The 144,179-nt window shown below is 40.9% G+C and overlaps 1 protein-coding gene across 1 annotated transcript; it reads left to right on the forward strand.

The window, feature by feature from the left end:
- The first annotated feature begins 1,674 nt into the window (after window positions 1-1,674).
- Window positions 1,675-102,742, forward strand: SHQ1 (SHQ1, H/ACA ribonucleoprotein assembly factor). Its single transcript, XM_068982755.1, has 11 exons — window positions 1,675-1,862; window positions 6,310-6,374; window positions 9,358-9,480; window positions 10,460-10,620; window positions 17,225-17,337; window positions 26,761-26,888; window positions 37,465-37,619; window positions 39,984-40,037; window positions 42,468-42,591; window positions 60,590-60,710; window positions 102,009-102,742. Exons 1-11 carry the CDS (start codon window positions 1,720-1,722, stop codon window positions 102,559-102,561), a joined length of 1,740 nt encoding a protein of 579 aa, XP_068838856.1. The 5' UTR covers window positions 1,675-1,719; the 3' UTR covers window positions 102,562-102,742.
- The last annotated feature ends 41,437 nt before the right edge of the window (window positions 102,743-144,179 follow it).

A 144,179-nucleotide genomic window follows, 5' to 3' on the forward strand; every position in this document is an offset into this window, starting at 1 on the left:
TTCATGTCAGCGTATGGCAAAACCCACCACAACACTGTAAAGTAATTAGCCTCCAATTAAAACAAACAAACAAACAAACAAAAAAACTCCCAGATTTAAGCAGATTGACTTTTATTTTGAATTTTAAATTTTATATACTCCTATTGATATGCTGAGTCCTAATTCATTTTCAAGACTCATAAAAAGTTGGAGGTTGAAAAGGTTTTTAGGTTATCTGATCCACTGTCTCCAGAGATGACTTTCACTTGTCTTTCACTGATATTTAAAATCAGGAAATGAAAACATTTCCTGGACTATTCTAGTAACTGGTGGAATAACCGGAAATAAAATGAGAGGGAAGGAAGGCCAAGGGAATATGCAGGGGAGGAGAGAGCCTAGTGGGAGAGGCATTGAGAGAGTATGGCCAGAATAAAAAGGAGAAATAAAAGGAAGAGAAATAAAAGACAGAAAAGAGGACCTCGAATAAGTGGCAGGAGAAAAGTGAGAAAAGGAAAGAGAAGAAAGTACAGAGGCACTGCTATTCGTCATTGCAGACACTAATATGATTTAAGTCAGATGTTATGGATTTTGGTAACTGTAAAATGCATGACTGTAAGACATATTGCTTAACCTTTGAGAGTCGTGTTCTTCGGCGTTCGTGGTGTAGATTAAACGAGATGAGTGGAATGGACGTTCACTAAACAAGCAAATTCTGTTCAATTAATGAGTTAGGAAGAGGAGAGAAAGTGGCAGAAACGGACAGAGGGAGAGAGGCATGGAGGGAAAGAGGAGGAGATAGAAATCGGTAGAAAATGAAGGAGGAGAGGGAGAAAGGGGTTATTGACAAAGCAAGTGAGAACTAAGGAAAACCACAGTAACGGTGTTTCTGTGGTTTCTGCGGTGACTGCTCCAACACACTCAGCCTCGACAACTTGCCGGGAACCTTGTCAGAGCTTCACAAGCACAAATGCATGCTATCTTCACACCGTCTCTACAAGGCTAGGGTTCTAACCTTATTTTATAGACGAGATATCTGAAGCATAGAGAGGTTCTGTAGCTTTCTCAAAGTCGTACTTCTGGGTATTGGAAAGAAAGAATTTAAACGCAGGTTTCACTGCCTGCAAAGCAGATGTTAAAATCATCTCTGCTGCTGCTGCTTCTAAGTCGCTTCCGTCGTGTCCGACTCTGCGACCCCAGAGACGGCAGCCCACCAGGCTCCCCCGTCCCTGGGATTCTCCAGGCAAGAACACTGGAGTGGGTTGCCATTTCCTTCTCCAATGCATGAAGATGAAAAGTGAAAGTAAAGTCACTCAGTCCTGTCCGACTCTGAGCGACCCCACGGACTGCAGCCTACCAGGCTCCTCCGTCCATGGGATTTTCCAGGCAAGAGTACTGGAGTGGGGTGCCATTGCCTTCTCCTAATAACCTTCAAAGAAGCTTAGTGGCTCTAAGGTGGATTCTTGCCCGGGTTCTTGCAAGTTATGCCCTGGGTTTAATTTCTGAGCACAAAGCCTCATTCCTCCGGTCCCTTCTCGATCTCCTAGCGCACAGCGTCTCGTCTCCATGGAAACCGGCGCGAGGCGGGATTTCCTCTTGCACGCACGCGCACTTCCGCCTAGAGCCGGAAGCACCGTGTCTAACAGCGGGTACCCGCGCGTGGGGACTTCTTGGAGAGTTTCAGTGGCAGGCCCGCGGCGGCTGCGAGAGTGGTCGACTTGGGCGCCCGATTTCGGCGTGGTGATGCTGACCCCGGCGTTCGATCTTAGCCAGGACCCTGACTTCCTGACTGTTGCTATCCGCGTGCCTTACGCCCGGGTCTCTGAGTTCGATGTCTATTTCGAGGGGGTCGATTTCAAATTCTACGCCAAGCCTTACTTTCTCAGGCGAGTTCCGGGTGTTTGGCTCTGAGAAGAGCATGTTTTGGGGATTCATTTATTCATTCATTAGATAACTGTTTATGCGAGGGAGGATGAAAGAACGGAGGAGGACTTCTCGGCATCTCGACTGCCTTTTTCCGAGGTACCTGCAGCAGGTGCCGAGGAAGTGAACTCTTTCAGGCGTGCGCTCTGAATGCTGCAGAAGCTTATTGTTTCTTATATTTTCTTACATCCCCGCCTGGAGGAGATTCCGGAGCCACTTTAGAACGCAGTTTGGGACCATAATTGCCTTTCCTGTTTTTGTCCTGTCGCCCTAGTTCTTGTCCCCTTTCCTGTTTTCTTTTCCCTCTGCGTTAGTTCTCCTTGTCCCGAGACAGCTCACGCTGCCTTCCCTACTGACCTGTCGGTTTGACTTTTTCAGTCCACGTCCTTTTCCTCTACCTCCTGGCTGACGCTTTCTGTTCCCTGAAATTTTCGCCTTTCTTGGTCCGGCTGATGCCAAAGTCTCCTTCACTTCTTCGTTGTTTGGTTCTTCTCTGTTTGATTTTACCCCTTCATTGTCGTCGTCGTCCCGCCAGCCTCAGGGAGGGACCTTCAGCTCTTGTTTGTTTGCATTTTTCTCCCTGCAGAACCGTAACATCGGTGGTAACACCTGACCTCTTCTCCCTCTCTGTGTGGTGGGCAAGCAGTGCGTTTAAGTGAAGGATTAAGTGCTTGTGTGCATTATCTCATTTAACCTGGATAGCGATCCTTGGAGATCAGTTCAGTTCAGTGCAGTCGCTCAGCCGTGTCCGACTCTTTGCGACCCCATGAATCGCAGCACTCCAGGCTTCTGTCCATCACCAACTCCCGGAGTTCACTCAAACTCATGTTCATCGAGGAGTTCACTCAAACTCATGTTCATCGAGTCGGTGATGCCGTCCAGCCATCTCATCCGCTGTCGTCCCCTTCTCCTCCTGCCCCCAATCCCTCCCAGCATTAGAGTCTTTTCCAATGAGTCAACTCTTCGCATGAGGTGGCCAAAGTACTGGAGTTTCAGCTTTAGCATCAGTCCTTCTAATAAACACCCAGGACTGATTTCCTTTAGAATGGACTCATTGGATCTTGCAGTCCAAGGGACTCTCAAGAGTCTTCTCCAACACCACAGTTCAAAAGCATCAATTCTTCGGCACTCACCTTTCTTCACAGTCCAACTCTCACATCCATACATGACCATAGGAAAAACCATACCCTTGACTAGACGGACCTTTGTTGGCAAAGTCATGTCTCTGCTTTTGAATATGCTATCTAGATTGGTCATAACTTTTCTTCCAAGGAGTAAGCGTCTTTTAATTTCATGGCTGCAGTCACCATCTGCAGTGATTTTGGAGCCCCCTAAAATAAAGTCTGACACTGTTTCCACAGTTTCCATATCTATTTCCCATGAAGTGGTGGGACCAATTGCCATGATCTTAGTTTTTGACTTCCCTGGTGGTCCAGTGGTTAAGAATCCTTGGAGATAGGCATCATTATTTAGAAGACATTTTAGAAGACACTGCCATATTATTCTTTCTCAGCATTGTCAATACATTCTTTTCTCCTTTCTACCGAGTGAAAATCCAGTCTCCTCATCTTTCTCATTCAAGTGTAGTTCCAGCCTACCCTTCCTGCCCAAGTACATTTCCAGTGCAGACATTCTTCTTGAGTTAAGCTATTAAGTACTTGGCCTGAACTTGTTCTCCTCAGGTATCCCTTTGGATCCACCTACTTGAATATGTTGTATAAAAGAGTGTCTGGATTTATACAAAGTGACCAGGGAAAGCCTGTTTGAAGAGGTAATATTAAAGCCAAAACATGAAGAATGGGAAGAAGATGATGTTAGCAAACAATTATTGACATTTTACTCCTAGTTAGTGCTTTATGTGGGTTTCCCTGGTGGCTCAGAGGTTAAAGCGTCTGCCTGGAATGTGGGAGTCCTGGGTTCGATCCCTGGGTTGGGGAAGATCCCCTGGAGAAGGAAGTGGCTACTCACTCCAGTACTCTTGCCTGGAGAATCCCATGGAGGGAGGAGCTTGGTAGGCTACAGTCCATGGGGTCGTAAAGAGTTGGACACAACTGAGCGACTTCGCTTCACTTAGTGCTTTATGTGACTCACTTGATTTTAGGACAGTCTTACAAAGTAGGTTTTGTTATATACTCATGTTGCAGATAAGGGCTCAGAGGCTCAGAGAAAAGATCTTAAATGAGATAGGATGATAAAATTAAGTAATTACAATGAAAGAAATATTTCAAAATAAAAGTCACTTGCTTAATTAAGTTTGGGAGGTTTGGTGAAGACCCAGTAAGCAGCTACATGTGAAGCAGTTTATAGAGTACTTTTTATACAAATGTATCCATTCCTTGAGTAGCAGAGGCTTGGGGGTTGGGCACATGTGAGTGTCAGCACACTTATAGTTCTGTGACTTTTAGCAAGTTATTCAGTCTCTGTAAGTTTCCTAGTCTGTTAAGTGGGACTAATATTAGTGGTTTTAAAGAGTTGATGTGAGGTTTGAGATAATGCATGTATAATCGTTATTACTGTGCCTGATAATTAACTATGCATTCAATAAATGGTAGGTATTATTATTTATTAAGGGATCGTATTGTTGCAATTATCTGCTGCCAATAACCAATCAAACCTGTGTAAAATAACAATTCTTTAACTCCCTCTGCTGGTTTTTGTGCCTTGGTTTGGTAAGAGCTTGGCTGAAATGTTCTGGCTTAAGGTCTTTAGTTTAGTCATGTGTTGGCTGGACCTGGGACAGGAAGGGCTAAAGCAGCTGGAGACTTACAGGGTAGGTGAAGGAGGGAATCTCTTTTCATGTGGTCTCAGGACCTCCCTGTGTGGTCTCATGTGTGATTCCTGCAGGGAGCTGCATCCCTACCATGACAGCTGAAATTTTTAAGAGTAAATATTTCCGGGAGCAAGACAGAATCCATATCATCTTTTATAACCTAACCTCAGAAATCACAGTGTCACTTCTGCTGTATTGTTTTGGGTAAACAATTCTAGAAGCCCACTCAGTTTTAAGGGGAGGGGACATAGATTGCATTATTGGGAGGAATGATGTGAGATAGGTCATCTTTGGAAATGCAGTTTGCTACAGTATACCAGAGATGAATAAAACCTTACCCCTCTCCTTGAGGAACTGAGTGTTTAGCAGGGAAGGCAGATCTGTTCGAAGATACTGTTTCGCCATCATGCATTAAGAATTTAACTCTGTACTTATAAAGAGTTTAGGAGAAGGGAGATGATAACAATAGTTTACATTTTCCGAATGGTTGCCTATTGCACTAGCCACTAAGCTTTTTGTATTATCCTTTCTTTCTCACAGCAACCCTCAGATAGATTCTATTATTTTTTACTTTTTATAAATGAGGAATATGAACTTTGAAGTTAATTAACTTGTGGTACAAAGAAAGTTACAGAGCTAGTAAATGGCACAACTTGGACTTAATTTAGACTCTGAAGGTAAAGTTCATATTTGTATCCATTGCATAACAAATTTATTCATAACTGAATTTTTATACTAGGTTTAGAAGGGATTTTTGTTTCGAAAATGTGTTATAGCTTCAGGAAACATTAAGATCAAAGGTAAGTAGGGATACAGCCCTGTACCTTTTGGGGTCTGCCAAGATGGATGATGATGATAATGGTGATGGTGTTAGAATAGGGAATAAGGAGGAGGGGGGTTTGGGAGGAAAGTAGGTTCATATTTTAAGTCTGGAGTGGAATGGATCTGGCCTCATATATAGTACAGGTGAATTTAAATTGTCTAGCCAATATCAAGCAGCCATGGAAGCTTTTGTAATAGAAAAGTGACAGATTTCTGTTTTAGAAAAATTCTTTTGGGGACTCAGTTAGAGCATTGATTGATCCAGAGTAAAACTGGGAACAGGGAAATCAGTTCATATTCTTTAGCAGGAAAGAGGGGGAAATCCCTATACAGTAATAATGAGATTTACAAAAACACTTTTGCTTTCTGCCTTTTTAAAAGAAAAGTAGTAACTTACCCAATATAAACAATTGGTTTTGTTGGTTCTTTATTCTTTCTCATATTTTTGTTTCTTTTCTTTTTGGAAGCCAATTAGTATACTTTTATTGAGCCCATCCTGTGTCAGTCATCAGGTATATAAATAACTCATATTAGGAAGGGAAAGTACTATAACAGTAGTGATAGCTAGTATTTATTGTGGCTTTTCTTTTTTAAGTGTTTTATCAGTGACTAGTGCCTATTCAAACAGAAAAATGAGTCATCTCTGATTCCTATTTTCTTAGCTAGGGAAGAAATATAAGTTATTTAGTTTATAAAATTCAAGTGCCGAGGAATATCTTTTTAAATGGTTGATAGATTTCAGTGCTTGATGCTTACTGTCATGCTTTATGATGCTTTGTAATTTAAGGACTTCATGAGACCTTTTATTACATCTGCAGGTTAACCCTTCCTGGAAGAATTGTAGAAAATGGAAATGAGCAGGGGTCCTATGATGCAGATAAAGGTATTGCCCTTGGAATTTTCTGTTCGTTTTTTTTCTTTGAATTCTTCATGTTGGTGTAGCTCCATAATAATCTCAGGTTATGGCGCCCTTTAGGTGAATGGTGAGTGCAGTCTGTCCCTGCCACTCTTTATTCTTTCTTACTGTCCAGTGCCTGTTATTCATGGAGTTCTTAACAGTTACAGTTTCCCCAGCCCTTTAAATTATACTTCACATTGTTCTTTAAAGTTTAATTAGTTAAATACTCTGGCTCTGTTTTCTGAAGGTTTTATTTCCTACTTATCCCTACATTCTGTAAGTGTTTAAAAGTTAAAGTTAGGTTGTGGGAGGTGACTGATAAGAAAAGAAGTGGATGATTTTTGTAAGCTGTGAGTCAAATGTTTCTAAGACAGTGTTTTTTAGAATTTTAAAAATTTATTTTTTGTTTAAGTATAATTGATTTACGGTGTTGTTAGTTTCAGGTATACGGCAAAGTGATTCAGATGTATATATATTCTTTTTTTCCATTACTATTTTCAGTCTTAAAATATAATTATGTGTAGGTGAGAGAGAAACTGTCCATACAGGACTTTTAAAGACTGATTGAATTTTCTTCTCTTAATTGATAAGCCCTTCATTTCAGCTCATCTTGAAACCATTTATTTTCCTTCTGTAGAAGTCACTGGATTTTCCTTTGTTGGTGAATCTGGAATAAGAATACCTTGTGTACTGTTATGTGATTTATTCAGTGAATATTGACCTCAATGAACTAGGGTAATGGAGGAAAGGTGGAATGAAAGAGTTAAATGACCAAGTTCTAACCCATAACACAGTATAACTGATGTGATGAAGTACAATGAAACTGCCTTTCTAGGTAGTAAATCTGCCTTTAATTGCAGATAAGCTGCATGCTGAAGCATAGTTATTAAATCTTGAAAGTAAATGGGGTTTTAGGAAAGTTAAATATGTGGAAATATTTGGATTTAGTTGTGTTTGATATATTAGAATATGGCTAAGTACACTGAAAGAGGTAAAATGTTTTAAAATGTAAGAGTAGTGAATAATGTCGGAGAAGGCAATGGCACACCACTCCAGTGTTCTTGCCTGGAAAGTCCCATGGACAGAGGAGCCTGGTGGGCTGCAGTCCATGGGGTCACGAAGAGTCGGACACGACTGAGCGACTTCATTTTCACTTTTCACTTTCATGCATTGGAGAAGGAAATGGCAACCCACTCCAGTGTTCTTGCCTGGAGAATCCCAGGGACGGGGGAGCCTGGTGGGCTGCTGTCTCTGGGGTCGCACAGAGTCGGACACGACTGAAGTGACTTAGCAGCAGCAGCAGCAGCAGTAGTGAATAATGTAATCTATTCATAGGGGAACCTAGATGAAAGTGATAAACGCTGTTAAGGGACAAAAAGAAGTACATAGATGGAATTTGGGTTTGCATTAGACAGGCTTTAGGGATATATCTCTTACGATATCAAAGAACTTTATCAAGCCATCATTGCCTTATTTAAGATTTTGTGTATATTTGAAATGGCTGCTATTCTTCATTGGATTCGATTCAGTTCAGTCGCTCAGTCGTGTCTGACTCTTTGTGACTCCATGGACTGCAGCACACCAGGCCTCCCTGTGCATCACCAACTCCCAGAGTTTACCCAAACTCATGTCCATTGAGTCAGTGATGCCATCCAACCATCTCATCCTCTGTCCCCTGCTCCTCCCACCTTCAATCTTTCCCAGCATCAGGGTTTTATCAGATGAGTCATTTCTTCGCATCAAGTGGCCGAAGTATTGGAGTTTCAGCTTCAGCATCAGTCCTTCCAATGAATATTCAGAACCAATTTCCTTTAGGATGGACTGGTTGGATCTCCTTGCAGTCCAAGGGACTCTCAAGAGTCTTCTCCAACACCATAGTTCAAAAGCATCAATACTTCAGTACTCAGCTTTCTTTATAGTCCAACTCTCACATCCATACAGGACTACTGGAAAAACCATAGCTTTGACTAGATGGAACTTTGTTGGCAAAGTAATGTCTCTGCTTTCATATGCTCTCTAGGTTGGTCATAACTTTTCTTCCAAAGAGTAAGCATCTTTTAATTTCATGGCTGCAGTCACCATCTGCAGTGATTTTGGAGCCCCCCAAAATAAAGTCTGTCACTGTTTCCACTGTTTCCCCATCTATTTCCCATGAATTGATGGGACCAGATGCCATGGTCTTAGTTTTCTGAATGTTGAGCTTTAAGCCAACTTTTTCACTCGCCTCTTTCACGTTCATCAAGAGGCTCTTTAGTTCTTCTTTGCTTTCTGCCATATTGGTGGTGTCATCTGCATATTTGAGGTTACTGATATTTCTCCTGGCAATCCTGATTCCAGCTTGTGTTCCTTCCAGCCCAGTATTTCTCATGATGTACTCTGCATAGAAGTTAAATAAGCAAGGTGACAATATACCTTGACGTACTCCTTTTCCTATTTGGAACCAGTCTGTTGTTCCATGTCCAGTTCTAACTGTTGCTTCCTGACCTGCATATAGGTTTCTTAAGAGGCAGGTTAGGTGGTCTGGTATTCCTGTCTCTTTAAGAATTTTTCAGTTTGTTGTTCTTCATTGAACTAGATATCTTGATTTCACCTCCTCCCCACCCAGGCTAGAAATAAATCTTATGAGTAGCTATAGTTGACTCTAAGCTATTGCCTTCTCAGGCCATTGTGTTTTTGACCTGAACTTTTAATGGTATCAGTAGGTGAATATGATATTGGGTTAGATTTAAGCATTCTGCAGCTTTAACAGATTAATTCTTGTAGAGGGGACAGCTGAATCAGTGATTCTGAAAAACCTTGTTTGAGCCTTTCCCTATCTTGATTTTTATTTACTAACTATGTAATAAGGGCATAATTTTGGAGCTCTATGAAATAAAATTATAATTCTGAGATGTCTGTTTCTTAGGTATGTTTATGAAGTGTTTGAGTATTTTAATTTAGCTAAGCATAGAACCCATTTATCTTTAAGGAATTTTTACCATTCGGTTGCCCAAAGAAACTCCTGGCCAACATTTTGAAGGGCTGAACATGTTAACTGCTCTGCTGGCACCAAGAAAATCCAGGACTGCAAAACCACTTGTGGAAGAGATAGGTATGTTTATTGCAGTTGGGAGAAAATGCAGGTAAATGAATATTTGGAATGCTGTGTGTTTCTCAAGGAAAAGGGATATAGCACATAGGAATTAGGAGAAAATACTTCAGATGACAAGATGAGGAGATCAGGTAACACCATATGAAAATAGTTCATTTGTTGACATTTAATTTAAGACATAAAGAACTCTGTTAAACCAGTAGGTCAGCCATTTTTTGGCACCAACTGAGGCAGCGTCTCTGTGTTTGGCAATATATTGGCCTCTTGAGCTAAAATCAGGAGCCTGCAATTCAGTGTAAGCAGAAAGCAAACATCACCCAGGTCAAAGAAGTGGATCATCTCCCACGCCCTGGAATCTTACCCTGGTTATTTCTCGCTCCTGACTCTCCGAGGTAACCACTACCTTCAGTGTTATCTGTTTTTGAATTAGATCAATATATATATATAATCCATTACAGTAAATGATCTTTGTTGTCTAGCTTCTTTCGCTTAACATTTTTGTGAGATTTATCCATGTATAGCTGAGGTCTGTTTGTTTTTATTGTGTTATTGTTTATATATCCTACCATTGATGGAACTTTGGCTTGGTTCCTTTTTTTTTTTTTGTCTAATAAGAATAGTGAGGTGAAGGCTGGACAAAATAGGTGAATGGGATTAAGACATACAGACTTCCAATTTTATAATAAGGAAACCACGGGGATGTAATATACAGCGTAAGGAATCAGGTCAATAGTACTGTAATTACTTTATATGGGGACAGATGGTGATCAATTTGTAATGTTTGTAAATATGAAATTATTATATAGTACACCCAGAATGGACCTAGTATGATACATTAACATATTAAAAAAAAAAAGAGAGAATAGCAGGAGTATTCTTTTGGGGTACATGGACAGACACTTTTTCCCTATACTTTTTCTTCCCCAAGTTGTACCTAGGAAATCTGGTGCTTTAATGAACTAGTACTTTACATATTTAGGCGCTTCTGAGGTTTCTGAGGAAGGAGTGGAAGATGACGATGATGAGTTTGATTGGGAAATTGAACAGTCCCCCTATGAAGAGGTACCAGAAAGTGCCTTGAATCCGAACTGCCGCTACGGGTTTGGAAACTTGCGCTCAGGAGTGTTTCAGCGGCTGCAGGTATGTTTTTCTAAAAGACCTTGGTATATACCAAGGGTTTGACCATTTGAATAGTTTAATTTCAGTTCTGCTCATACCTGGAGGTTTTTCTATGAAGATAGTAGGAGATGTTGTATTTAGAGCGCAAACCACAACTCCTCGAGTGTGATCGTTACACAGACAGACACTCCCTTCCGTGTCAGTGTCTGTGTGGCCCAGTCTCATTGTGCTTACACATGAAAGATGTCCTGGTACTTTCTTTTTTCTCCACTTCAGTTGTTATTTTAGACATGAAGTTTCCAAAATACAGAACAGAACCCCTCTCTCCTCATACTTCCTGAAAAGCTGCATGTTTTATGCTTCTAAGAAATGAAATTGTTTACTTGTGGCATGATGTCTCTTCTGTTTGATATGTAAATGAAGCAGAATATTCTTGATGAGAAGAGGTTTCCGTCTTTGGATCAAATTGTTTAGTGTTTAGTGTACTGTAGGCACTTTCTGTATTTACTCTTCGTGGGGTTTGAGTGGAATCTTTTGTTAAAATCTGCTCTTTGGTAAGTTAGGCTGAAAAAGGAATGGCATCACTCTCTTCCTCAGACAATGTAGGAAATTCTATTTCATGAATGAAATGGAAATTTTGGATTATTTTCTACTTTAGTTGTATTATAGAAAGCAATATAGTTGATGTCTCACTTAAAACTTTATTTTTTTATTTACTTATTGAACTTTTTGGTCTAGTTTTACTTTTTTTTTAATAGAATGTCATATGATTGGAACCATGCAACATGTAAACATGTAGCCTTTTCAGATTGGCTTCTTTTTTAGTAATATGTGTTTAAGTTTCCTTCATGTCTTTTCATGACTTGATAGCTCATTTCTTTCTTTCTTTTTTTTTCCTCTGACTGGAGTAGAGCCTCAGCCCTTAGCAGTAAAAGTGCAGAGCCCTAACCACTGGACTGCCAGGGAGTCCCCTTAATTTTTTTTAATGAAAGAAACATGTGATGAACAGTTTTTTATTTTAACTTCATTCCTTCTGGGTAGCGGATGTCAGAGCTGCTTAGCATGTGGTTTATTACAGTGAGACATATTTGAGTCTGCTAAAGAAAGGTAAAGGATCTATGTGTTGGTCCTACTTGTACCTCTGTTTAAATTTGGAATTCAGGCCAGTTATTTGACCACAAATAAATTCTGTCTCCTCTTTGTAAAACAGTGATAAATTTGCTCACCTACTTTATAAGGCTGTTTAGAAAATTTACGGAGATGCTACATTTGAAAACTCTTGAAAAAAAATAGATTAGCATGCTTGAAAGAATTCTGCCCTTAAGAAATTTAAAATGCTCTCAAAACTTCTTAAAGGGAACAAAATTGGGATTTACTTAAGAGCAAAAAATACTAATGAGATATTTCATTCAAACGCCTTATATGTTTTTCTGCTGGGTTATGGTTTCTCCATATTCTCTCTCCCTAACCAAATTTCCTGGTTATCTCTCAGGTAGTAAGAATAGAATCAAGTTTTTTCTACAGCAGAAACTACAGTAAATGGACCTCAGTTGTTTGGCAGAGAGTCGTCTGTGGTTAATCTTTTGGAGATTACCTGTCTAAATCTATAAATGAATGAGAGAAGACTCCTGCAGGCTAAGGACAGATTGTACATTCAGTCTGAAAGTGCTTGTTGATGCCAAGGAACGTGGTTTCCTCATTACTGCCGCTGTAGAGGGAAGAGCCTCTCAAGGGGTTTCTGCCGCATTGCTGAGAAGATGCAGGACTGCCATGATGTGAGCCCAGGCCAAGTCCCTGGGAGGTCAGAAATTCTTGTATCTGTTGAAAATGTTCACTAAGTTAGTAATTTAGGTTGAGTTAAGAGAAAAGTTATTAAACAATATTCTTTTTATCTTTGAATGTCTTGTCTAATGCCCTGAATCTCTATAGATTCCTGTCTCCCAGTTTAAAAAAAACATAAGTGCATCATCCTCACATTTTTGAAGCCTTCCTGTAGCTCTTCCTGACTGCATCCCTCTGAACCTTGCTGTTATAAACAATTTGAATGCCTCTTGTCTTCAACAGAGGGAAAAACAAAATGCATTTGAGAAAATTCTAAAGGATAATGTAAATAGCAATACTATTAACAGTGCAGGTGTATTACCCCACATGTACAATGTAGGGATCACAAAAAGTTCTGAAACTAAAAGTTCTTTGTATTGAGTTTGATGACATGACCTGATCAGAGCTGATGAGTTTTTCATTAATTAAAAGAAAAAATCCTGCTTAGTGTGCATATTCAAAGATTTTGCAGTAGAAATAGCAATGAATTTAAATATGGTGTGCTGTCCCAGACTTCTTAGAGGGGATTAAGTAACACATGGATTGTAGGTACACCATTACTTTTCTAAACTCTTTTAAGAGTGAATCCTGAAGCTCAGCCCTCTCTGGGGAACTTGGGTAGACTGTGGACCTCAGTGACAGCTAATGGACAGTATCTGGACCTCCAGTGACAGCTAGCAGCTGCTATGTGTGTCCCTGAGAGGCACTGGGCTGGGCTCCACGTCACCATTCTGTCGTGGCCTCATCACTATCGTACGTGCATATTCTACCACTGGACAAACCAATGTGTAGTTTTTAAATATTGTGTTTTCTCATATGGATTAAATGTGAGGTTTGCAGTGTCCTTCATGACAGTTTGGAAATGTCAGAACTTTTGAAAATCATGTGTGAATCAAGATGCCAGTAATTAAAGGATGCTGTCTTCGGGGTATTAAGGTACATGTGTTTTATGTGATTGTGCCACCAAAATCTTCCATAACTGGTATTACTTGCAGAGTTCAATTGCATTTATAAGTGTTCTGTTTGTGAGATTCATGTCATGCGATGAAAAACTGAGCAATCATGTAAGATTAATGTGTAAGACCTTTTTTATGGATTGTAAAGAAATTCTTTTTATTTTTAGAAATTTTATTATTTAAAAATTTTTTAAATTGCAGTATAGTTGATTTATGATATTGTGTTAGTTTCAGGTGTACAGCAAAGTGATTCAATTATACATGCATACATACATATATGGGTGTATATATATGTATATTTCAGATACTTTCCCGTTATAGGTTATTAGAAAATGTTGACTATAATTCCCTATGCTATACAGTAGGTCTTTGTTGATTATCTATATTTTACATGTGGTAGTGTGTATATGTCAGTACCAAACTCTTACTTAGTTTATGTCCACCCCACGTGATCCCCAAGACCTTTTTCTACTATTAAACGAGCTGGAGGAAACTGAGACCATTATTGCATAAAAAAAAAACTTTGAGAACATATTTTCTATTTTAAATGATGTGCTTAAGAAACCACCATTTACAGTTCCTCTAGTTCTGCCTTTGGATGAGAAAATATCCATAAAATTTTGTTGACTCATATTTTATTAACATTTTTACAGTCTCTTTCCACCCACCCTCCATTAAATGAAATACAGCTTAATTTTTCTCTGATGATAAAAGCAATATATATTCATTATAAAGATACAATATAAGAAAGAAAGTAAAACATCATCCATAATTCCAGTACCCAGGTATCTTCTCGGAATTGAATTATTTAACCCTTTATTGGGGGATAGTGTATAGTCTTTCATGTTTATTTCCCACCAGCCATTTACACAGGGTTTGCTTGTGACTTCTGTATTTTATACTAATACTAAGAAGGAAATAAAATTATTTTTGCTGAAACAAATTCTCTGTCACCACCCTGCCCCCATACACACGTGTGCACGCTCACCCACACTGGCCCCTCCCCACCCCCCCACCCGCCAGCCCCAGCCCGCCAACACACACACAGTTTCCTTTTTGAAATTTCTGCCAGCCACAGGGCGCCTTTGGAAAACTGCCCTGGCAGTTCCAAGTCAGGGCTTCTAACCAGGCTTCTGGCATCAGTGGCTGCCAGCAGCAACAATCCTCGAGTCTCTGGACTCCCACCCAGAGGCTCCCGGGACCATTGCTGCCAGCAGCCGCAGGATGCTGGCCTGCCAGCCCTTTCCTTCTCTCAGCTACACTGGGGACCTGAAGCTGTTGTTTCCAGGAGACCTACTGGCCTGATGGGCACACAGTTCTTCATTTTCTCTCTGGAGAGTCTCTGCCTTCACTCTGCTGAAACTCACATTAGCCTTGTTTAGATCCCACATGACCTTTTCTTGGCGCTGCCCATCTTTAAATAGTTTTCCCAGTGCTGACCTTAGCAGTACTTTCAAAATGAAAGAAAAACAAGAATCATTTTCGCCTTGTTGTAGTGTGTCATTTCTCGTCCTCTTCTCTTCCTTTCTCTTGTTTGACAGATGCCTTAGATTTCACTGCTCCAAGCTAACTTCACTTTTTAGTTTGTGCCAGTTTCACACTCCCCGCCCCCCACCATGCTGCCCAAGGCCTGCCTCACTGCCCCTCCTGTCTCTGTGGTTAAGGAGGTGATGTCAGGCAGGTGAGGAAGCAGAGGAGAGAGAAGGAGTCCAGGTTGTCCTGCTCAGGGAAGAGATATGTCTGAAAAATTAAACTAGAACTCTGAAAGTGTTTTCCCCTGGAAGCCTTGCTGCACGCTTGTAAACTCTGTATTGCGAGTGCTCTATTTCCAGTTTATTTTGAATTGAGTAAATTTGTGGGCTGGCCAGAGAATCTAACTATGATTTATAATCATGCATCTTTAGGAAAATTCACTCTGAGCCTCCCAAAAGTAAATTGTGAAAGAACTCTTGGAATGTAGATTTTTCCAAGTTTGGGGATCTGTTTTTTCCCCAGAAGGTTTGTGCGCTGAAGTATTCAGATATTCTGGATGTGACTTCCAAAAATGAAAGAGCCCCTGGGCCCCTTCATTTTACTAGGATATGCTTACATTAAGTGTTGGTGATGTTTTATTGTTCAGTTGCTAAGTTGTGTCTGACTCTTTGCAACCCCATGGACGGCAGCAGGCCAGACTTCCCTGTCCTTTACTGTCTTCCAGAGTGTGCTCAGATTTCATGTCAGTTGAGTCAGTGATACTATCTAACCATCTCATCCTCTGCCACCCTTTTCTCCTTTTGCCTTCAGTCTTGGCCAGTATCAGGGGCTTTCCCAATGAGGTGACTCTTCACATCAGGTGGCCAGGCGCTCAGCCTTCTTTATGGTCCAGCTCTCACATCTGTACATGACTACTGGAAAAACCATAGCTGATGTTACTTTAGCTCAATGGATTGTGGTAGGGCTGAGAGGTTTTTTTTTGGAGGTTTTTTTTTTTTTTTTTTAAATTGTAGGAATTCTGATGGTGTGCAGAGTTCTGTATCTTAGTCTCTCCCTGGCAGATTCCATATGCTGCTGCTGCTAAGTCGCTTCAGTCGTGTCTGACTCTGTGCGACTCCAAAGACGGCAGCCCACCAGGCTCCGCTGTCCCTGGGATTCTCCAGGCAAGAATGCTGGAGTGGGTTGCCATTTCCTTCTCCAATGCATGAAAGTGAAAAGTGAAAGTGAAGTCGCTCAGTCATGTCCAACTCTTCGAGACCCCATGGACTGCAGCCCACCAGGCTCCTTCGTCCTTGGGATTTTCCAGGCAAGAGTACTGGAGTGGGGTGCCATTGCCTTCTCCGGGCAGATTCTGTATAGCTGATTTCATTGTAGTGATTTTGCTGTGCCGCAGCTGTTGGCTTTAAGCCTGGGCATCAGTCACCAATCAATCATTCTATTTACAAGTCTTTTAACAGTTTGCCTTCACAAACCTCTACCAAGTTATTTCCCTTGATTTCTTTTCAACTAATAATCTTCAAGCTGCTTCCAGTTTGCTTACTTATCCCTTGCAGTTGGTGGTGGGAATGGGGAGATTGAAGAAAGAAAAAAGAGCTTTAGAAATATTTTGTATTGTATGAGGTTTTTTCCCTTCATGATTCTAGTCAAAAGGAAAAAGACCATATGGAATGTAGGTGGTTTTACTAATACAGGTGTTTTTTGTAGAGTTGGACTTAGGAAACATGTGGTAATGTTGAATATTACTTTGGATTAGATTTTTAAATTTTCAAGTGGAAATTATGTCTATTAAAATTGTCCTTAAAAATTCTTGTTAGGGATGAAAAGGGGCAAGGAAATAATGACAGAGCCCAGAGTTGGCTTGGCCTTGGGGGCCTGACTAAAAAGACTGCATTTCTCTTCAAGGGGAGTATCTACAGCGACATGAAAATTGTCTAAGTTTTGGTTTGCTGACGTGGCACCCCTGGCAGCAGCAGCTCAATCTTGGGTCTAGAAATTTATTTCAACTTGCCCTTTCATAATTTTTAAATCTCTGGGAGTAAATGGGGGAATAAATGGAGAATTAAATGTTCCTGTTTGCTTGCAGAGGTTATTCTGTTCTGGTTTTCATGTTAAATTTTATAGCTTTAATCCATGTTAGTCAGTTTGTTTGTTGTAAGGATTAAATGAAATAATTGATGTGAAAGCTTCTAACAGGGCCTGGCAAATAGTAGATGTTTAACAAACATTTGCTGGATTTGAATTTAAATGTCACAGGTGGTATAATGACTTACCGATCGATTAGATTCTTCTTGTGTTTGGGCATTTTGTACAAAATTAGATATCTCATGGCTCAAATAGGAGACAGCAATTATTCTTTCTTTCCTGGGTGTTCTTAGGATGAATTGAGTGATGTTATCGATATTAAGGATCCAGATTTCACCTCTGCTGCTGAACGAAGGCAGAAACGCCTGGCTGCTGAGCTGGCCAAGTTTGATCCTGATCACTATCTGTAAGTATTGAGTTTTATTTTTTAAGGTTTAAATAATTTACTTGAGATTGAGTATTAAAAAAAAATTTGAGTGCCTTTTTGACCATGTTGGGCATGTGCTTTTTGGACTCCAGAAATGAGTGATAGCTCACCACCTTAATTGACATTTAAATTAACCTACAACTGTTATACCTCGGTGATCTTTGTAAGGTGCTACTTTTCATTACCTTATTTCAACACACCACAGAATTCTTTTAATGTACTTCTTTGAGTTTTTTGCTCTCTAGGCTTTAAAATAGAACACTGCATTCCTGAGAATACATACCATTCTTTTCAGAAGACTCTGTTGTGATTAATGGTATATATGAATAAAAACACGTTTCAGTTTCTTTAAGAATTTGAATCTACATGTACTGCATTTCTTGGCTGATCTAGGGGTGGGTTTTCCCAACACTTTTATCCACTGGCACCTGTAATCGAGGATCCATTTCAAATGAACAAATAACTGTTTATTGGGATAGGATATAGGATATAAATACAGTCTAATTTTAAGTTTTGCTTTATTTCCCACCTGCATCAGTTGTGTCTTGAGCTATCATGTGTCTCTGTCAGGCTTATATTTGTTGAAGGAACAAAACTAAGGGGTGGGTAAATAATCACTTGCCTTGGAAAGATTGTGATGTGTTTCATTGATCACGAATAGCAGCACTTCTTGCAAGGAAGTGATTGTCCCCAGGCCTCTGTGAATACTTGACAGCTTTCTTAGGATGTCAGTAGTGTTTTGATATAGACCTCAGGTAATATTCTTCCCATATTCTGGGCCGGCAGTTTCTAAACTGTTACGTATGCAGCTATTCCCTTGTATAGTGCTCTCAGCTTATCGAGTTCTCTTGTGTGATTATTTCAGTTTTCACAGCAGTAAGGAAGAGGGGGTTAAGGGACTCACCCAGGGTCACACCACTGCTAAGTGACTCATCTGGGACTTGAAAAAAGTCTTTCCATTTGTCATTTTGTATTTCCTTTTCATGTACACTATTTCAGTTTAACTGCTGTTGCTCTTGTGATTAACATTCTATCTCCTGTGACTCAGTGGGAGACTAATTGGAATGGCAGAAATATATCTTGTGATGTGCAAATGGGTTGAGTGATATGTGATGATGAATGGTGGAACTCTTCGACATCCTCAGGGAAGCTGTGTAAGAGTAGGGTGGGTTATGTTTTGGAGGACATCTGAGAGATTCAACTCCGTTTACATTGCCATTTCTAATTACCTTTATCTCTCCAATTGTGACTTTCAATGTCCACTGAAGAATAATTTGAAGAAACCCATTTAAAATCATGCTGAATATTTAAATTGGAAATTTCATTGTCAGCGAATTTTCCTGGGCAAGCATGAAAACAGATTGAGCTTTACAAGACAGAAATTTTGAGTGGGAGGGAGCTTAATTAGCAGAACTGCCTATCTCTTCTCTTCTAAAACTTCAAGAATAGTGATATGCCCTGAGAGAGTTAGGAAATTGGAATTTATAGTTAGCAGTGTGATATTAGAAGCAGCCCTTATTTTTCTCTATCTTCTGTGTCTTTATCCAGAAGCACATTTTCTTGAATAGTATGCATGAAATGTTTTTTGCATTACTTCAGGAAGGGTTCTTTTTACATGAGCGGTTTAAATTCAGTTTCGGGCAACTTGGAGGGTGAGAGTCAGGAGATAAAGATTCTTTGTGACTTTTCTGGTAGGAATGGTGGTGGTGGTTTAGTCACTAAGTTGTGTCCGACTCTTTGTGACCCCTTGGACTATAGCCAGCCAGGCTCCTCTGTCCATGAGATTCTCCAGGCAAGAATACTGAACTGGGTTGCTATTTCCTTCTCCAGGGGATCTTCCTGACCCAGGAATCAAACCCACATCTCTTGCATTACAGGCAGACTCTTCACCAACTGAGCTATAACGGAAGCTGGTAGGAATAAGACCAGTTATTTGTCATTTTTGTTTTATTCTTTATTTATATTAGCTGACTGACTCGCCCAAATGTGTTGAATTCAGTGAAGTGCAAGTAAAATTCTTTTAAATTTTCAGTTAAAAATCACTGCTTATTTTGTTATTCTTAATGGTTAATACAGTGGAAGGAAAGGTTTATTTTATATCCTTACCTACAATGAAGACAATACACTGCATGTATTGTATTAAAATTTATATGTATATAATGTGATATGCATGCATAATACATAGTAGATTTTACATTAGCATAATACATGGTGTTTTCAAGCTGTTTGACTTGCTCTCACAAGTCATGATGTCTCTTCATGTTGTCAGGTTTTTCAGTAGCTTGCTGCTGCTGTTGCTGCTGCTAAGTCGCTTCACTCGTGTCTGACTCTGTGCAGCCCCATAGATGGCAGCCCACTGGGCTCCCCTGTCCCTGGGATTCTCCAGGCAAGAACACTGGAGTGGGTTGCCATTTGCTTCTCCAATGCGTGAACATGAAAAGTGAAAGTGAAGTCACTCAGTTGTGTCTGACTCTTGGCGACCCCATGGACTGTAGCCCACCAGGCTCCTCCGCCCATGGGATTTTCCAGGCAAGAGTACTGGAGTGGGGTGCCATTGCCTTCTCCATTGCAGTAGCTTAAGGAAAACTAATTTAAATTTCACCCTAAGGCAGAACACAGTGAGGTAAATTGACTATATACAAAAATTTATACATTCCAAAGGCGCATGTAAATGACTTCAGGTTATTATTGTTTTAAAAATTCTTTCATGTAAAATCTGGGTGCCAGTGTGTGATATTTTCCCCCATAAGTGTTGCATCCCAGCAGAATGCTGAGCATGTAAAGTTGATCCATTATACTTTTTGATTATCCATTTCTTGCCATTTTAAATTTCTTTTGGTATTATTTTTACAGTAAAGTATGTTGAAGGAATTTTGAAACATTCATTAATAGTCCTTCCTTTTTTGCTTATTATAATTTCCGTATTTCTCTAGCTGAGCCTGTTTTTTTTTTTTTTCCTTCCCAAGCAAGGTTTTTTTTTAATTGTTGGCATATATTTTACTTTAACCAGTTCATAAAGTCTTGCTTATTTCCTTATTGGAGAAAATAAAAGGATTTTTAGTTAACATTCAAAATAACTACTAGATAAGAAAAGGGACAACAATGATTGTATAGCATTTGAAGTACCTTTTTTGGGACCAAGAGAAGACCTTTTTTTTTTTTTTTAATTTTTTTTTTACTCTTTATTTTTACTTTATTTTACTTTACAATACTGTATTGGTTTTGCCATACATTGACATGAATCCACCACGGGTGTACATGCGTTCCCAAACATGAACCCCCCTCCCACCTCCCTCCCCATAACCTCTCTCTGGGTCATCACCGTGCACCAGCCCCAAGCATGCTGTATCCTGCGTCAGACATAGACTGGCAATTCGATTCTTACATGATAGTATACATGTTACAATGTCATTCTCCCAAATCATCCCACTCTCTCCCTCTCCCTCTGAGTCCAAAAGTCCGTTATACACATCTGTGTCTTCTTTGCTGTCTTGCATACAGGGTCATCATTGCCATCTTTCTAAATTCCATATATATGTGTTAGTATACTGTATTGGTGTTTTTCTTTCTGGCTTACTTCACTCTGTATAATTGGCTCCAGTTTCATCCATCTCATCAGAACTGATTCAAATGAATTCTTTTTAATGGCTGAGTAATACTCCATTGTATATATGTACCACAGCTTTCTTATCCATTCATCTGCTGATGGACATCTAGGTTGTTTCCATGTCCTGGCTATTATAAACAGTGCTGCGATGAACATTGGGGGTACATGTGTCTCTTTTAATTCTGGTTTCCTCGGTGTGTATGCCCAGCAGTGGGATTGCTGGGTCATAAGGTAGTTCTATTTGCAATTTTTTGAGGAATCTCCACACTGTTCTCCATAGTGGCTGTACTAGTTTGCATTCCCACCAACAGTGTAAGAGGGTTCCCTTTTCTCCACACCCTCTCCAGCATTTATTGCTTGCAGATTTTTGGATCGCAGCCATTCTGGCTGGTGTGAAGTGGTACCTCATTGTGGTTTTGATTTGGATTTCTCTAATAATGAGTGATGTTGAGCATCTTTTCATGTGTTTGTTAGCCATCCGTATGTCTTCTTTGGAGAAATGTCTATTTAGTTCTTTGGCCCATTTTTTGATTGGGTTGTTTATTTTTCTAGAATTGAGTTGCATAAGTTGCTTGTATATTTTTGAGATTAGTTGTTTGTCAGTTGCTTCATTTGCTATTATTTTCTCCCATTCAGAAGGCTGTCTTTTCACCTTGCTTATATTTTCCTTTGTTGTGCAGAAGCTTTTTTTTTTTTTTTACAACAATAAAATGATTTTTTTATTTCACAAAACAATAAACACTAAAATAAAGCAGCCCTGGGGATAATTTTAATTAGATCCCATTTGTTTATTTTTGCTTTTATTTCCAGAATTCTGGGAGGTGGATCATAGAGGATCCTGCTGTGATTTATGTCTGAGAGTGTTTTGCCTATTAATCCATTTTGAGTTTATTTTTGTGTGCGGTGTTAGAAAGTGATCTAATTTCATTCTTTTACAAGTGGTTGACCAGTTTTCCCAGCACCACTTGTTAAAGAGATTGTCTTTACTCCATTGTATATTCTTGCCTCCTTTGTCAAAGATAAGGTGTCCATATGTGTGTGGATTTATCTCTGGGCTTTCTATTTTGTTCCATTGATCTATATGTCTGTCTTTGTGCCAGTACCATACTGTCTTGATGACTGTGGCTTTGTAGTAGAACCTGAAGTCAGGCAAGTTGATTCCTCCAGTTCCATTCTTCTTTCTCAAGATTGCTTTGGCAATTCGAGGTTTTTTGTATTTCCATACAAATCTTGAAATTATTTGTTCTAATTCTGTGAAAAATATGGCTGGTAGCTTGATAGGGATTACATTGAATTTGTAAATTGCTTTGGGTAGTATACTCATTTTCACTATATTGATTCTTCTGATCCATGAACATGGTATATTTCTCCATCTATTAGTGTCCTCTTTGATTTCTTTCATCAATGTTTTATAGTTTTCTATATATAGGTCTTTAGTTTCTTTAGGTAGATATATTCCTAAGTATTTTATTCTTTTCGTTGCAATGGTGAATGGAATTGTTTCCTTAATTTCTTTTTCTACTTTCTCATTATTAGTGTATAGGAATGCAAGGGATTTCTGTGTGTTGATTTTATATCCTGCAACTTTACTATATTCATTGATCAGCTCTAGTAATTTTCTGGTGGAGTCTTTAGGGTTTTCTATGTAGAGGATCATGTCATCTGCAAACAGTGAGAGTTTTACTTCTTCTTTTCCAATTTGGATTCCTTTTATTTCTTTTTCTGCTCTGATTGCTGTGGCCAAAACTTCCAGAACTATGTTGAATAGTAGCGGTGAAAGTGGGCACCCTTGTCTTGTTCCTGACTTTAGGGGAAATGCTTTCAATTGTTCACCATTGAGGATAATGTTTTCTGTGAGTTTGTCATATATAGCTTTTATTATGTTGAGGTATGTTCCTTCTATTCCTGCTTTCTGGAGAGTTTTTATCATAAATGGATGTTGAATTTTGTCAAAGGCCGAGAAGACCTTTTATTTATTTATTTATTTTTAAAAATTGAGGTGTAGTTGATTTATAATATTATATTAGTTTCAAGTGTACAACATAGTGATTCGCAATTTTTATAGATTATACTTGGTTTAAAGTTATTATAAAATGTTGACTCTATCCCCTGTACTGTACAATATGTTCTTACAGCTTATTTATTTTATATATGGTAGTTTATACCTCTTAATCTGGGGAGTCATGTAAAATTGTAATGTTCAGCACTATACATTTGGTAAAGAAGACGATAGAATGATCAAGCTCCTGGATTTATTGAGGAGATCTCAAAATGACAAGTAGTAATTAGAAGCCTGAAAAGAAAGGTTCACCTCCTTCCCAGTGTGGTTCTTTATTCAAAATAGCAACTTTTGGAAAAAACACTGGAATAAAATGTCACTTATTCATTCTTTCATGTATATACTTACTTGTTCTACCAATATTTGTTTGAATGACTTCCATGTCAGGCAGTGTTGCAGACAGCAAGCAGAGAGTGGTGAATACATGGTAGCTGCCCTCATGGGGCTTACACTCCAGTGGGGAAATGAAAAGTATTTCTATTGTGATAAGTGCTATGAAGAAAAGCCAGGTGAAGGGTTTAGAGAGTGGCTGGGCTATTTCCACATGTTTAAAATTGAATGCATCATTTTACCGGTAAAATATTCCTGAGTTTTCTGCTTGATAGGATGCCCTTTATTTCATCCCAGTCACCCAGGTTGAGGGACTTCCCTGGTGGCTCAGATGGTAAAGCGTCTGCCCGCAATGCAGGAGACTTGGGTTCGATCCCTGGGTTGGGAAGATCCTCTGGAGAAGGAAATGGCAACCCACTCCAGTACTCTTGCCTGGAAAATTCCATGGACAGAGGAACCTTGTAGGCTACAGTCCATGGGGTCGCAAAGAGTCTGACACGACTGAGTGACTTCACTCACTCACTCACCCAGGTTGAAAACCTGGGATTCACCTTGGACTTTGTTCTTTATTCTACACTTCCAGTCAGTCCTGAAATTGTACCATTTATCTCTTTCTGCTTTGCTTCACTCTATCTCTTCCTGACCCTCATCTGTGTCTGGCTTGTTGCAGCTGTCCCCTAACTGCCCAGCTGGCATTTCTCATTCCAGCCCTGCTCTTCTGCAGATCCATCAACCATAAAACCATCAGTGCAGTGTCTACTGAGGGTGAAAATGTGCTTAAGGCTTTACTGGGCTCCCCTTTGCCTAAAGGATAAACTCCTAACTCCTTAGCATGTATAGAAAGTTTTCTGTTATCTGGATGCTACCTGCCTCTGTGGCATCAATTTTGCCACCCCCTGCCCACATTTCATATGATGACAATAATGAATGTTTGCATCTCCCCACCTGTACCACACTGCTTCTCACACATTTTTCACTCCTAATTTCCCTTTGCCAGCTGATGTTTCCTCTTTTCCTGCTTTCCCTGCATAACTTTGACTTATCCTGTAAGGCTGGGCTCAATTGTCACCCCCTGGCACCCTCACTTCCAGCTTGGCATAGGAAGTGCTCATGTTTTATAGCTCATCTTGTTTTTACCGCATTGTTTTGTAACATTCTGTGTTTTTGTCTGTTGTTCCCATTGAATTGTGGTGCCCTGAAGGACAGGGCAAGAATCTTACTGGTCTTCTCTCTTACGCCACACAGAGAGGGCACTCAGTGAATGCCCATTGAACTCATGGCATTTTAAAACTTGAAAATAGTTTATTCTGGAATGTAGAGCATCAGTCGACCTTAGATATTGGGCATCACAAGGAATGAACCATCACTGTTTAGATGAGGGACTGTACTAGTGAGATTTTACTCAAAACATTTTTTAATTTTTTGAGGGGTGCACATGAAGGTGGCAGAGATACTGTTTTACAAGAGGGTTTTCCCCCTATTATTTTTCTTCCTAGGGGGAAAAACAGCATCTTTTCAGATGGGCTCTTCTTCTATCCTTGACTTAAACGTCCTTGGTGCTCCAGCTTTCAACACCCTTTCCTCTCATGTGGCCACTTCACCCTGGGCGATCTGTCCTTTTCTTTCGCCTCAGTAATTGTGTGAATGCTCAGGACTTCTGTGTGTCTCTCTTGAGCACAGGTTTGCATACGTGACTGCCTGGGGGACAAGGATACCTCAAATAACTCGTCCCAAAGCAGAAGCCGTTCCCTCTCCAGTCGAGTCTGTTAGCATCCTGTGTTGCTGTCTCTGCAGAGGGCACTGTGGTCCACCTAACTGTCCAGGCCAGAATCCTGGGCAACAGCCTGATTCTGAGAGGAGCTGGCACTGCGAATTACTCCTTCAAGATAATTGCTGTTCAGTTTTGTCCAATATGTGCTTTATTTCCTCACTCATAAAAATGGAATGTTTATATTGGTTAATAGCTTGGATTTCAGACTGAGACTTAAAGGGGTCCAAATCCTGGCCCCACTTCTCACTGGTTCTTTGACCTTAACCCTGAAACACAACTTTTCCAGCCCTCAGTTTCCACTTGTGTAAAAGGGGAGTATTGATAGCACCTGTTGCCTGTTGAAGTGGTGTGGGTATTCAAAGAAATAATGAATGAAAAGCACTTAGTGCAGTGCTTGCCACATCCAAAGTACTCAGTAAGTTATCTGTGATCTTTCTAATTTTAAAAAGATTTCAGTAACTCAATTGAAAGTCTTTTAAAGTCTGTTAAAGTCTTTAAAGTATTAAAACTATGAGCTAGAACATCCAGTGTATCAAAACCACCAGTGTCTTGAGGTTCTAGTTACCTGAAATATCAATGAATTTTCCACCATAAGTTGTACTTTTTGTCATTCTTTTCCAATTTCCAACTTTGAATATAAGATAGTATTTGTGCTTTGTGTGCTTTGGTGAGTTGCTTCCGTTATGTCCAATGCTTTGGGACCTATGGACTGTAGCTCCCCAGGCTCCTCTGTCCATGGGATTCTCCAGGCAAGAATACTGGAGTGGGGTGCCATGCCCTCCTCCAGGGGATCTTCCCCACCCAGGGATCAAACCAGCATTTCTTCTGTTTCCTGCATTTGCAGGGGGTTCTTTACCACTAGTGCCACCTGGGAAGCTGTAAGACAGCATCGTTTCTGAATAAGTGTCTTCAAAGAGTTTACTTTGAATGTAGCAGTTTTTTTCTAGTTAAAACTGAGAAAATAAAGTACAGGAAAAGTAATTTTCTGTTCTCTATGAAAGTTCCTTTTATCTTTTGCAATAGTTTTGACTTAGGGTCTATAAATATTAGCATAGCTAAATGAAATAGATTGCGTCTTGGAAGGAAACATGAGTGCACATAATAAAAAATGAGACGTGTGTGTGTATGTGAGAGAGAGACCTCTGTGATTATATGGTATCCTAAATATTCTCGTGTGTTTATTTTTGTTGTTGGTGGTGGAGTTAAAATACAATTTATTATAACCTTATGAAAATTTGTAATATTTGCCAACTTTGCACAAGGCCTAGTCTTCATGAGCATTGTGTGTTCAGATTAGCTTCATCCCACATAACTGCGGTATAGGACATAGAACTTTAGAGGGGACTGGTCTTCTCTGTACTTTCTTGTTAAAAAGATCACAAATGTCAAATATCCCTTTAGTCTGAGGCTTACTTTTCATTTTTGATGATTAGTAACCACAGTGAAAGTAATAGCAGCGCTCAGTCTTGCCTTGAAATGTGCTTTGAATTAGTCTGTATTTCTAGTACAAATATGATGAATTAAGGTAAAATTTTAAACAGTGAAAACCAGCCCGATTATTTGTAACAAGCCCCTTCATATATATATATATATATATATATATATATATAATTTTTTTTAATTTTTTTTTTCCAGAGCTGACTTTATGGAAGATGAGGCAGTTAAACAGGTCTTGGAATATAATCCTTGGTGGACTGATTTATATTCAGAAATGATGACCTCTTTGGAAAAGGGTCAGGAGGAAGAAAATTTTGCTGCGTTAGGTAAGAAACTCAAAATAAGACTCATTTATGCACTGCCTTTCTTAAATGCACAATTGTAATTGTCACATGGAGTGAAGGTATTATTTTGATTTGCTAATTTTGGAAATAGGAGCTTCACCCGGGACTGGGAAGTGCCACACAGTAGTTATACATACTTGTCTCAGAAAATTCTTTTTGGAATATGTTTTACTTTTGAATCATTGGGGTCCTAAAATTTCTTAATTTTTAAAATATTTTTATCAAATTTAGGGACATTAACATACAGGACATGTGTAGTTGTTGAATAATCTGCTTGTGGGATCTGAATGTTCCTCTGTGGTAAAGGTGTTTGAGTATTAGTAAGATGATGCTGTGAAAGTGCTGCACTCAATATGCCAGCAAATTTGGAAAACTCAGAAGTGGCCACAGGACTGGAAAAGGTCAGTTTTCATACCAATCCCAAAGAAAGGCAATGCCAAAGAAAGCTCAAACTACCGCACAATTGCACTCATCTCACATGCTAGTAAAGTAATGCTCAAAATTCTCCAAGCCAGGCTTCAGCAATGCATGAACCGTGAACTTCCAGATGTTCAAGCTGGTTTTAGAAAAGGCAGAGGAACCAGAGATCAAATTGCTAACATCCACTGGATCATGGAAAAAGCAAGAGAGTTCCAGAAAAACATCTATTTCTGCTTTCTTGACTATGCCAAAGCCTTTGACTGTGTGGATCACAATAAACTGTGGAAAATTCTGAAAGAGATGGGAATACCAGACCACCTGACCTGCCTCTTGAGAAATCTGTATGCAAGCCAGGAAGCAACAGTTAGAACTGGACATGGAACAACAGACTGGTTCCAAATAGGAAAAGGAGTGCGTCAAGGCTGTATATTGTCACTGTGCTTATTTAACTTATATGCAGAGTACATCATGAGAAATGCTGGACTGGAAGAAACACAAGCTGGAATGAAGATTGCTGGGAGAAATATCAATAACCTCAGATATGCAGATGACACCACCCTTATGGCAGAAAGTGAAGAGGAACTAAAAAGCCTCTTGATGAAAGTGAAAGTGGAGAGTGAAAAAGCTGGCTTAAAGCTCAACATTCAGAAAATGAAGATCATGGCATCCGGTCCCATCACTTCATGTGAAATAGATGGGGAAACAGTGGAAACAGCGTCAGACTTTATTTTGGGGGGCTCCAAAATCACTGCAGATGGTGACTGCAGCCATGAAATTAAAAGACACTTACTCCTTGGAAGAAAAGTTATGACCAACCTAGATAGCATATTCAAAAGCAGAGACATTACTTTGCCGACTAAGGTCCGTCTAGTCAAGGCTATGGTTTTTCCTGTAGTCATGTATGGATGTGAGAGTTGGACTGTGAAGAAAGGTGAGCGCCGAAGAATTGATGCTTTTGAACTGTGGTATTGGAGAAGACTCTTGAGAGTCCCTTGGACTGCAAGGAGATCCAACCAGTCCATCCTGAAGGAGATCAACCCTGGGATTTCTTTGGAAGGAATGATGGTAAAGCTGAAACTCCAGTACTTTGGCCACCTCATGCGAAGAGTTGACTCATTGGAAAAGACTTTGATGCTGGGAGGGATTGGGGGCAGGAGGAGAAGGGGACGACAGAGGATGAGATGGCTGGATGGCATTACTGACTCGATGGACGTGAGTCTGAGTGAACTCCGGGAGTTGGTGATAGACAGGGAGGCCTGGTGTGCTGCGATTCACGGGGTCGCAAAGAGTCGGACATGACTGAGTGACTGAACTGAACTGAACTGAACTGAACTGAATGGTGAGAAAAGACCAAGTTTTCCACCCCTTTGTCTGTTGGATGAATTTGATAAGTTCTCCCCAGTTTTTTCACAAGTGGTTTCATGTGGAAGCAGGGCTAGTTATCTTCCTTTCTCTATCTTACAGAGAGCAATTTTTACCAAATAAGGCTGAGCTAGGGGGTTTTATGAGCCACAAGAGACGATTGTGCCATGCTTAACATTAAGCCAAATATTATACACAGAGTTGTAGTTTTAGACAGGCATTTTATTAATGGGCTTCCCAAGTGATGCAGTGGTAAAAAATCTGTCTGCCAGTGCAGGAGACACAAGAAATATGGGTTCAATCCCTGGGTTGGGTAGATTCCCTGGAGTAAGAAATGGCAACCCACTCCAGTAGTCTTGCCTGGAGAATGCCATGGACAGAGGATCCTGGTGGCCTATGGTCCACGGGGTCACAAAACAGTTCGACATGACTGAGCACTCACACACACACACACACACACATTTTATTAACACCTTTTCTAAGTGGGAGGTTGGTGTGTTAAGTCTGTGAATTAGAATTATAACAGTTTCACATAGATCAAGAATAGTGGGCTAGTGTTTTCTGTTATACTGATTTGGCTTTTACTTACATATTAAAAATACCATGCCTAGACTTGTGTTGCGATGATCACTTTGCAGTATATGCAGATGTTGAATTTTAATGCTGTACACTTGAAAATTTTATAATAAAAATACATGTATTAAAAAGTCTATCCTATGCATTATTTGAGAGCGAACAATCTTACTTCCAAAAAAAAAACAAACTGTTTAAATGAAAGGAACACACACACACGCATGAAATGGAATATAGAATCTCCTCACTCCAAATTCCTTTTCCTGAAAATAATCACTGTTAACAGTTTGGGGTATTTTAAGCACATATACCCACATCTAAGCATTTGCTCTTAGAAGTTTATACACATGGATTCATATACACTCTCTTCTCACTTTGCTTTCTTTGTAGTATATGTTGTACATCTTCCATCAATGCTTACAGTTCTACCTGAAGCTTTTAATACCTGCCTAGTGTTCCATGTGTTTTTGTGTCATAACTGGTGACTGTTTGGGTTGTTGACTACTTGTGGACATTCAGGGTGTTTACATGTCTGCAGTGACCTTCTTTGACCACTGATTCTAAAGAAACTGTTGCTTCACAGTATTTTGATCCTCTGCATAGAAATGCAGTAGCTTGCTATTTGTTCTATTTCTAGAGCCTCGAAAGAGCCTATCATATAATGGATACTCAACAAATATTTGTAGAATAAAATAAATATTGCAGTAAATATTTTTGTAGTTAGGTTTCATTAGAATTTAGGTGGTCTCTACCAGATTGAAAGATTGCCACTATAACTTTTTGGAGTTGAGTCTCCCGTACAATGGAAACTTATTTGTAAATAATGATTCTTGTTCCACTGTTTTCAGCAAATCCTTGGTTTTATATTTGATTTGAGTTTAAGAATCTTTCAGAGACTTCCCGTATCATGTAGGGAATTTTCAGGCATGGGATTGCTAACACGATTTATACGCCATATGGACCTGCTCAGAAAGTTTGTTCAGGCTTAAATCGTCAGTGCTTTCTATTGGTTTGAGTCAGCTCCCCAGTTTTGGTGTGGTATCTTACTGAAGCAGTCTGGGAAGGAATTGGTGGTTGTGTAGTTTTCTGTCCACAAGGGTGAGCTAGCTGCCTTAAAAATCGAGATGGTATTTACCTTTAATTTAAATTTTAACTTGCTCTGCTTTAATCAGTTGTAGTGGATTCTAGGTCCTATTTTCTGTCTCAGCTGTTCTCTATGTATAATTTTAACAGAAGGGTAAGCCAGTTGGTGCCTTTAACCACTGTCCCTTCTGAGTCTCTGTGGTGTGTAATCCAGACTGGTGCTTCAGACACATTCCCAGCCCATTAAACTGTTATAGTGATTTATTCTCAGAATCACTTTTGAAAACAACAAGGGCATGTGATAAAGGTAGAGGAACTTGAATTCTGTGTTGTACAGATGGTACCTCTTGTAAATGTGCTAAGTAATGGTTATGTCTATGAAAGTTGCTCAGTTGTGTCCAACTTTTTGCCACCCCGTGGACTATACAGTCCATGGAATTCTCCAGGCCAGAATACTAGAGTGGGTAGCCTTTCCTTTCTCCAGGGGATCTTCCTGACCCAGGAATTGAGCTGGGGTCTCCTGCATTGCAGGTGGATTCTTTACCAACTGAGCTATCAGGGAAGCTTGGTTATGCCTAGGATATAAGGTAAATAGGGGTTCAGGGTTTAATGCCCTGCTCCTCCACAGGCTGGCTTTGTGACTTTGCAACTACTCTCGGATGCTGTAGAAATCCTGTATCTGCCTCACAGAATTGTCGTGAGGATTGAACTAGACCATTTACTTAAAATCTTAGCATATTATGTGTTAGAAATTATCAGTACAGAGTAAGTCAATGGCAGGAGAGCCAGGAATTGACTGGCTTCCTTTTGAAATGACAGTTTTTGTACATTTACATGGCTTAAAGGGCAAGTTTGTTAACATGATTCTTCTTTCAGTTTTTTTTCTCTTGTTCAATTTTTTGAGACACTCAGGATTGGAGGCATACATTGAAATGTGTTGAACCAGGCCCAAATACGAGAGAAAAGAAATAAACCAAAAAATGAACTCTGAAGTTCTCAGCTCATTCAGGCAACATGCTGCTGCTGTAATTTCCCCCTTTCTCCTCTTCCTCTTATCCCCTCTTTGCTCCCAGGCCTTCTTCCTCTCTGTCATTGCAGGGGGACATTTCCAGCAGACACAACAGTGCAGGTGAGGGGTGCGTCTTGGATTCCTCCTCCTCGTAAAGCATTAAGCTGGATTGTCTTGATTTCCAGATAAGCCTTAGGTGATAAACTTTGTCCCCTGTCTTTGCCTCGGTTATGACTTTTGTCATATTCATCGTCGCTCTGAGTTATAACATGGAGACTTTCCCTGCCGTCTTCAATTCTATAATGATCCGGATCTTCCTCCCCAAAGGCTTGTAAATGAAAGTGTTAAATGCAGTGCTCCCACTGAGCTCTGGTTTCACGAGGATGAACTTACCACATTTCCCATGTTGTGTCTCAGCGGTTAATCTCAGCCCAAGAATCTTGGCACGTGATTGCTTGTTATGACACCATGTAGCACTCAGTCGGTGAACTTCCTAGCAGGGACATCCTGTTTGGCACCAGTGTTTGCGGAGCTAAACTGTCAGCATCAGCCCTGAAAGCTGCAACACTGTGGGGCTGCCCATTTGAGCCAAGGGTTTGAGTGCAGTACATTTTCTTCTGATTCCCTTGATCTGTTTCCAGAAAGTATACAAACGAATAGGTTTGCATTTCTTTGAGCGGAGCCAGATCATGTATGATTTGTTGACCCACAGAGGACAAGGATGTTTGGGAATAGAATTAGGCAGCAAAGAAGATTTAAAAGTAATAAAAATAGATGATGTTTGAAGTGAAATAACAAAGTCACTTTCCACTTTGGTGGGAGCCATTTGGCGGTCTTCAAATGTATTGATGGAGTTTCTCATCTTGGGAGCTGATCCTCGGCCATTTGCTTCCATGTTAAGGCACCAGTTTCTTCCCTGAATAGAGCCCGAAATAGGCTTTTGTTTGACTGTCGATTATTTGTTGTTGTGTGCTTAGTTGCTGAGTCTTATCTGACTCTTTGCGATCCCCTGAACTGTAGCCCAGCAGGTTCCGCTGTCCATAGGATTTCCCAGGCAAGAATACTTGAGCGGGTTGCAATTTCCTCCTCCAGGGGTTCTGCCCGACCCAGGGTTTGAGCCTGCATCCCCTGAATCTCTTGCATTGGCAGGCAGATTCTTTACCATTGAGCCACCTGGGAAACCCTGTAGATTGTTTACAGAAGTATTATTAACCAAAATGTTATGAACTGGATAGCAAAGCTGCTATGTTGTGTAGCTAAAGTCACATGAATGCTTGACAAATGTTAACTGTGGTGGCAAGTATCCAGGTATTATTGGTACTGTGTCTGTAGTTACTTGTGGTGCTTCTCCTTGGCTAGACCTGACTGTGTGCAGATCTCCCCAAGTTTCTCTTTGGGTGATATGATTTATAGCTCTAATGTGAAAGGCCTGGGGGAGCTCAGACTTTTGGTTTCTCTACTGATTTCCCGGTTTGTTGTTATTGTTATTTATTATCTCTGGTTTCTTTGCTTGAAGTTCAGAATTTAAATATTTCTGTGTATTATTAATGAACTACTTAGGCCGAACTGGAACTCAAACCACCCAGGAAAAGGTGGTTGTGTTGTAAGGGAAGGTTAGGGGCACCCAGCATTCAGGAATTTGAAAGAGTACATTCAAGTTCAGCCTTGTGTGTACAGTCACAGAAAATTATCTGTGATGTATGGAAAGACTTATCTGTGGGTCATATAACATCAGAGCTCATAGTTCCCAACTCAACCTTTACAAATCATTGAATACATACAGGTGTGATGACTTAGGAGTAAGGAATAAATGTGTGTGTGAATGATTTGATATGTTGTTCACTGGTTCTGGGCACGCTTACCTTGTGATTCAGAATTCCATGGAAGCAGGTCTTTCTTAGCCAGCTAGGGTCTAAAGGCTTTTCTCTAGTGAGATACTATTGTCATGATCACCTGGCACTTTCCTATTAGCTAAACTAATGAACGTCTCGAAAACTGTACCTAAGGGAATATCTTCTCAGGTGTTCTTGCTGAGTAATAGAGGTCTTCAAATACTTTGTCAGATATGTGTTCTTCATGCAGTGAAGAAGTGTTCCTTTTTATAGCTTCCTCACATCAAACCACTTAAAGTGAGTGGAGAGCTTCTCTTTAATTGAAAAATCTTCATATGAGCCCTGTAATGGGACAGTCAACACCCAGTTGATCTGTCACATGAATTTCTTTTTTAGAAGTTAATCTTTTTTGTTTTTTCAGAAGTCAGTCTTTAAAGAGTGCTTCTCCTAACTGTGTTATACTCACCTGTATTATTAAACTTTACAATGTACACATTTGTTTTTATTGCTGGCCAGCAAATTAAATACGTTCATATAGTTACTTGTTTATATAAACAATGCTTGTACAAATACATTAAAATTTTTTTAAAACATAGACTGTTTAACATGGCTGAAAAAAATAGTGTATGTCATATCCTGTCTTTTTTTTTTTTTTAAGTACTAACGGTATTTTAGTAAGTAAAGGAATATTGCTTCTAGTAATTTCATGTAAGGGTATTTAAGATTTTTTTTTTCCCAAGAGAACAGACTGCAAAAACTGCTGGAAGGAAACCTTACAGCAAAAAGAAGGCATGTTAAACTTAAGGCTCCTAAGAGTATAGACATGAAAATGATATGTGAAAAGGGACCATTATGAGGGAGTAATCATATTCTTTTCCTTCGGGCTTTTGCCCAGTTGTAATGAACAGAAGGGCAGTCTTTTGTTGAGCAGAGACAGAAAGGCTGGGACTTAACTAGCTATCAAGAGAGTGACTTGGGAATATTAAAAAGGTGGTTTAATAATTTTTGGTTTCTGAGAAGGTGTCAAAAACACGTGGCTTTTATTAACTCTTCCCCACTAAGAAGAGGCTTCCTGAGTTAAAACTGAGCTCATGCCCTCTCAGCTAGTGGCCAAGTTTCCTGCCTTTCTTTGCCCCGGATGTGTTTGTAAGTCCTCGATGATAGGAAGTGAGTGAAAGTGCTGTGTGCAGTTTCTGGATCAATTCCTTAGAACTTTGACATTGGTTGGAAAATTTTAACCTGAAACAGCATCTTATACCATAGATGAAAGTGGAGATGCTGATACTCACCCGTTCTGGACTGTTCACTCCAAGTAGTAGTGTGAGAGAGAAACTTCTGTCTTACTGAAGCCACTGTATTTTGGGTCTGTCTGTATGTACATTTTATATGCCTATATGGGCGTGTATGCTAAGTTGCTTCCGCCCTGTCCAACTTTTTGTGAGCCTGTGACCATGGGATTCTCCAGGCAAGAATACTGGAGTGGGTTGCTATGCCCTCCTCCAGGGGATCTTACGACCAGGAATCAGATCCACGTCTCTTGTGTCTCTTGCATTGGTAGGGGGTTCTTTACCACTAGCACCACCTGAGAAGTCCTTGGTAAGGTAACTGATATATAGAAAGAGATAGTATCTCTTTCTTCTGTTGATAATTTATTGGGAATGGGAAAAATATTATATTTGCAGGTGACAAAAACCTAAAGTGCTTGGAAGTAGTATTTAGCAAGAAAAGCAGCAGATCTATTTGATAAAGTTGGTGGTTCAATACAGTAGAAAAGATGGCTTACTGAGCAGACTGTGCTGGCACAATTAACTCCTCATCTGTAATTAACCAAAATCAGAAAATACAAAAAAGTAATTTTCAGATAGATTATAGAGACTCCATGGACAATTCCGGAGTTGGAGAAACCTTATTAAAGGCTATAAATTCACAATTTGGTAAAAAAAAAAAAAAGATAGACATATTGGACTACACACAGACATAAATAATTCATTGACCTAAGATCCTCTAAACAGAGTCAGTACAGAGGCAGTAGATTTGGAGAGATGACTAGGGTTTGAATCCATAATAGACAAGTTCTTAAATATTTGACAAGCCATCCAGAAAAAAACTGGGCAAAACATATGGGTAATTTATAGGAGAGCAAATCTAAGTTGCCAAACAAATCTATGAAATAATGTTCAGAGTTTAGCAGCTAGAGAAATACTAACTGAAGTAACAGTGATATGTCACTGTATTAGTTTCCTCTTATTGAATTCCAAGTTACCACAGATCAGAAACAGAGTTCTGATTTGGCTGTTTTCATGGGTCAGGAGACAGGTATGGAGACCCTGATACTCAGCTGTCCCGGACTGTTCACTCCGAGTAGTAGTGTGAAAGAGAAACTTGTCTTACTGAAGCCAGTGTATTTTGGGTCGGTCTGTTACAGCAGTTTAGCCTGTCCTGACCTGCATATAATGGACAATTCTGAAACCTGGGAAAAAGGCTTCAAAGTTATTTTGGCATTACTTTGATATTCACTGGCTCTGGAAGCTAAATGTTGCTCATGACTAAGTTGAACAACTTTTAAAATGAATTTGAAAGTGGTCTTCTTATGGGGCATGGAAGGAAAATGGAGAATTAATTTGTAAGGGAAGAGATTGATGACACTGACTAAGAGGTAATAATATATCTAGATACTTAACGGTATATCTAGATGCTTAGAAGCTGAGGTGGGGTCCTCTGCTCAGGGTCTTGGAAGGCTGGAGACAAATATGGCCATCTTTTCATTTTCAAAAAATAGGTGTTTACAGCTGTATTCCTTTCTGAAGCTCAGAGTTCTTTTCTAAGCTCACATGATGGTTGGAAGAACTTGATTCCTGCGACTATAGAACTGAGACCCCCATGTTCTTGCTGGCTTTCAGCCGGGGCATCACTCTCAGATATTAGAGGATCCCACAGGTCCGTGCCACGTGGCCCCCTCATGACATGACGTCTTATTTCTTCACGATTGGCGATTGGCGGGAGAGTCTCTGCCAATATCAGAACATAGTCATAATAATCGTAGCAGTAACTGTCCTATTGCTGTTGCCATATTCTTTTGAATAGAAGCAAGTCACAGTTCCTGCCCACACTCAAGTGATGTCTTATTGGGGGTCATTTTAGAATTTTTCTTACCACAGTCCTTTCATATCCATTAAACTGAAAATGGTTTTTGAAAAAGCATTTATGGCTGGGAACAAGCAAGAGATATGCTTCAGGAAGGGAACTTCTGTCCATGACCATTACAAAGGAGAGATGTAGCCCTTAAATAAAGTATCTCTTAAAAAGAGATGAATTTTTTGACCGAGTAAGTCTACTGTTGGGGATCTGTTTTATGGAAATAAGGCCTCCAGTATCCAGTGACATATGATATGACATTTACTGCAGCAGACGCAGAGTGAATGCCCATCAGTAGGGGGAGTGGTTGGACAGAGCATACTACACCATGGAATATTCTACTCCTTCACAAAATTAGCTAAGTACCAAGTGACTTGGGGAGATTTCCTGGAGGTGTCATTGAGTTAGACTGGCTAGATGGAAAAAAATAATCTGATTCTCTCAGGAGGAAAATGTATCAACTCCCTTGTATGCATGTTTGTGTGTCCTTATGGTTGTAAAGAAAAATATGAAGTGATATATACTAGATTTTTTTTAACATGGAAAAAGTTATTGATGAGGATAAAGGGTGCCAAGCAGAAGAAGAAAAGGAAACATCCCCTTCCAACCAGTCTAGTATGTGTGGTATAATCATATTTGCATATTTATTTAAAACTTTGTATAAATGATATTTGAAAAATACTATATGCCCTTAAAATTGACTAATACATGGGAATACTTCCATTTCTTTGTATAGAACTTTCAAAGTGAATAATATTTACAGAGTGTTTCACATGTTTTCTGTTATCAAAACATAATTATCTTATTTTTAAAGTCAATAACTCTGTCATTTAATTGTCTTGAGTACAGAACTGTGTAGCAAAAAAAAAAGAAAAACAGAGCCAGTGTGTGGGAGGGGTCTGGAAATAAGAAATAGATATTGTTTAGACATTTTTTTCTTTCTTTTTTTTTTAGCCCTACTAGAATTTGAACAAATACATAGCTGTTAAAAAAATTGTGAAGTCTAATTAAAAAGTTGTTTCCATGTCCAGAGTATAATTTTTCGGTTTCTATAATTAAAGTTCTAATTTTGACAAATCTGTCTGCAGTGGGGGTTTTACCAAACAGAATGGAACATCTAAGTTTTAAATGCATTTTCTTCTAGTGTCTTTTTCTGAAGAAGAGAAATATCAGCTGCGAAAATTTGTTAATAAATCTTACCTGCTGGACAAGAGAGCCCATCGTCAGGTGTACTACAGTTTGATTGATATCCTTCTGGCATATTGCTATGAGACCCGTGTCACCGAAGGAGAGAGGAATGTAAGTGCATGTGTGTCTGTGAATGTTGGCATAGACTGTTGTACAGAGTAAACTGTATTAAGGTCATGAGTGAGACCAGTCGTGTTTATTTAGGGACACTCCGAACTGAGGTGCACAGGAGTGTTGGTGATGGGTGCCAGCATGAAAGCATAATGCTTTTTAAAGATTTATTCATTTATTTATTTTTGATTGTGCTGGGTCTTCATTGCTGCACAAGCTTTTCTCTAGTTGTGGCAAGCAGGGGCTACGCTCTAGTTGAGGTGTGCAGCCTTTTCATTGGAGTGACCTCTTGTTTCGAAACACGGGTTCCAAGGTGCATGGGCTCAGTAGTTGCGCCATGTGGGCTCTAGAGCACAGGCTCAGTAGTTGTGGCACATGGGCTGACTTGCTCAAGGCATGTGGGATCTTCCCAGACCAGGGATCAAACCTGTGTCCCCTCCATTGGCAGGCGGATTCTTACGCGCTGAGCCACCATGGAAGCCCCAGCATAATGCTTTTATTTGGTCTTTTTTTTCTTCTCTCTTGGCATTAGTTTCACTCAGTAGCAGAGTGGGGAAGTAAAGCTGAAGGTAGGGAAGAAGGATATCCCAGGCTCTCATCTCTTTTAGGAGATGAAGTGACCAAATGAGACAGCTGTTGCCACATGGCACCTGACATTGGAAAGCGGTAAACTTTACCATTTTTAGTCTTTCTCTGAGCTGTCTATTAACAGATGTAAGGTATAGTATTTTGTACAAAAAGGAATGTGAGAGTTTATCTGCAGGTGTCCCTCAATTTAAATAGTATTTGTACTTCTGAAAAATTGTATGTAAATCACATTTTAAAAACCTGAATTTTATCTTTTTGCTATTCAGTGAAATCCTATTGCAAAAGTAAATCTTTTTGTAAAGTAAGGATGATCTTACTTTTTAAAATGATCTTTAAAAAAAAATATACAATTATATTGTATCTCTTCTTATACCACATTCAATTCTGTAAATAAAGAGCTGAATTTCTTTCTCACCTATATCACTGATCGTATATATATGTTTTTAAAAAAGGCTGGAAAGCCAGAAAAAAATCTTTCCAGTTAATGTGTCCCTGTATCTATTGATAATAATTTTTGCTCAAGGGGTAATACTTGAGGTGTGCATATGCTTCCCTGTTTTTTATTTATTTATTAAATTAAAAAAATTCTTTAAATTGGCATAAAGTTGATTTACAATATTTCAGGTTTACAATATAGTGATTCAGTATTTTTATATATTTTACTCCTTTCAAAGTTATTATAAAATATTGGCTATATTTCCTTGTGCTGTACACTGTATTCTTGTATCTTAATTATTTTGTACATAGTAGTTCATCTCCTACCCCTATCATATCCCTCCCCCCTCCTTCTTTTTAAATTACACAAATAATTCATATTATTGTAAAGGAATATACAGGAAGAAAATAATTAAAATTTCCTGTCATCTCAGCTATCAAAGGTAGCCATTGTTACAAGGAAATATTTCTCTTTTTGGCTTCTTTCATTGCACACATGTATTTATATTGGGTTGTAATGTATGTACTATTATTTAACCTGCTTTTCTCACCAACTTAACATCATAGCATTAGCATAATATTGGGATAAGGATTTGATATATGTCGTTTTTTTGCTGTTGGGATTCTGAAAATTTCAAAGGTGACTTTTAAGATTTGTATTTGACTCCAAAATGAGTATTAATTAGTGTATTAAGTGCATACTATAACTGAAAATGGATTTTGTTCCACTAGTCTTTTTAGAATACCATAGTCAGAGAAAATGTTTTCTTTGACAGAAAAAATAGCTCCATATTGCTTGAGAAGATGAGTGAGAGTGTTTAGTTATGCTCATAAAATTTTGCATTTTTCATTCTTAGATTCACATATTTGAAATCAGGAAGTCTTGTAACTTCAAGGTCTTCTCTAGAATGTACTTATTCTTGCAGACCTTCTCTGAAAAGCTAGCTTCTTCAGCAGCTTTTTAAATGGCACAGAGAGTACTTCAACATTATCTTTGAGTCTTTTGGTAGATTATTTATGAAATATTTGGGAGGTAAGTAACCTAGTTGAGAAGGACAGAAATTGAGCATGCATTGCTTTTCTTTAGTTTCAAAGCCCTTGCTTATGTGCTCTTGTGTTCTGGTACTCTTATCAGTGCAAAAGCTTTACTTTATAAAATTCTGAAGAAAGTGGAGACTTGGCCTTTGATCACCTTGACATCAGTACAGCCATAGTCACTTCTTAGGTTTTACACATGTCAATACTATTCACATACTAGTTGAATAAGTGGATATAATTGTTTTCTTTCTAAATGACTTTGCCTGTCATATGACACTATCCTTTTCTTCATAACAAATAAAGGTTGAATCTGCATGGAATATCAGAAAATTGAGTCCAACACTGTGCTGGTTTGAGGTATGATTTTCAGTTGCAGTTGTTTAGATTTTGTTTCTTCAGAGTTATATTTTGTTGTTATTAGTTCATTTGTGGTAATTTAAGCAATTCTTTGACTTTTTTTGCAAATTAATTAATTAATTTTAATTGGAGGCTAATTACTTTATAATATTGTAGCGGTTTTTGCCATACATTGACATTAATCAGCCACGGGTGTACATTTGTCCCCCATCCTGAACCTCCCTCCCCATCCCATCCCTCAGGGCCATCCCAGTGGACCGGCCCTGAGCGCCCCCTCTCATGCATCGAACCTGGACTGAAAAGTGGTAACTTTATTGTACTAGTTTTTTTTCCCCATATTTTTAAATAAAATTCTGGTTTTATCTGTTACTCTTACCCTAATCATAGTACATAAATAAGGCCAGGTGTAGGGTATCTTCGAAGTTTGAAGGAGTGATGGGGACATTGTCTGTTGTGGGAAGATGCTGGGTCAAGTTTGAGGCCTGTATATAAAATGGCATATATTGGGGCTCAGAGCTCAAAGACAGGCAGCAAACTTAGGTGATAATACTGTTAACTGTCACTTACCACCAGAGACTGTGCTAAGCCTTATATATATATTACTTCACCTATTCCTTGCAGTAAGTCTGTGAGATAAGTATTACTGGTGTTTTACAGATGAAGAAATATATGTCATATAGCTTAAATAATTTATCCTAGGTTCTACAATTAGTATGTTTAGATCTCATAACTCTTCTAATATAGTCATAATTGTTTTTGTGTCTGTTTTCTAAAAAGCACTTGTGCGTATTTCACCAAAAATGGCAAAGGATAGTGTCTTTAAATTTACTAGTTTCGAACATGCTGTTGTCCATCAAAACAGAAGCTTTAAAAAAGTGTTTATTTAAAACAATTGATAACTGCATTGTCTATTAAGGCAACTAGTTTTGTTTCTGTTTTTTTTGTTTTTTCTTCCCCAGTTTAAATCCTAAATAGTGTACATTTTCCGTTGGAAAATCAAAGTTGTTTCATGGCATCACTTTGTTCAAATAATAGATAAGGCCTATATGTAAGTTGGCATATATTGGCATACATCTTCCCATAACAGACATTGTCCCCAAACTTCCAAAATACCCTACATCTGTTCAAATAATAGCTAAGATAAAAACAGGGACTGAAACACTTCACTTTAGCAGAGAATCTTGCTACTCCAAGAATGTCCATGAACCAACTGCCTGACCAGTATCCTCTGCTGGGAGCTTGTTGAAAAGACAGAATCCCAGAGCAGACCCTCTGAGTTAGACTCTGTAGCAAGATCTCCAGGAATTCATATGCATATTAAAGATGGAAAAGTGCTTTTCTCTGGACTCCTCTTGGGTTCTGTGTATTTCCACAATCAGCATGTAATGGATAAATTGGCTTTTGTAATACTCACAGTAATTATTCCAATATTGAAAAGAAAGTAGTTGGTGACTAGATCATTTCATAGTTTAGTTATTAAAATCTGCATGAAAAAATTCATTTATTTATGATTTTATTTTGACATTTTTTATTGTTTTTTAAATAACTTACTATTGCCATACATGTAACCAGCTCTGTCAAACTTTGATAACTATTTAGTTTTCACCAGAAGTTTTTAGAAGTTCACCATTGTTTTTATATTATATCAACTATTCTTTGTTGAGTACCTAGTATTCTTAATCAGATCACTCATTTATTAAAGGTGAATATACATGGAAATGTTGTATACTCCTTTAATTTTATATGTTAAGTTTTATTTGCAGGTTAACATTTTTATACATTTTAAATCAAAACCCAATTAAAAAACAATTTTGTAGAAAATGTGTTTCCAGTAAGTTTTACATTGCTGATGGCACCAGTTTGATACCGTTCAAGATAAAGCCTTTTTACAGAAATGGGTAGTTTTCTCTTTGATAAGTGAAAGTAAATTACTGAAGTAAATGCCGTGTATTACTCATGCCCAAAGCAGAAAAACAAAGAGAGAGAGGAAAGAGGGGAACTGTGAACACATTGCACTAAAGAGTTCTGTATTTTTCATCTGTATTATCTCGAATGGTCCTAAAGGACAAAAACATGAAGCTTGCATCATTTAGAAATGCATTCTATGTGCATCTGTATTTTGTTAGTACCATGTGTTTTACATTCATAGTGGTAATTCTTAAAAGACTTTAAAAACTTTCCTGCTATGAATGTGGTTTTTAAGGAGCACTTGTGATATGTTGATAAAGTATGAGGAATTACAAAGACCAAGATAAAAATTTTATTGTGAGTTTACAGAAAGAGTCTCACTGCATGGCACTGTATTTATCTTCCACTTGGCTTCATGTTGACTCAGACTTGGTTTTTAATTGAGAATAGTTTTACATTTTGTTGTGTGCTTTTGTTTTGTGTAATATGGAAATGATTATTCATGTAAATAATACTTCACAGACTTGGACTAATGTTCATGAAATCCTGGTGTCTTTTGGAAGAAGAGTTTTGTGTTATCCACTGTACCGCCATTTTAAGCTGGTGATGAAAGCCTACAGAGACACTATAAAGATATTGCAGCTAGGTAAGATGTTATTATGCTTGCAAATTTGAGAGTGTAAAGTTTAATGTTTTTAGTCTGTGAGGATGTAGTCATTGATTTTTGCTTTTCTTCCTTTACAAAAATAAGTAATGAAAATCATCCAATCCAAACACTGTTCCTCTCAGGTATTATATACAGTAATTGTCTCTCTATATAGGTATATAATCATACAGACAGGTATGGTGCTCTTTTCAGAGAGGAGTGGGGAGGGTAAATACAGACAGTGTTCCAAAACATCTTGTATTTAGTAGATTGTATCATTCAGTATTTCTGTATCATACAGATGCCTGTAATTTTCTAGGCATTATTTTAGGGTTGTGAGTAAAATAATAAATAAGTTCCCTGCTCATGTGAAGTTTACAGTCTTGCCAAGGTGACTGATGGTAAATAAGTAAGCAATTCCAGCGCTGAGTGAAAAGTTCTCTGTTGGAGGCAGGACAGTCCTAGGAGGGGCACAGAACCTGGATTTGGCAGATCAGGAAAGGTTTTCCAGAGAAAGTTCAACTACTCTGGTTACTTGATTATTGCTAAATGAAACCCCAAAAGACAAATGTTTGCTATTTTTAAGGATGTGGAAAATTCTAAGCTCTGAAACAAATTCTGAAGTGCCTATAACAGCATCACTGGATAAGTATATAATTTCCAAGGTAATTACTTTTTTAAGGGAACAACATCCATTTGTATGTATTAGTTCTGGCACATTTTTATTAAAACTCACTTGGTATACTTTATGGTCATTTCTTATAATTTTTTTTAGGGAATCTCATCATTTCTTTGTCTTTAGATAACAGTGCTTCTGGAGGTTTAGTTTTCAGACTTGAGGTTAAGAAGGAGAAAGGAAGAAGTTGTGTTCTTTTATATCATTAGGCTTAATGGGAATAATCACATCTGTAATGTTTTCTCCCTCCTAGGATTTATCTCGGTTTTTCTTTGACTTCTGTGTGACCCATAGTTTTCCCGCCCTGGGGGGAAAAGTCATGTTTGAAGTAGATTCTTTTAAAATAGATAATAATCGTAAAAACGAATCATAGTTAAATGACAGATCTCTTTTAGTTCATCCTATTGGTTTAGGCTAGCAGTATTTTATTTTAAAGGATTGTTGATTATAGAACAGAGGAGCTATTGCCTTTGAGGAATCTGTCTTCTTTAACAAGGGGAAACACACTGCTTTTTTTTGGGGGGGGGTATTCTTTCTTTTTACCTTCTAAGATACTTTTTTAAAGATATTTTTGGTGTGGACCGTTTGTAAAGTCTTTGTGAAAATTGTTACAATATTGCTTTTGTTTTATGTTTTGGTCTTTTGGCCCTGAGGCATGTGGGATCCTAGCTCCCTGACCAGGGATCAAATCCATACTCCCTTCATTGGAAGGCGAGTGTTAACCACTGGACCTCCAGGCAAGTCCCCAAGATATTTTTTTTGAACTGCAAAAATTATCTTGAAAAGTCAATCTACTGTAAATGACTGATTGTTGAATTTGAGTACATGTCACAGTTAATTTCTTGTTTAAGTCATGCTAGATTATCTACACATTATTCATAGATTTAAACAGTGAGAGTGCAGTTGTGATTTTCTTGTTATATCATGGCTTTGAGATGGAAGACTTGCAAAACCCCCATGTGCGTGTGCACATGCACGGATGAGCATGCATGAGCATGCACGCGCACACACAGACACAGACACAGACACACACACACACACACACACCCTCTTGCTATTTTATTCTGCTAAATAATCTAGTTCTCCGGGTTTTTATTTGAAAAGTAATCAGTTGTGTGATTCATAACCAAAAATAAATTTGATTGCCTTGACTTACACTGTAGTCAGTTCCTCAGTTTTAATAGGTTGGAATTGAACATTTAGACTTAAGTTTAGACTATAAGTTTCTATTATAGATAATAGATTATTATCTATCTACAAAAAAAAGGCTTATCAGCTGTGTTGTGATAGCAACAGAAAACCCGAGGTAGCCTGCTGAAAATGAATCCCAACCCTGTATGATCCATGCACAGTATGTTCTGTGGCTTGTTTGGGTTGTGGCTAGTTAGTGCTGAAACAGAGAGCTAGGTTGTCTAGAGTTCATGCCCTAAACCATGGGGATGGCAAGCTCTGGATGAGGGTTGACACCTTTGTTCATACAGGTAGGTGACACCAGGATGCCATTAATACCATTGAAAAGTCTCAGTTGTTCAGAAACCTTATAGTTTAAGTGCAGGTATCGCTGGTTTGGCATTTAACGTTTTCCAAGAATGAATTCATGCCTACTTATAATCAAGAAAGCCATCACACTTTTATTCTGAAGGTCAGTGTTGTGCTTTCATAGTTGAAAGTAATAAATAACTCTTTCCCCAGAAGAAATGCAAATCTTATGTGAAGGCTGGTATCAGAATCTACAGACTGACTGAGAGCTAAGTTTTTAAAGAGCCATGAATTTGCTTTACCTGACTTCACAGAGGCCTTACAGAATTCTTTTCTGGGCCTTTGGCTGTTTTCAATTTTACATTCTCTCTGCTATACCTTCCCCACCCCTGGAAGACTCACTGTTGCTGTACATATAACTCAAATTCTTGTAAGAGAAGAAAACCTACTTTGTCCTTTCAAGTGTTATTTTAGTGCTCAACGTCGGGCCTTGCATGTGGAATTCCTCTGTCTGAATCTATAATCTTGGGGCACATGGTCATCCCATGTTTTCCCCCTCTGTTCCTGTATCTTTAGCAATTTTTACTTCTTCCTCCATTCTTTTGAGAAGAGTAGGAAGAATCCTTCATGGAAGTTTCACTTAGCTGCCATTATTCACTGAAAATCAGTGATAAAAAGGAATTAAAAGAGAGTGATTTTCTAGTATGTCTTAAGAAATTTTATTGTTTTTATAAATGACCTAGTTGAGTACTTGATTATATACATTGTTTATACAACTTACTGTTTATTCTACTATCTGTGTTTCATTCATCTTTCTAAAGGCATTCTTTATTCTTCTTCCACATTCTTGTATGGTTATTGAGCATATAATGTAACTGTTAGATTGAAAGGGCTAAACATCAAGGGGTAAAAGGGAAAAAGCTTAATTTTTTCTCCCTGTTCCCACTTCAAGCCCTTTCTGTGAAGTGTTTCTTTTATTGCTTATGGATGGAATATATATCCCAGAAATATCACATCACACACATATATCCTATATGATAAATATTCTATAACTTTTTATATTGCTTTAGATTATAAGAGAAGTCTCATTTCAGTACTTAAAATGTTCCCTTTGAACTTGATTAAAAATATAAATCTTGCCTTCCCCGGCTTGGGCCTGCCTCAGGTTGGGAAGCCAGAAGTGGGGAGGGGCCCCTTCCCCTGCTGCGGGAGCCTTGCTTGCTTCCAGAGCTACTCTCTACTCAGCCATAGGCTGCTCCTTCCTGCTTCTCCATGGGGGCCTTTTATCAGTTTTGGGTCAGACAATAGTCTTTGTACCCCACAATTTCCAGGACAGGTATCTTATGCTCTCCAAGGTGCCCCCTTAGAAATCCCCTTTCAGGAGAGCACCTTTTTCCCTTCCTCATGAATGATGGTAGAAATCCCATAGCACCCCAACCGTCTTATCTGAAGAGATTTTCTGGACCATGATACCCTTAAATTCCTGGAGGTGAATATTGGTCCAGAGGTGACATACCAAGTTTTTGGCTAGTGTCTTACGAGTTGAGCACAGAGGGTTAAGCATCCCTTCTTAAAATATGAAATACTTGATATCTATTTTGTCCTTTGTGAGTCACACTGGAAATGAGTCACAGAGAGTCCTGTCTTAATGTGCTAGCACAGTAATCGTTCTAGCCACAGCACCTTGGTGACTCCTTTCTGTGTGCCAGCGGCTCAGTTCCTCATTACATCCACACTGTCTTCCTGAGAAGTTGGGTGTCAGTCTCCATCTCACGGATAGAAGACAGTCTCAGGGAAGTTCAGTTCAGTTTCCCAGGCTCACTCAGCTAGGAGTTGGTGGAGCCTGGATTGGATGCTGGGTCTGCCTGACCCTTAAGTCTGTGCCCTTTGAAGTGTTGAAATAGTTAAAGTAAAGGAAATTCTATGAAACTGGGATTGACTTTACAATAATCCACAGTGGGTTGGCGGAAAGTGGGAGGGTATGGAGGAGACAAGGCTGGCCATGAGTTGGTCCTTGCTGAAGCTGGGTAATGAGTACTTGGGGTTCTCCACCCTGTTTTTTCTCTTTGTACATGTTGTGATCTTCCTTTATAAAAAGTTATTTTTTAAAAAGAATCTGGAGTCTTAACCCCTATATATCTGTGTTTTCAATTTAAATTTATTCACCATTTTTTAGAAAACATAGTACTCTTTGTTCAGACCATTATATAAAATTTTTGGCTAGTAAAAATGCATGTTTGAAGTTATTATTTCAGGTTCTGTTTTGTTTTTAGGTCTAACAAGAAACCTACCCTTCTGTGAACATTTGAGATCTGATGTCTGGTAGTTCTGTGGGCAGACTATAACCTAAGAAATAGCCTTCTGGTGATTAGTTATTGTTACCAAGTAAAAGCTGGCATTATTTCATGTAATTAATAGCCCTTACATATTAGTCTTACTGGGCTAATCATTTTTTCAGAAATGACTGAAATGACAGCTTTACTAACCTCTTCTGTGAATAGATATAATAGCACAATCCATGTGAAAGAAAAGAGCCATAGTAAATGGCTTAGGGCTGATCTTTTCCTTTAAGGCAAATGGTTGTTAAGAAACAGAACTATGGCAAGTATATTATGTGAGCTCTGAGACCTCATGCAACCTGGAAGATGAGTTTGTTTTTAGCATTTCATTTCTCTTTAGTCCAGTATCCAAATGCTTCTTTTTAAAATTAATTAATTAATTAATTAGACTGTGCAGCATTGTAGCATGTGGGATCTTGTTCCCCAAGCAGGACTTGAACCCAGGTCCCCTGCATTGGGAGCTCGAGGTCTTAGCCACTGGGCTACCAGAGAGATCCCAGCTTCTTTTTATTGAATTTAAAAAATTATCCTAACTTGAAAACTAGAAGATGAAATCACTAGTTTTCAATGTTTACATTTATCTGTACTTAATTTTCGTGGCTTCTCAATTATGGACATTTAAAAGAACTATTAGACCTTTTAATTGTTCTTTCTTATGGGCCTTATATGAAATGATTTTGAGGGTTATTCAACAAGTATTTGTTGAGCACTTGCTATGCGAAGATGCTGAGCTGGGTCTGGAGATATTGGAGTAAGCAGGTGGGACATGACTTGCACTGGGAGAACTTAAAATTCTATTGGGGTCCTAGAATAACACAGCTATCAGGTTTTAAAAAAATTACATTTTGTAATAAGTAGTTCAAAGGAGAAATACAGTGGATGATAATATAAAGCCAGGAAAACTGGCTGAGCTTTAAGTCACGTATAACATGTCATTTCCTGCAGAAGAGCTTCTGCCTTGTTTGACTTCTGATTCTCGGCTCCTGCTCAGTTTCCTGTTGCTCTAAAGTACTTGTTCATTGGTTAGTGTGTTCATCTGTTAACTTCTTCATTCAGTAGGTATTTTGTCAGTACCTACTATAAAGCTATTTATTATGTACAAAGTGCCCATATGAAGCACAGCAGAAAGCTGAATTAGGTTCACGGACTGTATTTGGGGAACATCTGCATGAATAAGGGAGCTGAGATGTCCATCACAAACATTATAGACAGAGTAGACAGTGGTAAGTACCTTACAGGAAATGCTGACTGAGTGGTTTCAAAACAGGGAGAGGTGATGTTTCGTTAGGGATCAGAGAAAGCTTCATTCAGGACTAGAGATTTGAATTGGGACTTGAAGGACCGGTAGTATTGCATAGCAGGGTGGAGGGAAGTATTCTAAATATTGTGAGTGAGGGGCATGAGACAGTTTATAGATGAGCATCCGTTTCATCAGTGCAACTTGGGAATTGATAGGCTCTCTGACCCTGTGATTTGCCCTTGTTCCATTGCTAAGTCGTGTCCGACTGTTTGCGACCCCATGGACTTTAGCACACCAGGTTTCTCTGTTCTTCACTATTACCCTACAGCCTCGAAAATTAGTTGACAGTTTTGCTTGAGTCAACTGGTCTTCAGAATTGATTTCTCTGCTTCCCTAATATGATCACTTAATCTCCTGCTCTCCAGTCAGGAGATGATATTTCTTTCTGTTTCTCTCTTCATTCTAAATTGTTCTTGAACTTTTCCTTTCTTAGTCAATTCCCTGTCACAGTTAAAACATTTTGAAGAATGAAACAACTGTAGCGCTTTCAGTCAATTTCAATAGCATGGAATTCAGACCAAATATTTGAAGTTGTGTTGGTATCTGCTTTTGCTGACTGCTTCCTTACATGCCAACCAGCCTAAGAAAGGAGGGACTTTGGAGTCCTGGAGAGTGTGACCTGCAGCTGGAACGTGTGAAGGAGAGTGTAGGATTCCTCTGGGAAGTCCCTGTGTGCCGATCTTCTGCCTTGCTCTTCTGGGATTCTTCGACAAGGCAGAGCAAACTTCTTTTACTTCCATCGCTTCCTCAGAGCCTAAATCTGTGTTCCCAATCTTAAATTGGCACATTCTTACTGCCTATCTATATTATTTATCCTCACAGCATTTTGGGGTTTATACATATACTTTTGTATGGAAGGGTATTGTATATGAGCATGAATATTAAAGGGAAGAAAATAAAATTCTGATCAACTCCACAGATACATATTTCCTCTAAGTATCTTATTAATCATTAAATATTGTTAATCACTGAAATTTTTTTAGATTGCTTGCCTGGAAATTGCTAGATTACATTTGTATAAAGCATTCTTTGTTCTCTTAAAGTATTCTCTGCTAAGTCGCTTCAGTCGTGTCCAACTCTGTGTGACCCGATAGATGGCAGCCCACCAGGCTCCTCTGTCCCTGGGATTCTCCAGGCAAGAATACTGGAGTGGGTTGCCATTTCCTAATCCAAGAATATTCTTTAGGGGGCAGCATTTCCTGTATGGTTTACAAATAATAAATTGCTTTTAATTGCCATAACTGATTAAGATCTTATGGTTATTCTGCTCCCCCCAAGAAATCACTTAAAGTATCTTATGGGTGGGTAATAGCTCAAGATACACTGCTGATCTTTTAAGTATTTAAATTTAAATCTACATGGTATTTACATTTAAATCTACATGGTATTTCCTATACTATTTATATAAGATTTTTTGTTAATTTCTACAGTTTCTGATCTGAGCAATGGAAAAGAACCCCAGGAGGTTAGTTACATGGTTTGATGTTATGGCTTAAAAAAATTCTATGTTTAGTGCCTCTTTAATAAATCTAAAGTCAATTTTGAGATTTTTTTTTAATCTGAATTTTTAAGGAAGTAACTATAAACTTACTTTCTTTAAGAGGATAAAGGTAGAAAAATGTATATATTTAAGACAAATTTGGGAGAACAAAGAGAAAATATTTTATTTACCCTGAAGAGTGAAAGTCCTGTGGCATGGTAATATTGAGACCTAGATGAAGTATGTGCTGTGCTGTGATTAGTCATTCAGTTTTGTCTGACACTTTGTGACCTCATGGACTGTAGTCCCCCAGTCTCCTCTGTCCATCGGATTCTCTAGGAGAAAATACTGGAGTGGGTTGCCATGTCCTCCTCCAGGGTATCTTCCCAACTCAGGCATCAAACCCAGGTCTCCCTCATTGCAGGCGGATTCTTTACTGTCTGAGCCACCAGGGAAGCCCAGGTGAAGTATACTGAATAATACTTGTATGTTATCTGGAAATCATGGAAGAATTATATTTTTGCAATTAGGATTCCTTTAAATAGAAATTAATACTGAAAAATAACAAGCAAGCAGATATTTATTCAACAGACACAAATCAAGTCCCTTCTCTGTGCAAGACATTAAAAGAGAATCAGGAAAGAATTATGAGGATATATATGACTTGGCTTTGGCTCTTGAGTTTATTGTGTAATAGGAATGATAAGACAAAAACACAAAATATAAGTATTTACAATATACAAAGGAGAAATAGTCCCTTAAGATAATATCTTAACATCTTCAAATGTTGAAAAAATTCAAAACAAAAATAGCATTTCATGACACACGTAAATTATATGAACTTCAAATTTTAGTGCCCATAAATGAAGCTTTATTGGAACATAGTCGTCCTCATTCACTGGGTTGTTGTTTATGGCTGCTTTTGTGATATAATGGCAGAGTTGAGTAGCTGCAACAGATCATGTGGCCTGCAAAGCAAAATATTTACTCTCTGGCTCTTTAGAGAAAAAATTTGCCTCCCCTTGCTATAAGTACATATGAAGTTGACCCTTGAACAAACTTGACTTTGAACGTGGGCAGGTCCTTTTATGGGCTTCCTTGGTGGCTTAGACAGTAAAGAATCTGGCTGCAGTGTGGAAGACCCAGGTTTGATCCCTGGGTTGGAAAGATCCCCTGAAGAAGGGAATGGCTACCCACTACAGTTTTCTTTCCTGGAGAAGTCCATGGACGGAGGAGCTTGGTGGGCTACAGTCCTTGGGGTTGCAAACAGTCAGACGCGACTGAGCAACTGATGCTTTCAGGTCCTCTTACAGGTGAATTTTTTTCTTCAGTAGAAAATACTGTAGCACCCCACTGTCCATGATTGGTTGAATCTGTGGACGGGTGAAACTGTAGATACGAAGGCCAGATTAACCCTGTCATTGTTCAAAGATCAGCTGTATTTGGGGTTGGAGGAGAGCCCTTTCCAAGTGAGCCAAGGTCTTTGGCTGCCTTCCATCCTAAATAGTGGCCAGTGTTGATGGGCATCCTGTCATGTTTCTCTCCCCCTATAGGATGAGATGGACCCATTCTTCCTGCAATGCAGGAACAGCAGGAGACACAGGTTCGATTCCTGGGTTGGGAAATGGCCTAGAGGACAACATGGCAACCCACTCCAGTATTCTTGCTTGGAAATCTCATGGATAGAGAAGCCTGGCGAGCTATGTCCATGGGGTCTCAAAGAGTCAGACACGACTGAAGCGACTTAGCAAGCTCATGTTCAGCTGCAGCGACGCCTTGTACCAGGTGTCTGTTCTTTCCATCACACTTTAGGTTCAGTCTCATCCCAGTGTAGGTTCCAAGATGAGGTGTAGGGAGGAGGTAGAGGTCTGTATTCTCTAAATGACTATGACCAGAAACCTTAGGAAATCCAAACACAACAAAACCCAGATGCCTTACCTCTCTTTCTGCTTAATTTTCTAATGTCACCAAAAGGGACTTGTAAATCTGGTCAGACCGGGTTTGTTCTTCCCATTTACACGCCATTTGAGAAATCCGGTTGTCTTTCTTCCTGTATGTTTCTTCTCTCTGACTGCATGTCCAGTCCCAGTTTTCCCAATTTGAAACTAAGCTAATTACAAAAAAAAAAAAAAAGTCAGAACTTTTCATACTAATATCTACTGGGAAAAATGAAGTATAATATTAATTAAAGCAGCAATACAAAGAGTTTATTTTAAATTGAGCTACCAGGCATTGAGATCCATGCCATATTCATGACAGAATAGTTGAAATGCACTTTTATCTGCATAATTAAGAAGTTTTAGATGCTCATGGATTTTTAAAAAAATTCAGATCTAGATCGCAGCTGTTCTAAGAGCTTTTTTCCAAGCATGTTCAGCTTCTTGACCGGTCTACTTTTATACTTACTGTGTGGATTTTTTTTTTTTAATGTTTTACCTTGAACTTGGATGCCTCACTCTTAACTGTCTAAAGAAATGGAAATTAGTCATGCTGCCATTATGTAATTTTGATGACATCCGGCCATGTATTTCTACACTGACACAACTGCTGGCTTTGACAGGTGACTTAAAGAGGAGGATAGAGTGAATGTTAAGGCTGTCCTTTCAAACCAGTGACTCTAGCAGAGATTGTTAGAGCAGAAAAGGCAAAAAGCAGCCTTGGGTTAAATTCATTATTTGAACTTCAGATGGTGTGGTGGTACAAGAAAGTTGGCACAGCTACATCCTTTTCTTGTTGGGAATAGAAATAAAAAGGGAAGGTAAACATGTTGTGTACCACACATCTGTCAGGACACCTTGACTTTTGGGTACAGATCACAAAGGTGTTATAATTAGTACAAGTTAACTGAGCAATCTGACCGAGTGGTTTTAAACTTAAATTTTGTGTACTCTGGGTTACATTAGCAAGCTGCCTTTACTGAACAGGATCCTACCATTTGCCAGACATTGTTTTAGACCCTGGAAGACAAATGAAAAGCTGTGTTCTTTGCCATCAAGAGGTTTGCCACAGAAGGTGATAAATAGTGACACTATGTATTATGTAGTGGCTGGGACGCAGACATACCTATGTTCATCGTGGCTGTTGTTTCCTAGCTGTGTTCTTGGCTAACACCTTCAGCTGAGCCTCAGTTTCCTCTTTTATGAAATGAGCAAGAAAGCACCAAACTAGTAGGGTTAAATGATGCGGTATATAGAGAGTACTTGGTGGGTAGCTATTAATTAACAGACAGTGTGACAGGCATTTTGAAAGAACCCAAACTAGCTTGGGTGGAGGAGGGTAGGGTTGGGCAGTTAGTTGGCAGCCAATTCCTAAGGAAGCATGGCCCATGTTGAGACTTGATGGAAAATTAGATTTGGGTTGAGGTTTGTGCTTTCTAGGCAAAGGGAACATTTACAAAGTATATGTTTGCTTTGTGCTGATTTCATTTGTGGCTATACAGATAATATGTGTAATTTTAATAACAAAAAGGCATCTAAAAATTGATTTAAGGCTGTAAATTTGTACTTGAAATAACAACTGTCATTGCTTCCAATATGTGTTTCTTTATTGCATCTCAAAAGTGTAAGAGCTTAAACGGCACCTGAAGAAGTTAAAGATAAAATACTAAATAGACTGAGAAGCTTTCATAAAGTTAAACTAACTCATGTTTGTGTTGTTAGGGACTTTATGCTACTTTCTAACAGGCCTGCTATTGAAGCAAATTCCCACACTTTGATTCTCTTCATTTTGATTACTTTGATATAGTTCTTCTGTCATCCCTTTTTATGGCCCAGTGATCTCTGAAAATCAATGTTAAAGATAATTCATAAATTATCCCTCCTCATAATATGGTCTCATCAAAATCCCAGAATTCTAGCCAGGCATCTACTAAGTTACTCATTTTAAGATGATAGCCATGCTGGGTTTTATTTTGAGATGCTCTTACAAATGAAGGCCAACCAGTGCTTTCCTTCAGATGTTTTGAATCACCATTTCTTTCTCCTTTACTCTTTTTGGCTTCTTGTTATGTATGGTTCAAAACTTTAAAGGACAGAATTATACCCAGAAAACCACAGTCATATCATAGCTATAATGTACCAAGAGTTGAAAAGAAGTTCTGCTCTTACTGTATAGAGTTAGCAATTTATATTATTCTTTCTATGCTGGCTTTTAGCCAGTAAAAATATCCACTATTCTTCTAATCTCCTAGAGATGGGAGCCATTTCTTAAGAGCCTTCAACCATGAGCTGGCCTGTCACTGAATGATTATCGTCAAACCTGGTCAGCTAATAGGAGGATCTCAGATAGCCAATGGATTCTAATTTAGAACAGTTCAATCTTGTCTCTGGTTTAAGATGTGTTAACCTGAGATGCACATCTGTCCAGAACAGGAAAGCATATTGTTCTTAGTTTACATTCCCATTAAAGGAAAGCTGGAGAATGCATAGCCAGAGACTGTGTTAAATACTGTTTCCTGCCCACCTGATTGTTACCATCATGCGTTTGTTGGTGGTGGTGTTGTGTTTCTCTGTTGTCATTAGATAGTCATTTTCCCAGAAGTGAAACGTGCATGGAACTTGTCCATTTATGTGCCATATTTCTAGTTTTGAAGTCCCTTCACTGATTTAAAACTCTTAGAGAAATCTTGGTGTCAAAAGTCTTTCCTCCATGGAAAGAGTTGGCTTCACTGAGGACCAGGCGAGCATAGAGAATCCCTACTCTTCGGAGAGGTCTGTTAGTGTATTACTGCAATGAAATTAGTTACTGTGATTACTATGCAAGGTACCTGCTTTTTCGTGCTCCAGGCCAGGCAGTGAACTGGTGGGAAATGGTCACTCATCTGCAGTGCCTTGCAGCAGAAATGATTCTTTTGGATTTAGGTCTGAACAGTTTTTTAGCTCCATATATTGTATAACTAGTCCATGACTAGCTACAGCCCCACAGGAGGCAGGTACATTGAATCCCCTTCTAGCCACTGGTCGTGTGACAGTCTGAAGATGGACCAGCTTTTTCCTTTGCTCATAGCTCTTGGATAAGTGTTTGGCAACTTGAGAGAAAGAGCAGTCAGTGTAAGAGATGTAAAAAAGAGAAGAAAAAAAAGTACATGCTTCCCAATCTTCTTGGCTATGATGCTGCTGTCACCTGTGGTGATTTAGTAGGAATACACGGGATCAAATATGTCCTTGGAGTAACAGTATACATTGTTGGGGGCAGGATGGTTTTAATGTACTTTTGGTCTAGAGTGTCAGCTGCCAGTAGCCTAGTTGCCTTTTAGCTTATTTGTCACATAGCACACTGCAAAAATAGTCTGAATAAGACTTACAATGAAAACATAAACTTTGAAAGAATGCATAAAACTGCCTCACATGTGATTTTCTAGAATCAGCTGATCTAAATGTTGCTTGTCTATTGTTCAAAAATACAAGGTAAAGAAGACTGAAATAGGAATTAAAAAATTTTAACATTCTTTGTCAATATTTCAAAGGTTAGCTATGTAGTCAGGAATATCTGAATTTTGGTAAATTACTAAATGTTTATTGTGGAGAATTTTGAAAATAGGGGAAAGTTATTTCTGTGTCCATGGAGATGCCATGATAGCCTTGAGCAGTGGGAGAAGTTCAGGTTGTCACGGCGTCCCTCAGTGGGTTCTGCTTCAAGAGAATATCCAGGGCTCTGTTGCCTTTAAGAATACTGCTGCATGTAAAATAGCAAATAATCTTAAGCTGTAAAAAAACCTCAAACTTACAAGAACAGTGAAGTTGCATCCATATATGAGGTACATCGATATATGAGGTAGTTTTTGAATGTCCTAGTAATGCCTAATGTGATTGGCCTGTGAATCTCTGTAGAATTTGCTCTTATTGCAATAAGATTATACATAGTTATGAACTATAAAATTAAAGTAAGTATGAACTATATTTAAAAAAAATAGGGGAAAGTTTAAAGAAAAATAAACAACTGTAATCCCATGTGTGAAACAATGCCCGACACACATCAGACTCCCACATATTTGTTCAGTGACTATAGAAATATGAGTGTGTTCATGCTTAAGATTTTTTCCCATGTATATTTGTCTTTTTTTTAAAAAAAAAAAAGAAAGAAAATAGAGATCAGAACATAAGTACAGTGTAACTTCACTTTAAATTTTAAAAGTTAATTTCTTTGGTCATTGCTATCATTATTGTTATTATTTTTGTGATAACTGGAAGATTTGAACTTGCCTGTGGCCCCTAGCAAGGGGCAACCTCACTTTAGGCATGTCTGTTAAATGAAACTAGGAAATTTCTTAAAAAAAAATTATTTAATTTGCTTTATTCAGTGATTCGTGAATCAGCATCCCATCCAGTAAGTGGAAGAGAGCTCCTATAATTTCATTAGGTAATGGTTGCAATGAATTCCCATTAAACATGTGACCTTAATTCCACACTCTTTTTCAGAAAAATCTCTGGTGTGTAGGGTCTTTTATCACTACTGCCCACAGTTACCTTTAGGTCTTGTCCCCACAGTCCTGCCTGATCACCTTCATATTCTCTTCCTTGTCACAGTCTCACTTCTGCCAAACTCATCTGTTTACTCCCCCTGTTTCCTTACTAGAACTATCGCTCCATCTAAATGGTCTCTTTCTTTGTTCCCCTAACCCACCCCATTTTAAGTCTCTGCTCCTTTATATGCCACCCTGCAAGCTGGCATACCTACCCCTTTTCTTCACTCACTGAATTATTTTCTATGAGAAAGAAGAAAGTGTTAGTTGCTCAGTTGTGTCTGACTGCGATCCTGTGGACTGTAGCCCGTCAGGCTCCTCTGTCCATGGAATTCTCTAGGCAAGAATACTGGAGTGGGTTACTATTCCCTTCTCCAGGGGATCTTCCTGTCCCAGGGATTAAACCTGGGTCTCCTGCGCTGCAGGCAGATTCTTTACCATCTGAGGCAACCTAGCTCCAAATCCTGCATTTTCTATTAACTCTCTTGTATTACTAGGGCATGTCGTATTGAGAGGCAGTATTCTGGGGCATCATGCCATAGAGGAGCTTATGTAAGCTTCAAGTGAATGTTTTTTGGTTGACTTTGAAACTTTTAAGTTAGTAGTTGTCATAAAACTCCGTGTCCCCATCCCGACCCCCGGAACAAGAGAGGGAGGGAAAGTAAGAACTTGGCATATGCTTGCCCTGACAATTTTTTTCTCTGTTGCAATTTAAACTGTTTCCCCAAATTCTCATAGTTTCGTTAGTTCTCCCTTGATTTTTTCCTGTTTGAATAACATGGCTAACTTGGTTTCATCAGTTCTGAGAGTTATGATTTGGCTCCTTCCTCCTGTCTTCAAACTTAGCCTTCAAGGTTACCTACTTTGTAATTAAAATAGGTCTGTGGTGGTGGGGAGATGGAGATACACACTCCTTACTAGATACAGTAACCCTGGGCCACTTTGATGAGACACAAAGACCTTGACTTAACCAAATGTAGTTTTAGGCCTTCTAAGTATTTATTTCTCTTAACCCATTGAGCAGTGAAGTGTTTGTTGACATTCTTTCCCTTTGCATATAAGGAAGCCACATAAATCATGAACACTTTTGAAAAAGACATGGTCTCTGTTTTGAATTTAGTACCCCCTTAACTATTGACTAATAAAAATGTGATATAACCAAATGGGCCAAGAACGCATGGGTAGCAGGGCACAGTGGGTAGCTTCTGGAGTCAGTATGATCAGAATTTAGATCCTCCACTCAAGGGCACTGTATCTTACAGTCCTTGAGCCTCAGTTTCTCTTTCTTTGAAATGAGCAAGAGAGGTTATGGGGAGAATCAACCGCGTTTTCTTTCCACTTCTCTCCTTTGCAGGGTTGAGTCAATAACTGTGATACCTGGGGAAGTCAGTCCAGGCCTCTTGAAGGAGGAAGACTTGAACTGAGCTGTGAAGGCAGGCTAGGATTCTACTAGGTGGAGTGAAAAAGTAAAGGCTTTCCAGATGTGAGGAATCAATCAAGCCACAGACTGGTCCATAGAGCCTTGCAAGCAAGTGCAGGGAACCACTTGAAAACAGTGCATCAAAATGTATGAGAGGGCTTGACAGGAAAGAGTCTGCAACCTGAGGGATGCAGAAGAATTTATAATCTAGGATGAGTGAGGATGGGTTGTTGGGAAGTAGTGGAGGAAGGGTAGCTCTGAAAGGCACTTCCAGAGAAAAATCATCAGGGCTTGGTGTGTGAGGCTAGGTGATTGGCGAAATTGCAAGGGTTTAAGCAGGTGATTGGTGGCTGGTGGTAAAGAACCTGCCTGCCAATGCAGGAGATGCAGGTTTAATCCCTGGGGGAAGATCCTTTGGAGAAGGAATGGTAACCCACGCCAGTATTCTTCCCTGGGAAATCCCATGGTCAGAGGAGCCTGGCGGGCTACAGTCCATGGGGTCACAAAAGAGTTGGATATGACTTAGCAACTAAACAACAACAAAGCAGGCGATTACTGTGTCATTCATTCATCATTAAAATACTTAAATAAAAAATCTGCTGCTATGGGGTTCTGTTCTAAGTACTGAGGATTAACCACTGAAAAAAATAGAAGTCCCTGCTGTCTCGAAGCTTCGTTTCTAGGGTTAATTGTGCTAAAAATTTAGTGGCTGCAATTTTGGCATCTTGAAGTGTTATTAGGTAGCTCATGATGCTTTTATCATGTCTAAAAGTCAGGTAGGAAATGTCAGTGAAAGCACATCCAGTGTTTTCACGAAATCAGTAGACAGTATTTTCATGTTTTAGGACTATAAAGATAAGAATAGAGCAATTAAACTGAAAATGCTGTATTTCACAGATCAAAGGAAGTGCTACTACTGTAGATTTAGTAATTTGCCTTATAGTTGATAAGTTTCAGGTACTATCTTGAAGTTTGGAACACCTAGAGAGTTGTTGTTGAGTTGTGAAAGGTTCCTTTTGTAGGTTTGGGTTTGGGTTAAAATTAGGTTCATTTAACAATCAGGATTTAGAAAAGGCAGAGGAACCAGAGATCAAATTGCCAACATCCGTTGGATCATCGAAAAAGCAAGAGAGTTCCAGAAAAACATCTATTTCTGCTTTATTGACTATGCCAAAGCCTTTGACTGTGTGGATCACAACAAACTGTGGACAATTCTTAAAGAGATGGGAATACCAGACCACCTGACCTGCTTCCTGAGAAATCTGTATGCAGGTCAAGAAGCAACAGTGAGAACCGGATGTGGAACAACAGACTGGTTCCAAACAGGAAAAGGAGTACGTCAAGGTTGTATATTGTCACCCTGCTTATTTAACTTATATGCAGAGTACATCATGAGAAATGCTGGACTGGATGAAGCAAAAGCTGAAATCAAGATTTCTGGGAGAAATATCAATAACCTCAGATATGCAGATGACATAACCCTGATTGCAGAAAGCAAAGAAGAACTAAAGAGCCTCTGATGAAAGTGAAAGAGGAGAGTGAAAAAGTTGACTTAAAACTCAACATTCAGAAAGCTAAGATCATGGCATCGGGTCCCATCGCTTCATGGCAAATAGACAGACTTTTATTTTTTGGAACTCCAAAACCACTGCAGATGGTTGCTGCAGCCATGAAATTAAATGACAATTGCTCCTTGGAAGAAAAGTTATGACCAACCTAGACAGCATATTAAAAAGCAGAGACATTACTTTGTCAACAAAGGTCCGTCTAGTCAAAGCTGTGGTTTTTCCAGTAGTCATGTATGGCTGTGAGAGTTGGACTATAAAGAAAGCTGAGCACAGAAGAATTGATGCTTTTGAACTGTGGTGTTGGAGAAGACTCTTGAGAGTCCCTTGGACAGCAAGGAGATCCAACCAGTCCATTCTAAAGGAAATCGGTCCTGAATGTTCATTGGAAGGACTGATGCTGAAGCTGAAACTCCAATGCTTTGGCCACCTGATGCGAAGAACTGACTCATTTGAAAAGACCCTGATGCTGGGAAAGATAGAGGGCAGGAGGAGAAGGGGATGACAGAGGATAAGATGGTTGGATGGTATCACCGACTCAATGGACATGAGTTTGATTAAACTCCTGGAGTTGATGATGGCCAGGGAGGCCTGGCGTGCCGTGGTTCATGGGGTCGCAAAGAGCTGGACACGACTGAGCGACTGAACTGAATGGAACTGAACGGAACTGAACAAACAGGAAGAAGTAATTAAGTTGGACAAGACTTCGATACTTGATACCTTTTTTCCAAGTGATTTTGTCAGTTTGTTTTTGAAGTAGAGTTATGATATTTTATATTTTTCAGTCTGAGTTTTCTTCAGTTCTTTAAGGTGGAAAAATTTAAGTTTGTTCTAGGTAATTCCTTGACAAACAATATTGATTTAAGAAATAGAGACATTTGAAAATATAATTTTCCATGGTATTTTGAAAGCTTGAATTAGAGAAACATTATCTAATTAAAGCTATGATACATTTAAATATTCATTTACTTACGATAACTTCTCTCCTTGTTATTTAATGTATCTTGTCATATCTTACAGTGTTTTTATGGTAACCGTAATTAATCGACTATAACAATAGAGTATAAAGATTTTTCTATAATTCTTCAGGAAAGAAATAAAGAGGTTTGGAGTTAATGATATTGATGTGGTATCCTGCAATAAAAGAATATGAAAAATATTTAAAAATGATTAAAACTCTGAGCTGCTATACATGTGTTACTCCTCAGTATGTGAATTTCTGTTAAAAAAATCAGATCTTTTTTCTTGAGGATAATTTTTTTTTTCAACTTCCTTTTAGGGAAAGGTGCAGTTTTAAAGTGTCTACTGGACATTCACAAAATTTTTCAGGAAAATGACCCAGCTTATATTCTAAATGATCTCTACATCTCAGACTACTGTGTGTGGATTCAGAAAGCCAAGTAAGTTTTGAGTTATGTATGCTACATGCTCCCATTTCTGGAACACTGAAGAAAGCAAAATAACCTGGAGGATTAGTTTTAATGAGGGAGAAGCCTGTACACCTACCAAATACTTGAGAAGTACTGGATTAACATGGGGTACTTGGTGAAGTTGCTTAGAGAGGAGGTGCAGATGACAGAAAGGTGAAGTTTTCTAGAAAAAATTAGTAATAGCTTGGAAAATAAATGTTAAACAGTTGTGACTATTCATTGTTACACTATTGACTGTTCCCAATGAAACTGCAAGACTGGTCTATCTGAACCTGTATCTGTAGTTTATTTATAGGGGAGTTTGAATGTGAGTGTGTGTGCTAGCAAATGTGTAACATGACAGGATAGAGACCTAATCAGATCTAATGAAAATAACTGTGCCCTCTTTGGTTAATCACTGGCAAATAGAATCCTTTATTCAGAGTATAAGAACAACTTTCAGAGCCTAATTAAGTGTATCTAAGGGTCTGAACACTAAGAAATGAGCTCCTTGAACTTGGTATGTAAAAAAACATTTTTTAATTGTTTACCACAGTCTCACCCAAGGAAGCTTATCAAGTTTAAAAATACAATGAATTTTCATTTTGTTAAGAATGTTCTATAGACCTAATTCTTATCAGACATGCCCAAAATATCCATTTTAGTAGTAGGAGGCTGTTAATTGAGAACATACAAAAAGAGCCTTTGGTTGGAATAATTCTTAGGTGTATAGAAAATAATGGCATAATATCATTTGTGACTTAGAAGATAAATGATAATATTTTTACTATTACTGTGAATGGTAAATGAATGCGTTAGGATGGCTTTTAATGCCTGTTTTGAACAAGCCATTATATAGAATTTATTTTTGATTTCTGTTCATGGGGAAGCAATTATATGGCAGAGTGATGTAAGAAAAAAACTTGAGGATGTACCTGTTATAAGCAAAATGCTTAGGGACTGCTCAAGATAATGCCTAATAGCATACAGCAGGTGGTGTCAGCATTCGAAGAAGAAATCTAGATTTCACCAGATGGAAAATTGCATCTTTAACCCCTGAGGTCATAATGGTATGTCATCACTTCATTTGAGCCTTCTGCTAATTGAGCTTATCAAATACCCTGCTGCCATTTCCTGTTGTTTTCATAATAAAATTAAATTGAAATAGTCTATTTGTGAGGGTTTAGGTTTTGCTTTTTTCTTTCAGGGTGAGGATTTTATAACCATGTAATGAGCATTGAAGTTTATGCTAGGATCCCATTTCTGAGAGTGCCTCCTTGCTCTGTTTGTGGCATTCTTTATTGACTAGAGAGATCTTATTTCATTGAAGTAGAAGAGTGTAATGCCCTCAAGTTGATGTGGGGATTAATAGGACTTTCTTTGGCTTTAAAAGTTTTTCCCTTTGTTTTAAGTTGCAGGAAATCAAATAACATTCTTAGGCTCCTTGTCATTGTTATGGTGACAGTAATTTTTAAAGAGATGTTAATGTATAGGGAGCAGATTAGAAGAGAGAAACCAACAGGAACTCTTGAAGTTGCTTTGGAAAAGAAAATTTCAACTTTACCATTTGACTGTAACGTCCCTTTCTCTAAGTAGACTGTGTTGTTTTCACTTTGTGTGTTATGTTTGAACTATTTTCCCCTCCCCCTTGAAATAAGAGAACTGAATTTTAATTAATTTTTCTAATTTCATTCTTAATTTTTCAAACAGCATAATTGAGCTTTCTAGTATCATCTTAATTATGAACTTTGAATTAATAATACTATGGTGAATGTCCATAATTTTCCTAACTAATTTCTTACTTAATTTTTCACTTTCTATCTCATTTCTTTTCCAAACAATTTGTTAGTGAAATCTAGTGCCTTATTTTTATGTATTAAAATAGTTCTGCATTTTCCTTAGTCTTTAGTTGATGTTTTTTATTTTTAATAATGACTGTATAAAATTTTATTTGAAGTACCAGACAAGTGCTACATTCTGACTAGCATTCCATTTTTACAGTCAGATATTTACTTTGGCAAAAATTTACTGGAATATGGGCAGCAAAGTCATTCTTATGGTGAATTAATGAAGTTAGGACAACAGTTACCATGAGGTTTTGCTTCAATGCTTCATAGGTAGTTTTCCTTGTGACATTTGTGTCCTGTAGAGCACACTTGCAGGTCATAAAAACTGAAGCTCGTGTGTTTTTATTTCAAGTTATAGATTCTGCACATCACTTTTCTAAAAAATGCTTCATGCTATCCTTCATCATAAGCTTCATTGGAAGTTTCGAGTGTGGTGGCTCCTACAGCAGACACACCCTGGGTAGCAGCATGCAGAGGTGGTTTGCTTGAGGTCATATATCTTATAAGAGAGATGTCTATGATAATCTCAGGTCTTCTGGCTCCAGGTTGCATGTTTTCCCAGATATACCACCTAGACAAGCAGTTGTCTCTGTCCATGATATGGTGTGGGGTGGAGAGTGAAGAGGGAACCTTTCCTTTAGAGGGCTTTTCCTTTAGGAAGAGGGATTAAGAATTTCTGTCTTCCTCAAGGATGTTCCCATAGCACTTGGCTTAGAGATCACTTGGGCACACATTGTGTCTGCCTCTCATTGTAGTAATTTAGGTGCATATCTCTTTCTTCCTATAAAATTTTAAAATCCATGTGAATAAGCACCTCTCAGTGCCCATTACAGTCCCTTGTGAGCACAGTAAATTTCAGTTGAACTGAATGGTACCTCATAGAGCCAGTTGAAGGAACACTTCTTTTTTTTTCCCCCTCAACCAAACTGTAAATCAGCTCTAACCTATGTTTATTGAAAATTTTAGCTACATTTTAGCTATATAAGATTTCGCCTTTCCCCTGATTTCCTTCTAGTGGGCTGTGCTCACCAGTAGCACTGGTAGTTCTGACCTACTGAAAGTTTAGCATTTTACACTCTTTAGTATAAGCTGGTGGAGAAGGCAATGGCACCCCACTCCAGTACTCTTGCCTCGAAAATCCCATGGACGGAGGAGCCTGGTAGGCTGCAGTCCATGGGGTCGCTAAGGGTCGGACACGACTGAGCGACTTCACTTTCACTTTTCACTTTCATGCATTGGAGAAGGAAATGGCAACCCACTCTAGTGTTCTTGCCTGGAGAATCCCAGGGACGGGGGAGCCTGGTGGGCTGCTGTCTATGGGGTCGCACAGAGTCAGACACGACTGAAGTGACTTAGCAGCAGCAGCAGCAGTATAAGCTGGAGTGGAAAAGCTTACACTGTAAAATATGTTCCAGCCCTGCCTCTCACTGACAATAAGACTTTAGCAAGTCACTCCATTACTTCATCTAATGCATTCAGTGTTAGTATTTTAATGCATGGTGTATTTTAAAATGACACAGGATAAAATATGATGTTGTTTTTCTGTGTCAAAGATTTTGGATTTTTTTTAAAGTAGTTAAAATCTAAAGTCCACTAAACTTCACTATAAGTCAGAGCTTGTCCGTGCAGATTCTATATCTTCGTTTTCTCTGGTATAGTTTTTTAAGGTAGGTGGTTGTAGGGGAGAAAAGAAAATATATGTCTTTGAAACACTGAACATTGAACCGATAAATGGTTTACTCTCATTAATGTTCTTTGTGCGTTTGTTTTTTTCACTGCTTTTTTTGTATTGTTCCCACTCACCATGAAATGAAATATTATTTTGCAGCCCCTTGGACACTAATGTGCAAAGTTTGTAGAGGTAAACAACTCCATTGCTAGAGAATTTTATTTGATAAATCCTGGACCTCAGATTCTGTAGTAGAGCATGTTCTGCTCTGCAGAAGCTCTTAGCACACCTGGCGGTTGCTGCGTGCCTTTCATTGGTCAGCTTCCACAGTGGGCCCCTCCCCCAAGCGAATGACTGTCCAAGAGCGACGGTTAGTGGTCCTGCTCAGCCATTGGTCAGTTTTGCATTGGGCCCCTCCCACAATGAATAATTGTCAAAGAGCAACCGTTAGTGAGCCATTCGGCCAACCGTCAGCGGAGCTGTGGTCCTGAGGTGGAGAGTGAGGTAAGAGGTGGATCCCGGCTTTCTCCTGGTGCCCTCTAGCTCACCTGGCCTTGGGCCAGCTCATGAGCTGGGTGGTCCAGGAAACAAGGAAACAAGCCCTCGCCAAGGCAGCCCACTGGCTGGGCCCGCTTTGAGGTGGGGTGAATCTCTTCTGTTTCCCTGCCTCTGTGACCTGACGGCCGCAGCCGTCTGCCTGGCATGCACTCTGCTGGCCCCGCCTCTGCCATTCCAATTTCCTGAGGAACCTGAGGGTCAGTTGGGTCTTAGGTGCCTCCCTCCATGATGACAGCAGGCCAGCGTCTGGGGACCTGACTCTGGGGAAGCTGCCAGCTAAGACCTGCTTCCTTAGCCAAGACCTGGGCGCTGGCGGGAGGACCAGGCCGAGTGGTATGTGAGAGTTTTGGGGCAGAGTAACTGGCCCTGCGGGAACCTCTCCTCTCAAGCCAGGACCTGGACCTCAGAGGGTGAAAGCTGTGCCCTGGGACCTTGCTCTTTCTTGTCAGAACAGAGAATAACATTTGTTTATTTTAGTGTAGATTTATAGGAACATCATTGACATGACCTCAAGAACAAAGAATCTGGTACCAAAAAATTTGCAGCAGCTAATCACTCTCTTCCTTCACATTTTCTATGAGGAAAGCTTTTGGAGAGATTGGGGGTTTTAAGGCAGGAGCCACCCATCTCCTTGCAAGGCTGTCAGTAAACTTTATCTGTTCCAAACTCTGATGTTTTGGCATTGTTTGGCCTCACTGTGTATCAGACACACAGACTGGCGTTTCGGTAACATTTCCTCAATTGTGAATAAACTCAAGCTATTTCTGCACTAAAATCTTAAAATTTTAGAAAACTTAGAACCTTATCATTGCTTCATACTGCTTTGGTTGCTTCTTCTGTGTATGTGTTTTGGTAGGGAATAGAATTATGTTCCTGAGAAGAGTGTAGATCTCCTCCTTCTGGCTTCCTCTTGTTCCTGGTTTATCTGCCAAAAGCCATGAGAGTGGTGGTAACTGATGCAGAGGTAAAACATCAGCATTGGATGTAAAAGTGGAATTATTTATTTTTTTAATCACTAATTATCGAGCCCTACCATGTGCTAGGAACTGAGGTGATGGAGCCACTGTGGTGAACAAGAGACACACCACCTTGCAGCTGACCTTCTAGCAGGAAACACAGATATAAGGGAATATTATTTTGTAGCCAAATAGCAGCTGCAGTGGGAATGTATGGGTGCTGTGGAACTACCTAGAAGGCCACATGCCTAGTCTTAGGGTCTCGGAAACCGCTTCTAGAAGGAAGAAGAGTTGAAGGTGAGAGCTGAAAGGTCAGTAGGGGATGGTCAGATGCAGATGGGGAAGCAGGCATGGAGAGTATTTCAGACAATAGGGACAAAAGAATATGGACCTTTTAAAGAGCTTGAAAGCTCAGGTTGGTTGACTCTTGGTACAGGAATGAGAGGAAAGAAATAAGGCTGATTCTTATAGAGCCTTGGCCACATGAAGATGTTTGAAATTTATCCTGGAAGAGTGTGGAGAATCTAAAGAGTTTAAGTGCTGGGGTATGTATGTGAGTGACATGGTGAGATTTAGATTCTGGGAGGGTCCATCAGGTCATACTGTGGGAAATGAACTGGCATAGGGGCAGAGCTCAGATTCAAGCTGGAAAGTCTGGTTTCAGAAGAAAAGGTGATGGAAGCAAAAGGCAGCTGTAGCCTGAGTGAGGCCAGTGAGAGTGGGGCAGGAGATGAGTGGTCAGGGGTAGATGAGAGAGGATCAAGTAAGAATTGGATCTCAGGCAACAAAGAGAAGTGGGGGAGTCAAAGATGAGATCTGAATTTTGACTTGGCCAGTAAACCAGGTGGTTGGAGGTGCATTTGCTGAAATTAAATCATATTGGAGAAGGGTATAGGATGGAGGAGAAGGGAGGTAAGATGAGTTCAGTTTTTAAAATGTTGATTTGAGATCTCTAAGGAGTATCCGTGAAAAAAGAGTCAGGAACATTTGGATCACAGCTGGAAAAGATGTATGGAGAAGAGTTGGACAAAGAAGGATATGAATTAATAGCAAAACATAAAAAATGGTATCTGATTGCACAGCACTGTTTCACATATGAGTATAATAATAATCAGGAGTAGGTGCATTCCAGGCTGGGCAAACAGCATCATGCAGAGGAATAGACAAGTCAAACATGTAAGCAACATGGAGAATAGATTTCCTGTTGTAGCTCTGGTCATTGAAGGGGAAGAATGGATGTGAGGCGTTTTTGCTTTTGGATCACAAGTTTTATCTGTCCTTTAGTGTCCCTTTATTATTGAATGAGAGAGTCTGCAGTTAGCCTGGGGTCCCGGCGTTTTAGTAACAGGGCCAGAGATGAAACTCTTATTTCTCCCTTCAGTGTCTGGAGACTACAACATACAACAGTATTTTTATGTAGAAATCGCTTGGTTACAAACAAGAAACCCACTCGGACTTTTATAGTAAAAGTGGGGACGTTATCAGAAGGCTTTCAGTTATCTTCTGGGACCCAGATGCTGGGAGTGCAGTTGAATCCCTGAGCTCAAGGCACAAAGTACGACAGTTGGCTGACTTTCTGGTGACCTGTGTCCCTCATGTTGCTTCTTTCTGTAAGTCCTTGCTGCTTTTCTTCCTTGATGCATGAGAAGGAGAATGGCTTTTCCACTGCTCTGAGTTTCCATGTGCCTAGTTTCAGTAGGGATGGACTAGAGTCCCTTGCTTATGATTCCAAGGGAGGAGCACGTGGTTGATCCAGTGTGGGTCAATGTTTGTTTCTGGTCTAGTTGCCTTGATGACAGTGGGCATGTGCCCCCTAAAGTGGTATACACATAGTCCCAGGGCCCACTTTGAGCCTTTCTCAGAGCAGGGTGTGGTGCATGTGTGGCATGCAGACCTCTAAAGAGGACTGCTGTAATTTCATGACACCTATCTGAGTCATAGCTGAGGGAGAGCCCTGCTGCCCATGTCACTGATGATCACAATAAAAATACAGTGCTGTGGCTGATTTCAGAGGTCTGTTTAATTCAGGCATAACCAAATGATAATCAGGCACTTTAGGTGGTTTCACTACTTCGGGGGAAGTTACTTCTCTGACAAATGGTACAATGTTAAGTGTTACATTAGCTGCTAATGATTAGCATGTAGAAATTTCAAGAAACAATTGTGCAGAATTTCAAGCAAGTTAAACCTCCCTTGATTTGAAATCATTCTTGGTAAGGTGCTTATTCTGGCCTGTCAAGTTGCTCTTCAGTTTTACTGTTTATTTTTAATTAAATCCACAAATTCATCCTGGATGGGAGTGGGTTTTATCTCTGTAAGAAAAGATTAGTACATGCCAATCTCCATTCACTTGTAGCCCTTCAGTGAGGTTTCATATAGAAAGGATTTACTTAATGGTTCTTCACCTTATCACCAGTAGTTCAGCAATGCCCACTGGGGACCCCTGCTCTTCATTAGACTTCTCTAACAAGAAATGTGCCAGTGAGTCATGGGATTATGAATGTTCCTAAAGATTTCAGGTCAAAATAACCCTTTGTAAAGATACAAATGCTCCCTGTAACTATATACATTGAGAAAACTTGTCAAAGAATCCTGTATCTGAATGTTCCAAGGTTTGTGGAGCTTTTTGTTGTTGTTTTTGCTTGTTTTTTAAAATTTGTAGTATCCTTTTTTTTTAAGTAGCCTTTTTTATTTTGGAATAGTTTTAGATTTACAGAAAAATTATGAATATGGTTTAGAGAGTTCCCAAATGTCCCAGACTCAGTTTCCCCTATAACTAACTTTTTATATCCATATGGTCATTTGTCACAAAGAACCATTATTGATACATTATTGTTAGCTAAAGCCCATAGATTTATTTAGATTTTCCTACTTCTTAACTAACATCCTTTTCCTGTTTCAGGATATCACATTTTGTTTTGTTTTTTACTAAGAACGGGGACTCAGATCGGTTAAGCTCTGTTTCTTGCATGTTTTGTTTTTTCAAGAGCTTAAATGTTATCAAAAGGCAATAAAATATTATTGAGATATGTTAAGATTTACTTGAGGGGCTTAATACATACAAACATTCTAATCCAGACCTTGGGAAAAAAATAGTTTGGCAGGTGGGAGAATTTTTAGAAATTTGAAGACATAATTCATTTATTATTGTTACTTCTACCTGTACTGTAGGTATTGTGATTTTGCTAGATTAATAAAAATAGAACAGATTTGTAAAAATAAAGTAAGACTTTATATTTTCTTACTGATTTTCTAAAGGTGGAGGATTTAGTGGAAAAAGTGTGAACAAGTTCTTGTTAAAAAAGAAACTTGCAGGGGTGACTTGGCAGCTCCCAGACCGGAAAGTGCCTGCATTTATTGCTACATGGAGGTTTGTGTGTGTCACGCCCATTCGAGAGCTACAGCTGGGTGGCTGTGTTTGTTTTTTGTCTCTGTCCTTACTCGTTTCATTTCTGGATACTTGGCTTCAGACTTCTCAAATCCTTGGTTTTGGCTTGCTGGAGCCCTGGCTTTTCATGGAGTATAATTAGCTACTGTGTGAGCAAATTGGTATTTTCCTTCACCTCCCTTGCTCTAATGTACTTTTTGCATGTCAAAGGTCTTGGAAGGATTCTCAGTGGAGAAGATCTGCAGGATCAAGTGAGTTCAGGTGGGGATTGATGTAGTCAGCTTTTGTAAACCAGTATTTTCTGCTTCAGATAGACTTTTCCCTGTGCTCGGATGGTCTTCATGTCTCATTCAGAGAAGAGGCTTACATTGATTAATGTGGTGTATGTGTGGTTATCGTACTTAGAAAGTGCTCTGTTTAAGAAGAGCTTTGTCAAGAGCGTCCTTTGAATGGAGTCACAAGAAAGCTTTTTTAAAAAAACTGACAACTTCAAGTACAGTTTCCTTTTTCTTCTGCTAAATATGATTGAAACCCAATCCTTGTTATAACATAATTATCTCAACCTAAGCCAGCAGGGAGTTGCTGTCTTAATGTAAGGGGTGTGAAGTCCCCTAAATAAATAGAGGATTAATTACATTCACAGCATGTTGTGAAGGTGATGAGATTGATTGTGATCATTTGACTGGTCCCATTTCCTGCTCTGACTACTTTCCTGAATAAATAGAAGCTGGGAAAATTATAAATAGAGCTTTAGAGAGTATTGTGCTTGGGATGGGAAATGATGTTGGAAAAGGGCCTCTGAAGTTTATTGCTCTATTGTGAGTGATGTATAACATTTATTGTAGATAATTTTATCATTGATTATTTGCTGTTCTCCGTTTAAACAGTCCAGGAAATAGTGTTTATCTTGTAAAATATAGATATGAATAGAGCATTGAAAGAATTTGACAGATTCTTTTTTAAACAGATGGGTTTCAGCAAATTCCTGGTCCATTTCTAGACGTTTTCACTTAGTGTGGCCTTTTAGAAGGTTTACACTAAGGGAAGTGTCAGCTTTTCCATGCTTGTATTGTCATTTCCTCATAGAAGCTTCTGCTTTTGTTAAAATGATGTAGTATTTTCATGAAGAGTACTGTTTTCTATTTTTATGTTATATTTATCTCTTTTTTGTGCATAGTTTTCTAATACTGTAAAATTGTGGTTACAATTTAGATGTTTATTTTCCGAATCTATTGCAGTCACCTCCAGAGTGAGGTGATCTTAGGCCATGGAAAGCATAAAACAGTCTTATTAGCATGCAGGAAAACTGTCTAGATCTGTGTTTATTAAGAAGAATATTAAGCTTCACTAATATTTAATATATGGATCAGTAGCAAAAATTATGTTTTGTGGGTACCAAACTTTTTAAAATAATGGTCTGAAGTTTAGAGGAACAACCATCCTTGTTTCCAAAGGGAAGCAGTATATTTATTCTCAGCCTGAATTATGGCTGGGAAGGGGTTGTTTTGCCTAAGAAACTGGAGTTGAGGTTCAGGGACTCCAGTCAGGCTCTGCCAATTGCTTGAACTTAGTTGAAGACATAGAAACTCAACTTTTGGAGCGTGAGATTCATGCTAGCTATGAAATGGTCCCTTCCTGCCTTAGTTGTATGTCCTGCTTGCTTAGTGGAGAGAGATAAGCCCGACTCGGAAGGCAGGGCCTTTGTCTCAATGGTAGCACATATTTCTTGGACACTTTGGACTACAGAGGTTTTGTCTTTTGCTTTTGAGCTTCTTATTGTATGAAAGAATAAAAAGATGACTATCATTGTGAAGCAAAATGATTGAAATTTGAAATGGATGATTATATAGATCTGGGAGTGGGATGAGATAGAGATTCTTTCTCAAGATGTATGATTCTGTGAGGAATCATTTTGTTATTTCATTGTTAATTACTGATTTGAAAAAATAATTATTGAGCATCTGCTCAACCAGAAGTTAAGAGAAGTGGTGAATTTTAACATTCTAGGATTTCACCTAGAATGTAGTAGGTCCACTACTTGCAGAGGCCTTGTGGCAGGAGGGAATTTTATATGTGTTCAAGAAACTGAAGGAACCAGAATGTCTGAAACCTAAAAGGTGTATGTATGTGTGGATGGATCAGGATGTGGCTGGTGATTCAGGCAGGGCCCAGACTGTAGAGTAGCTTCTATGTAATGTTAAGAATCTTTATCTTAAGTGCAATGGGAAGCTGGAAAAAGGTCGTAGGTACATGATGGGAGATCACTAGGGTAATAGTGTGAATTGCATGTTGTACCAGCTAGAAAAGTTCTTGTAAAGAATGAATGTAACCTGACGAGGAAATTAGGATTTAGAAACTAAAATGAATTTGAGGAGAAAGGGAAAAGACATCATGGAAGATTATGTCTGAGTTTGTGGCTTGCACAGCCGAAGAAGTGATGAGAACACATTTGGGAAACATAATTCTCAGGCTGTTGACTTTTGTTAGAAAAATTCCTCTATTTACAGAACTTAGCTTCTTTTGGGGTGGTCTGCTAAAACTAATGGTTAATTTTCTTTCTTTGCCTCTGTGGATTTTTTTTCTTTAATGGAACTATTGGGTTCAGTTATATAGCTTATTTGCCTTTTTTGTATGTTTATAAAGTTTATTTTTAAAAAATATTTTCTTATGAAATATTACAATAATATAAGATATATGTGTATACTTTAAGAATAATTAAAAAATTGAACATGCATATATTTACCACCAATCCTAAGAAGTAGAGCATTACCAGTTTCCTAGAGGCACCCTATGGGAGAAGTCCCAGTCATATTTCTCTCTTCCCTTTGCTAACCACAATTATGAATTTTGTGTTAATCATTACCTTGCTTTCCCTTATGGTTTTACCATTGTATTTATCCCAAGTTTAGTTTTAGTTTCACTTGCTTCTGAACTGTATGTAAATAGAATCATACTGTATGTGTTCTTCCTTTACTTGCAATTCTCACATAATGTTTTTTCTTTTTTTTTTTTAAATTTATCCATGATGATGCATGTAGAAAATGAAAGTGTTAATCACTCAGTCGTGTCTGACTTTTTACAACCCCATGGACTTTAGCTCCCCAGACTCCTCTGTCCATGGAATTCTCCAGGCAAGAATACTGGGTTGCTGTTCCCTTCTCCAGGGGATCTTCCTGACCCAGGAATCGAACCTGGGTCCTCCTACATTGCAGGCAGATTCTTTACTGTCTGATCCACCAGGGAAGCCACCAGGGAAGATGGTGCATATAGGTATAGTTTATTTTCCTGCTGTGTGAATCGACTGCAGTTTGTTTATCTATTGTAATGTGTGTTGTATTGTTGATGAATGGTTCCCATTTGGGGTTATGAGAAAAATCCTGCTCTGAACATATTTGTTCATGCTTCATGGTGCACTTGTGCAACTTTTTGAGTAAACCCTTTTACTCTGGAGTGGAATTTCTGGGATTTAGGGGATGGCTATAAGCCAGTTAGACTTTACTGGGTAATGCCAAACTATTTTCCAAAGTGGCTGTACCAATTTATTTCAACTTATTCCCTAGCTCATCCTTCATACCAATACTTGCATTGTTCAGATTTTAAAATCTGACATTCTATAAGGCTTCCCTGGTGGCTCAGAGGTTAGAGCATCTGCCTCCAATGCGGGAGACCTGGGTTCGATCCCTGGGTTGGGAAGATCCCCTGGAGAAGGAAATAGCAATCCACTCCAGTATTCTTGCCTGGAGAATCCCATGGATGGAGAAGCCTAGTAGGTTACCGTCCACGGGGTCGCAAAGAATCGGACACGACTGAGCGACTTCACCTTCACCTTCACCTTCAAGGCTGTGAAAGAGTTTCTTTTGTAATTTTTATTTTCTTGGTAACAAGTGTTATCTAAGCATCCTTTCATGTATTTATTAGCCATTCATGTCCCTTCTTTTGTGAAATATCTGTCTGTTGTATTGGCCTTATTTTCATTAAGCCTATCTTTTTCTTTTTGATTTTTAGATTTCCCTGATAGTCTAGATACTAGTCCTTTATTGATTAAATATGTTGCAAACATTTCCCCCCATTTTGTATTTTATCTTCCAGTCTCCTTGTAGTGTCTATATAAACAGAAGTTTTTAATTTTAATGTTGTAGGATTTATCAATATATTCCTTTTGGGGTATGCATTTTGTTTCTTGTTTAAGAAAGGTTTTTGATTTGCTTGTCATAAAGATAGTCTCATATAGTATCTTCTAAAATTTTTATTCCCTTGGGTTTAGCATCTAAGTCTTTAGTCCACCTGGAACTGATTTTTGTATGTTTTATGAGGTAGGGGATCCGGTTTCATTTTTTCCCCATATGGATAACCTTATTCCGGCTTCATTTATTAAATAGTCCATCCTTTCCCCATGCATCCGGCAGTGCTCACTCTGTCATACGTCAAGTTTACATATATACACGGGTCTGCCTCTGGGTTGTCTCTTCAGTTTCACTGATTTACTTGTCTATCATGTGCCAATGCCATGCTTTCTTAATTACTGCAGCTTTGCATCTTAGAATCAGCTTGTCAAATTCCATGAATAACACTTTGGCTGGAATTGCTTTGAATCTATTTATTAGTTTGGGGAGACTAAAACATTTCATCTCTTTGCAATAACATGGTGTGACTCTCTTAAGTTTTCTTAGATGTCTTTTAATAAAATTGTATAATAATACACCATAAAGACTTTACACATATTTTGCTAGATTTACTGCTTTATTTTTTGCTTTGCTATTATAAATGATATTTTTTAAAAAATTTAATTTTCAAACTTCTTGTTTAAAATATGCAGAAATATAATTCATTTTTTAATACTGATTTTTGTATCCAGCTACCTTGTTAAACTCTCTTATCAACTTACAGTTTCTCCCCAGTTTTGATATAGGCAATGATAGCAATGCAAATAATAGCAGTTAGATTTCTTCTTTTCCAATCTTTATATCTTTTATTTCTTTTTGTCTTCTTTTTCATCGTATTAGACTGACTAGAGCCTCCAGTAAAATACTGAATAGATGTGGTGGTAAAGTACTTCTTATCTTGCTCTTTATCTTTTTTAGAAAAAACTTTCAGCAATTCACCATTAAATTGGTGTTTGCTGCAGGCTTCTGTAGATAGCCCTGTATCATGTTAAGAAAGGTTCCCGTTATTCATAGGTTTTGCTAAGAGTTACAATCCCAAATGGTCATCAAATTTTATCACATATTTTCCTCATCTTTTGGGATGATCTTAAGGATTTTCTTCTTTAATCTGCTACTAGACTATTCAGCTATGACCTAAATCAAATCCCTTATGATTATACAGTGGAAGTGGGAAATAGATTTAAGGGACTAGATCTGATAGAGTGAGTGCCTGATGAACTATGGATGGAGGTTTGTGACACTGTATAGGAAACAGGAATCAAGACCATCGCCAAAAAAAAAAAAATACAAAAAAGCAAAATGGCTGTCTGAGGAGGCCTTACAAATAGCTGTGAAAAGAAGGGAAGCGAAAAGCAAAGGAGGAAAGGAATGATATACCCATGTGAATGCAGAGTTCCCAAGAATAGCAAGGAGAGATAAGAAAGCCTTCCTCAGTGATCAATGCAAAGAAATAGAGGAAAACAATAGAATGAGAAAGACTAGAGATCTCTTCAAGCAAATTAGAGTTACCAAGGAAACATTTCATGCAAAGATGGGCTCGATAAAGGACAGAAATGGTATAGACCTAACAGAAGCAGAAGATATTAAGAAGAGGTGGCAAGAATACACAGAAGAACTGTACAAAAAAGATCTTCACGACCCTGATAATCATGATGGTGTGATCACTCATCTAGAGCCAGACATCCTGGAACGTGAAATCAAGTGGGCCTTAGGAAGCATCACTATGAAAAAGCTAGTGGAGGTGGTGGAATTCTGGTTGAGCTATTTCAAATCCTAAAAGATGATGCTGTGAAAGTGCCGTACTCAATATGCCAGCAAATTTGGAAAACCCAGTAGTGGCCACAGGACTGGAAAAGGTCGGTTTTCATTCCAATCCCAAAGAAAGGCAATGCCAAAGAATGCTCAAGCTACCGCACAATTGCACTCACCTCACACACTAGTAAAGTAATGCTCAAAATTCTCCAGGCCAGGCTTTAGCAATACGTGAACCGTGAACTTCCAGATGTTCAAGCTGGGTTTAGAAAAGGCAGATGAACCAGAGATCAAATTGCCAACATCCACTGGGTTGTGGAAAAAGCAAGAGAGTTCCAGAAAAACATCTATTTCTGCTTTCTTGACTATGCCAAAGCCTTTGACTGTGTGGATCACAATAAACTGGAAAATTCTAAAAGAGATGGGAATACCAGACCACCTGACCTGCCTCTTGAGAAACCTATATGCAGGTCAGGAAGCAACAGTTAGACCTGGACATGGAACAACAGACTGGTTCCAAATAGGAAAAGGAGTATGTCAAGGCTGTATATTGTCACCATGCTTATTTAACTTATATGCAGAGTACATCATGAGAAACGCTGGGCTGGTGGAAGCACAAGCTGGAATGAAGATTGCTGGGAGAAATATCAATAACCTCAGATATGCAGATGACTCTACGCTTATGGCAGAAAGCAAAGAACTAAAAAGCCTCTTGATGAAAGTGAAAGAGGAGAGTGAAAAAGTTGGCTAAAGGTCAACATTCAGAAAATGAATATCATGGCGTCTGGTCCCATCACTTCATGGGAAATAGATGGGGAAATAGTAGAAACAGTGACAGACGTTATTTTTGGGGGCTCCAAAATCACTGCAGATGGTCACTGCAGCCATGAAATTAAAAGACTCTTGCTCCTTGGAAGGATAGTTATGACCAGCCTAGACAGCATATTGAAAAGCAGAGACATTACTTTGTCAGCAAAGGTCCATCTAGTCAAGGCTATGGTTTTTCCAGTGGTCATGTATGGATGTGAGAGTTGGACTATAAAGAAAGCTGAGTGCCGAAGAATTGATGCTTTTGAACTGTGGTGTTGGAGAAGACTCTTGAGAGTCCCTTGGACTGCAAGGAGATCCAACCAATCCATCCTAAAGGAGATCAGTCCTGGGTGTTCATTGGAAGGACTGATGTTGAAGCTGAAACTCTTTTTTGGCCACCTGATGCAGAGAGCTGACTCATTTGAAAAGACCCTGATGCTGGGAAAGATTGAGGGCAGGAGGAGAAGGGGACAACAGAGGATGAGATGGTTGGATGGCATCACCGACTCAATGGACATGAGTTTGAGTGAACTCCGGGAGTTGGTGATGGACAGGGAGGCCTGGCATGGTGTGGTTCATGGGGTCACAAAGAGTTGGACACAACTGATTGAACTGAACTGAATGAATGACATTTTTAAAAATTTCTAACTTAAATTGGGCCTTGCATTCCTTAGATAAGTGTATTTTGGTTAAGATGCATTATTTAAATAGTGATGCTGAGTTTGGTTTTCTAACTCTGTGTGTGTGTGTGTGTGCGCGCGCGTGTGTGTGTGTTGCGTGTGATTTCTAGTCCCCCGCATGAACCACTTGGCATGTCTAGGGACTGACTGATGGAAGAGTAGACTGATTCCACTTAGAAGCACCTTAGATTGTTTGAAAGTTCTCCTTTGAATTGGATGAAATCTACTCTTTTCTTATTAGTTTTAATTCTGACCTGTACAGAATAAGTTCATTTTCTCTTCAAGTATCTGTTTTTATTTATCTAGAGGATTGCTATTGCATCCCTTCCAAATCTTCTAGATTAGGCTCTTCTGCCTTTAAATGATTCTTACAGGTCCCAAATTTCTACTACTTTGCCCTTCTTGGTCTCTTTTTAAAAAGCAAACTGTACTTTGTCACTACCTCTTCTCCTCCTTTTTTGGGTCAATATCTTTTCAAAGCATCCTCCAAGATAAATATAATCCTCTAGGTTTGGCCAGAAAGTAGAAAAGAGCTGTTGCTCTCATTTTTTATCACCGTTCTTGTATTCATACAATCTAGGAGCCCATCTACTTACAGTTGGAAACCTCAACACGCTACTTACTTACTCTTCGTTTACCATTAACCCTAACCCTTAGGATTGTTTCTCAGACATTGTTGTTTAATTAATTAGAATTTCTCTTGTATCAGCTATGAAGAACTTTGTTTCCTTGATTTTTACGTTACTGGATTTGGTTTTGTTCTGTCTATCTGCTTTAAATCTTTCTGGAGCTATAAGCTGTCATCCCAGATATTTCCTGATCTTTTCTGGATATTTTTACTTGTGTAACACTCTTTGTAAACTTGACTCCTGAAATCCAATAAGTAACCATTAATGGAGCTCTGTTAGTGTGTGAAGCATGAGATATGGCACTGGGGAACTAAAGAGGAATTACTAAGGCTTCTAACCTTAATGAATTAGAATGAACATTCTGTGTTTTCATCTAAGACAGTGAATACATATTGAATGAAGAAGTCTGACATCAAAACTTTTTATTCTCCCGCTAGGTTACTTCCTTCAGATGGAAGTTAATCTGTGATGTCAAATGTGAGTCCAGTCAGCTTTATAACCATACATCCCATGTTCTCTATTTTCATCCATAAAGAAGCCATGGGAGACTGTCATATGCCTTCTTAAAACCCAGGTACAGTCTTTGCCCAGGCCACTCCAAGGGATGGCATCCGTTTTCGTGAACTGACACCAACTCCTGAGGATACCACTTTATCTCCTAATGCCCCACAGTTCATGGATTTTGAGTTCACTGTCTGTGATTTCACCACTTTTCTTCTTCACCTTCTGAAAGTTAGGCAAGATGCATTTCTCTCTTTCCTGTCTTCTCTGGGGCTATTGAGAGCTAGAAATATTGTTGACTCCTTTTCAGGTTTTTTCTGTGGTCAGCAAAATGCCTTTTCTGTTAGTATTAATCTATGTGAGTTTTTGCCTTCCATAATAATATTTATAATTTTATAGTATTTCCTAAGCATTTTTCTTTTTTCCTCATTATTTTCATTTTATAGGACAGATAGCCCTTGGTCAAACTAACAGAGAAACAAATTGCTCTTCTTGGAACTTCTGAAATATAGTTTGGCTCAAACCAAGCCCTGATCACTCTGTCCTCTTAAATGATTGTCTGCAAAGTGAAATCCTGCTTTTGATTTGAAAATGTTGTGGTCAGAAAGATGTCCCTCGCCATTAGAAATATAAAGAAGCCATTGAATATCGTCGTTAAGAGTATGGGAGCCAGTTGGCTGGGTTCAGATCTATAGCCAGGACAAGTCATTTAACCTTTCTGTGCCTCAGCTATCCATAAAATAGGTAAAATTAAGAACGTGGATGAGCTGACACATTCAGTATGCTTAGAGAATGTTAGCGAAAAATAAGTAGTCAATAGTTTGCAAACAAGAAAGTTCCTCCATTGATGCAATGGTTGCTTAGCAATGATATTGGCTGAATCAGACTATTAGTCCATGATAATAAGAGCTTACTGTGGCTCAGCTGGTAAAGAACCTTCGTGCAATGCAGGAGACCTGGGTTCAATCCCTGGGTTAGCAAGATCCCCTGGAGAAGGGAAAGGCTACCTACTCCAGTATTCTGGCCTGGAGAATTCCATGGCTTATATAGTCCATGTGGTTGCAAAGAGTTGGACACAACTGAGTGACTTTAACTACTACATGCCAGGCATTGTGCTAAGTGCTTTATATCTATTTATGTATTCTTTTAATTATCTCTTAATCTCACAGGTTTTATATGATTTGGGTTATGTCCCCATTTTATTGTGGCCCCAGGTTACAGGTATGGGAACTGAAGCTCAAAGAGATGAAGAAACCCATGCCTGCTTGTCTTCAGAACCTAAGCTCTTAACCACCTTGCTGTGGTCAGTCAGTCCCTGTTGTCTTCCAGATCGTTAACCCTCTCTCTCCATGAACACTGTGTACTCCATCTCCGTTGATGGATTTCCAGTGTGGTTTCTATTATTGAGCATTTAGTCTTCTTGGGGAGATAAGATATGCAAATGGAAGAATTAGAGGATTGTTGAGTGAATCCCTGCCTCGTTGCCAGTGATACAGTCGTAAGAAAGATATTGACTCAGAGAAGAGGGAACTTGAAGTGGTCTACAGGGCTGAGTGGAGTAGGAGGGTCTTGACCTGGGAAGTAAAGATGGGTGGGATCTAACCAGGCACAGAGAGAAAGGAGGGAGGTGTACAAGGCAAATCCCCACAGTTAAAACCGTTGTGCTGGGAATGAGACGAGTAGCAAACTGGTTGCCCCCATGTAGCGGGGACGTGTTGGGGTACTGAGAGTAGGTTGGAGCAGTGGGAAGATGCATCTAAGTTTGCAGAATGTAAGGGTTGCAAGCAGGCAGCCATTGGGTCACTGTTGGTACTCAGTTTTGTAAAACTTCTAATTGGTTGTCAGCACTTAAAAATTGGTAGATTTTATGTCAAAGTCTGGATTTACAGCTGCTCCTGAACTAATGGAAGTTCTGGCAGTTGCTGAGCCCAGATTCCCACATGGTGACAGTTGGCTGGAGCTGAGGCCAGCTGTCTCCATCATGCGGGACAAGTGTCTTCATTCTGCCACAGACCCCCTCCACTTCCTTGCGACTCCATCTGCCTAGCTGGTGAGGGCAGCAGAGTTTGTGACCTTGGCCTCATGGATACGGGCTCTGAGAATGGCTCAGAGGACCTTGTCCTTTCTTCCTGCCCAACTGCAAGCTCTATGTGAGCAGGAGCCAGCTTTGCTTATGCAGTACTGTGCTGCTCAGGCTGGAAATTTGTCCCACACATCTCATGGCACCAGTTACCACTTTATAGTGGGCTCAGTTTTGGAAGCTAAATACAGATGAGGCACACATCAGTAAACCTAGTGGCTCATTTTAAATCCACTTAAAAAGGCAAACTGTAGATGACCCTTAAGCAGCAAATAGGTCACTTATGAAGTTGAGAATGGTCATGGTGTGTGTCAAGGAAAGAGCTGCTGGTTGTTCGTTGCTCTGTTTCCAACACTACTTCTGGACACAGGTAGACATGCTCTTATTTTCTTCTTTGGACACAAACTAAACAGTAGAAGCAGAAAGTGCTTCAGGAGGACTTCGGGCACGTACTTATTTGCTTCACTCAGCAGGACAGCAGCATGACAGAGATCATAGTCAGAGCTCCTGGCTTGATGTGCTTTCCCCAAAACCTGTAAAACCCTTGTTGCTTTTCACTAGGGATGTGATCTTTCCTCCTGGCTGCTGATGGCAGCTTTCCACCACGGTTTAGTTTAGTCTGGCTTCTTGTTTTGTTTTTGTCTTTCTTTCCCTTTCTTCCACACTTGGTATTCCTCAGGGTTCTGTCTGCACGCACCTTGCCATGGGAAGCCCCGGGAAAGAAGAAAGTCCAGCCGGTTCTACCCTCAGGCTCGGCTCCAGAAAATCAAAGCCAAGCAGAGGCAGCTCTTCTCTGCCTGCAGCAGGGTCAGCGATTTGTGTAATGTTTTGCCTGTCAGCTTATCTCTGCCGATTTCTTATGTTTTTGAGCAAGAGGAGGAAGCTCCACGGCTGCCTTTTTAAGCAGGTGGGAGCTCAGCTGCGATCAAAGCCCAGCCTTGCACTCCCTGCTGACAGCCAACCCTGCTTTTTTGTCAAGTGCTCCTGGTGGGGCTGGATTCATCTCGTTGGAGTGAGGTGGCTCCAGGAAAAAACCCACCCGGTTGCCCCAACAAAGAATGAAAGGAGAAAAGCACTTACATCTCTCATGCCACGCGGGAAGTGTTTTGATAACATCGTTTGAATCAAACCATAATTAGGCTTTTGCATCTAGTTCTTGTAGGAACATGAAACATGAAATGCTGTTCAGCCAGCAGGTTTGTTTCTCACAGCCGTCTAACTGGGGGTTTCACTTGTGCTGTGTATGCCTGTATTTAGTCAAATGATATCTTGGATCCACTTTTTCATTCTTATTTTTAGTAATCAGTAATTTTTGTAGATAGTAATTTGGGTCTGATTGGACATCTTGGCAACTCTTCAGTTCTAATTATAGCAAAGTTTTTGCCTGTATGTCTTGATGCTAAAGTGAACATAGGATTTTAAAGAGATGTCCAACAAACTAGTTGAGTCCTAGTTTTTGAAAGTCATGGTTACTACCCTAAAATAGAGAACCAAGTGTAATTGTATCCTAGAAGACTTGATTTGCATAAATGTTTGGTCAAGAATTGCATCCCCCAACATAGGAAAGATTCTTCAGTAGTTCTTGTGGCCAGTGCAGTCTTCCAGCATCTTGTTTCACATGGGTAATAGGCCTTTGAGTACCCAGCTGATGTCACTGCTTCCTGGGAGCCAGCACACAGCAGGTGTGTGTATGTTAGAAGCCCAGGCTACCCCCAGATTTTCCCTCTAGTATCAGGCACGTGTTGCCCTGTGGGCCATGGTAAAGTGTGGAGAGTCTTAAGTGTGAAGAGTCCCGGCTTAGCCTGCAGGGCTGAAGAAAGAATCACACGGGCTCATGCATGTGAACACAGCTTGAAAAGCCTCCAGTCTGGTGCTCGTCTTGAATATTCATGCTCCAAGTTGAGGTAGCCCAGTGGTCTTAGCTTTGTCTAGGCCTCATCTTTGTCACAGAAAATTAGAGTTTTAGATTTTAATTATGTGGTCCAATTTTATACTGATAGCCTTCCAAGGCTATTTTAGTGCAAATTAATTAAAATACAATTTAATATTCAACTCCTCAGGCACACTGGACACTTCAAGTGCTCAGTGGCGCGTGTGTCTTACGGGTAGCATGTTGGACAGTACAGATCTAGAATATTTGCATCATTTCATAAAGCTCCGCTAGGCGACCCTGGGCTCAATAGGTTCCTTCCAACCTACAATTGTGTAGACCTCAACAGAGTAGCTTGCTCGGTCCTTAGGAGAATTTTTTTTAAAAGGAGAATTAATTGTGCCTCTAATGTCCCATCCTCTACTCATACCAGCTGCGTGGATCTGCTGTAATCTTTGCCCTCGTTTCCTTCATGGCTGAGCATGAGGTCTTCCTATGTCATCTTTCATAGTTTCTTAGCAGAGAAAATTTAACTGTAGAAGGATACATTCTTGAGCCTTCAAGTAATTTTATATAGCTTATATTTATCACATGAAATACTGTAAAATTCTGGCAGGATTTTTCTCCTCTTTTCCCAAACCTCTGGGTCTTCCTTTTTAGAAACAAAGTAACATGTTGTCATGTCCCATGAACATGGGCCCACACAGGTAGGCTATCAGGCTCAGATGAAGGCAGGTAGGAGAAGCAGTTGTCTAAGCATGGATACATGATCTGTATATCTGGAGATTAGACAACCACATGGGAATTGATATCCATATGGCTCTTAGGACTGGAAACAGGGAGTCAGTCTGAGTGCTATACTCTGTGGGCTGGAGGGTCAAGCCGGGAAGAAATGGATTAGTATAAAGAAAGAGTAATGCCAGGTCCCACACTTCAGGCTGTTCAGCGTATTTGGTCTTTTTGTCACCTTTCAGTGAGGTCTTTTCTAAACACTTACAAAAATTGAACTTCCTCTGTCCTTAGCACTCCTAGGCCACTTTTTAGCTGTTTTCCTCATAGCACTTACACCATGTGGCACATTTATTGTCTGTCTTTTCTTGCAGATTATAAGCTCCATGAACATGAGGATCTTTATGTGTTTTGCTCAGTCCTTGGGCACATAATACTTTCAGTAAATGTTTATTGAATGAATGAATGAAAAAATTTACCTGCTACATTGTTTCATTGAGACCTGTAGGTAGAAGTTACTTGTAGGAGGGTCCAGGTGAAGTAATGGGTGGAGGTTGGGGGAGGCAGGCAAGGGATTGGGGCTATTTGGACAGCAGAGGGGTCAGGGCAGACTTTGGGAGCCTGACCTTGGTAGAGGTCCCTGTGGAGGTTGAAGATTCTGTACAAGATAGCAGCTGACTTTAGCTTTGTAGAATCAGGGCTGAGAGATAAGGTGTTTCTGAGATTGAGCCTCAGGATTAAGCTGGCCTAGAAGAAAGGCCATAGGGAGAACCTTGAGCCAAAGGGCCATTAGAGAAGGGCTCCTTGCACCTTTGACCTGGAGCCATGGTTGCTGAGTGGCTGCAGGCTAAAGATTTCAGGTTTATGCTCCAGGTAAGAGAGGGCCAGGACAAAGTCAGGCCACCCTTTCCAGAACCTGTAAAGGGAAAGCAAATGCTTCACCCTCAAAAACTGACCCAGGAGTCAGGGAGAGCCTCATGCTGCCCCACCCTCCCAGGTGTTTGATCAGACTGAGTCAGCGATGTTGAAGCCATAAAGTGTAAGGTGGTCATAATCTTCATTCTGATGAAAATGATGGTCACGGCTATCTGACTCAGTGCTTCTGAGACTTTATTGAGCAAACAGGTCCCCTGGGAGCTTGTTAAAATGCAGATTGTGATTCAAGGGTCTAGGGCAGGCCCTGGGATTTTGTAATTCTAACAAGTTCTGGGGTAATACTGCTGCTACTGGTCCATACTTTAAGTAGCAAGGGACTATACTTTAAGTAACAAGGCTTTATTAAAGAGAGAAGCTAAATATGTCATTGATATCAATTGCTCTTATTAAAACTGTTTTAAAATTCCCCTTAGAAGGGCTGGGAGCTGCCACTTGAGAATGTTCTGATAGGCAAATGCTTTTCACTTTAGTTGAAGTAATTTTTGAGAGAATATAAATAAGCATTCAGAAAATCAGCCTTCCCCAATTTTGATTTTCTGTAGATGAATGCTTGTCGGTACTGTTGTCCAATCTGGCTTTCAAATCCAAGACTTCCCAAATCAGTCACTGAGTACTCCAAGCCTGAGTTGAGTGGACTTTTATGTCCGTTCCATTCGTGCAAGAGGTGGTTGTGCCCAGCAGGATGTAGTGTGGTATGCTGAGCCACTGACCAAGCTGGTCTTGACATGGGCCTGAATCAGGGTTAGGAGAAATCTGTTCTTGTGGTACAGAGGAGTTGGTGGCACCTGACTCACACTGAAGGCTCTCCATGCATTTATCATTATTGCTGTCTGGAAGACTTAAGAGAGAGAAGTAGGAAAGATGAAACCATGAGCATTTTGGAATTTGTGTTCTGAGAGTCAAGATGTCTTGTAAATAGACCCTCTTCCATGCATCTCTCCATTCTCTCCATACCAAGATAGAATGTTTAGTCCCTGTGGAATGCAATCAGCCTGTCCCACGGTCTAAGGATGGAGCCATGGACCTAATGGTGCTCTTCTCCTTGTTCTGTGCTGCCACTGTTCCCATGTTGCTTAAAGCTTCTTCCCATTTTTCTCCCCTGGATAGCTTCTCATAGTCCTTGAGACCATTTCAGTTTAGATGACCTTTTCTGTAAGAGCAAACCTTGTCTACTGTCTTCGCTTTGTCACCACTATTCCAAACCTGAAATGGTTGCCCCTTCTTCTGGTCTTATGGCCAATACCTAGTTACAGTCACCTTTCATCATTTACAGCAGGCATGTTATATGAAGTTGTTGCAGACACTCAATTAGCAAACTTGCAACCATTGAAATACAGGCTTAGTTTCTTGTGAGCCTCTGGTCACAACATTTTCATCAACCAGTCAGCGCATATCCTTGTCTTATTAGTGTTTCTGCTTAAAGACACTTTATTTCATATATACCAATATTATAGATTCATTCACAGTGAACTCATGGCCAACAGCACCATAACTCATGCCTGAACAAAGCTTATCTAAGAACAAGTGTTTTTATATGTGTTCATAAGACACATTCTAGACTTTGGGCAGTAGATAACAGTTCAACATTGGACTTGGAGGCCATGATGTACAGGAAAATTGTCAACAAAAGCCCCCAGATGCAAAAACCATGGCACTAAGTTGACCGTGAAGAAGGACCATATTTACAGTATGAAAACTGAAATAAGAAGGCAGAGCTGTATCCAGTCATCCCTCAGAATATGTGTGTTGGGTATTGAAGATGCCCACTGCTCTCTGTGCAGCCACGAATGACTACATAATGCTGAGGAGTATTGATCTTGAGGCTACAGAAAACCACGACAAGTAGTCAGATTTACCAATATGGAATTTGTGAATGATAAAGCCTGTAAACTTTGGTATACAGATTTACACAGAAGGGGCAGAAGAGAAGAAGTAACTATTGCTTCTCTCCAAGAATCTGATATTTAAAAATTTAAGGTAAGCATTGAAGTAGTCAATGGTAGGTCAACTTTCATCTTACCCTCATTTTAAGGCATAAAATGGATTTTCCTGTGGAATTATATGTGGGAACAGACTGTCTCTTCAATGCCTGGGGCACCCCAGGCCGATCCTTCCCATAGATGCCCTTCACTCTAGTAGGATGTCTTCTTCCTTGCCAAGTCCAGACTAAGATGATATGATCCTCAGAGCAAAGACTGTGTTTTATATTCACCATTACATCCACCAAACCTGGCACATAGCAGATGGTCAATAAGTATTTGTCAGAAGACTGACTTTGGACCTGGGCACTTGAACTGAAAAGCTGCAGCTCAGTTTACTTGCTTCTGGTCCTTGTCCACCACCCTTTAATCTCAGTTCCTCAGCTCTGAAACCTGCAAAGTTCTGAAATCAGAAGTATTTTCAGGGCAATGGACAGCAAAACCTGACTGACCTAAATTCATCAGGTGACCTGAGGCTATTTATAATATTTATTCAACTTGGAGTAACTAACCATACATCTTGCATAGAAATATTAATCTGTTTGATTACAGATTGCTGCTGGTGGTGTTAAGTAATGCATAGTATAATATTACAGATCCAGAATCACCTGTCTGATGTGTAAAACAAACTGGAATTTTGGAACTCATCTAGGTCCAAGAGTTTCAGATGATGTCTTATTCACTTTTAGTATGATTTAGGGATTTTCTGTAGAAATTTTATTTAAGAAGCAAATTTACTTAGAAACAAATTAGAGACATAAATGATTATGGCCTCTGGAAGATGAGGAGATGGTTAAGTGATATAATCTGATAGTTTACCTCCTGCAGGAACAATGTATAGAGTAAAGTCCCAGGGTAAGTTTGAAGAGTGGTGAGATTAGTTCTTTATGTTAATTGAAAGCTTAAATCATAAAAAGCGAAGGCGTTGATTAATCTTGACTTTATCATAAATATTAAAAATGTGAGTCTTTTATTAAAAAAAGAGATTCCTTGAATTTCAGGACATATTTGAAAGACTGATCATAATGTCCAAATCAGCTATCATTTCACAGAAAAATATATTTGTAAAACATTCAGTTCAGTTCAGTTGCTCAGTCATGTCCAACTCTTTGCACCCCTATGAACTACAGCATGCCAGGCCTCCCTGTCCATCACCAACTCCCGGAGTTTACCCAAACTCATGTCCATTGAGTCGGTGATGCCATCCAACCATCTCATCCTCTGTCATCCCCTTCTCCTCCGGCCCTCAATCTTTCCCAGCATCAGGGTCTTTTCCAATGAGTCAGTTCTTCTCATCAGGTGGCCAAAGTATTGGAGTTTCAGCTTCAACATCAGTCCTTCCAGTGAATACTCAGGACTGATCTCCTTTAGGAGGGACTGGTTGGATCTCCTTGCAGTCCAAGGGACTCTCAAGAGTCTTCTCCAACACCACAGTTCAAAAGCATCTTCAGCACTCAGTGTTCTTTATAGTCCAACTCTCACATCCATACATGACTACTGGAAAAACGATAGCCTTGACTAGATGGACCTTTGTTGACAAAGTAATGTCTCTGGTTTTGAATATGCTCTCTAGGTTGGTCATAACTTTCCTTCCAAGGAGTAAGCGTCTTTTAATATCATGGCTGCAGTGACCATCTGCAGTGATTTTGGAGCCCTCAAAAATAAAGTCAGCCACTATTTCCACAGTTTCTTCATCTACTTGCCATGAAGTAATGGGACTGGATGCCATGATCTTCGTTTTCTGAATGTTGAGCTTTAAGCCAACTTTTTCACTCTCCTCTTTCACTTTCATCAAGAGACTCTTTAGTTCTTCTTCACTTTCTGCCATAAGGGTGGTGTCATCTGCATATCTGAGGTTATTGATATTTCTCCCAGCAATCTCGATTTCAGCTTGTGCTTCCTCCAACCCAGCATTTCTCATGATGTACTCTGCATATAAGTTAAATAAGCTGGGTGACAATATACAGCCTTGACGTACTCCTTTTCCTATTTGGAACCAGTCTGTTGTTCCATGTCCAGTTCTGTTGCTTCCTGACCTGCATATAGGTTTCTCAAGAGGCAGGTCAGGTGGTCTGGTATTCCCATCTCTTTCAGAATTTTCCACAGTTTATTGTGATCCACACAGTCAAAGGCTTTGGCGTAGTCAATAAAGCAGAAATAGATGTTTTTCTGGAACTCTCTTGCTTTTTCGATGATCCAGTGGATGTTGTTGTAAAACATACTCTTGTGTTAAAAAAAAATAAATTCATAGCAAAAGAACCAGTATCAGAGGTCTGCCAAAAAAAGTTTTTCCCATCTGCTTCTCTTCTACTAGTAATAATAAAGAAAATTATTATAATGAAGCACCCAGAAACTGAATCTGGTTGTCTTTTCTCCTTCTCTAGGGGAAGAGTTGTTTTTTTTTTTTTAATCCCTGTATAAATTTTAATTGGAATTGAAAATATAGCCTGGAGTCTTACAAACCTTGGGCTTCCCTTATGGCTCAGACAGTAAAGAATATACCTGCAATGTGAGAGACCCAGGTTCAATCCCTGGATCAGAAAGAGCCCCTGAAGAAGAGAATGGCTACCCACTCCAGTATTCTTGCCTAGAGAATTCCATGGACAGAGGAGCCTGGTGGGCTACAGTCCATGGGTTTAACATGACATGAGTTAAACATGACTGAGCAGCTAACACTTATAAACCTTTTTACTCATTTAAAAACAAAACTGTCTGGGGACTTCCCTGGTGGTTCAGTGGCTAATACTTCTCACTCCCAATGCAGGAGGCCTGGGTTAGATCCCTAGTCAGGGAGCTAGATCCCACATGCCACAACTAAGAGTTTGTATGCTGTAACTAAAGATCACATGTGCTAAAACTAAGACCCAGTGCAGCCAAATAAATAAACAAATGTTTTAGAAAGCAGGCTTCAGTCTGTACTACACAAATTTGATAAAATTGCTCACTTTGTGGAAAATATTCATACAAGTGATAGATTCCTGCTGGCTAGTTTTCAGAGTTTTAATGGGAAAGATGAAATATTTTTTTAATTAAACCTTTTATTTTGTATTGGAGTATAGTTGATTTACAGTGCTGTGATTGTTTTAGGTGGACAGCAGAGGGACTCAGCCATACATATACATGTATCCATTCTTCCCCAAACTCCCTTCCATAAAGGCTGAAGGCTTGAAAACAGTATTAAAAAGAAAAATAATATACATTCTTATTTTATTCTTACTTGGGCAAGTACTAAGGTTGGTCTGTAGATCAAATGTCTTATTGGGGCTCTGAGTGGATGCCTTTAAAAATGGTATTTGAAATGACCCACAGACAGTGCTTTAACCAATATCATAGGAATCACCTCCATTGCAGTGAACTATGTACTTCTGCAAAGAACAGCTTTCTGTGGAGAGCATGCTTGTTGAAAGAAATGACTAATGGATCTTTCTCTAGGCATATTTTGAGATTCTCTTTGTGTTTGGTAAAACGTGCCAGGCCTTTTAAAAAGTAGTTTGAGATGAGTAGCATTGTATTAGAAATCTTGTTGTTTGCCCCAAGGAAACCAGAGCTATCCCTGTGACCCTCTGTACCCGTCTCTCTCTGGCTCTGCCCCCTTTACCTGAACAAATGTTCAGAAGCCTGAGGCTTCTTTTCCAGAACTTGTTTTTGTTAAGTAAGTACAGATGATAAATATACAAATAATGAATTTTAAAACCCCTGTGTAAGTATCACCCAAGTTAAGAACCACCCAGAAGTCCCTTGTACCTTCTCACATTGTGTTGCCACCCATTGGTTTTTGCCTTCTTTGGAACTTTGTATAACTGAAATAATACAGTGTGTACTCTTTTGCATGTGGCTTCATCTATTCAGAGTTATTTTGGTGAGAAGTCTAATTCAGTATCAGTTTTTAAAGGTCTCTCTGGGGGCTCCTGTAGCAAAATTTCTTGGTTAGACCCGTTATGACCTCATCTTGACTTCATGGCATTTGTGAAGACCCTGACCCTGATGCTTGGAAAGATTGAGGGCAGGAGGAGAAGGGGACGACAGAGGATGAGATGGTTGGATGGCATCACCAACTCAATGGACATGAGTTTGTGTAAGCTCCGGGAGTTGGTGATGGACAGGGAGGCCTGGCATGCTGCAGTTTATGGGGTCGCAAAGAGTCCGAAACGACTGAGCGACTGAACTGAACTGTTTCCTCAACTGAGGAAAACCCAATGCATCGTATTTAAGAAGAAGCTGAGTGCTAAATGCTGTAGCTCCTGGGTCTGGCTTCCCCACAGAGGGAGACAAGTTATAGAGCTGTCTTTATCACGTCAGCAGGCTGTACCAACTGGCATTCTGTGGAATCATTCTGTGTAAGAATGAGTACAGGAAGGTCCTGCAGGTCTGCCCCTGGAGGTGGCCACTTAGCATAATGACTGGCCCTCTGTGAGGAGGTCTGTTCTGTAACTGTGTCTGATCATGTTGGAAAGCAGAGGTTCCCAACTTTCTCTAGAGAGCATGTTAACTGGTTCAAAGTGTATGGGGAGAGGCAGAGAGCTTATGTGATATGTCAGACATTTAGTAATTCCAGAAAACCCATACCAGGGAGCAGGCAGTGCATGGTTGTCATTCATTTGGTAGAACAAGATTGTTGTTAAGAAAACGCAGAATAGTTCTTTTTGAACTGATTCATGCCATTGCAGTATGCATTGGAGAAAACATTTCATTGACCATCATACTTGCGAGCGGATAAATATTCTGAGTTTTCAAAGTTTCTTGACTTCCTTCATAATTTGGAGAGCTGTGTGCTGCATCGGGTGTGTGGTGAACACTCCGGCACTCGAGTATTTTCCTGTTTCAGTACTGTGAAAACAACGCAGTGCACAAACTTTGTGTTTTGTAACCAGGGAAAATCTTAGCATTGAGAACAAGCTTACAAAGAAATAAACACATTAAATCACTTGTCCCAGTCTTTCTTCCTCAGAGGATGCCAGGAAGTTTGGGAACAGTCATTTTCCTTCTGCTTTCAAGATGGGAAAGTGGAGACAAAAAGGACATGTTTGAAAACGCAGCCAGAACTTGCGCTTCTGTAGACCTCAAGACTGTCTTAGAATGCCAAGTTCACTGTTGTGCAAGAAATTGGAGGACAAGGGGTACAGCATCCCAGCTGGTGGTCTGCGGCCCCACTGGTGGCTTTCAGGAGAAATGGAAATAATGGCCCCCTCAGCCGTCAGGATGGCAGGTGGGATAGGAGCCAGCCTGGACAGTTACTTTTGTGCCATGCCAGACGGAGACTGTTTTCTGTGTCCCAGGGCATGAAATAGCTTGGAAAGCGTTGCTTTAAATAGACTCTGCAAGACTGTCTGAGGGGCAGTTCAGCTTAGAACTGAATGCGTAGGAGCCAGCCTAGGAAGACTTGGGGGAAGAATGTTCCAGAAAGAGGGAGCATTTGCAAAGGCCTTGAAGAAAGAATGTACCATTGTGTCCTTGGGACAGAGAGAGGGTGATGAGTGGAGCTCCAGAGCACAATGATGTGGAAACAAATAGCAGGCAGCCCCCGTGAGAGGCAGACAGGCCCAGAGGGCTGCGTCTGGGGCCTTGTCTTCACTGGGGAAGTTTAGATTTTATCCTGAGTGTTCTGGGAACCCATTGCAGGTTTTCAACAGGGGAGCATCATGACCATAATGTAGAAGTGTAAAAGCATGGCATTTTATACTCAGAGACTAGAAACAGACTGACCATTCACTGCATTTCATTATGTGAAGGAAACTTTTCTACGTCTTGCTGCTGTTGATATTCTTGGTGGTATCATTTATTTCATTTGTAAAATCAGGAACTTGTATGAGGTTCCTTCTAAATTCTTTTTGGCTCTAAAGATCTTGATCCCTGTATACACCTCTGTATTAGTTCCCTTGGGCTGTGATAACAAATGATTGAACACTGGATAGCTTAAAAGAGCAGACATTTATTCCCTCACAGTTTTGGAGGCCAGAGGTCTAAAGTCAGTGTCTGAGCAGGGTTGGTTCTTTGTACAGGCTTGAGAGAGAGTTGGCCCATGCCTCTCTGTGGCTTCTAACTACCAGCCACCCTTGACACTCCTTGCTTGGCTGTAGACACAGCACTGCAGTCTCTGCCACCATTATCAGTGGTCTTCTCTGTATCCATGTGTCTTACTTACTTATTATAAATGAAACAAAGATGAAATTTTTTTGATAATAAGTATAATTCACAAAGAAGATAGACATCACACACCATTAGTGTGTCCTTGTGTCTTTATATGATGTTCTTGTAAGGACACCAGTCTCTACTAAGTGATTGGATTTAGGGTTCACTCTAACACAGTATGACCTCATCTTGACTTTATGACATTTGTAAAGACCCTGTTTCCCCAACTGAGGTCATACTGACAGGTTCTGGGGATGAGGACTTGAACATATCTTTGTGGGGGATACATTTCAACCAGAACACCTTCTTTCTGCTACCAGCTTCTTAGTGCCTTCTCCCTTTAGTTTATTGACCTCTACCTAGTTTAGTGGAATCCAGATAGCCATGTCATCTGAACAGTTAGTAGGTCAGAATACTATACCTCTGTGGTTGAACAGTATGGTCTGCCCTTTTCACATAGATGAAAGGTAGAAATATTGGCAGAAGTGTACAAGTCTGACATACCCCCAAATGTCTTGCTTCATGGGATACTTTTAGAGAAAAAAATGAATGGAAGAGATGTGTTTCCACCTTGGACCTATAGTCCCCATTTTCCCATATCCTTTTCTACCCTATAGAAGTCTTTTGTTGTTGTTCTTTGTTTTACTCAACCAGTTGTTTGGGTTCACTGATAGGATTATATATTTATTTCCTGCCTTGTACCAGAAATTATTTAAAGCATCTTTCTTGTGTGCATAAACAAGATGAGCTGATTAGGGTTGGGGTAAAAGAAGCAGAGGGGAGGTAAAGACCTAAATGGACGTGGAGAGGTGAGAAGGAGCCACTGGATTGTCCCATGATGCAGGTGGATCACGGATTGGAACTTCACAACTGCTGGTGTAGAAAGGGAGACCTTTTGACTTGGCATAGTTCCAAGAGTTTCATGGGGCCAGTTTTGAAACTGGCTCTGAATTCTAGCTTTGGGGATTACAATGAAACACATTTCCCTAACACAGTTCTGCTGGGGTGCAGGGGGCTGCATAGAGGGAAATGTGGCAAATTTATGACACTTAACATTTCCGTCTCTACTATTTGATTCAGTCTGGCATAAATGCAAAATGGTTTCAAGGACAGGATGCAGTGCATTTCTCTCAAACTATGGACATTGCGTCCTTCTTAATCTATTTGTCATCCTCATTGTCTGCTTCTTAGGTGGATGCTGCCACCTAAGTGGTGAAGCGAATGATAGCTTCTCTGGATTTGGATACACCTTCATTCACCTACTTCATTTACCTATTAACTGTACTTAAGTATGTATAATTGCCATATCAGTTTTTTTTAATATAAACTCTTTTACTTTGCTCTAAAAATGTGTGTGTGGAGGGTGTTTGTATATCTAGTATACGACATATATGTCGTGAGGTGGTCATTCTTTCTGAATAGCTGTAATTAGAGTTTCCACACTTAGAAAATTACAAAGAGAACTGGTGATAGTCAGCACACAAAAATACACACTACTGATCAAACCATTTAATAAATTTAGTCCCCATTCTAGTATATCACTCTCCTTCCTAGCATCTCCCCTACTCATCCTGCCAGTATTTTTTTTCTTTAACCTCTTGATGATGATTGATATTATATAGTACAGATAAACTGCAGATTGAGGAAAAGGACAAGGATTTCACAAAGGCAGAAGAAGTAATATAGAAGCTGGATTTGAACCACACATAGAACTGCTGACAGTGAGGCTTGGATGTGTGGGATAATTAACAACTGAAGCAGAAAATTCTACAATAATAGTTACAAGTTGAAAGTCTTTATTTTGACTATTAAAGCATTGATTTGAGTATTACATGATTGAGAGGTCCTTGAACTCATGGACCATGAGTCCATGAACTCATAATTATTTCTAAAAACTATCTTACGATTCTGCTCTAAAAGACAACCTGAAATGTCATACATTACTATAATAGAACTTTCTTAGAATAGTTACAAATACAATTAATATTTGGTTCATTCTTTGTTTATTTTGAGAGTTAGTGCCTAGTTGTAATTATAACCTATGTCTGAATATTGTTAAATATTTTCTAAACTTATTTGTGTAGTTTGTCATTTTGTCTCAAGGTGAAATCTTCACCTTTTAAAAATCACTTTTTACTGTTAAATTTTGACTTCTGTTTTATGTTGATCAACTTTAAGTGTTCTTTTTTCTTCATCTTAATTATCTTCCATTAATGAGCATCTCCACTCTCTTTCAAAAGTCACGTCCTCCCCAAACCTAAGAAGGTGACCTTATTTGGAAATAGGGTTGTTGCAGATGTAGTTAGTTGTTAAGAGGAGATCATGCTGGAGTAGGATGGCCCTTTGATCCAATATGACTTTTTCTCCTTATAAGGAGAAAAAGAGTCACAGAGATGCATCCAGAAGGAAGACAGCCTTGTGAGGAAACAGACACACAGAATGCCATGTGGTGACAGAGCATAGCATGATGCGTCTGCAAGCCAAGGAACGCCAAGGAACGCCAAGGATTCCTGGCAACACCAGAGGCTAAGAGAAAGGCATGGAACAGATTGTTCCATTGGAGCTCCCAGAAGGAATCAACCCTGTCAGCACCTTGATTTTGGATCTCTAGCCTCTAGAACTGTGCAAGGATAAATTTCTGTTGTCTTAAGCCACCGCATTGTGATGGTTTGTTATGGCAGCCCTAGGAAATTAATACAGATTTTCATACTGTGAGTGGGGTGTTACTGTAACTGATACCCGAAATTGTGGGAGTGGCTTTAGAGTTAGGTCATCAGGAGAAGGCAGTGGCACCCCACTCCAGTACTCTTGCCTGGAAAATCCCATGGACAGAGGAGCCTGGAAGGCTGCAGTCAATGGGGTTGCTGAGGGTTGGACACAACTGAGTGACTTCACTTTCACTTTTCACTTTCATGCATTGGAGAGGGAAATGGCAACCCACTCCAGTGTTCTTGCCTGGAGAATCCCAGGGACGGGGGAGCCTGGTGGGCTGCTGTCTATGGGGTCGCACAGAGTCAGACACGACTGAAGTGACTTAACAGAGGCTGGAAGAGTTTGGGAATGTGTGCATAATGGAAGAATCTTAGATTACTTAAAGAGATAACATAGTAGAAATATGGACATTAAAGGTGAATCTTGTGAAGGTTTAGAAAGAAGTGAGGAGAGCTACAGAGAAAGCTTCTATAGTCTTAGAAAAAATTTACATATCATCTCCTGTAGAATGGTGCTAGAAACAGGAATGTGAAAGGTACTTCTAGTGAGATCTCAGATGGAAAAGAACTTGTTATTGCAAACTGGAGTAACAGTGACCCTTGTTGCAAAGGTGGAGAACTTGGTTGTGTTGTGCCGGCCAGCCATTCAATGTGGAGAGTAGAACTTTGGTATTTAGCTGAAGAGATTTCCACAGGGTTAAAGATGCAGCCTGTTTTCTCCTTGTTAACTAGAGTAGAATGAGAGAAGGCAAAGGGAAATTGAGGAAGAAATTGTTGAGTATAAAGGGGTCAGCACTTGATGATTTGGAAACTTCCCAGCCTGTCCACACTTCCCCAGTGCTCAGTGGGTAAAGAATCTGCCTGCAGTGCAGGAGACACAGGCGATGCAGATTCGATCCCTGGGTCAGATACCCTGGAGGAGGAAATGGCAACCCATTCCAGTATTCTTGCCTAGAAAATGCCATGGACAGGGGAGACTGGCAGGCTGCAGTCCACAGGGTTGCAAAGAGTTGGAAAGGACTGAGCATGCACTCATCATCATCATGAGCCTGTTCACCTAACTGTGCTCTGGAATTGGGGCCACAGGTATGGGTGGACAGCCTTTGGCTAAAGAGATTAAGCATGTGAATTTTGGATCCACTCAGCCATCTGGCACAAGTCAGGAATGGAGGTGGGCTCATCCAGGAAGGACATATGGAGAGAATTCTCTTGTCTAATGGTGTGCATCCCCTTGACTTTCACAGAAGACTGACAAGGTTTTTGAGATTGTTATAGCAGCAGAGAAACAACCAGCCTGGACTGAGAAGGGCAGAGATGGGAGGAAATGAAGGGAGAATGGGTCTGAGGGCAGCACCAGGAATTCAGAGGCCAGAGTAGGTGGAGCTTCCACCCTAGTGGGTGGGCCCAGAGGACAGAGCATCACGCCGGAGAGGATTATTCTCAGGCTTCAAAACTAATGGAATTTGGCCTACTGCATTGTGAATTTGCTTTAGATTGGTTAACTTTTTTTTATCCATTTCATTTTTTCCCTTCTGAAATAGAAATTTTTGTTTTTTACACTTGTACAACCATTGTATTTTGGAAACAGATAACTTGTTCTTTAATCACAGATCTGTGGACAGAGAGGAATGTTACCTCAGGATAGAATATACCCAGAGTTCCACCTAAACCTGTTTGAGATGAGAGTTAGATGAAAGTTTGGACCTAAAATTGATGTTGGAATGGATTGAGACTTTGGGAGTATTGAGATGAGTAAATATATATTGCATGTGGGACAGACATGAATTGGGGGTGAGGCAGAGGCTAAAAGACAGACTGCATCGTTGGATAGTGCCTCCCCTTAATTCATATCTTCTCACAGAACCCTAGAACATGACTTTGGAAATAGGGTTCTTGTACATGTAATTAATTGTTAAGATAAGGTCATATTGGTGTAGGGTGGGCCCTTGATCCAGTACAACTGGCATTCTTAGGAGAAGAGACACATCCAGACAGAAGACAGCCTTGTGAAGAAACACACCAAGAGAACGCCAGGTGGTGACAGAAGCAGAGCTCAGGGTGATATATCTGCAAGCCAAGGGTTCCTGGCAACACCAGACGCTATGAGAAAGGCACGGAGCACATTCTCCCCTCAGAGCCCTCAGAAGGAGGCAACCTGCTGATGCCTGGATTATGGACTTCTGGCCTCTAGAGCTATGAGAGGATAAATTTCTGTTGTTTTAAGCCAGCCAGTAATAGTTTGTTATGATGGTTACTAGTAACTAATAGATGGAGTTTGGGGGAAAATTGATCTAATGACCCATGGACTAGGTATTGTTTTTCATAATGCAGACCCAGAGAAGGGTATTAAGTCAAGTTGAAAATAGGATGAAAAAATATTTCATTGGCCCATACTCAGTGAGGCCTAAATAACTCTTATATTGCAGTGTTTTCTGTATTAAATTGGTATTTTCTTGTTCAAAAAGATCAGTTGTTTCTGTTAATGACTGAGCTGGTAATGCTTTTCATTCTTACAGAGTCAGGGCAGGCAGTTAGTTCTATGTTCATCTGTGCATGAATTGGTATTTGTCTTTCACACCTGTTTTCAGAGATGAGTTTCACCAGCAACTTCTACCTAAAGCTAATGCGTTACCTTTTATTTAGATCATGTTGCATAAATGTATATTAGGCGGGGGAGTTTGAAGTTTCGAACTGGTTCTTTTCAGCAGAGAGGAATTATGATTATATGTCATTGTCATCATTGTCTTTTAAAAAGAATGTTGATATATGGTTTGTTCCCAGAAAGAATCTGAGGGTGTGTGTGTGTGTGTGTGTGTCCTTTGAAATTAAAAGCCAAGTCACTGTATTCATCATCTAGTATGAAGTGTGTCTGGAGTGGCCTCACTGGAGTCCTGTCCTACATTATTGGTTGCTGGCTCTAGTGTCAGTATGTCATGGCTGGCAGGCTAGCAGGTTTTGGCAGAGGAAATGAAACCTAGTCAGTTACTATGAGATTTATAGTAGACCTGCTATTGCAGGAAGTGGTGAAAAGTTGATTGATGGTTTGAGACAAAATTCTACAGCAAGAAACAGGATGTATGCTTTCTATTTATACCGTTTTCTTTTGCCTACATTTCAGGGCTCCTTTTGCACTTTGTTTTGGCGGTTTCATAAGGTTACAGTTCCCTTTTTGCCCCCCTAAAATCAGTCACCAAATATAAAATAATTGAGGAAATTTTATATCATCTTAGCCACAGTAAAGGCGTACACCCTTAGCTGTTACTATTACTCTTCATTGGTAGTTGGATTTACTGTAGCTTGTCAGTCTTTAATTTAAAAAAACTTCTCCAATAGGAAATTATTTCACATATATAAACAAAATGGAAGGTTTTTTTTTTCTTTTTAAAGTTAATATGGCAGGATTACATTTGCAAAAATTTTCTGAGAAAAACCTGCATTGAGTATAATTTTATTAAAATATGACATTAGTATGATCTCTCATGTGTCTTTTAGATGCTGAATCTCTTCACTCCATAATTAATACATCTTAACAGATAGGTGGAGAAGGCAATGGCATTCCACTCCAGTACTCTTGCCTGGAAAATCCCATGGACAGAGGAGCCTAGTAGGCTGTAATCCATGGGGTCGCTAAGGGTCGGACACGACTGAACGATTTCCCTTTCACTTTTCACTTTCAGGCATTGGAGAAGGAAATGGCAACCCACTCCAGTGTTTTTGCCTAGAGAATCCCAGGGACTGGGGAGCCTGGTGGGCTGCCGTCTATGGGGTCGCACACAGTCGGACACAACTGAAGTGACTTAGCACCAGCAGCAACAGATAGGTATTCTTCACGTAGATGTGTCGGTTGAGTATATCCACATGTACCTGGTTTTTGTAAGCACTCTGGCTAACTAATAATGTCATTTGACAAGGCTTTTTGACATGACCTAGCCTGGTCTGTTTTGAGTGTGACAGTGAAAAGCCACTAACTGCGTTAAATGAGGTGCTTTCTGAAATGGAAAGGCCATTACAGTTAGATTCTAGAATTTACAAGGAGTGGCAGACTTAGAACCAACTCCAATTGTGCCAATGTTTGAAAAGAACAAAAAGGTTACTCTTTCGTGGCTTGGTTTTTTCCTCCAAAGGAATAATTTCCTTTTCTGTGAACAGTGACTGCAAAATTATCTGTGTCAAATAATTGAACAGAAACAAACCCAACTTTCATTCCTGAGATTAGTTGGGTCATATTCTATACCAATGATATTTTGAAATTTTAATTAGTTTTTTTTCTTTCTAGCATTCTTTGAGAGTTCAAAGTGCTTATTCGGTTAAGTTTCTATCAGAAGTTTAATATAAATTTGAGAAACTAGATAGCTTGAGGTAGTAAAAATGGGATAATAAGAAATAAAGATGAATCAGAGTGGAAAGGAACAACAAAAAAAAACTCACATGATCCATTTTTTAATACATTATATAATGGATCATTTTAAACATAATATCGTGCTAAAAGTGAGAAACGAACTTTTCCCTATAGGATAGGAATTTACCTCAGCTGGTAACAGGCAAAGATCACTTGGCTCATCTTTGCCACTTTCCTGCCTGTTAGAGTTGACACTTCTTGGTCCCAGTGTTGTGAGGGATGCTTTCCGAAAAGAGCCCAAATTACAGGTGAGGAACTTCAGAATTCCAAATTTATGTAGTTATAAGTGACAGATGTAATATTTTTATAGTAGACAATAATAAAAATCCAAATAGTTTTAGCTTGAGTAGATATATCTGTGGTATTCACTAATACCCACATTTTTTCCTCAGATCCTGCAGTCTTTGTAGGTAAAGCTTAGATGTATACTTTAAGACTGCTGAGCTAAAAAGAGACCTGTCACAGTTTCTGTGGAGAATTCTGGGCCTTATGCAAGTGAGAACTTGCTCCTTGGGAAGGTGTTGAGTGGCATCAAATTGGGAAGGAATCATGGGAACCTTTTCAGAGCCCTCAGAGTATTCCTGAGAGGCCCTGTGGTGGAGGAGAGAGAGCACTAGAGCTCAGAGGTGTGGGCTTCTGCTCCTGACTGGCCCCCCTGCTCAGCGGGGCAAACTTTAGCTCGTCTCTCAATTCCTCCAAACTTCTATTTTGCCATCTGTCATGTGGGGATGAAAATGAAGCTGATTCACAGGATTGTCATAGGAGCAATTACAACAATGTTTGTGGAACGTCATCCTTCATATATTGTCAAAAGTGTTTGTTATGTCTGTTAAAAATGTGAGATGTGTGGTCACTGAAGTGTAAAGGCTTTTATGTAAAATTTTTATTTTTGATATTATAATTTAATAAGAAGCATTCTCTTCTTTCCCAAGTTCATGGCTTTTTATCTCTTAAGGCTGTGTGTCATTACCCAGAGCGGACCTTTTTTTTAGTGAGAAAGATGACAGTGAACTAATCCTTAGGCTGGCAGAGCCTTGTGGCAGGGAGGTTTTAAACTGATCCACTAGCTCTGACCAAGATCCTTGGCAACCGGTAGCCAAAGCTTCAAAATATATTATGTATATCATCCACAACTGTCTTGGACATGGATGTAGATTGTATTGCAAACATCTTATTTTATCACTGTGCTTTTAAAGATGTCTCAAATCCACCAGAGCTTACCCAGAGAGTTACAGCCCTTTGGTAGATCATCTACTAACTCCAGTGAATCTCACCCAAGCTTTCCTTTCAACCACAGGCCATCTTTCCTTTTCTAAGCTCCGTCAATTCCAGCACCAAAACACAGGGTTTTCCTCGTTTAAGAGAAAGTTGCACATCCACAACAGCGATTGTCCTTGTCCCACCCAGCCTTGGACACTGACTGCAGTGGAGCTTACACTCTCCAGACCTGGGCTGTGGGTGGAGGAAGCACCCCTGTGGAATCTTTTGTTATGCTAAATATTTTGAGACAAAGGGCTCTCAGGTATATCCAGGCACTTAGATGAAAATCCCCATCCATCACTCTATTGAAATGAAGCCTGTAGTCTCCAGTATTATGGCGTGGACTGCACTTTGGATGAATGAACTTATCCTGTGAACTCAACTCATTCAGTTTGTCTCAAGCCACTCATTTCATCTTTGGAGCCAGAGAAATACAGGAGCCATGTCAGCACGCTTAACCGTTTTCACTCACTGCTACTGTTTTTCACTTGTCACACCAGAGTTTCCTGTACGGAATAGCAAACACATCTTTTTTGGAAAACTGCAGTATGCTTTACATTGCTTCAAAAACAAAACAACTAAAATGCATCTAAGTTAATGGAAAAGTTTTATCTGTTCAGTATAGTGTTTATCTGGAGGAGGCAATGGCACCCCACTCCAGTACTCTTGCCTGGAAAATCCTATGGACGGAGGAGCCTGGTGGACTACAGTCCATGGGGTCTCGAAGAGTTAGACACGACTGAGCGACTTCACTTTCACTTTTCACTTTTGCATTGGAGAAGGAAATGGCAACCCACTCCAGTGTTCTTGCCTGGAGAATCCCAGGGATGGGGGAGCCTGGTGGGCTGCCGTCTATGGGGTCACACAAAGTCAGACACGACTGAAGTGACTTAGTAGTAGTAGTACTAGTATAGTGTTTATCATGTAATGTTATAAATTTAGCAAAAATATCCTCTGAAATAGCATGAGATGGTTTTCAGTTAAAAAGCACTCTGTTGCTCTTTTATACTGCTTTTCTTTTCTTTTTCAGTTAAGAATTTTGAATAGGTATTCCATTCCCATAAGTTTAAAAATAAACCGTATGCATGTAAAGTCTCCCTTTCACTATCATCCTTCATCTTTCCAGCTCCTGCAGTACCCCCTCTACATAAATATTAGTGTTTTCTGTAGCTCTCCAGAGTTCATGGTTAAGTGTACAAGCAACTTCAAATATGTTTTTGCTTTACTTTTTGTGTGTGTTTAACATAAAAAGCAGCATATACATACAGAAAGCCTTTTGTCGTTGTTAAACAGTATATCTGGGTTAGTCCCTGGAGAGCCTCCTACATTACGTCACGGTTGACTATTCCTTCCTGTGGCTGTTCCACAACTGATCTAACCAGTGCCATGTTGGTGGACATTTGGGTATTTCTTATTTTGGAGTATTAGAAACAATGCTGCAGTAAATATTACCTTGGACCTGTGTCCTGTAGCATATGTGTTTAATTTCCAGATGTGGTTTTGCTGGGTCAAGGGTATGTACATTTTCAATTTTAAAAGTTATTGCCAGGTTCTCCTGCATCGGGATTATAACTGTTTACTCTCTCACCAGCAGTGAATGAGAGCGCCTTTCGTCCACAGCCTTGCTGGCAGTGTTACCCAATGTTTGGATTTTTGCCAATCTGATAAATGAAAATATATCTCAGCATGACTTTAATTTGTATTTCTTTTATTTGACTGAAGTTGTTGAACACCTTTTCACATATTTTCAGAGTCATTTCTATTTCTTTTTGTGAGAATTGTCTGCTTGTATCTTTTGCCTATTTTCCTCATGGATTGTTATCTCTCCTTTTAAGAACTCTATTAGGGGAATTAGGCCTTGTTTTATGATATGAATCATGAATGCTTTTCTCAGTTTTGCATTAGCCTTTTGACTTTTCTTCTTATTATTATTTTTTTACCCTTCAGAAATTGTCTTATTTTTATTAGTTGAATTTATCATTCTTAGCCTTTCTTTTGTGGCTTCTAGATTTTGATCATAGGAAGGCCTTCCTCATTCTGGGGTCATAAAGGAAATCTCCTTCATTTCCTTGTAATACTTGTTTCCTTTCTTCTGTTTGCATCTTTGATCTGTTTGGGGGTTCATCCTCTGTGCTGTGTGAAGTATGGATCCAACTTTATTTTGTCATCTCTTTAAGCTGTGGACCCTGTTATCCCCAGACCAGTTAATAGTCCTAATAATTGTTCTTAAAATGGTTTTCAAGGTCCAAAAAGTTGGCAGCTCTTGCTGAAGCCTTAAAGAAAGCATCCCTAACCAAGGCCCAGCTGGGGTTAGAACTGGAGGAGCTGGAGGCAGCAGCATTTCTGGTCCAGGAGGAAGAAACCACATCAAAAGCAGGGGTCCATTCCACTTCCAGGCAGCAGGCACCTGCCTCCAGCTCTGAGACGAGTGGTTCAGAGGAATCAGAGAGCAGTGCATCACCTGAAACTGAGGAGTCAGACTCGGAACAAGAGGAGCCCGGAGGCGGTGAATCTGAGACAGAGCATTCCTTGTTCGGTCCCTTTGTTGAAGAAAGCAGCATGGCCCTGCTTCTTAACGATGGTGGGATGTGTAGAAGCACCACCTTCCTGGGGTCTGATGATGGTCGAGGACAGCCGCTGGCCTCCCCCCGGGCTTCCAGAGCATCTGGGCCTCTGATCCAGGAGCTTGGAGAACAACTGGAGACTTCGGTTCAGATTTCCGAGCCCAAAGACTCTGCTGCTGGACAGCAGGGGAGTGTGCTGGAGAGAGAGAGCCGGCAGACACCTGAGGATTGACTCTTGAGTGGTCTCATTTGTTACTGAGAATTATGTCAGATTTGGTTTTATTGACTGAATTAAAATTCTTCATTTTCACTTTGTACTTTTCCTTGGTATATACAACATTATTTGTGAGCTAATATTGACACCAGTTGGTTTTCTTGTACCTTTAAGAACAAAGTTCTAAAGCAAACTTTAATTAATATTATCAGGCTTATTTCATGCAGTATTGTTATTTTGAGATTCATCAATGTAGCATGTATCTAGGATTTGTTGTTTTTTTCCATATCTGAGTAGTATTTCATTGAATGGACATTTGGGTTGTTTCCAGCTTTTGGCTGTTCCAAATAAAGCTGTTATGAACATTTGTGTGCAAGTCTTTGTGTGGACATATGCTTTTATTTCTCTTAGGTAAATATCTGGGAGTGGAATGATGGAGCCGTATGGTAGGTGTATGTTTAACAGTGTAAGAAACTGCCAAACTGTTTTCCAAAGTGACTGTACCATTTTACACGCCCACCAGCAGCCTGTGAGAGCTCTGCTTCTTTCTCATTCTTGTCACCACTTGGTGTGGTCAATTTTTAACATTTTAATAAGTGTGAAGTGGTATCTCATTGTGATTTTATTTTGCATTTTAAGACTACTTGTGTTGAGCATCTTTTCACATGTGTGTTTGTCATCCACGTATCTTCCGTGAAGTGTCTGTTCAAATCTCTTGCCAGTTATTTTTGACCTGGGTTGCTTTTCTTATTTCTGAGTTTGCAGAATTCTTTATAAATTCTAAATACAAATCCTTAGATGAGTCATCCTTGCATGCCTGATAATCTTTGATTGCATAAACATTGTGAGTTTTACCTCATTGGGTGCTGGATATATGTATTCTCATAAGTATTCTTTAGCTTTGTTTTGGGATGCAGTTGTTTGGAAATAGTTTTGATCCTTGTGGGTCTTGCTTCTTTAATTTGTTACATAGGTCTGAAACAGTGCTCCATCTAGGACAATTTCCCAGTCCTAAGGAAAGATTTTCCCATGCCCCAGGGATTATGTGTTTTCCAGTCCGGCTGATGAAAATAGACACCTGTGTGAATGCTGGTCCCTCTAATCCTTTCACATGGCTCTTTCCCAGCCTCCCTGACAGGCTTTCCTCAGTGAGTAGTTGACCCTCTGCTGGTATCTGGTGTTCTCCACAGCTCTCACCTTTCCCATACTCTTGTCTTGTAGACTCTGGCCCCCCAAGTCCCCAGCTCTGTCTCCTGAACTTCAGAGTCCATTGGGTTCTCTCTGGGTTGCCCCTCCCTGTGCAGCCTGGACAATCATCTGGGACAGTAGGTGAGGCCCTCTTACCCTCCTAGGGTTTGGTTTCCATTCCTTAGGATCACTGTCTTTCATTGCCTGATGTCCAGTACCTTAAAAACCCATTGCTTCATGTATTATTTCTTGTTTTCTTTTTTGATTATATCAGAAGGGGGGAGGTTAAACCTAGTCCCTGTTACTCCATCTTGATTAGAAACATAAACTTCCATTAATATTTTATATGTGAATTTTCTCACTTGAGTGTAAGCTCCTTGGGAATGATGTCTGTGTCGTGTCTTGTTACCACTGAATCATCAGCCCATATTCTCAGTGCACCATAAATATTTGTTGAGTGAATGAACAAATGAAATAAACCAATTTACTTTGGGGAGGAAATGAAATGAAATCTGATATGTATTAATCTCAGTAGCATTTTTATTTCAGGAAAGGGTATGATCCCTTTTATTCTACTTCTCTGTAGGTTGTGAGTATTTGTATTTCCACTGTAAATTCCAGTTTATATTAACAGGATAGTTGGGGTGACTGTGCCATTTGACACGCACGTTAACTCCTGAACACTGTAACAGCTTTGTTAGAATATGTTCAAGACTTTTCTCAGGCTCCCGGAGAGCTTCAAAATCCCTATGACCATTGAAAATGCATTTCTCCTCAGTAGCACATGACCTGAGGCCAGTTTGAAAATGCATTATCTGTTATTCCTCTCATTTACTACTACTAATGTCAAGTTGAGCAAATCTACTCTTGTCTAAAAATTTAAAGCTGTGGAAATTTCTCTTTCCATCAACTTCTGCCCTTACTTAGGAATCTAAAGAGGATCTACTTTGGTGAGACTCACCTTGGGTGGAAAAATTTGTGACTCCTTTATTCAGAGGAGGGGCAAATGTGATCCTTCCTGGATATCCTCAAAGCATTCTTGTCACCGTACAAGTCTCATGCATTGGAAAGACAGAGAGAGCATTTTAATTTTAGATTCCATATCTGCAGTGTTTCTTTTACCCTGTCTTTGTTTGCTGAGGGTTAAAACTTTATTATATTACCTTGTCTTTAAGATGAGTTAAGAGCACTATACCATGTCTATAACACAAAACACAGCCAAAGGTGCTGCTTTTAATATATATATTTTTTTAACTAGATAATTGGCAGGCAACTCGAGGGATCTCTTATAACCATATGCATTCCCAAGAACCCTGGGTGATGGTGAAAAAAAAGTTAGGGAAAGCACAAAGATGGGGATTTAGCAGCTGACTAGCTGTAGCTTAGTGGCAAGAACCACGGTGACAGGGCTGAGGAGATGAGGCACTGAGTCCCAGAGACACAGTTCGAGTGTGAGCAGCCTGCTGGGGGTACGCCAACCTCGAAACCTCTCTCTTCCTCTTGGAAAGTGAAAGTGAAGACACTTAGTTGTGGCCAACTCTTTGCGACCATGGACTGTAGCCTGCACCAGGCTTCTCCATCCATGGGGTTTTCCAGGCAAGACTATTGGAGTGGGTTGCCATTTCCTCCACCAGGGGATCTTCCCAACCCAGGGAATCAAACCCAGGTCTCCCACATTGCAGGCAGAGACACTTTACCCTCTGAGCCACTGGGGAAGCCTCTTGGAAATGGGAATACAACTACTTTTCTTGCTCACCTTACAGGATGAGGAGACTGTATATTCAAAACACTTTATAAACTAGAAAGTATTAAACCAGCACAAGGGTTTATTATTATTGTCACACTTCCCAGAGCTGCACAGGGCTCTTTTCAGCTACCTGACAACAAGCCTCTGGGGGAGCCAGCACTTGGAAAGTGAGAGCCCTCTTAATCGCTTCTGAGGTATGCTCGTGGTAAAAGTCTGCACAGTTCAGCAGATTAGATAGAAATATTAATTGTATCAGTGAATCACAGCACTGCCTCATCCGGTTGGAATTATTGACCTATTTTTCTATGTTCTGTCTCTTCTCCCATTATCCTTGAAGAACAATGTGGGGCCTTGCTGTGGGCATGATCGGTTTTAGGTGCCAGGGACTATGCTGATATCATCTTTCACTGGCATGGGATTAATTTACAAATGAGACAGGGCTGCTCCCTACCACATTCTAAATTGGTTGAACAGCTGGGGGGTGGTTTTCACACCTGCTAGTGAAAAATCCATTTTGGATGCATGGATCAAATTCTATTACCAAAAATTGGGCATAGGAGAGAAAGGGTCAAGTTTTCTCAGCCGTAAAACTTTATAAAATTCTAAATTAGAGGGGGCTCATAGATATCTCTTTTGTTATAAGGGGATTTTTATTTTCTATCTTGTGACTAGAAATTGACCCATATAGTCAATGGTGACAAAAGAGATACCTCTAAAAGAAATGGAAATGAATGAAAGACAATAATAGAAAGGAAACTCTTGGCAGCTTTATAGTTGTCACGCTATCAGAAATATTCCAACTCTTCAGAATGTGTTAATTATAAAATCTTTGAAGATGCAGACATCCTCTTGTATAAAATGATCTGTCATGTAATGTCACTGCCTGTCAGGTAGATTGAAGTTAAAGCTTCATAAACACAAATCTCTGTGACTGTTTGGTCAGGTGTCTCCATGAAAGCAAATCAAAGGTTGCAAATGTTTCCTTAACATCATTCCATCTAAATCCCTGACAGTTTTTTTTAGTGATCGGCTGCTGCCTTTCCCGCCCATTTTCTGAGTGTGTTATATATAGTTTCAATCCATACCAAATGAAGGAAGCATTGATTAGACTTGATTTAAGGCAGCAAGTGATAAATGCTGCTGGAAATTGATTCATGCCTCTCTAGTGACTGGGGCACAGACATCCACAGTTGACACAACTCTTGTCTCAAGGCTGGAGAAAACAAACAGGGAAACACATGTCAAACAGATAAATGACTTGGCTGTTGTGAGCTCTCTGTGAAAGCCATTTGTTTCCTAGATAAGGAAGACTTCTCTCCAAAGTCATGAAAAGATAAGCTGGAGGAAAAGGATGAATGTGAAAGCAGATGCGTGAGCACTTGAAAAAAAAAAAACAGAAAGGATGTACCTCCTGGAAGAGTCTGGCTATGTGTATCCGCTTTCCTTTCCCTTTAAACATACTGGAAGCAGCAGTTTGGCCATGCGAGCCTCAGTCCTAGCTAGGATCACATGCTGAAGGCTCTGCCTCTGGTATTTTATGTATTCAAACTGATAGGATGTTACCTCTTAAGTTCTTCCAGGGCGACCTTACCCAACTGCTCTTGCTGGAGTGAACATTCAGAAGCAGCAGCAGCAGGAACAGCCGAGCAACTTAAGAGCCCTGCCTATAGTCCATCTGGCCTGGAGCTCCAACAGTTTGACCACCAGCCTAGAGATGCCTGGAAAAGAAGAGCCGTGTTGCAACCCAGAGGCTCCCATGGAGCCTTGCCCACTGTACAGTTCACTGTCTTTATGTTTCTGTACATGCTGTGTTTTCCCACCTCCACCTGTTTGCTTGCATAATGCTTTCTCTTTTCCCTGTGACTTTGCCCAGATTTGCATTTCACCCATCCTTCAAGGCCCCATGCAAATGCCACCTCTTTCAGGAGGTCACCCTTCATTCTTCCTGGCTGGAAATAATTTTACTCCTCTGAACTCCTGCTGAAGCAGGGCCAACCATGCTGGAAGAGCCTGGAATCCAAGTAAAGCCAAAGGAATTGGAGCAGGGAATAGGGGTTTCTACCAGGCTGTACTCAGAAACAGTGGGCTCTAGAGCTCTGTAGTCAGACTTGTGTAAAATTAAGATGAGAAAAAAGCAAGAAAACTATGATGGTGTAGGGAGGAACTGGACATGGAACAACAGACTGGTTCCAAATAGGAAAAGGAGTACGTCAAGGCTGTATATTGTCACCCTGCTTATTTAACTTATATGCAGACTACATCATGAGAAATGCTGGGCTGGTGAAAGCACAAGCTGGAATCAAGATTGCCGGGAGAAATATCAATAACCTCAGATATGCAGATGACAGCACCCTTATGGCAGAAAGTAAAGAGGAACTAAAGCGCCTCTTGATGAAAGTGAAAGAGGAGAGTGAAAAAGTTGGCTTAAAGGTCAACATTCAGAAAATGAAGATCATGGCATCTGGTCCCATCACTTCATGGCAAATAGATGGGGAAACAGTGGGAACAGTGGCTGTTATTTTGGGGGGCTCCAAAATCACTGTAGATGGTGATTGCAGCCAAAAAATTAAAAGATGCTTACTCCTTGGAAGGAAAGTTATGACCAACCTAGACAGCATATTGAAAAGCAGAGATATTACTTTGTCAACAAAGGTCCATCTAGTCAAGGCTATGGTTTTTCCAGTAGTCATGTATGGATGTGAGAGTTGGACTATAAAGAAAGCTGAGCACAGAAGAATTGATGTTTTTGAACTGTGGTGTTGGAGAAGACTCTTGAGAGTCCCTTGGACTGCAAGGAGATCCAACCAGTCCATCCTAAAGGAGATCAGTCCTGGGTGTTCATTGGAAGGACTGATGCTAAAGCTGAAACTCCAGTACTTTGGCCACCTGATGTGAAGAGCTGACTCATTTGAAAAGACCCTGATGCTGGGAAAGATTGAAGGCAGGAGGAGAAGGGGACAACAGAGGATGAGATGGCTGGATGGCATCATTGACTCAATGGACATGAGTTTGGGTAAACTCCAGGAGTTGGTGATGGACAGGGGCCTGGCGTGCTGTGGTTCATGGGGTCACAAAGAGTTGGACACGACTGAGCGACTGAACTGAACTGAATCCTCAGCCGATGTCATTGGATTACTCTGATTGGATCAGTTTAGGGAAACCCTGAATCATTCATGGTTGCCCAATGAAGTGTGCTAGCTGACTTCATCTCAGCCAAATGGCCAGCCCTGGAGCAGGAGAGCCAGGGAGGATGGGGGTGGGGGGTGGTGTCAGCTCAGCTCACACCAGTTCTCTCCCTCCAGGGAGACCCTTCAGGGGAGTATGGTGAGCTGACAGCTTCAGGCTGACACCTTCACCTCCTGATCAAGCACTGTTCACAAACGTGCCACAATTGTCCCAGGTTGTTCCCAGATGCTAGCACTGGGCCACTGCTGCCCAGTGTGGGCATAGGCAGTTTTTGCTCTGGACTCGCCTTCATAGCTCTGAGACCTTTTTATGCTACGGACCCTCTGGGACCCTCCACCAAATCTTCCTCTCCTTTCTTTCACGTGTGTCAGTCCCCTTTCTGCTTGAGGCCCTCTGCACCTGCTCCTGTTTCCTCTCTTTATCCTTCATGGAGGATGCGCTTGTAATTATCTCTTGGCTCCTGCTTCCCCACAGGACCCAAATGACACACTGGTTTTGAGTGAGCCTCTGATTTCACAAAAAGAGCTCAGCTCAAATATACTGTACCCTACAGTGCCTGTAGGGTAGAGACTACCTCCCTTACTATACAGAAGAGGAGACCAGGGCTCCAGACTGAGTGAATTGCCTAATGTCCCCCAGGCAGCAAGGGACAGCCTTGGATTCCAAACTGTATCTTTCCCTCTCTGCATCCAGGGCTCTTTACAACCTTAGATGCTGTCCCCATGGAGCCTGGTGAGGTGGCCTGAGTCACTGAAGGTCACCTGGCTCCTTGTGGGAGGAGAGAGTGAGTCTCAGCCTGCGTCCACTCCAGAGGGATTTTCTTGACTCTTTCACATCCGAGGGGGAGGGGGGTATGACTCGCGCTGTCGGTAGAGATCGTCACTGTCTGTCTACCTTGTGAGCTGCGGGACCCACTGCCCCGCGGAGCTTGGGAACTTGACAGGTGAGCCATCAAGGCGCCGGTCATCTTTTGCGCATAACTCATCCTGGCACGGTGTTTTAAAAGATAAAGCAAATTCAGATGTCGCTGAGGAGGGCCGGAGTTCAAAGCGATGCAGCAGGCGGGCAGCCCGCTACCCTGGAGGCGCTCGCGTGGCCCTTGCCCCCTCCGGGTTGGGAGCGGGTGTGAGCGCCGAGGATCGGGCATCGGCGTGCGGCACATCAATGAGGACGCCTGTCCTCCGTGACGCGAGCCCACCCCCTCTAATCCGCCGCATTGTCCATTGACGTGTCTAATTATGTGTCTTACAACCGCAGAACTCCTCCCAGAGCAGCGAGGCCCTTCTGGCGGAATGAAGAGGATGATCGCTCCATCTGTTCCTCCGGCGCCAACGGGAGGCGGACGAAGGGGCGCGGGCTGGGGTTGTGCGACTACGCGTGCGCACCGGCGAGGGCCAGGCGGCAGGGCGCGGCCGAGCGCAGGTGCCTGGAGAAAGGGGATCCCAGCGGCAGGTGCAGATGCCAAACTAGCGGTGGCTGAGTGTATGTTTAATTACAGTCGACGGAGGGGGCTGTTTTAGTTAAGAATTATAGGAGACAGGTTCAGATGGAGCTCTGAGCGGAGCTCGAGACGTAGCAGACTGGAAGCTGCCGCGGAGAGGAGACATCTGCTGCTTTAATTGGGGGTGGCGCGCCCAGAATTTCTTGATATGTAAAATAATCACCTGGAACCCCAGGAGGCTTTAATAGAGAACTCAGAGCGCCTACTCTCACCCCCATTCTGACTAAACTGTTTGGCACGAAGCTGATCCTTAAATCACAAGCATATTTCATTCTCCTCCCAATAACATTTTTTCTGTGTGTGTGGAGTGCTGACTCAAGGGGCCCATGGAAGTATTGCCTGGAGCAAAAGGCACAGAGAAGAGGATCAGAAGTAGTCTGTCTTTGGAACCAAAGACTAATATGAGCTTTACAGTTGGCAAAGCGCTTTCTTGTCCGTTGCCTGGTTTTCGACAGGGGCAGGCAGGAGTGGGCCCATTTCAAAGCTGGGGCTCAGGCTTTCGAGGGAGGCACTTAGCAGCAAGAACCGAGGAAGCAGGCAGTGGAGAAGAAAGGATGAACAGGAGCTGATTAAGGAGACGGAGGTTGGAGTGAAAAAGCATGTCCCAGGTGGATGGATGTGATGGCTGAAGGAACCAGAGTGCTTTGATGGCGGGGACAGAGAAGGGGGCAGGTTAGCCGCCTCGCTAGATTGGGAGGCAACCCATAAAAATCACGTCTACTTGTGGGCCCAGACTCAGCTTTGTGGCACAGAAAGAAAGGGCAGGGGGCAGGGAGGGGAGGTGGAAAACCTAGTATACACAATAACTGAAAATCAATTGAATATTGTAGTCCCTGGTGCATTTCATTGTAAGAGCTCAGCAAATACTGTAAATCATCTCCCTTCCTCTTTTTCTCACTGTTTGATCATTGTCTCTGCCTGCCACCAAATGAAGAGTCACCTTTCCTTTCCAAATTTCCCTAACTCTCAATCTCTGCCCCCACCATTTCTTTCCTTTCTCCCTTCTTCTCCCTCTGTGGCTGTGATTTTGATCCTACAGCATCCTCTTCCCTTCAATATAAATTCAGCTTACTTGTGCCTCCTTCCCTCTTGAATGGTTTATGACAGGAATCCACAAACTAGACCTCAGACAGGCCAAATCCATCCCATCACTTATTTCTGTGTGGCCCATAAACTGAGATTTTTTTAAAGTATGCTTTTAAATGATTAAAAAGAACTTGTAGAAATTTTTTTTTCTTGTTGTATGTCACATCTTATTGTATGTTTTTCTGCATGCCATAGCCTTGAATTTGCCTCTTGGCCTGCAAAGCCTAGACTATTTTACCATTTGGCCCTTTTCAGGAAAAGTTTGCTGACCCCTGGTTTAGGAGAAGTGGGATATGGATACTTACCCAGTAGCAGTTTAGGTGCCTGGCTTGGGGCTTTTGGATTTTCCAGGCCCACCTGGGGTAGACTCTGAGGAAAACTGGAGTGGGGGTCGGGGGAGGCTGTTGTGTGCCAGTCTGGGAGGGCAATCAAGCGGAGAGGGATGAAGGCTGGTTTCAGAGACAAACCATTGGTAGTTGTCACATGGGTCTGCCATGGTCATACTTGTTTTTCTAGGATGGAGAGTGACTTAGAACTATTTGATCATTCCTGGGTTTAGGAATGGTGGCATTCTGCTTCAAGGTTCTCTTTCCAAAAGCAATGGCCCTTTTGTGATCCTTTTTGGAGGGCCCATCCCATCTTTTTTGAGCATTTTTTAAAGCTTCTACAAAGCATCTTTCCGTAACCAACTAACTCCTGGGCAATAGTGGGCATGCCTTTTGGTCTGTCTGGCATCTTCCTGGGGAAACCATCCCTCTTCCCCTCTCTGATAATAGTGTTCTGTTCCTGTCTGTCTGAAGGGCTGACACTACACTCTGGAAACCCATGGCAGTAAATCAAGTCACAGTAAAATGAGGTACGGCTGTAATAAGCATGGAGCCCATGATGCTGAATTCTGAGTGGAGTCACCTAGATAGGCACCACTCGTGGCTGCCCTGTGACAGCCATTCTGGCCAGGGTTCACTGGAATTGTTGCATCCAGCACAGATTTGTCTTTAGGATGGAGTGGTCAGATACACATCTGACAGTTTATAATTTTTCTTAGGCTTTCCTAAAGCTGTGACAGTCAGAGTCAAAAGGTTGCAGTGTTTGAACACCTAATGAATTTATAATGATTACTGTCGTATGTTCTTCTATAGGCCTGACTTAGTACACTTTCATTTTTAGTATTAAAGTTTCTGTGACTTAGTTTTTATTCATTTATTAGGAGTGATTTACTAGGTGTATTATAATTTTCTCCCTAGGTGAGATTGTTTATATCAAATATGAAAATACTATTAATAATAATAACAGTTCACATTTATTGAATGCTTACCCAGCACCAAGCTCTAAACAGAGGGCTTTACGGGTCTGATCTCGTATAATCATCACTACAGTCCAGGGAGATGGGTGCCATCAATCCCATTTTACAGATGAGAAAAATGAGTCCCTTACACAAGCATACAAAGTTGTTAAATATTGGCATTAGCAACTAAACTTGGTTTTATTTTAAAGGAAGACATCATATGGGTTAGAGATGGAGAGGCTTCATGAAGGACACACATTACCTGTTTTGAAGATGATCAAGATTTACTGCCCATTAGCTCTGTGACCTTGAGCATCTTACCAAACTTCCTTGGGCCTTGATTTTGTAATTTCTAGAGTAGTGCTGATAATTTCAAATGAGATATAAAGCTCCTGGCACATCATTAGGGCAACAGTTGAAGCTCAATCCCTTTTACTTTTTCTTTCACCAGAGGAGACTGGATCATTCTGGTTTCCAGAGAGTCCACAGCTCCCTAAGTCATTTTGTTGATGCTGTATTCCCTGCACCAGAACTTGAATGCATGTTTTTTAGAGTGAGTTGTCTTTCTGTGAGTCTGCGATTCTGTCACATGTGACTAGCAGTGGCTTTCCAAGGGCTGGTTGGGACCAGGAGACAGAGGAGGGTCAGGAGCAAAGCTTTGCAAAGAGGAGAAAGATCCACTTTCATTTCACTCAACAGCCCTCTAAGAGCCAGGCCTAGTGGACTGAAATGTTGAACTCAGCCCTGGCTGCCCAGTCTGGGAAAGCAGCTTGGGAGGTGCTGGAGATGCTGGATGCATGTCCTAAAGCAGTCAGTGGATGCAACTCCATCCCCGCCTCTCTCTTCCTTCTCCCAGGCTTGTCCTGGCCTTTGCCTGGGAGCCCCTACCCATCTGCACAGCAGCCAGGCTCAGAAAGAATCCTTCTTTGATGCCAAGTATCAACCCGGCTCTCTGAGGGTGTGAATTATTCATCGACAAAACCCAGCACCCATCTGTCTCCAGTCAGCACTGCTCACACCTCTCTGTGCCCAACACTGCCCAGGGCACCCCCAGCCCTGGCCTGCCTCTGGCTTCCTCAGAGTGAAGATGAGCCTCCCGTTTTAATTGGAGGGATGATGGGGTGAACAAGAGGCTCTAAAGTGTGTATTTGAAATCAATTTTCTCCTTGAAGCAGCATGAAAACAAAAGGTTGAGGGATGCCCGCTGTGAGGGGATTGCCCTGGCGCCACCTCAGCTCCAGCTCTGCTAATGACCTGTGGCTAACTGCCTCCTCACACATTTGCTCTGAAGAGGTTGGCAGAACAGTGTGTGTGGTAGGATGGGGAGGACGTGGCTTTCTAGTCTCAGCAGTCTCACAGGGCACAGACTCCAAGAACCAGGAATAGAAGATGGGGGCCCTGATCACTTGCACATTTGTGGCGGCTGTCCTGGGAGGGCTGGTGAACCCCACAGGCTCCTGGGGGAAAGGCAGTAAGATCTGAGAGATTTGAGATAGAGGTTCAGTTGTCTGTGAACCCAGCCAACTTCCAGAAACCTCTGAAGGTAAGAGGTATGGCAGCAAATCTGTAGGATAAGGGGCCAAGGAAGGCATATATATATATATATATATATACACATATGGGTTGCCGGTTGTGAATTTTCTTAATTCTAAGGGGCAAAATGGCCCTTTTCCTATGTTGAAATAATAAGGCAGGATTTATTTGTCCACATCTTTCGTGACCAGTGACTGAAGGTCTCCAGAGGGGGAAAATATAGGCTTCCTCAGGAGGGTATACTCTAGTAAAGAGTTCCCCAAGAACAAATAGCAGTTGTGACTTTTGCCTCATAGCAGAGTATTTAAAGATGTTTCTTTTCTTATACTTACTCTTACTTTTAGAACCTCACCCTATATTATATGTTGCATCAAGTATTTATACTAAAACCATATCATATGTACTTATATATTACAGATAATACACATTATGTAATACATTTATATACCACACATATAATGTACCCATAACATATGTATATATATATATATTTATTTATTTTTATGTATTATATATATTTTAAAGAAATTTTAGAGGTTTGCTTTTGAACTTATGAGGCTATGAATAGTAACTTATTTAATTTGCTATTGGCTCTACTTTCTAAACAATCATCATGCATACTCAAGAGTTCTTGCAAAGCAAGGTACCACACAAATTTTCTTCGTATGTAATAAAATCTTTATGAAAACTAAACTTGACAATGAACAAAATAGATCTAATGTTTGCAAGGTCCATATAGTCAAAGCTATGGTATTTCCATAGTCATGAATGAATGTGAGAATTGTACCATAAACAAGGTTGAGTGCTGAAGAGTTGATGCTTTCAAACTGCGGTGCTGGAGAAGACTCTTGAGAGTCCCTTGTACGGCAAGGAGATCAAACCAGTCAATCCTAAAGGAAATCAACCCTGAATGTTCACTGGAAGGACTGATGCTGAAGCTCTAATACTTTGGTCACCTGATGCAAAGAGCTGACTCATTGGAAAAGACCCTAATTCTGGGAAAGATTGAGGGCAGGAAGAGAAGGGGGTGACAGAGGATGAGATGGTTGGATGGCATCTCTGATTCAATGAACATGAATTTAAGCAAATTCTGGGAGATAGTAAAGGATAGGAAAGCCTGGCGTGCTGCAGTCCATGGGGTCGCAAAGAGTTGGACATGACTGAAAGACTGAACTGAATTGAACTGAATGTAAATGTTGAATTAAACATTTATTCATTCTGATTTTGCATATCTTTCTTTAAATATTTTAAGCCAGTTGCTTTTATTTTTTCCTGATCCCTGACATGTTTATGAGACCTGGAAGGTGACGTGTGTGTGTGCATGTGTGTTGTGTGTGCATATGTGTATGTATGTTCCTAAGGGATAAAACAAGATTGCCTGGCCAGGGGTCGGTCTATGGGGAACCTAGAAGAGGTGCTGCCAGGATGTCCAGGCTTCCAGAGTCTTATTTCTGCAGCTCTTACTGGCTCTTTCCCTTGATTGAAACAATAAGCTTGACAGGGTTTGTGCTTAGGTAAGGAAGCCCAGGACTCATGGTCACTCAGCACCTCCAGGTGAGGAAAACCTCAGATGGTGCCAAAGCTAGGAGGACTTGCTAAGAAATCCAGTGACACATAAAAGTCAAGAAATAAAGTGGGAAGGCAGGTGCTCGCCCCTGGCACTGGGTCTCTTGGTGGGCATGTGTTCACATATCACTTCACCCAGCAGAGAAGTACTGGAAAAGTTGTTTTCATGCTAGGCTGAAGCAGAGGGAAGAACAGATTGGGACGGGAGCTTTGTCACCATCATCTGATTGGTAGCCTCCTTTCATTAACATTTTGTAGCCTGGCACTAACAGTGGTGAACGTTCAAAACTAACACGAGGTTGACCCAGTTCTGAGTATCAACAGATCTTGGAGACATATGCACATGGGTCCCAGTCCAATCTCAACCACTTGGTGAGCCCCGCTGGCTATTTGGAGAGAGGGGTGCAGGAGGAGTGAGGAGAGACCAGCACTGGAAGGGCACCTTCTGGCCGCCAGGCGCTGCACCCACAATTTGCTTCCTAACTTTATGCCTCAAGCAATTGTGTGTCCTTTCTCAGCTGAGGCAGTGGAAGCTACAGAGTGTAAAAATGATGAACCCAAAGTGACACAGTTAGGACTTGGCAGTGGTGAGATTTGAATTCAGAGAATTTACACTCAAACCCTGTGCTGTTTTTTTCATACTCTGCTCATGCCCTAAATTCAAAGGGATGTTCAGGCTCTCAAGAGTATGTTGGTGGAATTTTTGATATGCCTCAAAAATAGAAGAGTTGTCCCTTCCAGTAAATTGTTCCTTCCCTGAAGCCAAGAAGAGAGAAGTAGTACCTGCTGCAGTGCCTCTGTGTCGGGCAAAGATACCCAGCAGAGGAGTAGGTGGGGGCTGAAATCCAACCTGCATGTCACCTGCCAGTCATACCCTGGTGTTGGGCTTCATCAGACTGGAGAGTGCTGTTTGTAAGTCCTGTGCCCCTGAGACCACATCCTCTCAGACAGGTGCTTGCTTCTTCATAAATTGAACAAAGACACTGCCTTAGTTTGGGTTTTCCAGGAAGCAGACCCAGAGACCAGTATTGCAGGAAAGGTCTTTGGTCTTGAAGATGATCCCAAGAAGCACTAGTAGGAAGTAGGGACGTAAGACAGGGAAGGGGGGGAACCAGAATTGTCCAGGTATGTATCAAGGTGGGTATTGTTGTGGACAGCCAGAGCCCAGGCTTGCTGGGGAGCTTTGGGCCACAGCAGAGAACATTGCCCTGAAGTCATTCCAGTGCCTCACTGGCCATCACTAAGCGCTGCTTTCAAGGGCTGTTCCTCTTGCCCTGCCCACAGGCTATGCTCTCAGGAAGGCAGATAGTCCTCCTGAGAGGTCACAGTTGTTCCTGCTGAGCTGCCCTGGGCAGGGTGTGGTCAGCGTCCACCTAGGTACCCTCTACGTGAGCCTCTCACTGTGTCCAGAACTACTGTTCTGCCAGATCCAAGCAATCCAAACTATTGTCCCCCTAACTTCATTCATCAACTGCAGTATAAATATAGGCACTTACCTGTGATGTTGTCCTCACACAGTCTAAATAAGAACTGTTTTTGGAAAAAAGGCCCATGACTGCTAAAACATCATCATGACATAAAGGCTCCCAAATTTATAATCAAGTCTGGGCTCTGTTCCTGGCTCTGATGTGCCCTTTCTTCATTTTCTGCCTCTTTCCCTTCCTCCCCTCCACATTCGGAAGCCAATAAGGAAATCCAGGTTTCCTGGCTTCCTGCCTTCCTGTTTTTATCCCACAGACCTCCGGAGGAGTTGGCAGGATCGGGAGTGACTGCACGAAGCTCAGGAGTGGGGCTTGCAGGGCGAGGGGGGTGGTCATCTTGAAGCTATGTGTGTCGTTTTCCCTGACATTGTTTATTTAATGGGGGTGGTGGCCAGTGGAAACTTGGAGGAGGTTCAACTAACCCTTGGCATCACCCCCAACAAAGCTGAATCCTTGCCTCTGCTGAGTCCCCAAACCTCAGAACGTGCTGAGCCTCCCAGCACTCTCCCTGAACCACCTGAGGCTGTGATTTTGCTTGTTTTCAGGCTAAATCTCCAACTGCAGAAGAGCTTAAGCAGGAATTTGGCAGAAGTGTAAATAGTTTTCAAATCAGAAGCTCCCAAATGCAAAATTGTGCCTACTTTGGTTTCTGTTTTCTCCAGCATGGTTGCTGTCATCCCCTAGAGGGTTTGGATCCTACTTTCTGATTCCCCTTGACAATTTTTTTTGCCCAGCACAGACACAGCTCCTAAGGAGGGGACAACCCAACCCTGTTGCTTCATTTGGCACCACCGATCTAATGAGGTGTAAATCCCACAGATGCCGCTCGGGGCGGCCGGCATAGTAATTTATATCAATTGGTGTGATTAGAGGAAGCCCTCAATCATCCCGCGGTGTCTCATTGCAATCTGTCATAGTCCTAATCAGACGCACTTCACCCTGGCTTTGTGCTGGGTTGAATATGTGCTTTCCTGGGCCGTGCTCAAGAGCCCAAATATTAGAGAAAGGGACTCAAGGAGGTAGAATGTGACCCATGATCACCTCCCAGGAATGAGGATGATTCCTCCCTTTCACCCAGGAGGGCACGGGCCAAGAGCTCACAGATGTGGGCTCAAACCCAAACTCCTTGGTTGTGAGTCCTGGCGCTGCCCCTGATAGGCTGGTTTCCTTAGACAGGTGACTCCATCTCTGGTGTCTCCACTGTTCATCTGTAAGATGGGGTGATAATAATGCTACAGTCCTCATATCATTGTTGGAAGGATTAAATGAATTAATATTTGCTTGGAAACATACCTGACACAAGTAAGTAAATTCTTTTATATTTTTCTGTCCATTCCAAAAGGGCTCTGAGAAGTCCTCCAATGAAGATACACAAAGACCGGTAAAATGAAGATACACAAAGACAAGTAAAATGAAGACTGAGGAATTCAAGAACCACATAAGGAAAGGGGTAAGAAGAGAGGATTGTCATATCTTGTATTAAGGAAGGCTCTTTGGGCTGCAAGGAACATTTATGCATCCAATGACTGTCTGCTGAGCTCCTACCAGGTACCAGGCAGTGCACTCATTGTTGGGTTTACAGCAGTGACCTCATGGAGCTCACATTTGAATATTGCTTGTATGAATTCCAAGAAAACAAGCAAATAAATTAGATTATTTCAGAGTGACAAAGATGTGAAGTAAGTAAACAGGATAGAGAGAAAGGGCCGGGTGGGATGGAGGGCAAATATATGTTGGGTGATCAGGAAAGGTCTCTCTGAGAAGGTGACAGGACAAGAAAGAACCAACCACATGGCACTCTGAGACAAAAGCTCTCCATACAGACGGAGCAGCATGTACAAAGGCCCTGAGGTGTGTGGGAGCTTGAAGAGTTTGAAGAACAGTAAAAAGAAGATGATTGTGGCTGGAACAAAACGAGGGAAGGAGAGCAGTTTGTATTGGTTGGATGAGGCCAGATCCTGTGAGGTCTTATCCAGTATAATAAAGTGTTCAACTATTATTTTCAGAACTTCAGGCCCTTGAAGCAGAGAAATGGCATAGTCTCCTTTACCATTTTAAAACATTTAGAAACCCAACTCAAGGAAGCTTTAAACAAAAGGAGGGATTTCTTAAAAGACTGTGGGAATATGTCAGAGAAATTACAAGCAAAAATAAAGTTGGGTTTGAGTAGAGCTGGGGGTTCTTCACCCCCATGTTGGGTCTTCTCTTTACTCTCTCTACCTCAGTCCACATGGAGCCAACAGCTCCTCTATTATATAAACTTGACTTCCACAATCCAGCATCTCAAGGGTAATGTATCTCTCAGTTCCAGCATGCCTCATCTAAAGACTCAGGGGCTGTCTTGAGCCAGGAGTCCATTCCTGGATCCATCATCTTTGGCCAGAGTGGGTCAGGAACACATTTGACATCCTGGTTGCTTCTGAGTAAGGGTGGGGGAGGTCTGAGCAGGAGGAATAATTCTCCAAAAGAAAGTGAGGATGTAGGGTAGAGTGAGCAAAGTGTCCAAGCTTCCAGAAAAAAGGAACCAAAGAATGTAGCAGGAAGCAAGCTCAGAATTTAACACTGAGTTTCCTGGTAATCAAAGCTCAAAAAGAAACGTGAGTGGGTTTCAGAGTTTCTCATCTGCTAATAAAACAAGGCAAACCAGATTATTAGGAAAGAAAAGCTTTCCTCAACTAAAGTTAAGCAGACATTCTTGGGAGGTTTTCCTCCCAAGAGGAAGGGGAACTGAGAGATACAGTGGAGGATTCATCAGCAACTATTTAAATTTCTCAGATGATTTAGTTTTTCTAAATGTGTGGAGATTCCCTCTGGGTGATTTCTGAAAGCAGAGGGGACATCACAGAGACCCAGAGGGAGGTGGGCAGGATATATTGATGGGGAGCCAGCGTGATGTGTTTCTTTCTGATGACCTCATTGGTTCTTGGAGACTTCTGCACGAGGCTTGAAAACGCAAATGCTCTCATACCAGGGAGACACGTGTGACATGGGCCTGGGTGCCTACACCAAGGTTGGCGGCAGTTGGTGATTCAGCTCAGTCAGCAGAGACTGCAGGAAATTGCTGCTCCTCAGCTCCTGCCAAGTGTGGCCTCTTGGGCCTAATGATTTTCCAAGAGGAACCGGACATTCTGGATCCTAAACCTTGAATGTTGACAACTAATTGAAATCTGTTTGAAAACGTTCCATGAGCCAAGCAAAATGGGGATGAGGGGTGAAGGCAGTTATAGCCAGGGAGGGTAGGGGGAGGAGCTGCAGGCTCTGTGTCTGTCTGTCTGACCAGTTAGCTCGCCTCATGTGAGCTTCCTGAAATATGGAAGGATTATCCTGGCTTTTGGACAGAACTGGGCACAAGACCCCTGGGTGTGGAGCCTCTTGATCCTATGGAGAGAGACCACCCTCCTGCACTTGCCTTGCTCCAGGCTCTGTGCTAGGCCCCAGGTATCCGGTGATGAGTGAAACAGACCCACTATTGCTCTCAAGGGGGTTGTATTCCAGTCAAGGAGCCAGACTTTCAACAACGAACCGTAGAACAACGCAGCTAACCAGAGTTGTAGAGGTGCCAGATGGAGGCCAACAGAAGGCTGCCTTAGGTGTTCATAGTGGGTGTGACCTAGTCCAGGGGGTTAGGAAAGTTCCCTTGACGCCATGACTTCAGCTGGGAAATGTGAGCATAGGAGAAGGGAAGCAGGAGGGTTGTCTTCCAGACAAAGGAAGCTGCCACAGGGCCCAGAGAGGGGAAGGAGGAGCCGCTCTTAGGAGGGCAGCAGTATTGGATGGGGCTGGAGCTGGGGAATTAGCTGATGTTGTCAGCCATGTTGAAAACTTAGAACTCTTACAAAGAACAATCCAAAACTTAGAAAGAGAGCTAAAAGGAAGACCATAGATTCTTCTGATGTCAGACTATAGCATCATTACCAAACCCACCCAAACAATGACCTAATTCTCTGAGATTGTACCTTTGTTTGATTTTGCTCTTTACTGTTTGGGCCTGATCTCTATGAAGTGGTATGTACTTTTGTAGAGAGCTGTCCTTCTGCAGAGAACCAAGTGTTTTCTGCCTGGTAGAGAAGATGGCCCCTAAGGATATCGCTTTATAGTCCTGAAGGACTTTAGTCGGTTTTGTTTCTAACTTAAAAAATGAACAAGTAGGGAATTCCCTGGTGGTTCAGTGGTTAGAACTCCATGCTTTCACTGTTGTGGGCCTGGGTTTGATCCCTGCTTGGGGGGAACTAAGATCCCACAAGTCACGCAGTGTAGCCAAAGAAAAAGGAAGACAGTAAATAACAGTTAACTTCCTTACATCTTTTCTGAGGGGCAGTTTAAACCCCTGTCATCAAATGCTTTTAGGTCTATCATACCTCTGGTTCTCTCATTAATGAGTTAAATAAACATCCAACATGTTTTTATTCTATATCAGTAAGAGTTGGGTTTTCAGAAATCACTATCTCAAAGATATATCTGCATCCCCATGGTCACTGAAGCATTATTCACAGCAGCCAAGACATGGAAACAACTCAGTATCTAATGACAAATGAAAGGTTAAAGAAAACATGGTGTACATATAGAGTACATAAATAGAATAATATTCAATCATAAGAGGCTTTCCTGGTGGCTCAGTGGTAAAGAATCCACTTGCCAATGCAGGAGACGCAAGTTCGATCCCTGGGTTGGGAAGATCCCCTGGAGAAGGAAATGGCAACCCACTCCAGTTATTCTTGCCTGGGAAATCCCATGGACAAAGGAGCCTGGTGGGCTATATATAGTCCATGGGGTCACAGTGAGTCAGATATGACTTAGTGACTAAACAATAATTCAATCATAAAGGAGGAGGAAATACTGCCTTTTGTGAGAGCATGGATGAACCTTAAGGGTGTTACAGAGAAAAGACAAACACCATATGATCTCATTTCTTTGTGGAACCAAAAAAAGAAAAAACAAAGTAGAAAAGATACAGGAAAGAGATTGGTGGTTGCTAGAGATGGTGTGTGGGGAGTGGGCAGAATGAGTACAGGGATCAAAAGGTATAAACTTCCAGTTATAAAATAAATAAGTTTTAGAGAGGCAACGTACAGCATGGTGACTATAGTTGACAATACTGTTGTATATTTGAAAGTCACTGATAGTAGATCTTAAACATCTCATCACAAGAAAAAAAAATTGTAGCTATGTGAAGTGCCATATGTTAACTAGACTTACTGTGGTGATCATTTCATAATATATACACATATCAAATCATTATGTTATACACCTTAAAGTTATGTAATGTTATATGTCAATTATATCTCAATGTAACTGGGGAAAAAAAGAGATGGGTTTTATCTTCTTGATATGAGTTTTTGACAGAACTTTCTCCTAAGCATGATGAGAAACTGTGGAAGGTTTTAAGCTGACAACTGCCATGATCAAATTTGCCAGCGGACCATTGTTAATATTCTGAGCATAAGAAAACCAGGTTTCTACTTTACTTGTCAAATGTGGGGCCTTCCATCTTGGGACAAATAGCCAGTTTGGTTGAGAACCAATCTGCTGTTGTTATCATCAAGTGTGGTTTATTATAGGGTCTTTGTATAAACATAGACTCTAATCATGGTAGTGTCCATTTTGTTAAGATTGAAAGCAGTGGCTAATAATTTATTGTAATGGAATCTAAACTAATGCACTCCACTTACAATGAAAATGTTTGAGAAAGCTCTATTTCCTCCTGGGTCTCCCCAGGAGGCCCAGCTCTGGCAGAAGTGGCACCATGCAGCCACCAGGCAGATTGCTCATCGACTCTGTCAAGTGTCAGAAGATTGGGCCATCTTTTTAAAGTGTTGTTGAAAAAAAAAAAAAAAAGAGGGAGAGGGGAAAATGCCAGCATCTATTTCCATAAATTATTGAATATGAATTTAACATCATCTCATTGGAGAAGTGTGGAAATTGCACGTGCTAATTGGTGAGTCACGGAAGCAGTGGTGGGGCCGCAGAGAGCAGAACAGTTGTTCTGAAGCCCATGGTGGGCAAAGTGAGGGGCCCACGCTGATCCAAATGGGTCTCAGCCAAGAAGGGCACCTGGAACTATGCTAGAACGTTACTCTGTTAGCTCCTTTAACCCTCAAAGCACTCTTGGGGACCCTTGTCACTTTCCTCAGGTAGGAAACTAAGTCTTTGAGAGGTTGAATGACCTCCCAGAGGTCACATGGCTAATAGGTGGCTGAGGTGACTTTTCAGCATAGGTGTTTCGACTTTGGCGTGCCAAGGTGCCTTCCTGTGAATTTCAAACATTCTTCACTTTGATTGTCATTCTCTCGGTGCTTATACTCCAGCAAAATCATTCCACCTGATATGATAGAAAAACATGACCATCCCCAACCCCACTTGGTAGAATTAATACTCAGCTTTAGGCAACTGATAGATTATTGAATTGGGAAACTATAATTCCTCCCTCACCCGCTTCCTGCCTGAGTTCTTTCGTTTTTCTCATCAGTATGCATTCTTCAAGTTTTTGCTCAAACATCATCTATTCACTAAAACCCCCTTGTGGCTATTTTACTTTAAATTGCGAACTGTGAGCCCTGAATGCTCTTATCTGTCACCTTATTCTGTTTTCTTTTTTTTTCCATAGTGCTTGTCATCTTCTCACATATCTATGTAATATAATATATAACATATATAATTTATTTGTATTGTCTTTGTTATTGGTTATGTCTTCCCCAAATAGAATTTAAAATCTTGAGGAGACAAGAATCGTTGTTGTTTGCTGGTGTTTCATGTGCTGTGAACAATGTCTGGAATATAGTAGATGCTTAAGAAATATTTGTTTCATGAATGGATGACCGATAACCCATTATATGGCCTTTTGTAGTGTAATGAAAACCAACAAGGAAAGCACCCTAAGCCTATTGTGCACACGCATATTCTCAGTGTTTGCAGTATTCTCTCCTTTAATTCTCATAACATTGCAACTGCTATTATCACCATTTTACAGATGAGGAAACTATGCCCCAAAAAAGTAGAATAGGTTGCCAAAGGTTATACTTTTAAAGCTACTTTGAAAATGAATTTTGGTAAGGTATAAATTTCCTATAATGTATCCACATCCAATGTATTATTGACAAGTGGATACATATAACTATCACCCAACTGAGACATGGAACCTCTCTGTCACCCTCAACAATTCCCTTGAGCTACTTTGCAGACAATATCCTTCATCCTCTGGTAATCCCTAATTTGTTTTCTGTCCTTATACTTTTGCCTTTTCTAGAACATCTTACATAATGGCAACATATAGCAAGTACTCATTTATGCCCAACTCTTTGGCTCAGCATAATAATTGGAGGTTCTTCCATGTTGCTCTGTGTATCAACAGTTCATTCCTTTTTCAGTACTGGGAGGTGTCCTATTATATGAGTGGAACATAATTTCTTTATCCATTTGTCTGTTGGTAGACATTTGCATTGTTTCTGGGTTGTGTCTGTTAGAGATAAAGACATTGTGAACATTCATGTACAAGTTTGGTATGTGTAGCTTTTGTTATTTCTCCTGGGTAGATGCCTAGAAGTGGACTTGCTGTATTGTATAACCATTCTGTGTTTAACTTTAGAAGAAATGTGCAAACGCTTTTTCAGAACGTTTGTACCATTTTGCATTCCCACCGGCAGCATACGAGAGTTCCAATTGTCTCACATTCTCTCCAACCTTTAGTGTGGTCAGTCTTTTTAACTTTCAGCTTTGAAGTGGATGCCAGCCCTACCTCCTCAAGGATTAACTTTTCATTTCCCAAACAACTAGTGATATTGATCATTTTTCATGTGCTTATTGGCCAGTAATATATCCTCTTTGGTGAAGTATTTATTCATACATTTTGCTCACTTTTAATCGGATTGTTTATCTTATTGTTACTGAGATTAAGTGATACTTTATGCATTTGTTCATTTACACATTGTGCACACATTTACACAATGTAATATGATCTGCCTCCACTCCCTGGTATGTGTCCTGTCTTTTCATCTCCTTAATGGTGTCTCAGTCCCATTTTGGAACCATTTTTGACCCAAGGTTTGTCTGCCCTTCATTCCTTCACACTTTCCCAAGTAAGGTCCATATTGAGGAGTACGACCCTCAAAGAGTATGAAAATAATCATGAAAAATAACCAAAATACCCAGTGGAAAAACACAATCCCTCCCTGTGCTTGTTCGGTGAGTTCAGAAACAAATTACCCCAATGGGAGGCTGAGGAAAGTGGAGAGAGAGTTAATCACTAACCTAGACTCAGTGTTATTTTAATTAAGTATCATAAGAACAATGAAAGTATGCACCTCTTAGGATTTATGGCTTATTGTTTATATGGCATGGAAAGAATTTCAGAAACAAATATAAATGATGGAATCTCAAGAGTCTTTCCCCATCTTACTGGGTTATCATTCTTTAACCCAATGGGATGAGGGGGCTGTGGTTAGGTGGAGGCAGCAAACCGGGGTGGGGGTGGGTGGTCAGGAGGCCTCAGTGTGTTTTCTGGAACAGGTGCTCTGCTCCATGACCCCAACCTTCTCACATGGGAAAGATTTGATGCAGTAGTGCGCTGGTGAATGTTTAATACTCACTAAATGCTTCTCCAAAAAAAATTACATATGCGTGTATACGTGTGTGTGTATGTATATAAATATGTATATATGTATTTGCATATGTACCATGTGTTTATTATACAGTTTATTAATATTACTGATGTGTAGTATTTAATTGAAAATAATAAAACATAGAGTACCCTATTATACATTCCACAAAGTCAACTGATTTTCACAAAATGTTTTTGTTGATTTTTGCCCAACTCTCCTATCAGTATCCAACCAACAGTTGCAACTGACAAATGGTTGTAGTTCTGACATGAATATTGGTTGATATTTTTGTTTATGTTAAAGAGGAAGATGACAGTGAAAGAACAAAGACATATGTCAGGATATTATGCATTCATCAATGGCATGCGTGATTTCTTTGTTGAAATGGATAACAATGTTTGAATACTTGAAGAATAGTTCCTTGATTTTTGCTACTCACAGTGTAACAACTGTATATATGATGCATCTAATTACTGACATTTTTCCAGTACCCTGTTAAATCTAGATATCAACAAAACAATAGATGGTGGTTTGATGTGCAAACAATAGATGATGGTTTGATGTGCAGTTGGCCAACATCTGTGGTGTAAAGACTCCTACCTTCCTATTTTAAGCTACCCAAGTGATGTCAGTGAAACTGGATTTAGGAAGAGTTGTGTGGTTGTACACCCTTATATGGTGTACCCACTCTACAGATACAGGAGATATAAATAACTTCAGAAACACACATAATAGTAAAATGTAGTAAACTGGTTAGGAGGAGGTGGTTTGAGTACTTATGACCTTTATTTTTAATATAAGTTATTTGCTAGAAGTTTATATAATTTAACTTTTTATTATGACTGTTTAATAACCAGCTTGGAAAATTCCTAAAAATTTTAAGGTCAGCTCTTGGGAGGGTATGAGCAGGTGGCAGCACAGCAGTGGTTTGATGAGATCCAACCCAGTGTCCACAGCCAGATGAGATGTCCATGACGGGCCACAGCACTTCAGACCTTCCTTCCTTTGTTACTGTCCCTCCCAGTCAGGCCTGCTTCCTCTCTGAGAGGAGCAGGTGCAGAGCAGTATATTAGTTTACTTGGGGTGTTGTAACAAATACCACAGATAGAGTGGCTTAAACAACAGATATTTATTTCTCACAGTTCTGGATGCCAGAAGTTCAAGATCAAGGCACCATCAGTATTGTTCTGGTGAGGCCTCTCCTCCTGGCTTGTAGATGGCCACCTTCTTGCTGTGTCCTCACATGGCCTTTTTTTTGGTGTCTTTTCCTCCTCTTGTAAGGGCACCAGTCCTATTAATTAGATGAGTGCTCCATCCTTATGACTGAATCACCTCCATAAAGGCCTATCTCCAAATGCAGTCACACTGGGGGTAGGAAATCAAGAGATGGGTTTGGGAGGGCCACTGCTTAGTCCATAACAAGTGATGTGGTGTTTCTGCTCTGCTGCAGGAAAGAAAGAGAAGCAGACAGTTGTCGAGGCAATACCTGATACCAGAGATAGGAGTAGGGGTCCTTTCCTATCTCAAGAGTGTGATCAGGGCCAGAGGCTGGCCAGTTGGTGAGAGGAGAGGGGGCAGGGAAAGAGTATAAAGACAGATTTTGAAGGGTTGAGAGCCCAAGCCCAAGGTGGGGATGAGACTGTGCCCTTGGCTCTCATGTCACTGCCCTGATTAGGACCCTTGCCATTAGCGCAGTGTAACCCTGAATGGGCAGTGGAGCACAGGAGACAAGGCCATGGGCATAGAGTCAAGCTTTCTGGGCTGCAAGTCCCACCTGACCACTTACTGGCTGGGTGACCTTAGGCAAGTTACTGACCCTCTGTGCATCCGTCTTCCAGTCTATAGACTACAAATAATTTTAGTACCTTCCTCAAGGGTTGCTGTGAAGATTCAATGAAAGAACATATATTTGTACTTATATTTAGTGCCTGGCTCATAGTAAGTGATCTGTCAGTGTTATCTATCGCAGCTGCATTTACAATCTGTTTCCCTTTCTCAAGCGTGTGTCTTTGAGAAGATGGATCCTGTGTCTCCTCTGTCTTTGAACCCTCACCCTTATTACCATATTTGGTACTTACTAGACGTCCAGTGGAGAAGGCAATGGCACCCCACTCCAGTACTCTTGCCTGGAAAATCCCACGGACGGAGGCTGGTGGGCTGCAGTCCATGAGGTTGCTAAGAATCGGACACAACTGAGCAACTTCACTTTCACTTTTCACTTTCATGCATTGGAGAAGGAAATGGCAACCCACTCCAGTGTTCTTGCCTGGAGAATCCCAGGGACAGCGGAGCCTGATGGGCTGCCATCTATGGGGTCCACAGAGTCGGGCACGACTGAAGCGACTTAGCAGCAGCAGCACCAGACGTCCAGTAAGTGAGCTGAATTACAGATAAATACCAAAGTGTATTGGTAACAGCCAAGGAAACAAGAAATAGCCAAGGAAACAAGGAAACTCATTCATACATGGAATCATCCAATTATTAAATCATTCATTCATTTAACAAATAATTTTTAGCAGTATGATTGAAAAATAACTCACATTGTATACAATTCACTCATTTAATGTGTATAATTCAGTGGTTTTTAGTGTATTCATAGTTGTGAGACCATCACCATAATCAATTTTGCCGTGAAAAGACACACCATACCCATTACCAGTCATTCTCCATTTCCCCCTAAACCTCCCAGCCGTAGGAAATCACTGGTCTACTTTCTGTCTCCAAAGATTTGCCTATTCTGGGCATTTCATTTATGTAGTATCACATCATATGTGTTTTCTTGTGATTGGTTTCTTTCACTTAGCCTAATGTTTTCAAGGCCCATCCATGTCAAGGCATGTGTTGGTACAAATAATTAAAAACTTTTTCTACATCTGCTGAGTTCTATGAAATAAACCAGACAGAGAACCTGCCATGAAAATCACATAGTCTAGAAAATACATGTTCATATAAAGAGCTGCACGCTATTGTTTTAGCAACTAAGGGCAACCCTAGACTAAGTATTTAACATTACCTTGTGTATTCCTCTTACCTTCTCAATGAGATAGGTGTTACTGTTTACCCATTTCACAGATAAGAAAACTGAGACTCAGAAAGATTTGCTCAAAGTCCTCACAAATAATCAAGCTATGACTGAGGCACTTGTTTCCCACAACCTGGCTGTGCTGTCTCCTTTCTAGCAAACAAACACTCACAAGAATATCCCCCAGATCTACAGAAAACTTGGCCCATCGTAACTGCACTATTGCCTGTGTTGACAGATTGATCCATGGACCAAGCGTCAGGTTTAATTTATGAAAAATACCAAAAAAAAAGGAAGATGCTGGCTTTGCCTGCTTTTCTAGCCTGCCTGTGGGAACGGGGCCCGGGTGGACAGAATTAGCTTGATTTATGTCTCATTTCCCAGGATCGATATTTGGCAGTCTCTTCCTGTCTTTATGTGGCTGGTTGGGAATTTAAAACGAACGTGTGTGATGCAGTGAATCCAACAGCAGAACCTGGCATGCCTTTGGAGCTGACCTCCTTCTGGAATCAGTTGACATCATGATCAGGGGCCCAGGAAGCAAGTGTCCAAGTGTGTGTTTAAAGACTGATTTTGACCAGGGAAGAAGCTCCAACTTTTGAATCTCAGCTTTGGGGATCCTCTAAGGCCAAACTAACAGTGATTCATTCCACTGTGCAGACATTGGAGAGTGTCTCAAGGTCAGACCATCCCCTGGAGAGGACAGCAGCCTGACAAGGTCATGACCAGGAGATATTTACCTTGTGATTCAGTTATCACAGGCCCCACATGGGCTCAGACACTGCCTGTTGCAGCGGTGCTGGGAGGCTGACATCAGCCAGTAAAGCAAATGGATGAGGTGGGATGTAAAGTGCTGTTATTTTCTGAATGCCTGCTGTACCCTCAGCCCTTTGAAACTTTGCTTCTGACCTTCACAGCGCATCTGTCCTCATGACATTCACTTTCCAAATGAGGAAACTGAGGCATGAGAGGTGAAGTGAGCTGCGTGGGCTCCAGCAGGAGTAGGTGGTGGAGCTGGGGTTTTTAACTCAGGTTGATCTGGCTCCCAAGTCAATGCCAAGTGATTCACTGACAGCAAGGAATGGAAATGTCCAGCGGATGAGCACCTCGTAGCTCCCTGCGAGGAAGAAGTACAGCTGGAGGTTGCAAACCATGTACGCTAGTCTAATTTTCCTTGTAGTGTTGTTTTGTTTGGCCTGAAAAGTATTTCTTTAAAAATGTTTGAATTTATTACCAACTCTTAAAAATAGGGAGTTTTCATATAGAATGCAGATTTCTGGCTTCTCCTGGGAAACCAGAAGATCTGGATCTGGGAACGGTCAGTTGGAGCGAAGGATGACTGCCCTTTCTAGAAGGAACAGGAACCCTCTGGAGGGCCACAGCCCCATCCAGCTGGAGGCCTGCTCTTTGAAGAATTAGATGATGCCACAGCTGCAGAGGGAGGCTGGACCCAGCCCGGGAGGTTCTTGGACGCCCGTGTGGAAGGGTACCAACCTGTCAGAACTTCCTCAGTATACTAGTTTGCTAGGGCTGCTGTAACCAAGTATCACACCCTGGGTAGCTTAAACAACAGAAATTTAGTTCCTCAGTTTTAGAGGCTAAAAGACCAAGGTCAAGGTGTCAGCGGAGTTGGCGCCTTCTGAGGCCTCTGCTTGGCTTGCAGATGGCTGTTCTTCTCCCTATGTTTTCACTCTTCAGTGCATCTCTGTCCTAATCTCACCTTCTTACAACTGTACCAGCCATATTGGATTAGGACCCACACTAATAACCGCATTTTAACTTGATGACCTCTTTAAAGACCAAATATAGTCATATACTGAGGTACTTGGGGTTAGGACTTCAATATGTGATTTTGGGAGGGGCCACAATTCAGTTCATAATGATCAGTTATTGATTATCTCCCCATAGGGACAGACCCAGTTTTATAGTCTGAAGCTTATACAATGTTGGAAGGCTTCTTGATAAAGAATATATATATACATACATATCACATACATGTATCCATTCTCCCCCAAACTCCCCTCTCATCCAGGCTGCCCTATAACATTGAGTAGAGTTCCCTGTACTATACAGTAGTCCTTGTTGGTTATCCATTTTAAATATAGCAGTGTGTACATGTCAATCCCAAACTCCCTAACTATCCTTTCTCCTAAAGAAATTATGAGATAAAATTACTATTACTATTGTAGGCAGAAAAATAAGAATATTAAGTAGCAATGACATGATTTAGTCTACTTACAAATGAACATTGCTGCCTTGAAGGTGTCAACTTCCCATAAATGATTTCTATATACTCTTAATAAAAATACCAGTAGAAAAAAAAGGAATATGCAACTGTGAATGTAGAATTCAGTGCAGGGAGCAGAGCTGTTGCTGCCCCACTCATGGCCCACAGGCACTGGCATTCAGTGTGAGAACCCCCAGATGTCTCCAGGGGCCTTTGCCCACCAACAGTGCTGGGGAAATAACTCCTACCACAACACTCAGAAGCCCTTGGCCAGTGACTGCCTCACCCCTCTGGAGGGACGTCAGTGAGGTGTATGTTCTGTCCTCGGCGTCAACCATGTCTTTATTTCCTGTATTGCTCAATAGCAATACAGGAGGCCTTGCTGACCCACTGTGGGGGAATACCCACATCCTAGGGTTAGCTAAGTCTTAGAGATAGCAAATCTGCACCATCCATGTATCCTTCACATTCAAACCAACCTATCCAAGCACCTTCTTTGTGTATCAGGCTCTCACACTTCAAGTCATCATCCCCTTTCCCTAATTACCCCAGGGCCAGGTCCCAGCCAACTAAGAATAGCCCTGTACCCAGAACCCATGGAAATTAGTCAAGTTAGCCAATCACAAATGTACTTAACCTGCCTCAACCGTTCCGTTGTAAGAGACCTCAATAAAGTCTCTTCATGGCACCCCCTCCCTCTGCCTCCTGGTGCTTCTCCATGTGGCTCCCAATGTACTGTGTTCCCTCCTCTTGGGAACTGTGTGTAAGAAGCTATCTTTTCAATGGCAGTCGCCTCCTGATCTGTTGGCCTTGTCTTAGCTAAATAATAATAAAACCCGTATTTTAAAACATTCTGTTCCCCAAAGGCCCCCATGGGATTACGTTCCAGACACCCACAGTGGGAGCTGGCTTGACAATGCAGCCTTTGTTGGCTGACTGCCTTTCCTGGTCTCATTTCCCCACATGCCTGCCAATACGCCTCCCAGATAAACCAACCGTATTCCCATTCTTGTCCCAAGGGCTGCTTCCAGGGGAACCAAATTAAGTCAGCACAGAAGTGAATATTTATTTTAAATACAGTGAAAAAATAAAAGTGAAGGCAATGGCCTTAACTGATGGCCACTGAAGGATATTACTCTGGCAAGTTTTATAAAACCACATGACCTCATGAACACAGGGCTCTTGAAAGGGGCCCAAGGCAGATGAGGGCCTTGATGCTCAGACTTCATTAGTTCTTGATAAGTGAACTCCTGAGTAGAGTGTAGGCTCCATGAGTGCTGGGACCATGGCTGACACGGGGCAGGTGCTCTGTACATGATAGTTTAATGAACGCATAGCCTTACAGAGCAGACTTGGTGTACTCACCTCTCTCCTGGATGGTGCTTGGTGACCATCCTTTCAGTCCCCCCTTTTTGAATTCTTAAAAAATTATTTATTTTTTGGCTATGCTGGGTCTTTGTCTTTGCATAGACTTTCTCTAGTTGCGGTGAGTGGGGGCTACTCTTCATTGCAGGACACAGACTTCTCATCGCGGTGGCTTCCCTTGTTGTGGAGCACAAGCTCTAAGCACACAGGCTTCAGGAGTTGGGGTGCATGGGCTTTTAGTTGCTCTGTGGCATGTGGACTCTTCCTCGGTCAGAGACTGAACCTGTGTCCCCAGCACTGGCAGCCAGATTCTTTTCTGCTGTACCACCAGGCAAGTCCTCAGTCCTCTTTTTGAAAGTGTCTACTGATAGTAGTCAAGCTGCCTTCAAACGGACACAATTATTTTCTTTAAATTTACTAATATCTTTGTTCTTACAAACCTGGAAGACAGACTGCCTCTTGAAAACCACTTTGCAGTTTGCTGATCTGATCCATTGTGTGCTGATTGTATGGTTTAACTCCAAGATGACAATTCTGTCTTCCTTATTTCTGAGTTCTTCAGTGGGGCAGGATGGGTAAGTGGGACACCTTGGCCCTCTCTCAAAGAACAGTGTATCATATTGACTCATGTATTATGTGGAGCTGTACAGACCAGTTGGAGGCTCCTTAGCTCCTTAGCAGAGTAATTTGGGGCAAGTTACTTAAGACTCACCGAGCCTCAGTTTTCTTATCTATAGAATGGGGCAATGATGATACCAGCTTCCAGATGAGCAGGAAGATTCCTTGAGATAATGCATGCAAACCCTTCGCACGATGCCTGGTCCATGGTCAGAGCTCAGTAAAGGGAGGCTGTTTATGGGAAATGTAATACTAAACCCAAAGACAGTTGACCCATGAGGCCTGTCCACAGGCCTGGGCCAGCAATGAGTTGTTCTCCAAGTGACATTTTACCAGTCTCTGGGAGCTCGTGAAGCAGTCAGCGGATGCTGTAACATGAACAAGGCGTCATAAATGATGTACTTTGTTTCCTGTTGGGGTGGATTCTTGTATCAGAGCATCAGGCATCTTCTGACTGAACAATGGGGCTTCCTGAGGGAAACAGCCCTCCTGTGGTCAGTCTAGCAAGAATAAATTGCTGGAATACTGTTTGCTATTGACAGCTTCTGGTAACACATCCACAGCTGAGTGGATGATCTGTAGGAATAGAGAGGCTGAGAAAGATCAAGGGCATGCAAGAAAGTGCAACAGTGAGCTCTAGGCAAGCTTAACACAATGGGGCTGTGGTCTATAGGAAACAAAATTTACAGAGATGAGAAATATGTGTGAAATACCAAAACAAAAGAAGGAGAAAGCAAAGCAAATTAGGGGAGAATATAAGGAAGAAGAAAGGAGCAAAAGAAGTCAGAAATATAGGAAAATGGCACATGAATCCATAAGGTTCCATCCTAAGGACAGCCAAAACCTGGAATAGAGTAAGTAACAATAAAGAAGTATACAGACCACTATTTCCCATTATTCCTATCTCTAATCAATCACAGTCCTCTTTCAAATGAACTCAAATATAGCCTCAGAATCCTTCTCAGTCAGAGATCCAGGTATAATCCATTAGAGCTGGTGTTTGCATTGAAACTCTCTTCCTGTCTGAGTTATAAGCTCTTGCCACACATTATGCAGAAGGTTTAGATCAGAAGAGTAGACAGGCACAAGAGGACCCAAGAGCAGTAAGAAGGGATACTAGGACTGGCACATTCCTGTTTTAGAGACCCTTCATAGTCTCAGACAGAAGCCCTGCCTCGCCCTGTTGTACATATCAGACAGTCCTATTTCTCTGACAGTAAAGTTGAGGGATAAAGCTGCCAGACTGAAACCAGTCTGTGTTCTAGATATTCCCAACAATGCCGGAAAATAGTGGGAGCGCAAATATAAAAAAAAAAAAGTTGAAAGAATTGAACAAGGAACGCTCAGGGTGGTAAATACAGGAAAAATAAATATTCATACACCCCTTGAAGGAGTGATACACCCTTCCTGGAGGGTGCTATGGTGCTATATATAATCTTAAAAATGCACGGAACTTTTGACCTGGAAATTCTATTTTTAGGAATTTATCCTTAGGGAAAGAACTTGGAAGTGCACAGTAGTTTATTTTCAAGACTGTTCATTTCAGTGTTGTTTTTAAGATTGTAAAAATGTTGGAAGCAAACTAAATGTCCAATAGTTGCAGATCAGTTAAATGAATTGTGATGTATTCAGATGGAAGACTATATATAGCTATTTAATATGATGAAATCTAGGGATGTTTAATGACATGACTATACCTCTGATATGTGACTAGTGTATAGAGCAAGTTATATATCATAAATATAGTCACATGTCATTAAACAGTGTTACAGTCCATGGGGTTGTAAAGAATTGGACATGATTTAGCAAATTAACAACAAATTTAGATAATAGATGGTGATTATTTTTTCTTTCTACTTCTATATAGTCCAAACATTTCCCACAATAAGCAAATTACTTTTATAGTAATTTACATGTTTTTGAGTGACTGACAGAGACATGTGTACTTGGTCATTTTATACCAACTCACACATATATCCACATGTTATATGTGATACTTTAGATATATGAACTCTTTGGGCTACTTAAATATAATGATATTAAAATAGTTGACATTTAAAACACATGAACACTTAGTATTTAAGTGCCAGGGACTGTTACACTCTTTTCATATTTTCTTCCTTTAACCTCACAGCAAGCCTGGGAGGCAGGCTCTGTTGGTCTCTTCATTTCAGATATGAGGCAACTGGGGCTTGGGCATGAGTTGCCCAAGGCCCCCTGGGTGCTGAGGTATGGGGTGGAACTCAGAGGCAGGAAGGCTGTCTCCAGAATCCACACTTTCAACCACTTTGCTCCATTGCCTCCAACAACAGAAAATCTTAGCCAGAAACATTTGAAATTCTGAGATTTGACCAGCAGGTATTAAGATATCACATTGGCAGTAATTTCGAGAGCCCCAGATTAAAGTAGGTTCACATTTTTGTGTTTGTGTGTGAGTTCTTGTCGGGAAAAAAAAAAAAATGAGGGAATTAAATTGTCTTGAAAAGATTCTTTTTTATAATTAACCCTTCCTTGCCTGCTTTCTGTTAGCCACACTGACACATTATAGCAATAAACAGTGCAGGAAAGGCAGCAGCCCCTGTGTTATGTCAGGGCATGAAGGATGAGAAATCTTATGCAGAAAGTTGTTTAGTTCCATTAGTGGTTTTCTGGGTGCTCCATGTACACCCTCAAAACTGCTCCTGCACTGTCACTCCTCTGGGATAACTATATATTTTTTGGTCCCTGAATGGCATGTGTCATTTCAATATCTATCTCCACAGAGCATTTTTGAGGAAATTGAGTCTGAAAGGGGGAGAGATGGAGGAAAATCTTCTCTGCCATCAGAGCTAATCCCTGTAATCACTCTTCTCCCTTTGAACAAACCAGAGCTGATGCTCAGGGAAGGAAACTGTTGAGAGATCCTGTTCTGGAAACTGGGGCTTCTTTAAACAAGGGTGAAGGATCAAAGGATACCCTTAACTCTTACATGTAGGGTGATATTTGGGACCTGGCAGACGTATGGCTGCAGACTGGCCAGGGCAAAGGGCTCATGGACAAGGAAGGAAGAGTGAAGGATGGAAGGAACACTGACTCACTAGCCATGTGACATTTGACAAGACACTATACTTCTATGAATGGCAGTTTCATCTGTAAATTGAGAGAAATGTTGGGTTCCTAAACTAGAGACACCAAGGGAACATTTCATGCAAAGATGGGCTCAATAAAGGACAGAAATGGTAGAGACCTAACAGAAGCAGATGATATTAAGAAGAGATGGCAAGAATACACAGAAGAACTGTACAAAAAAGATCTTCACGACCCAGATAATCATGATGGTGTGATCATTCACTTAAGTTCAGTTCAGTTCAGTCGCTCAGTCGTGTCCGACTCGATGCAACCCCATGAATTGCAGCACGCCAGGCCTCCCTGTCCATCATCACTCACCTAGAGCCAAACATCCTGGAATGTGAAGTCAAATGGGCCTTAGAAAGCATCACTACGAACAAAGCTAGTGGAGCTGATGAAATTCTGGTTGAGCTATTTCAAATCCTAGAAGATGATGCTGTGAAAGTGCTACACTCAATATGCCAGCAGATTTGGAAAACCCAGCAGTGGCCACGGGACTGGAAAAGGTCAGTTTTCATTTCAATCCCAAAGAAAGGCAATACCAAAGAATGCTCAAACTACCACACAATTGCACTCATCTCACACGCTAGTAAAGTAATGCTCAAAATTGTCCAAGCCAGGCTTCAGCAATACGTGAACTGTGAACTTCCAGTTGTTCAAGCTGGTTTTAGAAAAGGCAGAGGAACCAGAGATCAAATTGCCAACATCCACTGGATCATGGAAAAAGCAAGAGAGTTCCAGAAAAACATCTATTTCTGCTTTATTGACTATGCCAAAGCCTTTGACTGTGTGGATCACAATAAACTGCAGAAAATTCTGAGAGAGATGGGAATACCAGACCACCTGACCTGCCTCTTGAGAAATCCATATTCGGGTCAGGAAGCAACAGTTAGAACTGGACAAGGAAGAACAGACTGGTTCCAAATAGGAAAAGGAGTACGTCAAGGCTGTATATTGTCACCCTGCTTATTTAACTTCTATGTAGAGTACATCATGAGAAACGCTGGGCTGGAAGAAGCACAAGCTGGAATCAAGATTGCCAGGAGAAATATCAATAACCTCAGATATGCAGATGACACCACTCTTATGGCAGAAAGTGAAGAGGAACTAAAAAGCCTCTTGGTGAAAGTGAAAGAGGAGAGTGAAAAGGTGACTTAAAGCTCAACATTCAGAAAATGAAGATCATGGCATCTGGTCCCATCACTTCATGGGAAATAGATGGGGAAACACTGGAAACAGTGCCAGACTTTATTTTTTGGGGCTCCAAAGTCATTGCAGATGGTGACTGCAGCCATGAAATTAAAAGATGCTTACTCCTTGGAAGGAAAGTTGTGACCAACCTAGTAGGGAGTAGTAGTAGTAGTAGTGAAAATCACTCAGTCGTGTCTGACTCTTGTGACCCCATGGACTGTAGCCTGCCAGATTCCTCTGTTCATGGGATTCTCCAGGCAAGAATACTGGAGTGGGTTGCCATTTCCTTCTCCAGGGGATCTTTCTAACCCAGGAATCGAACCCATGTCTCCTGCATTGCAGGCATATTCTTTACTGACTGAGCTAGGAGGGAAGCCCTGACCAACCTAGACAGTATATTAAAAAGCAGAGACATTACTTTGCCAACAAAGGTCCATCTAGTCAAGGCTATGGTTTTTCCAGTAGTCATGTATGGATGTGAGAGTTGGACTATAAAGAAAGCTGAGCACAGAAGAATTGATGCTTTTGAACTGTGGTGTTGGAGAAGACTCTTGAGAGTCCCTTGGACTGCAAGGAGATCCACCCAGTCCATCCTAAAGGAGATCATTCCTGGGTGTTCATTGGAAGGACTGATGTTGAAGCTGAAACTCCAATACTTTGGCCACCTGATGTGAAGAGCTGACTCATTTGAAAAGACCCTGATGCTGGGAGGGATTGAGGGCAGGAGGAGAAGGGGACAACAGAGGACGAGGTGGTTAGATGGCATCACCGACTCAATGGACATGAATTTGTGTAAACTCTGGGAGTTGGTGATGGACAGGGAGGCCTGGCTGTGATTCATGGGGTCCCAAAGAGTCAGATACAACTGAGCAACTGAACTGAACTAGGTTTCATCTCTTCCCCTCCTCTTTCCCCTCCCGTCCCCCATCTTCCTTTCTCCCTTTCCCCCTCCCCCTCTCCCTCCCCCACCTCTCCCCCTCCTTCTTCCTTTCCCCTTCCTCCTCCTCCACTTCCACTTCTTCTCCTTCCACTTCTCCCCCTCCTCCTCCTCCTTCTCCTTCTCCTCCTCCTTCTTCTTACCCCCAACGTTGCCAATCTTTTATGACTAAGTAAACCAGAATATGTAAATGTGTCAAAATACCTGGCACAGAGGAGAAAGTCAACAATAACCAGTAAGGCAGTGTAAGTTCATGGTTATGGCTGGGGGCTCTGGACTCCAACAAAGACAAAATGTGGTGACTCCAGATGGCTGCAGATTCTTTGGCACTCCTCTAGAGGTCAAGTCTGTGTCCCCTCTGCTGGGTCTGGCTGGGCTCTCTGATTGCCCTGGAGTCATGCTCTCCCAAGTCACAAGCAGCTTCCATTGACTCTCAGAACTCTGCGAGCCCTGAGCTGCCTTGTCAAAGTGCAGTTACCACAAGCCAGCTGTGTGGTAGTTACCACAAAATAGCTGTGGCGAGATCACACCTATTCCCTCAAGGTGACAGTCCCAGCTGAGCAGCCCAGCCTCCTGGCCAAGGCACCAGTCACACAAGAGCCCTCCTGATGAGCCCCTTCCAAGCTGAATACCACCGGGTGACCCCAGTCAACATCACAAGGAATGGTTGGTTGTCATTTTAAGCTGTCAAATGTTGGGGGGATTTACTACACACAGTAGTATATCACTGGAGCACCAGGGTTTGAGGCCCTCCTTGACCACTTACTAACCAGCTGTTTGATCTTTATTACCTCTGCAAGCTTCTATCCCTTACTTTAAATGAGGATGGTTGTCCCTATCTGGCAGAATCTTAGTGAAGATTAAACGAAGTGACTCTGGCCAAGTGTTTAGGGCAGTGCCTAGAACATAGTAAGTGCTCCAAAATGCTATTACTAGTATGATTCCTTTCCCAGATTTTGGTGGCAAGATAATAAAGAAGGTGGAAAAGGAAGAAAGCTCTCTCAGACCCTGTGTTTTTAAGGGAAACAGGTCCTGAGCAGCTGCCTGCTTTTCCCAATGAATAGAATTGTCTTAATCATACTTAATCCTGTTCTCAGGAGGGCATTTAAAATTGAAACAGTCATTTATTTGATTTCCTCTGAAAGAGTTGCCCTAATGAAGCCATGTAGTTTGCAAGGGAATTAAGAGACTCTTCATCATCCTGAGGTCACTCTTCTCTGCTGTATGATGTGTTAGCACACATAGATGGGGTTGTTGGCACAGCCATCTTCTTGTTTTCCTTCTGCCCTGTGCTCCACCAACTTTCCTTTGAGGGGAACAGCCTCTAGTCGCCATCTGGTTACAGGTGGCTACCTGGGACATTTGCCTTGGTCTGAAGCCCAGGACCTCACCGCCCCGTGGCTGTGCCTACTTCCCATAGCTGAGGCTCCTGGATCAACTCACAGCTTGCTTTGGCTTCCTTTTACTGCTGACTCTAAATCTGAGAGACCAAAGGTGTAACATCAAGTTATTTTGCCTGATATATGAAACCATGTGGTTTCAGAGAAGTTGGGAGCTTGATATGTGGGGGTCTGGGAGTGAGGTGGTGGCAACAAGCAAAATACTATAGGAAAAACACTGTGAGCATTGGGGCCATTCATTTAATCAATATCCTGTGAGCATGACAAGTGCTGCCAGGCACCAGGCTAGACATTGTTCTAGAAATTTGTGGGTCTGATGCTCAGGTCCTCCAACCAAAGTTTATCTGACCCCAGCACAATGGCTAGGACAAAAGTGTGAGGCAATCCCAAATATTTAATGTGTATTTATTTATTTATATTTTTGGCTACACCACCCAGCATGTGGGATCTTAGTTCCCCAACCAGGGATCGAACCCATACCCCTGTATTGGAAAGCATGGAGTCTTAACCACTGGACCACCAAGGAAGTCCTGCAATCCCAAATCTTAATGAGGCAATAAAGCAACTGGAACCCTTCTACGCCATTGGTGGGTATGTGGATGAGTTCAAGCACTTAGGAAAGCATACTCTACCAGAGTTAAATCTTTCACTCTGAAGTACATGCTGACAGAAGTAAACCTCTGTGCACCAGAAGACACCTTCAAGAATGGCCATGACCTCACCATTTGTAAGAGCCACCAGCAGGCAATAACCCAAAAGCTTGTCAGTTTGGAAATCCACACCATGGATTATTACCCTGGAATGAGGATGAACAGACTAGTACCACACAGAGCAACACGGGTGAACCTCACTGCCGGGACGTTGTAGGAAATTTGGGGCAAGAATGACTATTGACTGCACAATTCCATTTTTGTGCATTTTAGAATGAGCACAATTAGGTTATGGTATAAATCAGAGTAGAGGTTGCCCTTGGGGATTAGTAGGTGGGAGGACCAAGCGGGGGTTCCTGGGGGGGCTAGTAATGATGTTCTGCTTTTTGTTCCAGATTCTGGTTACATGAAAGTGTTCACTTCATGAAATCCATCCCCCTGGTTACTTATAATGTGTATATTTTTCTAATGATGATTTAATAAAATATTGGAAACTCATTAGCCAACCTGATCAAATTGTTTTGCCTCTTTCAGCTTGGTTTCCTTATCTATAAAACAGTGGATAATACAGCCTTCATCTTCAGAGCTATTGTTATACTGAGATTTAGTGGATGTGAGCATTATAGTGAAAATCCTTAAAACTCATTAGGTGCTTCATAAATGATGGCTATGATTCTTCTTGTTATTTTTGTTACTAATAATTTTTCTTAGGCTTAGATTTCTTTGAATGTCTAATTGAAAAAAAAAATCTGGGGAAAATGTCATCATTCTTCAGGTGAGAAGGAAATTAAAAAAACAAAAGAGCCCTAACAAAGGCCTTTCCATGCATTGATATTATTTTGTGATAGGTGTCAATTCACCACAGAAGATGAGAAATAGCTCCCTGTTTTAAACATGCTTCTTTTTTTTCTATGATCCTCAAAACCCTTTTCCTAAATGCACTCTAAGTGTGAAACTTTGGAGAGGGAATGTCAAAGCACCTTGAAGAAACTCCACCCCCCAACCCCCTGCCTCCTACCCTGCCCTGTCCTTTTTCCACACATTTTTGAGAACGTGACTTACAGCAGATTTTTCAGTTCCTCAGGAGCCAAAAAAATGTTGTGATAAAGTTGATACTTCTGGGCCTGCATTTTCCCTCGGTGTCATGGGACCATGGGTCATGAAAGGGTTTAGTGGTGCAGGCCATGCTCTACTGCGATCTTCAGCCCCTGGAGAAACACCCCAGGCTTGGCTGCTGGGAGCAAGTCTACAACTTTCACATTCTGGATATTACATTTCATCAACTTACAAAGTGTAATCCTGGAATTAGCTATTGGCGGCTGGAAACAGCCCCAGCTGGTCACAGCTGGGAAAGGAGAAGGGCCTTGGAGGGAGGCCTGGGTTCTGGGTAGCTGTGATACCCAGAGAAGCGTCTGTGCTGGTCCCCAGTCCTCACTGTGAAGGGATGGTGCTGGTTCCAGACCTTTCCCTTGCCCACTAGAGACATGCCAGGTTGAGGACCAGGTTCTAGGATAGAGGTGCCTAAATGTTTCACTGATACACTTTGGCAGTCATGACTCCGAGGTCCAGGCAAGTCTAATGTGATTTAGTCACAGTGAGAAATGCCTCTTTGCCCTCGGGGACACCAACCGTCTTACTCTTCCTTAGAGAGATACGACTCTGGAGGCCTCACCTCTACAGCCTTGAGAATCTGCTATGCCAGCTCTAGGCTCTCCCTTCCAACACTAAAGGAAGACACATGAACCCAGCACATACCCAGCTGTGTTTGGAGGGTTGGCGGGAAACCAGGATTCTTATGTTTTGTGGGTGATGTGTTGTTTCTGGAGGCAATTTGATAATATCAATTAAGTCTTTAAAAAGTGTAGCCCTTCTGTTCTTAGAAACTTACCCTAAGGAGTTTTGACTAAAGTGTAAAAGCTATTTAGTGATATTTTAGTCCATTAAGTATTTGGTAAGTGCCGGGTAAGTGACGAAGACTTAACCGGTGCCCGGTGCCCTGCTAAGACCTCACATGTGTGATCTCAGAGACTGCTCAGGGTGAGCCCCTGAGATGCCACCATCACTGTTCCCACTTGATAGCTGTGACACCAAGACCTATCGAGGTTCATTGGCTGCCCAAAGTCACAGAGCTGACTGGCAGTGGAGCCAGGTTTGACTTGAGAGTTTCAGCATCCCAGGTGAGGCCGACATTGATCAAAACCTAGACATGTTCACTGTTACTGAAGGAAAAGTACTTGGCTACCTGCAACTCAGATATCCCTGTGTGGTTGATCATTTGTCCAGCCAGAAAGGAAATAACCTAAATGTCTGACAGTTAGGATTTGGCTGTTGGTATTATGTCCGTACTTAGGAATACTGAGCAGCATTGAAATGAATGTTATGTGACCATGCTTATACAGCAAGAGGTTCCCATCACATTATTAAAGGCAAAAGAATGGTCATAGTTAAAGAAAAAAAATTTTTTTTCTGTGCTTGTATGTGTGGGGTCATAGAAACAACACATTACTAGTTGGTTTCTCTGGACTCTGGGCTTCCCTGGTAGCTCAGCTGGTGAAGAATCTGCCTGCAATGCAGGAGACCCCAGTTCGATTTCTGGGTCAGGAAGATCCACTGCGAAAGGGATAGGCTACCCACTCCAGGATTCTTGGGCTTCCCTGGTGGCTACGCTGGTAAAGACTCTGCCTGCAATGCGGGAGACCTGCGTTCAATCCCTGGGTTGGGAAGAGCCCCTGGAGAAAGGAACAGCTACCTACCTACTCCAGTATTCTGGCCTGGAGAATTCCATAGACTGTATAGTCCATGGGGTCTTAAAAAGTCGGACATGACTGAGTGACTCTTACTTTCACTTTTCTCTGGGTTCTGGGATTCTTTAGTTTTTTTTTTTTTTTTCTTTCTTTCCATCTTTCTGATTTTGAAGGATAATTAACATATCTTACATGTCTAAGTGGAATAACAAGCAGTTTCCATTTGAGAGCAAAATAGCTGCTGCTTATTCAGACAAAAAGATGGCCTGGTAGACCCAAAGAAGCTTATTCCTTCCTTTTTAACAAAAGGAAAGGAGTTGCCTGCAGGTGGTGGAGACTCGTCTGAAGTCCTCAAAGTGGGGCCCAGGGATCTTCTGCAGCTGAATCGCCCAGGGCTGCTTTTTAAATGACAGCTTCCTAGGCTGTACCCTGATAATAGCAACATTTACTGAACATGTATTTTGTGCTGGCCACTATTCTAAGTGCTTTTTTCACTTCCTAACTCATTTTAGCCTCATAAACCCTAGGGTATGTACATGACTGCACCCACTTTCCTGGTGAGAAAGCCGAGGCACAGAGAGGCTGACTGGTGTGCTCTGAGTGAGAGAGCTGTTGGGTGATGGAGGGGCCTCCAGGCCCCCTGGTCTTGGCTCTGAGCCCAAACTCACAGTCACTCCCCTGGGGTGTGGGGCTCAGGAGTCTGGATTTTTAACAAGCTCCCAGGGCATCCCTGAGCATATCTAAGGAATCTTTTATCTTAGAGCCACTTGCATTGTTTTGGATTAAGAAACAACTGATCCATTGACTCCACATCAGTTGTGAAAGGACTTTGTCTCCTCGAAGTCATTAGAACAAAAATGTCTATCAGAGATTTCTTGGCTGTAGGCGAATCATCAAATGGGAAAAGCAGACAAGTCTTGACAACCCACTAGCCTAATTGTCAGTCCCGCTTCCTTCCTGCTTCCCTTTCTTTCAAACACATTCTTATTCAGAGCCCTCTTCTGAAACTTTCAGGATCTTAGCTGCTTTCTCTCAAGTTGGAATATGGGGGTGCTGTCTATGTGGGGTGCAGAGACCTCACAAGGACCTCTTCCTCTGGGGACCCTGAAACAACTTTGGACACCATTTAGAAAGTCAGGGATGGTTGAGGAGCAGAGGCCAAGATTGCTCTCAGACTGTTTCCTGACTTCTACCTTTAAAGACTAAC

Source organism: Capricornis sumatraensis, chromosome 10 (genome assembly GCF_032405125.1).
Source record: "Capricornis sumatraensis isolate serow.1 chromosome 10, serow.2, whole genome shotgun sequence".
Lineage (NCBI taxonomy): Eukaryota > Metazoa > Chordata > Mammalia > Artiodactyla > Bovidae > Capricornis > Capricornis sumatraensis.

What these genes read in the sequence shown, in the direction of transcription:
- SHQ1 (XM_068982755.1), top strand. Translation starts at nt 1,720, where the DNA reads ATGCTGACCCCGGCGTTCGATCTTAGCCAGGACCCTGACTTCCTGACT. An exon ending in GCCAAGCCTTACTTTCTCAG is followed by an intron (nt 1,863 to 6,309) that starts GCGAGTTCCGGG and finishes TTACATCTGCAG; the next exon opens with GTTAACCCTTCCTGGAAGAA. An exon ending in TTTGATCCTGATCACTATCT is followed by an intron (nt 17,338 to 26,760) that starts GTAAGTATTGAG and finishes TTTTTTTTCCAG; the next exon opens with AGCTGACTTTATGGAAGATG.